At 39.6% G+C, this 144,179-nt stretch overlaps 6 protein-coding genes, 3 long non-coding RNA genes and 2 pseudogenes across 9 annotated transcripts; 4 read left to right on the plus strand and 7 right to left on the minus strand.

Annotated features, from left to right (window-relative positions):
* Positions 1-20,125: 20,125 nt before the first annotated feature.
* Positions 20,126-21,084, minus strand: LOC131330151 (uncharacterized). Its single transcript, XR_009200983.1, has 2 exons — positions 21,001-21,084; positions 20,126-20,452 (listed from the first exon to the last, which is right to left on the minus strand). It is a non-coding gene; the product is annotated as an uncharacterized LOC131330151 (long non-coding RNA).
* A 4,765-nt stretch (positions 21,085-25,849) lies between these two features.
* Positions 25,850-36,674, minus strand: LOC131328474 (G-type lectin S-receptor-like serine/threonine-protein kinase SD2-5; annotated as a pseudogene).
* LOC131330336 (uncharacterized) lies at positions 31,464-33,666 on the minus strand. The gene is made up of 2 exons (XR_009201085.1): positions 33,022-33,666; positions 31,464-31,779 (listed from the first exon to the last, which is right to left on the minus strand). It is a non-coding gene; the product is annotated as an uncharacterized LOC131330336 (long non-coding RNA).
* A 3,673-nt stretch (positions 36,675-40,347) lies between the features above and the next one.
* On the plus strand, positions 40,348-41,565 carry LOC131330335 (uncharacterized). Its single transcript, XM_058363880.1, has 2 exons — positions 40,348-40,663; positions 40,894-41,565. The coding sequence occupies exons 1-2, from the start codon at positions 40,379-40,381 to the stop codon at positions 41,248-41,250; spliced, it is 642 nt and encodes a 213-aa protein (XP_058219863.1). The 5' UTR covers positions 40,348-40,378; the 3' UTR covers positions 41,251-41,565.
* LOC131328475 (uncharacterized) lies at positions 41,352-43,958 on the plus strand. The gene is made up of 7 exons (XM_058361416.1): positions 41,352-41,678; positions 41,766-42,190; positions 42,271-42,370; positions 42,849-42,941; positions 43,039-43,305; positions 43,388-43,542; positions 43,650-43,958. The coding sequence occupies exons 1-7, from the start codon at positions 41,352-41,354 to the stop codon at positions 43,843-43,845; spliced, it is 1,563 nt and encodes a 520-aa protein (XP_058217399.1). The 3' UTR covers positions 43,846-43,958.
* Positions 43,959-44,586: 628 nt separating this feature from the next.
* On the minus strand, positions 44,587-47,060 carry LOC131329403 (uncharacterized). The gene is made up of 2 exons (XM_058362503.1): positions 46,264-47,060; positions 44,587-45,811 (listed from the first exon to the last, which is right to left on the minus strand). Exons 1-2 carry the CDS (start codon positions 46,673-46,675, stop codon positions 44,766-44,768), a joined length of 1,458 nt encoding a protein of 485 aa, XP_058218486.1. The 5' UTR covers positions 46,676-47,060; the 3' UTR covers positions 44,587-44,765.
* Positions 47,061-57,875: 10,815 nt separating this feature from the next.
* LOC131329366 (uncharacterized) lies at positions 57,876-59,353 on the plus strand. The gene is made up of 2 exons (XR_009200745.1): positions 57,876-58,215; positions 58,566-59,353. It is a non-coding gene; the product is annotated as an uncharacterized LOC131329366 (long non-coding RNA).
* Positions 59,354-61,142: 1,789 nt separating this feature from the next.
* LOC131329170 (uncharacterized) lies at positions 61,143-73,110 on the minus strand. The gene is made up of 9 exons (XM_058362251.1): positions 72,751-73,110; positions 71,447-71,568; positions 71,005-71,212; positions 70,402-70,930; positions 70,016-70,267; positions 69,149-69,340; positions 68,797-68,871; positions 66,249-68,708; positions 61,143-61,696 (listed from the first exon to the last, which is right to left on the minus strand). The coding sequence occupies exons 1-9, from the start codon at positions 72,924-72,926 to the stop codon at positions 61,394-61,396; spliced, it is 4,317 nt and encodes a 1,438-aa protein (XP_058218234.1). The 5' UTR covers positions 72,927-73,110; the 3' UTR covers positions 61,143-61,393.
* Positions 63,524-63,639, plus strand: LOC131331654 (small nucleolar RNA snoR100; annotated as a pseudogene).
* A 33,060-nt stretch (positions 73,111-106,170) lies between the features above and the next one.
* Positions 106,171-107,522, minus strand: LOC131329286 (uncharacterized). Its single transcript, XM_058362379.1, has one exon. It carries the CDS (start codon positions 107,350-107,352, stop codon positions 106,780-106,782), a length of 573 nt encoding a protein of 190 aa, XP_058218362.1. The 5' UTR covers positions 107,353-107,522; the 3' UTR covers positions 106,171-106,779.
* Positions 107,523-117,351: 9,829 nt separating this feature from the next.
* LOC131328477 (uncharacterized) lies at positions 117,352-120,114 on the minus strand. Its single transcript, XM_058361418.1, has 4 exons — positions 119,687-120,114; positions 118,999-119,482; positions 118,288-118,848; positions 117,352-118,104 (listed from the first exon to the last, which is right to left on the minus strand). The coding sequence occupies exons 1-4, from the start codon at positions 120,112-120,114 to the stop codon at positions 117,352-117,354; spliced, it is 2,226 nt and encodes a 741-aa protein (XP_058217401.1).
* Between the last annotated feature and the right edge of the window lie 24,065 nt (positions 120,115-144,179).

Here is a 144,179-nt window from a genome sequence, read left to right on the forward strand (position 1 = left end):
TAAGAATCATCCATATCAAAAATTGCTGGCTGTCTATGGTATCCGATAAACTCATGCATGCACACAAATTGCTATACATGACTCATCCATAACCTCTGTAAGTAGCTGCGGTGCTATGTATATCATTTTGCTTGCCTTTCTCTAACCATGTAGGGGACTAAATCAAAAGAAGAGTACATCACCCTCATAACACATTGCATAATCACGTGTTGATATTGGGTATCATTTGGTTAAGCCACCACATCATACGTGGGGCAGTTTGCATATTAAGGGTTATAGACGTGTCTGATGAATGCACCATAGACCATTGATTTTGGACATCTCAACTTGAGCATGATTAGGTTTCTGCTTCTCTTAGATTTGGGGTTTGATCTTAGACGTGATGGTAATTGGCTAACGAGAATGAAATGTGGATCTTAAATTTAAGCAACGGTAGCCATGTCCATCACGTCTTGGCTTAGATTTTAAAACAATCTTTTCGTGGAAATCCTGCCTAGCTAGCTTTCACCGCCATTTTGGCCCATGTTTTGCTTATCTTGAAAAATTGATGTCATTTTGCTTATCATGGTTTCTGGCTAATTGTCGCACTCAGCATGAAATGTGGATCTTAAATTTGAGTCTCATTTGACTAGAACTATGAGTGGCCCGATTCTCTTTTGGGACATATAGGCACCTTTTGGTCGGTCACAATTTTGAAAACGTTTTCTCCTGTGCTAATTTAACGCCATGAGAACGCTCATGATGACATCAAATGCTGAAAACAATCCATAAGGGTTTCAAAGTAATCTTATGACATCTTTTGGAATACATCATAATCACTCGAATTGTCCAAAGCACAAAATGAGTTTTCAAAACTATGACCCACGTCATCTCTATTGAGTAGAGAAGGAGTTGAAACATTTCTGCACCCACATGGAGATCACTTGTAAGCAAAACATGCTGTTGAAATTGAAGAGTATGAAAGAGAAGAAAAGAGAGGAAAATTGAAGGGAAAAAAATGATGAGCTCGCTAGAATGAAAACCTGCAAGGGCGGTCTAGGCAAAAGTTAGGGCATAAACAAAGAAAAAATGAGAAATCAGTCATGTCTCCATGCATTCACTATGCATCTCAAAGACTTGTTCTCAATCTTAGAAACTCCACTTGGTTAAACATCGAAGTTCCGAATCTCTTGGTTAGGATCTCTGTCACATTGTTGTGTGATTCAAAATGAAGAGAGGCATTCATTTCATCTATCCAAACTCTTATCCCTTGCTATCAATGTCGAGCCTCTGGATAATTTCTTTGAAAAAGCCTGCTAGGCAGCCATCCCCCCACGTTGGGGCAAATAAAAATACAAGAAGAGACAAAGCAAAATGAATCAAATTGAGCATAAGCACCCCGCCATGTGAAGGGCATTTTGAAGAAAATATCTCTTCCAATTCAAAGAAGTAGACAAAGGGACCTTTTTGAGGAAAAAAATTCTTTCATACAAAATGAAGGAAGGGACAAAGATAATATGAGTGATGAGATGGCCGCTAGCTTTTTGAACCTAAGCATAAATAGAAGTTACGTTTGAGCCATTATATCCCTTTCTTTGTCAAACCAACAACTTTAGCCTACATTATGGTCCATAACAAAGTCCTTTCAGATTGGGGAACATGACTTAGTAGCAAGGTCCTATACACTAGGGGCATCACCAATGTGGGACTTAACACGAAGGGCAAGAATCCTGGAGTATGCATCATCTTGGCAAATCACACAACATGGAGAGTTACGTGAGACAAGGGGCATGACTATGTCCCCCTTCATGCACTTCTCTTAAAAGTATCCAACCTTTTATGTGGGTCTCAATAGGCGTTTATCAATCCAACTCAAGCAACCAAATCAAACTTGAAGCAGCAAACTCACCTAATTGACTAAAGGCATGGGTTTGCAAAATAGTTATGTGTCCTTTGATGATTGAATGACGTAAGTGTGGAACATATAGATGAAATGATATGATTTTGAAATCCTCGAAGAAAAGTTTTTAAAGTTGATTTTATCCAGAGCATTCTTGACACAATAAAAACGAAGCACAGTTACTATTTGCAAAATTTTGCGGAGATAACATGGGTCTCTCATTTCATGAGGAGTGCTGCAATATGGTTTCTTGGCCAAACAATATTTTTAGTGCCGCTAGAGTATTGCAGTCTTTCAAATCACCTGGCTAGAGTAAGCAATAAGTCATTGTCAGCCTCCCTAGGGCAAGGGGAAGCATTAGATCAAGTACGCAAAAGTTGAGATGTCCAGAATGCATTGCGGATTTACATGCATATCAGCCTCCCTAGTATTTCATGTGTATATCAAGTATGAGGTGTTCTTATGCTCAAACAAGGTAGGGTCATCAAGGCATCATGACCATCATCGCTATGCAAGGAGTGAAGTGAGACATGGATCCAGTTGGGCAAGCTCCCTGTGACAGCCAATCCGCCTCGCCTTCGTTGCTGAGTTTACTAACAATTTTGTAGGAGTAACAAAAGGATGCACTGTAAAGTCTATCTCCCTGTCAACACACTTGGCCTTTAAAAGAAAAAAGCTCAGCATGAGGGGTGTCATATCCTGAGAGAACACCTCAACTCTTTTGTGGAATGCTATCACACAGCATTGTCAAGGGCATGCCAATATCTCTTCCAAACAACAAAAGGAGCATTGCACTCATATTCGTTGCTATTTACATAGCATATTTCTATGCTAGGGGCAATTAGATTGTTGTCGTCATGCACGGTCGAGCTAGGTTCGAGTATTCATAGCCTAAACAAGTGGCTTGCGTTTCTTCTTGAATATTTAGTTTAATATGCATACGTATTCATTGCAATTTATGTCAACCAAAATCGTTCAAACTCTTGAACTAGGGTTCTTTAAGTGTGGTGGTCCTGCCCCTAGCAGTCAACATAAAAGGACTTCGGCCCATGGTCGACTCCAAGCTTGTTGCATGTTGTTTTCCTATACTTTGTTGTTTTCTAAACTATTCAAATGTGGATTGCAAGATTCTCCACATCGAAATACTGCGTTGGATTTCGGTCCTTGAAGTTATTAGGACCAACCCCATCGAGCTTTGTGTTTATGACCGACGGAACCAAATTAACTACTCCTGAGCAAACTCTACAATTAGCACCATGTCAGCAGCATTAAAGTGGCTTCGCACTTCTAATCTCAGTAGCTCCTTGCTTCACGCTTTCATCATCATGTCAGCAGCTCTGCCTTCTTAACTCAGAAGCCTCGCACTTGCTCTTCCGTAGCATCATTCACATGCCCTGTCGTATTCACGTCCTTGTCTAGCTTCATGAAACTTCGAGCAACTCTACACTCAGGCAGCGTCGCGCTTAGCAGGTTCAATCTCAACAGTACTTTACACTCAGGCAGCCTCGCGCTCAGCAGTACAACGTCTACTTTAGCTATCCCGAGCTCACATCTTGAAGATAAGCAGCCTCGCCACTTCCAGGCCGGTGAAACAATCCTGTGGCTCCCACTTAATGCATTCAGTGAACATTTATGCAGTTTTGAGTCGACAACCAACAAGAAAAAGCACCTGCATAACAAGGATCATCTCGTCAACAAAGACGATGGAAATCTCCCAAACAAGTTGAATTTCCCAAAGGTAGCAATAGAAGCCTCCTAAAGCATACGTGTGGGTCACCCCATTAGTCGAAGCGATGGAACTTTCCTTGACACCGAGCTGAAGAAGGCAATGAAAATCTCTGAAGGCAATAATGGCCAACAGGTTTCACCCAAAGCATCTAACAAGCCTTATGGCATTTTGGGTCAACAAGTCGACGGAGTCAATGTGGGAATATGGTCAAATCAGCCTTGGGAGGCATCCCAAGCATGAGGAGTATAGCCTTGGGGACACTTCTGAGCAAGTGGAATGTACTCATGTAGCTAAATCTAGCGAATGAGATGTGGCTAAAATCTATCTAGTGGAATGTGGTTGAATCTAGCCTTAGGGGCAATCCCAAGCATGTGGAAACTGGCCTTGGGGGCACCCCAAACAGGTGGAGTTTAACCTTAAGAAATCGATCCTCTGGCTCATGGCGTTCTTGCAACCGGTAAATCATCCTCTTGGTCGCCGCATCCTTCAGCAAAATCTCCCCTTTTAAAGGCAATCCATATGAATCTAGGCACCAGCAAAACATTCATGGTATTCTGGGCCTGCGGCCAATAGAATTTCTGATGGAGTGTAATCAAATCCAACCTTGGGAGCATTCCCAAGCATGCATGATATCGAGCACCAGCATCGGAATGAATCAAAAGTCTCGCATATGTTGTCAAATGTCCGTTAGAAGTGCTAAATCTAGCCTCAGGATCATTCTGAGCATGAGGAAACTAGCCTTGGAAGCATTCCCAAGCTTAAGAAGGATCAAGTATCAATCAAAGCCTTACAAGGGCTACCAAATGCATGCATTCAGTCTACCCTTGGGAGTATCCTAAGCATGTGGAATTCACTAGGGAACATTTGGAATCTAGCCTTGAGAACATCCCGAGCATGTGGACATCCCTGAGCGTATGGAATCTCAAGCACTGATATTGAACCCACTTCGGGACTTCTTTTGGGCAGCAAGCCTGCAATTACTGGTCCCTTGACCGTTGAAGACTAGATAACTCCGAGTTCTTGCTTTCAAAGCCTAAGGGTCCTTGGTACCTTATTCAGGCTCTACTCCCCAATCACTATACTCCGGAAGTACGACAGCTATCACATCCTATGCCAAAGCTCCATCAGTGGCTCCACAATTCCATGCCCGCAATCATTTAACAGCTCTATGCTTATATTCAGCAGCTCCATATTCACTGCCATCAAGCTACTCAGCAACTCTACTATTCAGTAGCTCTATCTCAGCAGCTCTGTGCTCACCAATTCAGCAACTCCGTGCTCACTATCATCAAGCTACCCGGTGTCTCAATGGCTTTAAGCCCACTACTCAGCGGCTCCACTGCTCAATGGCTCTACGCCTGTCACGCCTTCGATTTTCAACATAAATAAAGAATACTCTTTTGATAAATAAAGTCATTGCAATAATACAATTAATACCCAATAGATCTTCCTTTCCCCTGTTCTCAAATAAGATTCAGGTATTACATTTTTGGCTCAATGGCCCCAAGTTATCGAAATGCCAATGACCGAAGAAAATAATATTACAGTTGTAACAAATGTCTTTCCAAAATATTTCTTTCGAATCAAATGCAAATAATTGCCTCTTTTATACCTTTGAAAGACATGATCAATAAGCACAATATGCATGCCATGCCAACTTCCTTGTTTTTTTTTTGTACCTTAAAATGATAGGGTTGAGCATACACGCGCCCAGTAGAGAAATCTATACTCAAATTATATGAAAATATGATGAGTTATGCCTCAAGAGAGAATGAATATCAACAGATAAGCCTAAAGTTCACATGATCCTCAACGTGCAGCATACTATAGCCAAGGGATTCTAGACAATCCTAACAATTCACACACAAAGCTAGAATCACTAATATTCCCACTTTAGCCTAAACACACCATTAATTTGGGTTTCAGTCGTCCTCAACAATTTTAGTCACATTTCATTTGTTATCACAAATCTTCATATCTATAAATACCACGATTAGTTCTCATTATTCTTTCATTCATTACCACGCAATTTCATTTACTCATTCCTTTTTATATCAAAATAGAGTTTAAAAAAAAAAAAAAACACTCACTCTGTTGATTCGAGTCAGAATACCAGAAACCATTGATTCGCTCAGAATGCCAAAGGATTTTTATCAAAATTCTTTAACCAAAATCTCTTTTATCAACTTCATAAACCAATATTGCATCATGTGTGTGAGCCTAAGCACCTGCCGGGCCAATTCAAGAACCCCGATGTCCTCTGCCAGGCACCTTACCCATAAGGAGGTCCTAAAGTATCCAATATGAGCATTTAGCTCCTGTCGGGCCAGTTAAAGAACCCCGATGTCCTCTGCCAGGCACTCACCCATCGATGAGTCCTGAATGTTCTCGTTGTGTCCGTTTGTTATTCACATTTCAATTCATGTTTCCAATTTACAATCACCAAACCATCTAGTCATTTCTCAATTTAATCAAACAAGTACTTCTCTACCAATTACGCACGTCACAATATTCCTTATAGTCTATGATGTTCACGAACTCCTTTACGGCGTTTACGCTACTATAGCCTTTACGACGATACTCCAACTATGCTAAAAGGTCATACGATACGATCTTTCAAACTTAGGAATGATTTTCAGATATCCTGATTTTCAGCAGAGCAATCCATGTTCGAAAATTCATCAAAAATTGCGTACTCAAGATTTTTCAGTGATTCTAACGCCAAAATATCACCAACTTACCCATCTTTAAAACCTATAAGGATCCACAACCAATAGGGTCGTTTAACCATAGCTAAACAATGAAAAATTTGGCTCAGTGAGCTGCCCAGATTTTCAGATTACCGGGCAATATTCTAAAAATCACTATAAACCGAGTTCTTAATATTTTTGAGCGATTCCAGTCCCAATAGTTGCGCGATTAAACTAAGTACAGAAGATGCGAAGGAACCCTAGCCATATTCACACTCGAAATATGGCTATACAGGCATTTACAGAAGCAATATGAATCTGTCGAACAACAACGTGACAGATTCGTGACCAGTTTTCTAAAATCCACCATTAATTCAATTCTCAACGGTTTTGTATGATTCTAGAGGCATTAGAACGGGCTTTAAGTCTACTCTATTTCATACGAAGAAACCAAAATTTAATTCTAAGCTTAAGAAGGCGTAAAACCCCAAAAACGAAGACCCTGTTCTGCAGAATTTCGGAAATGAAAGAGATAGCCTCAAACAATGATTTTAAGCACGATCTATCAACATAATCAACTTACAAACGCATAACAAGCAAGAAATCCCTACCTCATGGGTTTTGAGCAAAACCCAATCCTTTGACCTAGTCAACCGAGTTCCCACGTGGCCCGATCGTAATCTTTTTTGGATGGATAGGTAGCCCTCGTTCCGTAGAACAACTTTAATTCTTGGACTTTGTCCGGAATCACGCCCCAAGTAGATGAAATCAAGGAGAGAAGGTGAAGGGGGAGTTTTTCGGAGGGAGAGCAGAGAGAGAGCGAGAGACGCAGGAGAGAGAGAGAGAGAGAGAGAGAGAGAGAGAGAGAGAGAGAGAGAGATTGTGATGTGTGTGAGTGTGAGTGTGCCTGAGAAAGAAGAAACAAGTGGGGAAAAATAATTCCCTACACACACCTATGCACTTTACACTTGCATCCCGAACTTCTAATTTCCAGAACATTCACCCCAAATTAAATAACCGCGTCATTTCTCGTATTCTACTATTTTTGCCTTTACCAACAACTGTAACATTTCTTAAAAAAAAATTTATGGGTCTCTACAACGCCCATTACTTAGCTACTCTAAGCCCACTACTCAGTAGCTGCATGCTGACTGTCTCAGTGGCTCTATGCCCATTACTCAGCGGCTCTAAGCCCACTACTCAGCAGCTCCATGCTCACTGTCTCAATGGCTCTATACCCACTACTCAGCGGCTCTACGCCCACTACTCAACAGTTCCATGCTCACCATCTCAACCGGCTCCATGCCGTAATATCCAACAAGATATCATTTGTTCTCAAGCTCTATGCTTAAATGCTCAAGGTTCAAAACTTTGAATGCTCGAAGCTCTTCGGATGCCCAACTACTGTGTACAGGATGCTCAAGTTCTACATTTGAATGCTCAAACCACTGCGTACTGGATGCTCGAACTCTATGTTCGAATGATTAAAGTTTATACTTTTAATGCTCGAAGCTCTTCGAATGCCCAACTACTGTGTATTGGATTCTCAAAGCCTGTACTTTGAATGCTTGGATTTTACCCTCCGAATGCTCGAGCTCTATGCTCTGAATGCTCGAGTCCTGAACTTGAAAGAAGCTCTAGGCTTAGAGCAACACACACGCATGGGCCCATGCACATAAGCATCAATTGCATCACTATTGTCATCATCGAGTCTGCATCATCATCATCATCATCATACATAGACTATGTTTCGCATCTATCTCTCTTGAAACATGTCGATCCTGCACACAACCGGCTCCATGCCCAGGTTCTGTCCTTTCAAGCTCCAAGCTTTGACCCACAGGCTCTTGCCTTATGATTGTAACTGGCTCCACGCCTCAGTTCTATCCTTTCAAGCTTCAGGCTCTGACCCTCAGGCTCTTGCCTTATGACTGTAACTGGCTCTACGCCTTGGTTCCGTCACTTTAAGCTCCACACTTCACTGGCTCCATGTTGCCATATCTCAAAATTGGCGTCCGATCGTCTCCAAAAGATGGTTTGGATTTCACCCAATTACATCAATTCCTACAAGCACATTCGCAAGGATAGGCTACCCTACCGAGCTCCTCTTAGTTAAAGTAAGGATGATCATGAAAAGCAATCGACTCACCAGCTGTGTACTGATCTACCCCAAAATACTGAGGATGTTCTCCGCAAAGATTCCCCGGCAGCTCCGTGCTTCTTCAACTACTCTCCGCCAAAATCCTGGCATAGCTCAGGTACATCGCTCGAAGGCTTGGTATAGCCCAATGAAAATTTCTCCTCTAAAGCTCCGCACTCTTATGTTTGGTTGCCCCGAACTACGATTGGTCTGAATTTTTCCTGTGGAATACGTAGGCTGCCACCCAGCTTAACCATACACAAAATATTTTTGAAAACTCTCGAGATAGTTGTTTCGCCAAATTTGAGTAGCTTTACGGCTTTGACTTTTACATGAATATACCTCGCGGTCTATCCAAGTTCAGTCAAAGAGGGGCATCTGTAGACACCCCAATTTGGCTCAATGAGTATTTCGAGTCCCACCTTGGGGACCGTCCAGATGATGAATAGGATATGTGGTTGTTGTGGTTGACTTCATGAAAGCCTTAGAAACTTTTTGGAACTCTTAAGGGATTAAGGAAACACTTTGGAATAAGTGATAGGAGTGCCAATGACACTTAGAGTGGATAGAAATGTGTTGACATGTGTTTTAGCCTTGGTAGCATCGTCGATCTTCAATTAAGTCTAATTTCAGCCCATTTTACATAAATTAAACTTCCTTATTTTTGTGGTTGGATTCCACCATCTTGTATTACTTTCAAAACCCTCTTTATTGATATATAATAAGCCTTAAACCAATTTGAAACGAGGGAGATATGAGGATTTTACCAAAGCGATCCATTTTCTGACCCACTAAGGGAAAAATTATCATATCTTTTGATGTAAAAAATACTTTTGATCCAAACCATTTGGGTTAGAAAGTATGCTCAACAAGCTTTCTAACGGTCCAAAGAAAAAGCAAAACCGAGCTCGGGAGTGTTCGGAGTGAGCCCGTGAAGTTTGGCCTTTTGTTGAAAAATCCTTTTCACGGCCGAGACATCCATTTTGCGGCCAGCAGATCGTTGTTTTTCAGATTCTAGAATGTTCAACAGTTTTTTAATCCGTTCACCCAAACCCTAGCAGCAACAAGCCGTTACTTCGAGGCTACGAATACATTTACCATAGAGGTCTTGAAGCCCTAAACTTCCATATCAATTGGGTTAATCTCATCCGTTTGATCGGTCCTTCAACACCTTATAAATAGGGGTCCTCTGGAGCTTCGAAATACACATCTCTCCACTCCATGATCCGCCCCCAAACTCTATAGAAAACATCTCCTATCAATCCTCTACAAAAGCCCTACCCTCCCAAGAGTAATCCGAGTAATCAATCTCAAGGTGGTGAGGCTCAGGGGTCTATGGTTTGATTAATTTCTGTCTATTGCTTTTAATCAGTTCTTTCTATTAACTATTCGTATTTTGGTGAGGAAGAACATCGGCTTGAACATCGTTTCCATAGCCGGTACATTGATCCAGTGGGATTCCACGGCCGTGACATCCATTTGCTGGGATAGTTCGCCTTTCTATTTAATGCATATTTTGCTTATTGTTCTGGCTCACCTTATCAACTGTTAAAGGCTAAAAATAAATTATGTGTTTAGAATTACATAAAGCAAGCATTAATCGTATGTCGAATGACTATGAGCCAATCTCATGACTGGGTGAAGAGGGGTGCCTAACACCTTCCCCTTATTATACCTTTGGCTCCCGCACCCAGAATCTCTACCTAGATTTTATAAACTAGGTGGCAACTCTATTTTGATGATAACCGTTATCGTGTGGAGATGTTCCTAGTCATAGGAATGTCCACGATTCTGGTTTATGAAGTGGAATCTAATCAAAGATGATCATCTGTATGGCGATGCCTCGTTTGGGAGGTGTCTACATAACTCAAATTCAAGCACAAAATTTGAGTAAAAACCTCTTTAGTGGCAGAGTTATAAAGATAAGGGTGCAAAATTAGCCTTTAAAATTTGAGCAAGGGTTTAAGTCTAACCTAATTTGAGTTCAAATTTGAGTAAAAATCAAATTTGATATAGGTTTGAGTAAGGAGTGGGGGAGCCTTTTAAGGACTTTTACTCAAATTTTGAGTTTGAGTAAAGGTTTGAGTAAGGAGTGAAGATGCACTAAGATAACCTCTTAAAATCATTACAAACTACCACAGGAAGCACCTGTAATCAGGACATATGGAGACAATGCAAGACGAACTTTCTCCGATCAAAAGTTTCTCAATAAGGACACCATATGCAGGCGGAACTCAAGAAACTATACATCATGCATACAAAATAGGCCCATCTTGCAAACAAATAGGCTCCAATAATTGTTCAATGTACTCTTTTATTTTCCATTTCCATTCCCTAAACAGCAAAAGTGTGCATGTATTCAGTGAAGTAGTGAATATTACACCACAAACAAGAGGCAGCGGCCGAAAAGGCCATCATAGATTTGATTAGATATTGCGAAAACCAATAATGACTGAATTTAATTAGGGGGAAAAATGTGTACTCATGACATCATTTTTCAGAAGAGATCGAATGGTACTCTTCAAAAGCACATTCCTCTAGATAGCATACAGTCCTTTAAAAGCATATACGTACACATACATAATATATATATATATATAGACACACACATACACACACACACACACACACATAGGCATATCTAAAGAATGAATACAGATGAGGTTTGTTACTGATTGCTTGAGTTTGCGGGTGAATGTGTATGGATACATGGTGAATGGTATCAAATGACTATATAGCAGAATTGATAAAATTTTGAGATCTGACACTAAAAGAATGCCCGTTTCTTGTCCTTGCTTTATTTTTATTACTCTAGCAAATGTCATAGGCAATGATGCTTTTCTTTTGTCTTTAAAATGAAATCCCAGCTCTATAAAGCATACATATAATTTTGATTTTTAAATTAATCTCCTAGCATAAAGAAAATAGTATTAAATCCCAACAATGACCTCAGAGCGTTCCATGATTGAGAACATTAATGACCTGCATTAATCAGAACATGTAAAAAAAGTAAGCCCTTAATTTCAAGAAGAAACCACACACAGCACACACCGAAAAGAGAAAAAAAAATGGAAATAAGAAAATTTAAGATCAGCAGAGTAAAACAAAAGAGAAGAGCTCGCCTACACACAACTCTGCCGAGGAGAAAAGGCAAGCTTGTCGAAAGATTATATTTACCCCTTAAGATCTGCAAATCAAAATGATAAGAAAGAAAAACATACACCTCTAAGTTAGGATTTTGAATCTGAAATAAACAAAGACTCTAATGCCAACAAGTTAGGGATTTGATATAAATATTATCTACCCTGTTTCTCATTTTCTGCAGCAATAGAAGGTTATCATTCTCAATGTGTTTGATGAGTTTTTCAACAAACATCTGTTGTTCTAGAGCACCAAGCTTAGTGACGTCAACTACCCTTTTTCCTTGAACATCAACTTTGCTTCCATCACTTTCATCAAACAAAGATGACCTTAACCTCTCAAATGTAGGCAGTCTATCAATCTTGGCCCATTTTAAGGCAAATTCATCATCAGCATCACCCTTTATAGAATTCAACTTTGAACTTCTTCTCAGAAAAAGAATTGTACACACACCTATGTATACGTATATACACACAGAGCAAGTACAAAGATCACCTCCCGAGACAGCGTTGCATTTGTTGGCTTTCTGGGCGATTTTGTCGAGGCCATGGGCGAGAAATAAAGGAACTAGAGAGAAACCCCAAAAGTCAAGAAAGAACAGAAGCACAATAAAATTTAACAAAGGGACCTAAAATCCAAGGTAACAACTATCTACTTGAATGAATATGAAGAGAGAAGAGACGGTTAGTTAGGAATGTGTGTGTGTGTGTATGAGAGAGAGAGAGAGAGAGAGAGAGAGAGAGAGACGACTTACCTTAGTTACCTAACCTATGGGAGTCAATCGAAACGGCTAGAGGATGCCAGGATTGCTGCCGCTTGAAGTACCAAATCTGGACTTGGAAAAAGAGGAAGGAAAAAGACGTTAGGGTTCGAAATTGAAGAGCATAAACCTCACCAATTTATTATTTAGGAGAAATAAGCGTCGACGTTCCTAGTGAGGAGGGAAAGCTAGATCCATCAATGGTTGAATTTATACGCCGGTAGCGCCGTCGACATCCATATCGCTGGCAATGCGACTGAGTTCGTAGAATCGCCTCTTTCGTTTCCACAAAAAAACCTAGTAATCTCGAATCTCCTCTAAAGGATGGCAACAACCGCTACAACAGTTGATCTATACTCTCGCCTTGCCGACAAAGGAACAAAAAACAGGGATAAAGACGAGAGAAGACGCCAGAAAATACATTGGAAATTTAGGAAACATTTCGGACAACTACAAAAGAAACGTACGCAAATAAAATGGCAAAATTGTCTTTTCAACATAAGGCTATCCCAAACACAATTCACCCTTTTGCCCTCCAACAAAATACCAAACTACTGGAAAATTCTACTTTGGGAAAAAGAACACCAACAGAATCCCAATCAACGTTAGCAAAGAACGTACAACTAAAAAAAGCAGAGAAAGTAGTTAATATTTGTTCTTTTAGTGTGCCAATCAGTGGCTCTATCAAGCACTGGTTGCTCTCTCTCACTCACACACGCGCACTACCATGAGAAAGCATCATTAGTTTGTTAGCGGGAGTAACCAGTGCTATAACAACAGAAAAACTAGTAAAAGGTGGAATCAGGTATTACTTGAACATTCATGTCCAGCATGCCACTTGAACTCCACCCCACCACTATCATGATACTCAAGCCAATAACTGGCTGGCCACAAATAGATTTTGACAATACTCCCTCGGACAATATTTTAAATGAAACAAAAGATATTACAAGAGGAAACCTTACCTACAGATCTTCCTTCAAGGACAGTTGCACCATGGCAATTAAGGACTTGTGAAAGAGGCCTTCCGTATTCTTCATTCTGCGAGACATTAGCATCATCGTTGCCATAGAGATACATCCCGTGATCCTACACTTAGACAAATATAATTAGAAGTAACTGAGTGGCAAACACAATTAGATTGGAATTTATCAATCCAACCCAACCCACCCAAACCCGCTCACTTATAACCCAACCCAACCCACTCATATTGTATAATGGGTTGATATGGATTGAACCCATATCAACCCATATTTATATGGTTTAAGTGGGTTGAAAATGGGTTTAATATGGGTTAAACTTAAAAGACCCACACTAAGAAATCTCAAAGATCTAGCAGACTAGTCCACGTGAAAAAAAGCAAAACTGGCCCACTCCTTTCTGTTTCAGTGTTTTGTTTCAAAATCAATTTGACCCAAATTTTAATTTTTGAACATAATATTCTCTCTCTCCTCGTCACCCCACCCCCGACGGCCCCCACCTCCACCACTTTTGGACCGTCCGATCACCACCTTCTCTCCCCAAAAAAAAAATCGACTTTACTTTTTAATCCAAAACTAACCTATATACTCTTTCTTTTCATTTCACTGTAACAAAAATGGTCTATCGCGACAAAACAATTTCATCACTGAAACAACACAATTTCGCATGTGATCACACACACAAAATCAAGAGATTCAAGAAGACAAAATTTGGCATATGATCATAATTCACATGTACGTGTAATGGGGATTGGAAAAAAAAACAAACAAAGAATAGCACACAAAATCCCATCATTCAACAGTTGGAATGTATTTGAAAGGGAAAAATGGTGTGACGATATCATACATGGTGCGGGTCAGAGTTGAATTGATTTTGAGTAGTATTTTAAAGGAGGGGGAAATGAGGATGGGGGAGAGAGAGAGAGAGAGAGAGAGAGAGAGAGAGAGAGAGAGAGAGAGAGAGAGAGAGAGAGAGAGAGAGAGAGAGAGAGAGGAACACGGGTCGGGTCGGGTTTGGATTTGGCTTGACCCATATTCGACCCGACCCATTTCAACCCGTTTACTATTTAACCTATATTTGACCTGCTCATATTTGACACATGACCCGTTTCAACCCGCCCAAACCTACCCACACCCGCTCATTTGCCACCTCTAATAAATTCCAATGAAAGGAATATCACAAACTAATAGAGTTTTGTTTCTGAACATCTCGAGTTGAAGTAATTTGCAATTTATCATCAGATTAAAATTCATCGAGAGAGGAAGGGAAAATACATATGAAATCATCCACCATAATTGGAAGATGGTGGACGATTAACATCATCTTCTTGCACACCAAGTCTTAAAAGAAAAATAGTAAAATATAGGCATCACCCAAAGTATAGGAAGATGAATGTAATCATCCCCTTCATCAGCTTCCATGTCTAAAGTTGGTCAACTCCTCTAACTAAACTGCAAAAGAGATGCCACATGAATGGGGTGAATTTATTTTGTTGAAATAGAGAAAAAATCATGTAAAACTAAATACCAAAGGAAAAAATAGGTAGTGAAGCTAAATCCTCTAAATAAACAAATTTTTACCTAAAAGTCCTAAACGAAGGAAAATTCTCATTTCCAAAATACCACCCCTTGTGCTGAGCTTCTCTTGCCCATACATCATCATGCTTCAAGAAAACCGCAAGCTCCTCATCTTCAGCAGCCTCTGCCGCAGCTACAACTGCATTTTTGTATTATTTAGGTATTCCGCTCTGAATATTTAGTCCAGAGGTCCTCGCTCATCTAGGATCCAGAAATAAAGTAAAAAATATTCCAAAGCTTAAAAGATTCAATTAGCAGATGAGTAGAGGAAACTTGTCTATTGACAATAAGAAATGTCATCATTACCTTTTTGGGATACACAAGTATCATAGTACTAATTCCCACTGTAGACCAAAAGAAGGATTCCTATAAATTAGTCAGTTGAATTAGGGATTCAATCCTTTCTCTTCCTTTCCTTTTGTTAATAACCAAATGTATAATATATTACTTTCCGATAAGCCAAAAGATTATTTGAAACTCAATAATGGGTACATCAAGGATAGAAAAGCCTAACCCAAAATACGCTACATGACATGCCATGAGGCTAAAGGAAGAGAAAGGGGAAATAAGAGCTTCCAACGAACAATTGGAAAAGAGAATCAAAAGCAGGAAACAAGTCAAACAAACCCATCCCACAAAAGTTCAACTTCCAAGCAGAGGTCCGCAAGAAAACTAACGAACAAAACAAAATTTGGATTCTTGGTATTGATAAAAGAGATCTCAGAAAAATATCTTCCAATAGCCTCATCGGGTATTCCAAATCAGCAGCAGTAACCAACGACTTTGACAAGGGCCTTAACACAATCTTTAGATCCTCATTAGATACACAATGGACATGCCCAGAAGCAAGGGCCATTTGATTTACAAGACACACAGACTAATAGACCGAAAACAAAAAAGACTTTTGCTTACATGCCCAGAAAGACAGGACAAAATAAGAGACTCCTCACAAGGCATACAGACTGATAGACCGAAAACAAAAAAGACTTGCATACATGTCCAAAAGACAGGACAAAATAAGAGACTCCTCATAGACCGAAGCACATTCAACCCAGACCCAAAGATAAAAACTACACTCACTCATCCCCATCTCACCAACCTATAGAACATACTCTTAACAAAGAATTCTGAAAAAGTAAAGGAAAAATAAACCACATAGGCTTACAGACTCGAAAAAAGAGTCTCAAGACCAAAAACTAAACTCTTACGTACTAAAGACACCCTCAAATAAATACACCCACCCACACATGCGCGCGCAAGCACAAAATTACCATCATATAAACAACGATTTACAATTCTTCACACAAATAGACAAAACACCGATAAACCTAAAATCATTAAACCTAATAGACAATGTCCTAAAATCTACGTAAAACATCAAAGCCTCATTGCAACACTCACTTTGTGGGTAAGCAACTATCTCTGTACTCGATGATACACCTAAAATCATTAAACCTAATAGACAATGTCCTAAAATCTACGTAAAACATCAAAGCCTCATTGCAACACTCACTTTGTGGGTATGCAACTATCTCTGTACTCGATGATACACCTAAAATCATTAAACCTAATAGACAATGTCCTAAAATCTACGTAAAACATCAAAGCCTCATTGCAACACTCACTTTGTGGGTATGCAACTATCTCTGTACTCGATGATACATCTCTTTCTTGAACATTTTATCAAACAAACTATTAGCGGTAAAAACTCTGAGTTCATTAATATGAAGAGAATGAGGCTTGACTTTAGCTTTTAAAAACTTCACACAATAAAAGCACTTCAAGCTATTTGGTTTAACAAATCATCAAGCATACCAAAAGATGCACTACTAAGAACATATTTTGAGATCCAAGAACAATTTTACTCGCCCACATTTATGATCAAGTTTAGACCAATAGTATTTGAGTTTTGAAACAACTAAAATCAAAGAATAGAAACATACCCTTTAAATTCGAAAGACTTTCCATTTTCCACAATACTTGGACACTTCAAGCATCCATAATCCAATATGAAGATCTCTACTAAACTTGAGAACCCAAGTGGAAAAACATTCTTGAGTTTATAAATCTAACAACGAATACAACCAAATCAGCAAATTTCATCACCTCGCATTTGATTTCTATTTCATTCCTGCAATTTGGAATTAACTATGGCAATATGACCAGTACCTCTCTTCTCCTTACTTAAATCTTGAGTCAAATTCAGAATTCAGCTAAAAATAACTCAAATCCCTTTCCACACCTATAGTCAAATTCCAACCACACTTGTTTTTGAAGACATTAATAGTTATAAATCATGTCTATGATCTCATATCTCTGATCTTCTGGCTGTAATGTTGAATTGAGTAGATGAATGCACTTAACTAAGGAGGAATTCTCCGAGGCATATGGTTGCCAATGTATAAAAGTAGGGAGAACTCATTAAATTCAACCTCTTGCTTCTTAGCTTCTATTTCCCAAATTGAGCTTCTAAGCTAAATGATAGCAAAAAACTGACCAAGAATCTATAGAACATAACAATGGAGATTAAAGAAATAGAATGGAGAACTAAGTTATTGCAACTACTTAGGGAAGCATATATAAAAAAGGTGAGTGAGCTACCTGGTGGACCGGTGTCAAGTTAAATGTAACTCGATTTGACAAAAAAGGGAATGAGTACAAATAAGGTTTCCATAGCGTTGCTGAGGAAGGTAAAAAAAGAGTCTGAAATCTTATAAAAAAACATAACCCTAATAATTCGCGAGGAACAAAGAAATTCCAAACTCATAGCACATGTTTGAAAAAGCACACCATAGAGCTATATGAACTTTCATTCACAAGAAAAAAAAAAGAAATCGATTATTGAGCCACAACAGATTAATTGCCTACTCTAAACTAAATACACATGTAAGACTCAATATACAACTTTCATAAACCTTAGTTGTTACTTGCCTGGGATGCCACAACACAGTTATCATCAACTTTTAGCAAGACTCGTATAGTATCATATATGGATTCAATAAGGGATTGCCTGTAATCTAAGTGTTCTGATTCAACACCAGTACATGCAAATATTATGCAAATGAACACACGCATTAGGGTGCACAATCTAACACACAAAGAGCGAGATAGAGATCTCTGTTGTACCCGACCATCAGCTAACGGTTTGACATTTGTGAGCATGGCACTTTTGAATCCTGCCTACTGTCTTGTTACCCTGCCGGTGTCCCCATCCAGCAACTTCTACATTCAATTCGCATACATAATTTTCTATCATTCACTCACAATCATCCGGGTACTATATTGGAAAGAACATGGAGCATTTCCAAAGCACAAACCTTTCAAATGAAAAATCAATGCCGAAGAAACAACAATATTTGGGTAGTCCTTTCTATGATAGCATTTGGTCACTAGACAAAGTTAAATAAAAACTAACCTTCCTCGTCGCCCAAAACTCAGCTTCTATCAAAACACCTCCTAGCACTAGTTGTTTATGAAGTTTCTGCAACTCGCTGTAAATATTGCACTTTATCGGCATCAACTGAAGAGGAAATTGTAAATTTATGAAGTAAAATACCACGTTCAGAAACCATAATACGACTATATTCATATCAATGATACTACCTTAAGACTTTACATCCTAATATATCCCTTGAGCATGTCCAGCATAGTGCCAATTACCTTCTCCATTTATGACCAATATTTTTTTAATGCCTAGCTAATTTTTATTACTAATTGATATTTCCTTTCCAGTGTTCAATAACCAAGCAGTACGGCTTCAATACCCACCATGTATGAAATTTTAATAGCCAATGTGGTATGAGTATTTGTCGATTTTGCCATTCCCGTTACTTATGTGATATACGTTTAGTCCAAAAAATCAATAATTGTCTTGACAAATCTCTCCGTACAATATTTGATACTAAACTAGGTGAAGCGCTACATGCACAACACGTATGTCATGCCCGTTGATTGGAAATTGGTTGGAATAAGTTTTGAGTAGTTGGTATACATGGTGCAGATATGTACCTTAAGTTGTGCTATAGTTGCTTGTTCCAAGCTGATGGGAGGAGGCTTCTATTTCTGTTTTACCAGCACCACTTTCACCGCTAACCAAAATTGACTGACTTATTCCCTCATTAATCATTTCTCTGCGCCCACAGAAACAATCATCATTTAAGATCAGGGCTACGTGCACAGCACTGCCCATTGAGGGGTAATCATAGAAAATAACTTATATGTAGTATATGAAATTGTAGGTTTTTGTAGCCAAATAGACAAATATGCATGTAATTTATATGTAGTATATGAAATTGTAGGTTTTTGTAGCTGCTAAATACGTTCTGTCTTTGGTTTCTTCCTTTACAAGATCCTGTAAAGCCCATTTAAACTTCTTTCCATTGTTTCTTGCACATCGGCAAGCAACCACTCCTCTATAATCCATGTCCAGGAATGTTCCATTTCTTAACCTTCTTTTTTGGAACCTCTACTTACAAATATGGGGAAAAAATAGCTTCAAATAAAAGAAATAATGGTTGACTAACTACTTCCACAAACTACAAATCTCAGATGTGTACCAACCTAGAAGGTAACAGAAACAAAACAGGCATTTTAAGCTAGTTTATGCCAACCAATCATTTAACAATGTCCAAACCCGCCAAAAATATTCAAGCTAAACCAATGCAAAGTTTCGTAACGTGTGCAAAAACTAACTTTTGAGGGCATGAGGGGAAAAATAATAACTTTGGAAGTTTAATCCCAGATTCTCCTCATAAACTTGACATGTGTCTAATTAGGCCAAGAAAGATCATATATCGGTGCGATTGATTGTAGGCAAATCATTTCCATCAATTCACATAGACAGGCTACTTTGATATCAACCAACAATTATGTCTCATCTATATATTTTTTTGCACATTACAATATGGATTACAATTATCTTGAGATCTTAACATACAAAATCTGGAAGTGGAAGCGGATTCCATGGCTACTGTTTGATTATTGCAAAATGATAATGCTCATCATGCTGCCCCTTCTGTGCCATCATATGGCTATCATACAAATGTAGTCTTCTAAAAGGGTTCACAGTGATTAGTATACTTCATGTGTACGTCTTGGGACACCATTACGTCAATTAGCCTCCATCTGGGAGCAAATGCTAGTGTTATGCAAAAAATAATGTAACCTTACATATATTTCATTTATATCATATCTAGATTTTAAATTTTGTAGAACTCCCGGTTCGTGCAAATAGGCCAGCTTTGTTATGTCATCAACTCCACATGGTGGTGCTTCAAAATTCTTGGGATAGACTTCAGTAGCCTTAACAACAACCTGCAATTTAAAACTTAACATCAACCAACAAACAAGCAAGCAAAAAAAAGGGAAGAAAACAACAGAACATTGTGCATTTCTAAACAATAGATGTCCATACACAAAAGCGGTGGGGAACACTTGTTGTCTTCCCTAAAGTACCAAGAACCCTGATCTTTTCACCTTTGACTTAAACAATTTCCCCATCTATCAGGATCCTCCACCCAAACAAAAGATCCATTGCCTAAACTGACTGAGCCAGCCTACAAAATCAAGTGATACAGCAATTAAACCAACTATAACCCATTAGACTTTGCAGAAAATTGAGGAACAAAACAATATGATGACTATGAGATTGCAAAGCATCAGTCACAAATACATTTTAATCAAGTCACAATATAAACCAAAGGGATGCAACATGAGCCAGCCTGCAAAACCAAGTGATACAGCAATTAAACCAACTATAATCCATTAGACTTTGCGGAAAATTGATGACTATGAGATGCCAAAGCATCAATCACAAATACATTTTAATCAAGTCACAAGATAAACTAAAGGGATGCAACATATTAGTAGATAAACAAAGTCATGTCAATGAAAGTAGTTTAAGGACCTGTAGTCTAGAGATGTCGAAGGATCATGAGGGAGGTGGAACGGAAAAGTAAATGAAAAGTGGGAGGTTTTGACATGTTAAGCAAAAATAACATGAGAATACAAAATAATTAACAACTTGCATTGAAGTCTATTAAGCAGGAAGAGGTAACCATAAAGCACTATGGGCTTTATTTACTTCCCATACAATACAAGTGACCAGTGATTCAATGTTGTGTTACAGCAGCAATTACACATCGACCTTGAATGGGGATAACGTAATAAAACCCTCCATGTGGACTATTGTTAGCACCTTGATTTCCAAGGCTTGCTAAGCTTGGCTAGTGGTGGCACCTTACACCTTAGCCAACCAGTGGAAACAAAGGCATAAGGCAGGCATGTCTTTACAAGGTGACCCGATGGTGTCAGTTGGTGTCGGCACTGGTCCATTAGGCAAGTAGCAGCTAGGATGCACGTGAAGGCCCGATGATTAATGAGGCATGGATGCTAAACGGGAAGCTAACTTGTGGGACAATGCAATCAGAAAACGGCTAAGTATTTAGAGCTGGGTTGGATCACGAAATTGGCTTGGATTGTTGGATCAGATTGGGCGGTTACTCGACAGTTACTAATCTGCACATGTTGCTGGAAGCTTGGACTGGTGGCCAGGCAGACCCGACGGTTATCAGCAGTTATTTCCAGCAAGGCACCAAGCAGTTATCCACGTGATGGCAGCTTGTGGCTGTGCCAGCACAACCCTAGGGCAGTTGGGGGTGTCAACTGCAGATCATGGGGCCTTCCCATGATCCCATTTACTTAGTGGCCATGTTTTATTGATTGTAGCCTTGTATAGGCACTACATTTTTGAGTCTAAGGCAGAGGGGTGTTCTGTCTAGTACTCTAAGTGTTTTCCTTGTATTGATGGTGCAATAAAGGTTGGGATGGGTTCCTGTATACTGTGTGTTTGCTAGAATTTCACTCAAACTCGTGTGTGTGTGTGTTTTACATAGTTGGCTGAGACCAAGTCTCGGGCAAAACTAGTTGCCATCACGAGCAGAATTGTAGGTGAAATATAGCCCTGTGACAACTATCATGGTAACGATGCTTCACATAAATCCAGCAAATAAATAGTACATGAATAACCATGACACTACTCCAGGAAAATGCAGGATTAACAACCGTAAAATTTCAATAATTTGCACGCCAGCAAGATAAACTTAGAATGGAAGCAAACTCTAACTACACATGCGCACACACACAAGCTCACAACATAATATAAATTATACGTCCGAACAGCCAAACATGAAAAGTTGCCATCAAAACCAAGGTTAAAACTAACCAATGCATTAAAGCATATCATCGGTAAAAATACCAAGCTATTAGTCCAGAACACCCTATTTCACCCTTAAACTTTTATATTAAGTCCCATTAGTTGTGGTCTATATTATGTGAACGTAAACCATAGATAAATAATACAGACGCAGAACAATAGCAAATACATTCAGTAAATTAGATCCCACAAGAACTATTTCTGGGCACACAGGGATGGAGTCGCTATCACATCTAACGTAGCCACATCACAAATGGAAGTCCAATGTGTTTCCACCACAGTAAATTAAAAGGCACAGTAGTTATAGAAATCATACGAATGCAATTTCAACAATAAATAAACTCAAATGGGGAAAAGCCACACACCAACAACCCAGTGAAGCAACCACAATGGCAAACATGCAACATTCGTGAGGAACAAACAAAGAACTTAAAACTCAGAGAAATAATCCCCAAACATCTCACACCCAAAAAAAAGAGCGCTAGAAAAGAGGTCGTGACCAACGACCCAAAAAATGGCAATACATTGAACTACAAAATAATAAACTCCTTAACTAAACAAAACTTAACCATACAGCAAATCAAAAAGGAGAACAGATCGCAAGAATTACCTGTTCAAAGCGAAAAACAGTGCAAAAGATCCGAAGCACCCAAAGTGCAGACCAAAAAGGCACATGTTTCAACATTGTCCAATCATACATGGCTTCGACATCATTTTCATTGAGAATTATAGCATTAAAAACCCATCTCCACTCACATGTTAGAATTAGTCGATAGTCATTTTGAATCCCATGAGCTGTACGGAAATCACTCCAACCATTATGCAATAATTCATCTACAACTTCTACAGGTCAAGTTTCTGATCCATGCCTCAGCAGAATCCAAACGTTCTTACCCATACCATTGAAAACCTAGCGACAACCCTCCAGCAATAACTATGCAATGGAAAATAGCATTATTAAATATATACAAACAACAGCACAACAATATCTTGGACTGGGAAGCAGAAAAACATGGCAAGCAGAATAAATTGAATAGCCACACCATTGTTGGTCCAAATAAATGAAGCGGCATAATATGCTTAAGATACCAGCACTGGCCAACACCCATAAAATTGAAAACAACCAACTGTATGAAAATCAGGAGAGGTTGAAATGGAAAACAAGACTGTATGATGTATTGAATTCTGGAAAATAAGTGTTCCACATTTAACAACTTGCATCAACAATAGAATAAAGCATGTTTTTTTAAATTTTAATTAGAAAAATACTATGTGAGAAACTGAAAATATTCTAATGTACAATAGTGTATGAATGAATTGTGCACAAGAGCATCTAGCCATTGAAATAATTCATCAAGCAAACCCCATCTAAATCATCACACAAACCCAATAGAACTTTGTAGTCGCACTCAAAGTTACTATAAGCTTCATATTGCAAGTCAACAGTGCCTTGATGCTTTACAAGAGCAGCAATTACCCTTTGACATTGAATCGTGATAAGGCAATAACACCCTTTAAGCAAAGCATCTATCGGTGATTTTTCACATAGGTCCAGCGGATGAACAAAACATGAATAATCATGGCACTATGGCACGAAACACATGATGTACAACTCATCAGCAGAAATACATAAGTATTCAAGACGTTAAATCACTACCCAAGACCTTATTTTAAATCTGGAAACAAAAAATGAGCCTTAAACTTTTACATTATATTTATCTTAGATGCAAGCTAGAAAAGAGATAAAAAAGATATTTTTCCGAAAATTCATGTTTGGTTGACTTATAGTTTTGTTTTTTTTTTTGGGGTAAATTAGCTTGAAATTAAAAAAGGTTAACCGAATTTACATCCTACAAGGGGCATACCCCAAGAGGAAAAGAAAAAGAAAAAGAAGAAAAGTGAAAAAAGTGCGATAATCCATGCACAACCCGCATGGAGAGTAGGGTAGAGTAAGCTAAATAGCAAAAGCGCAATGTGTTTTGTCATCATACCCTGTTGCACTATCCATCTATGAGGAAAGATGGCACAACAAGCGCAATGTGTTTTCTCCTCAATGGATATTTTATTTCTACTGTTATTCGATCCTTCAATATTAGGAGTCATAATGGGTGGTTGTATACAGAAATAGCCACATGACAAAAATTTTGAAGGAGATAGAATCATACTCCCATAAATCGAAAATGGAATAAAAATTAATCAGGGTAACAAATGCTGGAAATTACTTATTTATCTTCGTCCATTATGTTTACCTCTGTCTTTAGAAGTATCAACCAATTCCCTATGCTTACATAAACGGATTTTCGTAACACAAGGATCCTAGTATTGTCTTCAAAACGATATTTACTTTGAACTATCATACGGCCAATCACTCTTGACTATAGTCCAGAGAGGAAGTTGTCAATGAGTTGTGGCCATTGATGTAGACAAATTTTGAACGTGGCTCATATAATGTTTTTTCCTAAGTAAGTTATAGCAGAATAGATTATACCATTTTGATAACCTATGCTTTCAGCAACGTAGAGTTTGATTTTCTATTTCTTGCTACAGAAATAGAAACACATACTACTGCAAGGAATAAGTGAAGGAAGGAGAACACCAAACGTTAGTGTAAAGCAATGGAAGTTATGCATACAAACTGATAGGATTGCATTCGCTAGTATCAACGTATATACACGCATAGATAGCTATATACAAAGTACAACAAGAGGGGGCAAGAGAGACTACCAGGAAGGTCAAAACTCAAATTCATCCTCTCTTTTTTCATCACTTCATAAACACATGAATATATAGAGAAACCTAGCAACTTGACTCTCAATGTTCATATAGAGCAACAACTATATATCCGCTTTTATTAGTACTAATGACATCTCCGTGCACAAAAATAGCAGCATCTTCCTCACTTCAACTTCCATCTCGAAGAACCTAGAATCAAAGTATCCCCCATGCTTAGTGAAATATTGACTGAAACTTGAGTCCAAGTTTAAAAAATAAATAAATAAATAAACTCGTAAATCCCTCTGCAATTCTTTACTCGAACTCATACCAAAATGAATTTTACCCAAATTTTGTTTATCCAAATCAAGTGAGACTCCGTCCTTTGCTCAAAATTTTTCAAGGCCAATTTGGGGTTTCCAAATTAACCACTCTGCCTATATTGCATTTACGGTAGTGCTTCAACTTGGGGTTACCAATTGGAGGGCCTACTATCCAATGAAGCTTTTGGTCAGATTCAATAGAGGAAAAAGGCTAGAGAAAAAGCAGTTTTGAAAAAGCATCATTCATCGTAACTTCACAAACCCTAGTAACCTACTAAAATAAATCACTTCTTCCCGGAGCAAAAAAGGTGAAATCAAATAAACCCTAATGAGCTGTCAAAACCCTAGAAACCAACTAGAATGAAGAGATGGCATAAACAAGAGTATACAATGGGAGAAACAAAACAAAAAAGCAAAAGAGAAGGCCATAATACCGTCTTCCTCATCTTCGTCATCATTGACGGCGTCACTGACTCTCAGTCGACCAGTTCTCTCGTCCTCTTCAGCATCGAGTTGATCATCTATACGAAACGAGCGAAGAGAAAAAAAGTGAGCGCCACATATTTGGTAGCGAATGTTCTGGAAATCCGCATTTTCGTGGAGTGAAAGTGGGGTTTTTTCCTTCGTCATCTAACATTCAATTGTTTCCGGCCATTTTTTGGAGAGAAAATTAGGGCACCTTAGGATTCGTAGGCAGTTGCGATTCAAGCGAAAACCCTAATCACAGATGCTTCTGAAGGAGAAGAATTAGGAATGTCGCAATTTATAGATAGAGAGAAGTGAGAGAAAGGGAGAGAGAGAGGGGTTTGTGAAAGGGATTGAGGGAATCGGTTTTGGGCGGTGCAGTCCCACTGCTCTCTCACCACGTCCTCCACTCCGTGTACATAAATGGAGAACATGTTACAAAGACCAATAAACAACAACACATTGAAATCATTCAAAAAATAAATAAATACCAACCATTAAAATCACTCATCTTCGTAGATGTTGACGGCGTCACCACGGGTTCTCTCTCGTCCTCTTTAGCATCGAGTTCATCTGCACAAAACAAGCAAAGAGGGAAAAAAAATGTGAGCGCAACAGATTTCATAACGAATGTTACCGAAATCCACATTATCGTGGAGTGAAGAGAAATCATTGTCTGAGATTCAGTTATTTCCGACCATTTTCTGGAGAGAAAATTAGGGCACGAAGAACCCTAGAATTTGTGAAGCAGGTGTGATTTATGCGAAAACCCTAAAAGAGCACAGATGATTCTGAACGAGAAGAATCTATAATGTCGCAATTTAGAGAGAGAGGGAGAGGTTTTTTTGAATGTAAAGAGAGGGGTTTGTGAAAGGGATTGAGAATTGGTTTTGTGTGTGAGAGAGAGAGAGAGGAGCACGAGAGAGAGAGAGAGAGACATTCTGAACGAATCTTACGATTTAGAGAGAGAGAGAGAGAGAGAGAGAGAGAGAGAGGAGCGTAAATGAATTTATAATCGGTTTAGAGAGAGAGAAGCGTAATCCGTTTAGAGAGAGGAGCGTGCGCGAGAGAGACGTTCGAACGTTCGTGAAAGGGGCTTTGAAAAGAGACGTTTGTGAAAGTAATTGATGAGGGAATTGGTTTTGGCCGCTCTCTCACCAGGTCTTCCAGTCCGTGTGTACATTAAATGGAGAACATGTACAGTGATTTTTGTCTCTCCTAGAAATACCATTATGGCCTCGTAAAACTTTTTTATTTTTCAACTTCAATACAGTTTTTTTTTTGGGCTACACAAAAAATCTGATGAACCGTGAAACCAGTCCGGACCGAACCGATCTATGCCTTTTGGATTTTGTACATGGACTAATGGTCCGAACACGGATTCAAAAATTAAAAAACTGTGAGATACATATTAGGATTGGATTTTCATTTGAAAACCGTGGATTATCCAAACTGAACCGTGAGATATTTAAGAAATAAAAATATAAATATAAATATAACATATAGTAAATAATTATAATTTTACACCTATTTCTATATTATACATACAATCATACAATAGCTTTTATATACATGTGTATATATGTATATGTATTTATTTTCGTTAACTTTGGTTGTCGTCTCTTTGATTCCCAAGCTGCCAAGCTCGCAACTCCTATTGAATCTTCATTACTGGATAGTGAATGTGTATGTATTTTATGCTTTAGTATATGATGTATTGTGTTTGAGAACTTAAAATACTTGCTAAGTGCTTACTATAATCATCTTTTACTTGGAGTATAGAATCATGTAGTACTTGGTTGATGAAATACTTGGACGATGTAATCTGTGGACAAAATCGGGATCGAACCATGACTCACGGTTCGGATTGGAACCGAACCGCGAGACTTTTGGTCCGGACACGGATTTCATTTTTCAAAAACCATGACTCACGGATTAGGATTGGATTCATAGGAATCCGATCCGATCCGGACCGTGCGCAGCCCTAGTTTTTTTTGTGTTTCTTGGCTGAATATATCATGAAAAAATAAAAATTATCTTGTTGGGTAATTCTTGTCTTAAAAAATGAGAGAGGAAAATAGGGTAATGATTCTTCTGATGAGTGATTTCTGCACCCGTTTTTTATTAACCACAATAATTATTCAAATGTCCTTAAACTTTGTACAAAAATTATTTCATTTTGAAAGGTTATTCTGGTAACTTCACACACTAAAAAACATAAAAGAAGAGTGTGATTAGTAAAAAGGAGAGGGATGAAATCACTCCCATTCTTGTACTTCTTTTTTTATAATCATTTACTATACCTAAATTATTGCAAAAATGTAATTTACCACACAAAATTTGCCAACAAATTGACTCGGAAGCAAAATAAGTGAGAAGGGCATTGAAGCCATCACTCACCTTTATTATGATGAAAAGTACGCTCAATCAACATCTCCAAAGAAACCAGCTATGCAAAAAACAATCGAAAGCAAAATCACAATCTAATATACGGGAAAGACTACAATACACACCCCTTATTTGGGTGTGTATCATATGCACCCTCCAAAATGTTATGAATTATAGAGAAAATGTTACGAATCGTATTGCTAAAAAGTTACGAATCGTATAAAGGTTACGAGATACACCAAAATGTTATGAATCATAATGAAAATGTTACGAATCGTATTACTGAAAAATTATGAATTCTAGAACAAAAGTTACGAAACATGCTAAAATGTTATGAATAAATCATAAAATAGGTGCATGTGGTACACCCTTTTAAGAGGTGTGTATTGTAGACTTTTCCCTAATTATACACTTCTAAGTTGAATAAGAAAATTAACACCAATGCAGAAACACATGCACATGTATATTTTCGTTGGCTTTCAACTTTCAACCCGATGAACACGAAGATGAAACTATGACTTAGAATCGAGATGCAACAAAATCAATACACTTGTTGCCTCCAACATATTGCAATGAACCAAATATATAAATAAGCTTTTCCACCCTCGATCACTTAACCAGCTAAACAATTAGCGATCTAAACACATTTCAAAAAATGACAAGGTCCACATACCAAAATGAGCAGCATTAGCTCTCTACTCTGCAAGGGCTGTGTAGTTCTGGAATGGTTGGTTCACGGCGATGAAGGCTTCCAATCATTTTTGGGATCTGTGAGGTGGGTTCACAGCAGTTTGGAGGCTTGCGGCGGCGTTGGCTCCAGCGCTAGTTTTCTGTTCCCCGCCCCTGATGTTGTTCGGCCTCTCTCCCACTAGTTTTCTTCCACTGGTTCTCTTCAAGGCCAGCCCAACATATTTTGGGACCCTAGGCCAATTTATAGAAGGGGCCTTCTATTTATTGTAAAAAAAAATTAAGAATGGTTTTTAGCTGGTAATTAGGAGTTAATTAAAATATAAAACACTATTTTATTTTATTTTTGTAAAATTCATGTGTGTAAAAATATCTTGAGAAAATTTAAACTTATAAATAAAAGAACAAATTCAAGGGGGAAATATAAGTTGTTCAAGAAAAAGAAAAGGCATATTTCCACAAAATAGAAAGTGAGGCTCCAAAGGTTTGAACCTAGGTACTTTACTTGGAACAAATCTCATAACTACCACTTGGCTACATAGCTAAACACAGTAAATGATGGCATAAAACGCCCATTCCAGAAACCTTCTTAAAAATTAAGCAGTTTATTTCACATTTTCAAACTCAAAAATAATATAAATGAAAAATAATTTTTTAATTTTTTTTGCACCGTATAAAAGATCTTGATGGGATCTATCAAACAAGATCCATATTTGTAGGAAAATTATTTGCGTAAACACATTATTTTTGAGCTTGAAATTGCCTTCTTAAAAAATAATCACTTATTTAAGGTTGCGGAACGGACCATATAACATGTCCACCAAAATGGGGCTCCTAGTTTGGGCCTCTAATTGGAGGCCCTAGGCCCGGGCCTCTTGGGCCTTGCCCTAGGGCCGGGCCTGGTTCTCTTCGTCGGCCGTCCTCCTTCTCTCATCCCTGTCGTTGGTCGGCCACCAATCAACTTGTTGGAGTTTTCCGATTTCGCCTAACGGCTAGGCCGGCCCGGCGGGGCTGTGGTTGCTTAGGTCTGCGCGTCTCCACCGGTTTTTCTCTTGAGATCACTTAGTTCTTGGCGTAACGGTTGTGGGGCTACGACGGCTTTTGGGTGTCGTCTAGTGTGGTGGTTGGCGGTAGTGTTATCCTTTTGCCGTGGTGGCTGTGGTGGACGGTGGAGGTGTTGGTGGCTGATTTTGTCAGTAGTAGCTAGGGTTTTGATTGAGCTTGTATTGGTTGGGCATGTCCCACTATTTGGGCTTTTAGGCCTTTAGGCATTTGTTCTGTCATTTATTTATCTGGGTATTTAGGCCAATGGGTGTGGGCTTTATCCCAATGAGTTTTCCATGTTTGGTTTTCTTGCCAAACTTGGGAATTGGGTCATGGATGGATATAGGATTATTCTTAGCATTATAGATCCTTTGGGTCTCGAGTTAGGAATTTGATATCATCATTCCTTGTTCCTATTAATCTTTGTAACATTTTCAGAGATTAATAAAAAAAATTTGCCTTAAAAAAAAGATAATGTTAATGGAGACAACATAGTAGTCGCACGAATAACGTCCTCATTTAGACATGCAACTACCACTTTTCTTGGTATCGCAGGTTTTTTGATGCTATAGTCCAAGTTGGTTTCAACATCCACTGAGCCTTCTAAAACCTTGACAACCATAGACATAGAAGGCCTCCTGTTAAAATCACTTTGTAGACACCATGCAGCCATCCCCATCATCTTTGCAACTTTTGCTTCATGTTGTTGCATTTCATCATGGTGTTTGTCTATGATATTTGGAAGCCTTCCCTCTTCTGCCTTCCGCTTGAAAAGAGCAAGTAAATGCATATCTTCCTCAGGCTAAGACCAATCCAAGTTTTTCCTACCATACAAGATTTCCATCACCACGACACCAAAGCAAGACATCTACTTTTTCTGTGATAATCGAGCTCAACCATTCAGGAGCTGTTTACACCCATTTTTGGCCAAAAATTAGAGTACAAATTTATGGGCTAAAAGGTGGCCTTGAAAACCAATTTTCGGCCTTGAAAGGCCTTATGACCGATTGCCCACGAAATAGGGCCGGTTTGGAAGCCATTGACCGAATTAAGTTTTGCATAAGGCTTGGGTCGAAATAAACTATCACAAGCCCAAGCCCAAGTTGACCCACTGGATCAAGGTGTTTTTACCCAAGCCTAGGCCAGCTCTTAAGGAATAATAAGGCCTTCTAAATAGGTCCAAATCAATTAAAGCCCAAGTTTTCTTTCTAAAATTGGGCTCACGAGGCTTACAACGAAAATGGAGGCCCATGATTCACCTTTAGTTTAGGCCCAATTGATAGATGGGCCTACTTCTTTAAAAATGTTACTTATGGCCTGTTAGTTGGCAAGAAAAGGCCTTATGCTGCTTACAAGCAGCTCATAGGCCTAGAATGTTCTTGCTGGATAAAATCTGGCCAAGCTGCTTGTGGAGTAGCCACCATCCTTCAGCATGAAGCAAGGCCAGGGACAGGTGGCGTACATGCAGTCCTTGGAGCTGCTGGTGAATGATTCATGCAGACCTAAGCAAGCAGCTCATCCAAGTCTAGTTGATCCTTTGTTCTTTGATTCTTTTTCCGTAAGAAATCAAGCTTAGAGGATTTAGAAGGCCCACAAGAGATGCAAGGACCAATATAATGGTGGGAAGGCCTGAAGAAGTCTCGAGCTACAGCGTGGGTGGGTGTCACGCCCTCGATTTTCAATATAAATATTAAAGGTTTTTCATAAATAAAAATCCTCACAATAATACAAATATTACCCAAAAGCCATTTCTAATCCCCTTGTTCGCAAATCATCTCCAAACTCCAAAGCATTCCCAAATTTACATCTTTGGCCCAACGGCCTAAAACCACTAGATCACGTTAAAAGAAAGTTAAGAGTTTACAGGGATCCTTCATTTAACAAAAAATAATAATAATAATAATAATAATAATAATAATAATAAGATTACAATTTCTTCATCCGGTGATAAAGTTTAAAAAGAGATGCAAAATTAACTCTCTGAAGTCGCTTTCAAAATGTAGGATCGCATGCAAGCACAGCAACCCATGTCACAGCCTCTGATTTGTACCTGAAAAATGATAGGTTGAGCTACACTAGCCCAGTAGAAAAATCTATGCCAACTTTATGTGTATACGAGAAGACAAGTGCGAAAAGAAAGAGATTCACGTCGATAGACAACAGCAATTAGAGCCAATTATGAATATACTACACAATCAAGACTTCTAATCAAGGAATTTCCCGCATTAACCCTCTTTTTCTCGTGCCACGTCTCATCGTTTAACACATCCTTACAATTAGATTCCGTTTATAGCCCAACATGCGAATGCCTATACCGGTCTTCCTCAACGTGTCACACTACGGTAGGTCATCTATGCCTCTTTGGCAAACACTCTACCAAATGAGAAATCGAACGACATATAATAATAAGAATAGCATACTTAAAATCCCACACGAAACCTGTTACCACAAGTCACCATACACTACAATGATATCCCAAATTCTTAGTTCAATACAACCAACATTGCCCTTAGAGTCACCACGGCTTTCCCCGGGTCTTTTCTCTAAGTCGAACCGAAAGAGAGTCACCGTGGCTTTACCCAGGTCTATTCTCAAATCCGCAGAGCAGTTGGGTCACCACGGCTTTACCCGGGTCTATTCCCACTCTCACAGAGTAACAGGGTCACCACGGCTTTACCCGGGTCTATTCCCACATCTACGAGGCACTTGGGTCACCACGGCTTTACCCGGGTCTGTTCCCATAATCACAATTACTCACAATGCAAACTTGTCGATACGACTTCATAACAAGGTCTAATGTACTACAGTCATTAAGGGGGCAACACCCACCTACCAACGAGTATAACAATCAACCCATCTTGCATTAACATAACTCATATCAACAATAAGTCGTCACATCACCATTTCTGACTTTAATTTACCAATTAACCATTTCACCTCGCATTTTCCATGATCGTCATCATTTCACAATTATTGTTCATGTGTCATCGTACCACATTTCAACCAACACTCATCATAAATTCATAACTCAACATTTGTGCAATATTTTAAGTCTATCGAACTCATTCTTAAGTTGAGGCAACTAACCACCCTTCACTTCTATAGTCCTAACTTTTTGTATACTTAACCTGTCAACGTAATTTCAGTGGCAATTAAAAGATGACTTCAAAACCTCGAAATCGATATATCATACGCTCGAATTGGACATCGGACGAGGAAGTTATGGTCATTCGAAGTTGGGCAAAAACCCAGAAAATAACAGCAACAGCAGAAAACGAGGCAGCTGACACACCTTCACTCCTATGATCATAACTTTCTGTGTACTTAGAGTTTTAAGGTGATTTTGGTGGCCCTGGAAAGCTGACTTCAAGATCTCGAATTCGATATATAATTTGGGCGTTTTCGATATCGGACGAGGAAGTTATGACTGTTCGAAGTTGGGAAAAATCTCAGAAAAATGGGCAGCAGCAGAAAAACGGGACAGCAGCAGATTTTGGGGATTTCAAAGGAATTCAACAACAAATCTCAATACAATGATCAATAGCAAGTCTCAAACACTATATCAACTCATAAACACATAAAATTAGTTAGATTTTCCTACCTCAAGTTTCAAAGCCGAACTCATGAGATCAAACAAAGCCCTAACCTCCAAAACTTCAAAATCAGCCGGTTCCTCCTTCCCCGAGCTTGACCCACGAAATTAAGGCTCAATAATGCATATAGAAGTTAAAATGGAGATGGGTTTGTGTAGGTTTCATGTTGTTTTGATGGGTTTTTGGTTGAGAGCAAAAGAGAGGGAGAGAGAGCCGAAGAGAGGGTTTCGGGAGAGAGTGGGGAGAACGAGAGATTGAGGTGTGTGTGTGTGTCCTGTGTTGAGATATAAGAATGGGGAAAACTATCCCCTACACACACATCCACCCATACACTCATGCATCTTACACTAGCACCCTTCCACTAACCTGCTATCACATTAACTAACCTGCTATCACATTAACCCCAAAACAAATAATTACAACGCATATCACATTTGAACCATATTCTAACATTTTTTTGAAACGTCGGGATTATATAATATATATTTTTTTTTTTTTTTTAACGGGTCTCTACAGTGGGCCCAAAGGGTGTCCATTCAAACAGTAGCTTGAGTGTTGAAGCAGCTCAAATACTTGGATGCTTGAGGAGCTGAAATTCCTTTTGCCCTTTTGAAAAGTTTTATGCAAGAAAGAAGGATTTTTCAGGCCTTGGCCATTTCTCTTGGAGTAAAGAGCACATTTTTGTCAAAAGAAAAGCCTCTCATTGGAGCATTTTTGAAGCAGCTCAAGAGGGCCACATGGCAGCCGTGCATTGAAGCATTTGAAGCAACTGAAGACCTGAAGCTCATGCCTATAAATTACAGTTTTGAAGGCCTTGGCCAAGGTCCACAACCTTAAGAGCTCACAGCTTATGCACCTACATTTTCATTTCTTTTTTTCATTTTTTTTGATAGGCTACATTTTCATTTCTTTCAAGCATTACTTGTACTCACTTCAAAGTAGTTTAAGTTTTTGTCACATTTCTTGTACCCAAGCTTCGTTAAACCGTTAATGGAGTTCGTTTGATCCAAGTTTAGCTTCGCTTTATCTTTCTTTCCATTGTTCTAGCGACGATTAGAAAATTTTAAGTCCTTAGCTCGCAAAGGCAACCAACGAACCGTCACGAGGCCTTACCCTTTGGGCCAAGCACAATCACTCGAAAGGAGTCAGATTTTGAGGCATGAAGGCCTTAAAAACAACCTGCACAACAATCCTGTCCTGGCACGCCCGCAACACAAGCCAATTCGGTTTTTGCACTTTTGTGGAGAAACAGGAGCCAAGTATCCTGGTGTTCCCCTTAATGTTCTTTCAACTTGGCTTTGATCCTTGTCAACTAACTTTGACAATCCAAAATCGGAAACTTTTGCGTTCAGATTTTCGTCTAAGAGGATGTTTTGGGATTTGATATCCAAATGAATTATTTTTTGTTTGCAACCCTCGTGGAGATAGGATAATGCCTTGGCTATGTCTAAGATGATTTTTCTTCTGGATTGCCACCCAAGAATGAGCTCATTGTGGTTGCGGAATATCCATTTGTCCAATGATCTGTTAGGCATGTACTCGTAAACTGCTTAGCACAAAATCCAATCAACCTCACCAAATTTACATGATGAATTTTGCCTATTGTCTCAACTTCAGCTAAGAATGACTTCTTAACCTGACCTGAGCCATCGAGACGCTTTACTGCTACTTTGGTAGCATTGCTTAGTGTCCCTTCACAGACCGATCCAAAACCTCCTTGGCCAAGCTTGATATTGAAATTGTTGGTCATAATTTTCAGGTCCTCATAAGAGAATCTAGAGGGCATTCCTGGCACTAGGTTGAGACTAATCTCTTCAAGTTCCTTGGATTCCTTGTGCTTTCTGTGACGAAAAAGGAGAAAGGCAACAACCATCATAACCACACTGGATAAAGCTCCTATGCCGGATTTTCTCAATATTGTTCACGACTCGTCTTGATGTTTTAGAGGAAGGAACTACTACTATAGGATTTTTTTGATCTGGTTTCTCGAGAACTACTGTAGGATTACTCTACACTTTAAGGAATGTGCTGAAGTTGTAAAGCCCTTCACCCTCTTGGCTTACAAGATTAAGGACCACCGAAAGTAATAAGCAACCTCTCGGTGAACCAGAGTTACCAGACACACTTTCACTTTGGAATAGGATGGCTTTGCACAAACAGTTGTTCAAAGATGCTTTCTTACAATCTTCTAACTCTTTCTTACAATCTTCTAACTCTTTCTCCTCATAAATGATCTGGAAGGAATTGAAGTAACGAGTTTTCTAAATCTTGAAAAAGCTATGGTTTTGAGAATAATTGCAGGAAATGAGAGTATTTAGGGAGCATCCTTGTTTGGTTGCTCATAGTTTTCTTGCCTAAAAAGGCTTGTTCCATTTTTGGCTTCTCCAGGAGGACAACTACAGTTCCCATTTGAACAGACGACATATTTCCACACGCCAATGGATACCCACAGTCACCAACATCCGGTGTCAATAGATCTGTCGTCTTCCAATTATATACTGGATTATCATTAGCTGTTACCCATTGGTAGACCATCAAATAACCATCAAGCTCCAACTTCATGAACTGAGCGGTTGATGATGCAGGTGGAAACAAAAGACTATTGAAACTTCTATTCTCAAGTAGAAGATCTGGCGTAGTACTCCATTCTAAAGTGGACTCATAATAGTAATGGGGTGAATTCAAGTTTATGTAAGCGTACAAACTTTCACGTTGAGCATTGTAGGTGCGTGAATCTCGCGTGAGTAGCTGACATGTGAATCTACATGAGCTAGAGAGGTGCGATTAGCAGATGGTTGGAAAAGGGAAAAGATGAGTGATCTAATGGGGTGAAGGAAGCAGCGGGAGGACAAAAGAAACAAGACAACGTGTCCCTTGTCCTTTCCGCGTGAAGGGTGAGTAGCTTTCGCTAGATGGATTGGGTGAGGTCGATTTGTAGAAGAATATTCTTTCTTCCTCAGAATCAGTGCTTGCTACTTTCTCTCTCTAGTCTCTAGAAAAGATTGTCTTTGTCAAATCACATGAAATGCCTAGTATTTATAAGTACCTGGGCCTTGGTCAGGCCTAGGACGGCCTAGTAAAATCCCGACACGTGTCCTATATTGAAGGCTTTCAGCTGGCTAGCCTATGTAATAGATAAACCTTCCCCTAATTGAAAGTCCATTATACAAAGTTATGTCATTTATCCAATGAATAAATAAAGCACTTAATTTTTTTTTCCCCAAGTCAAAATTAATATCTGAAATCTTTGGTGCAAATTTAAAACAAAAAAAAGAAAAACAGAAAGCTTGGATAGTTAGACACGAAAAACTCATGAAAAATACAGTAGGATTTTAATATCAAACTTCTCCATTCTTTTGGACTTGACTTAAACTTAACTTAAATCTGAAAATTTTGTACTTATTTGAATTTTTTTCGCATTTGTTAGTTTTGCGCCAAACTTTTTTGGGGTGTTGATTCGTCTCAATGAGAGGAATCGGAAAAGTAATTTTTTTTTTTACTTTTACCCAAGTATTTTGAGAAATAAACACTTTTTAGCGTAAAACATTTTTTGCGCTAAAAAATGGTTATTTCTCAAAATACTTGGGTAAAAGTGCCAAATTTTTATTTTTCTGATTCCTCTCATCGAGACGAATCAATACCTCAAAAAAGTTTGGCGCAAAACTAAAAAATGCGAAAAAAATTTAAATAAGGACATTTTTCATATTTAAGTTAAATTTAAGTTAAGTCCAAAAGAACGGACCAAAGGAGGGTAGGTGCAGTTGTCTGTGCAAAGATAGCGTGTAATTCAAAATTCGGTCTTGCTATTGTCAGCCTATTGGGTTGACGATAAACACACTAGAAGACAAGGAAAATATGTATTTCTGTGTACTTTTTATATCCTTTAATACACATTCACACACTCATTATTGTCAGTGGGCTGATTTTAGAATTTTGGGGAAATTGCATTTCAGTGGAAGTTGGGGCAAATAATGCCCAACTCATGGAGAGGTTTTTTCGAAATTACATAAATATGGAATGGAGGAAAAAAAATTCCCCATACATAAAACGGAGGAAAAAATATTCCCCATACATGGAGTTGGTTGTAATCGAATCTGGGTTTGTAACAACCTTGATTTTTAGTAAATAAAAATTTCATTAAATATTTGAATTTTATTTGAAATTACTTGGATTTACTTTTAAAATTCCTTTTAAATTTCTATAATCCATTTTAACTAAATTTTAGTCCTTAAAATTTATATTTCTTGGCTAAAAATTCTACTTGGCAAGTATAGTTAAATTCTAACCATTTAGTTACTTTCTCCTAACCCTAAATGAGCCTTTTGAACCTCCTTGAACCTTTTGAACCTTCCAAACTTAGTGGCACCTTTTGGACCTTTAACCTTTACCCTTTGGTCGATAAAAGTTAGAGAAACTTTTATCCATTGGACAATAGAGTAAATTTAGATTTCTACCAAGAGTATTTTACTAGATTTGTTAAGGGTAAATTGAGTAGGAGGACATACTATAAGGTTTTTTACTATAATAAGGACATAAATATTTTCTTTTAAAGTCTAAAGGACATTCTGTCCAGAATTTACAAAAAAAAACCCCTACATCACGCGATCCCTCACGCGAGCCCAAAAATTACAAAAACAAACACGTGAGCTCACTATACGCCAAACTTCACCATACGCCAAACGTCTGTGGAAACGAGAAGGGAGAGAGAGAATCGACAAAGAATCAGCAGATCGTTTTCATTTCGATCGATCGATCACTAATGGAACGACGTCCGGTGAGTTAATCGACCTTGTTTTTACTTCTCATCCTCTTGATCGAGTTCATCATTGTCTTCTTCATCTTAGGGTTTCATGTCAGTATCTGAATGCATGTTCTCGTTTTCATTTCTCATCGTCATGGTTGAGTTCATCATCGTTGTTGTTAAGTTCATTATTGTCTTCTCCATCGCCTTCTAACTTAGGGTTCAATGTCTGTATCTGAATGCATATTGGTAAATCTGTTCGATTTGGTACATCTGTTTGTTGAGTTCATCATCGTTATTGTTGAGTTCATTATGAATGAGTTGGTACATCTGTTTGTTTTGTGCTGGTATCTGTTTGCTTTTTGACATTATTTTGGTACATTTATTTTGTAGTTTGGAACAATGTAGGTCTGTATCTATTAGTACACTTGGTACATCTGTTGTTGTTATTTGGTATACTAACTGTCTTCTATGTATATCGTTGTGCCTGTATTAGCGTATTTTGTAAGTTTTTAGTTTCTTTTGAGAACCTTCTTTCAGAGTTTATGTTCACCAAGTCATGGATCCTAAAGAACGAAGTGCAAACTAATATGTCTTCGATATCCTACTTATTTTGGTAATCATTACTGCCTGTAGTTTGGAACAATGTAGGTCTGTTTGTAGGTCTGTATCTGTTAGTACACTTGGTATATCTGTGTTAATTATGTTTTGTACATCTGTTCGGTAGTTTTTGTAGTTTGGAACAATGTAGGTATGTTTTAGGTCTATATCTGTTAGTACAGTTGGTATATCTCTTTTTAAGTATATTTGGTATATCTGTTTGGTAGTTTGGATCCATGTAGGTCTGTTGGTATCTCTGTATCTGTTAGTACACTTTGTGTATCTGTTGTTTTGTGTTGGTATATTTGTTTGGTTTTTGCAAGCAAGTTAGTACATCTGGTTGGTCTATTGGAATTATGTACCAATGTTGGTATCTGTGTATATGTATAGATCGTATATCTGTTTTTATATTTATTTTGGATTTGTGTTTTTTATTCTGAACAGGAAGATGTAGTAGAACAGATTAGACTGTTAGAGGCAAAAAAGGTAAGATTTAAGATGCGAGCAAGAAAGAACTCACCTTCAATTGCTGTAAAGAAAACAACAGATCAAAAGGAAGATGATGATGATGATGATGAAACACAGATAAAGGAAACTGAACAGGAGAAGAATGACATTGAATCGCTACATAAAAGGAGGGCTTCACAGAAATCACCTGTTAAAGGTACTCAATCGAGGAGAATAACAAGATCTCTTACCAAAAGAGAAATAAGAACGACAAGGATGTCAAAAAAATTTGAAACGACGATTGAAATAAAAAAGAAGCATGTTCGAAAATCAAACAGAAACAAGCAGACTAGAAACGAGGAAGAAGATGATGTGGTAGTCTTAGAGGAAGATGGTGAAGAAGACGAGCAGGAAGATGTTGAGGAAGACAAGGAGGAAGATGAGAAAGAAAATGAGGAAGACGAGGAGGAAGACAAGGAAAATGTTGAGGAAGACGAGGAGGACAACAAGTTTGTCAAGGTAAATTAAAGGGAAAAAAGAAGAAGTCTAGCCCACGTCTTCCTAAAAAAAGGGTAAAAAAACAAGAAGGGAAAATGGAGAAGCAGGAGAACGACGATGTTGTTGAGATCAAAAAAGAGAGCTGCCAATACAGGTATCTGTTTTTATATTGGTGCATCTGTTTTATGTTAGTTTATATGTATCTGTTACATTACTGGTGTATCTGTTTTTATATTGGTGCATCTGTTTTATATTGGTTTCTCTGTATCTATTCCATTATTGGTGTATCTGTTTTTATATTGATGCATCTGTTTTATGTTGGTTTCTCTGTTACATTACTGGTGTATCTGTTTTTATATTGGTGCATCTGTTTTATGTTGGTTTATTTGTATAACATTATCTCATCTATACAAATCTCCTGCAGGTCTAATCTCGTCAGCCTTGTACGGCTTCTGAAACGCAGAAAATTCACTCCTCTCCAAGTTCGTAAGATCAAAAAAACCCCTTTTGCAATTCTCTTGTTTGCAATGACCAAACCAGAAATTAATGAACTTTTCGTGAAGAAAAGCGATGAAATTACATTGAAGTTGGTCGAAAAGTACAAAAGGGAGGGATACTTTGATCTTGGTGGCAAATTAGTTAAGATAAGTGTCAAGGATTTGACACTTATCTTTGGAATCAAATCTGGACCAATCAAAATACACCTCCAAGGGAACCCAAGAAGGCCAAATTCAGATTTTCTTGACAGAGTCTTCAAAAAACAAAAGGAAATGTTAGTTTCAAGGATGAAGATATTCTTGAGAAAAGCTTTTACAGAAGATTCTACTGAAAGTGCACAAGACATCGCACGTGTGCTAATGATGTTGGTTCTCGCGACAATCTTTGTCCCACTCTCACAACCAAAATTAAGCTGGGCTTACTGTCCATTCATTGAGGATCTCAACACATCCACAATGTATGCATGGTCAACATTCATTATAGAGCACTTGGTCAAAGAGCTTGATACAAAGCATACAAATCCAACAACTGTTGGTGGATGTGTACTTGGACTACTGGTGAATATCTCTTCTATTTGTAGTTTAATGTCATGTTTGTTGCTATATCTGTATCTATTTTATATTGGTATATCCGTATATGTGTATCCGTTTTATCTGTGTATTTGTATCTGTATCTGTTTTATATTGGTATCTGTATTTGTATCTGTTTTATATGTGTATCTGTTTTCTATACCTGTATCTGCTTTATATTAGAATTCTACGGTGATAGCTACTTTGCTTGAATGCAGTATTGGCTCTGCGAGCATACAAGCATAATGAATATGCAACAATCAAAAGACAATTGTCCAAGGTTTATGAAGTGGGATATGAGTGATTTAACAGAAGCGTTGGCACGAACACCATTGGAATCCCTTAATCCAGAAATGGTAAAGGATGCAGAATTGGAGCCCATCAACGAGAAAGAGAAAAAGTTGTTGCATTTTCTTGAACAAATTGAAAATGAGAGTGATGTGAAGGATGATGATGCTCGGGAGTGCAGCTTGGACGACGATGGATCGAAATCTGAGAAGGACGAGGGGGTTGAGGAGACTAACAATGATACCAACAACCTAATTTTGACCTACTCAAAGAAATTGACAGGTTGAAGGAAGAATCGAAGGAAAAGGACAATGTAATTCAAACTTTGCAACAAAAAATAGCTGAACTTGAAAGGGACCATGTACCGTATCAAGACGCCGCTAAGCAAATGTTTGACTATGAAACAGAAGTCGGGACGGTACATGTTGAAAAGGGTATCCTGCAGGAAGAAATTGTGCAAAAGGAGGTTGAGATAGGAGGTTTGTACGTCAGCAACGACTTATTAGAGGAAAAACTTGAAAAATCTGAAAAAGACAAAGCAAGTTTCGAAGATGGCCTAGATGACATGGTAACCCATATGGTTACACAAGAATACCACGAAAGAAAAACATCTCTTCGTAAGTATGTTGCTATATCTGTTTGTATATCTGTTGGTATTTATTTAGTTATATCTGTTGGAATTTGTTTAGTTATATCTGTATCTGTTAGTCTTTTGGTATATTTGTATGCCTTGTCATATATGTATCTGTACATTAGTTACGCACATAAATCATAATCATAATTGCCTAATTCACTTTGGCAGGACAAAGAAGAAGACAAAGACAAAATGCAAGAAGAGGAGCAGAGCAAGGAAGGAGAAGTTGATCAAACTATCAGCGAAAGAGTTGAGATAGCAACTGGATTGCATGATGAAATTTTGTCTGACGAAGTCATTGACAAAACGATCTACCAAATCTTCAAAGACACGCAGGAAGGAGAAAGGAAGGAAGAAAAGAAAAGGAAGAGAAAACAAGATGATATTGACCCGCCGTCAATGGTAAAAGATCTGAAGGGCAAAGATGACAGAACAGTGAAGATGGAGGAAGGGTTCATCTACTATCAAAGGAACCAGAAGGAAAGAAAGAAAAGCAATTTTGCATTTGAAATGACAAAGCTGTTCAATTACATTTCGCAGGAAGATATGGATCTACTAGATACAATTTATGAATTTGAGAAAGAAGACAAAAAGTGAGTGAAATCAGCAAAGGTAGATTCGTATCGAGTAAAATTCACAAATTTCATTCCATTTAATACATCTTTTCTTCTAGCAATCGCAGAGCTTTCATCTGGCACAACCCAGTCAACAATGATACAGTTACAATCGAAGACGTCCTGAATCTGTTGAACGAGGGTGATATCGGAAACACGGTAACACCAAAGAAACTATTTTTACTTGTATCTGATTTTATGTGAGTGTATCTGTTAATACGTTTGTATATCTACTGGTTTCTAAGTTGGTTTTGTATATCTGCATGTTGGTAAATCAGTTCGATTCTTGTAGTTTGAAGCAATGCTGGTCTGTTAGTATATCTGTATCTTTTAGTACACTTGGTATATCTCTTTTAAGCATGTTTGGTACATCTGTTTGGTAGTTTTTGTAGTTTGGAACAATATAGGTTTGTATCTATTAGTACACTTGGTATATCTGTTTTTAAGCATGTTTGGTACATCTTATTGGTAGTTTTTGAGTTTGGAACAATACAGGTCTATTTGGAACAACGTATCTGTTAGTACACTTGGTATATCTATTTTAAGCATATTTGGTACATCTGTTTAGTACTTTAGGTCTATGGGTACATCTGTTTTTAATCAACTTCAATTCTAACATCAAGACATACTATTGCAGTGCATTGATGGGCTCACTTACATTTTGGAAAGACAGGAAGAAAAGACAGTAAAAACACACGGGAACTACTTCTACATTACATCCACCTGTTGGGTATGCAAACTGTTCAGTATTCTATCTTTGTCAACTGAGAACAGATATATGTTCTCCCAATATCTGATAATATGTGAAATACATTCTTTTTTGACAGACACTAATCAAAGAAAAAGCTGATGCAAGAACAAACTTAATTAACGAAAAGCTGAAAGAACTGGACAAAGTTATCGACATAAATGGTGTTGCATTCTACAAATATCTCATATTCCCGATGAATTCAATGGGAGGCAGAAAAGTGAAAACTCCTGACCATTGGACTCTTCTGGTCTACGATACTTCCAAGCAACAATGGATGCACTATGATTCTTTGACGAAGCCCAAGAAAAAGAAGGATCCTTACTTGACAGATGCCTCCATTGTGGTACATAACTTTACCTTTAATTTGGTAGTCCATCCCTCAATCATAACATTAAAAAAAAATTGCTGTTTTTTACAAATTGTAGAAAGAGTACGTGGAAGAGCAAATGAGGAAGTTGACTCTTAGTAAACCACCAAGCTTTGAACTCATTTCTACACCTAAACCAGCACTGTTTCCAACCAACACACTCAGTGCTCCAATAAGCTCCATTGATGATGCGCCTCAGCAACAACCTGGATCGTAAGCTTCTGTTATTTTTATGTTGGTGTATCTGTCCCTGTATCTGTCACCGTTGTTGTGTTTCTAAACTCTTCTCTTCTTCGACCTGCTTTCTATGAATTCTACAGGGTTGATTGTGGAATAATTGTGTGCTATATCATTAAACAACTTGAAGAACAAAAGCCCGTCCCAACATATCTCACTGTGGAAAATCTGAAAAAATTCAGAGCTAAATTGGTCTATATATTCTTGAATGACAAGCCCAGAACATGGTCAATAGAAGAATGGAAAAGCAACCAGCTAATGCACGGAATGGCAACTTAGGCATATACTTTTGCTCAAGAATTAAAGTTTTTTTGTCCATACCAAGGGTTGTACATATTTTTTTGGTGTCCGGTGGTAAACTGTTATCCTCAAACCGGACGACAAGGGTTATGAAGTAGAATTAGTCTGTACATGTAATGACAAGCCCAGAACATGGTCAACAGAATAATAGAAAAGCAAGCAGCTAATGCACGGATTGGCAATTTAGGCATATACTTTCGCTCAAGAATTAAAGTTTTTTTGGTCCATACCAAGGGTTGTACATATTTTTTTGGTGTCCGGTGGTAAACTGGTATCCTCAAACCGGACGACAAGGGTTATGAAGTAGAATTAGTCTGTATATATGAATGCTCGGCTCCAAACAATTGGAATTTTCCATACCAATGGTTGTACATATTTTTTGTTGTCCAAACAATTGGACCACAATGGTTATGATCTTTACTGAAGTAGAATTAATCTTTATATCTCTTGTTTTTCATTTGTAAAATTATTCTCACTAGGCATCCACCTGACCATATTTGGAATGTCTTGCCCCTATGCAAGACATACCACCAACAGATATACCCAAATGAAAGTCAATTACAAAGTGCATTCTGGACAATGATGAAAATCGTATGTACGGTTCGAGGGAAATCTTTCAGATACACTAACGCAGCAACAGATACAGACATACCACCAACAGATATACCGACATACACATATAGATACACCAATATACCAACATAAAGACATAAACAGATACACCAACATAAAACAGATACACATATACCAATATACCTTTTTAAAACAGATACAGTTATACCAACATTCAATTAGATACACAAAATGACTGCAGTAAATGAACCACCTCGATTTATATCCAAATGAAAGTCAATTACAAAGTATATCTAGAAAACGTAAGAATAGCAATTAAAGAATCATCAATCAACGGCCTCTTTGCAAGTCCTTCTGTTGTGTTTGCCTAACTTCCCACACCTCCCGCACAACATTTGCCTTACTTTCTCACCCCTTGATCGGATTCTCCCAACTTTTGGCCTCCCACGTGGCCTCCTCGTTTTAGGAGGAAGAATGATGGCAGATTCTTTCGTGATCACCGGAGCTCCAAGAGTGGGGACCGGGTTTATAGTACCTTCATACGACAATTGGAAAGCCTCGATGGTATAATAGGGATCAATATAATCGTACATTTGCTTTTCTGTCTTTTGAATAACTGTAACAGCATGCACACATGGAAAAAGATGAAGTTGCCAACGACAGCACGTGCATGTCCTCTTCTTAAGATCGACCACAACAGTCGGCTGAGAAAAAACCTCAAAAATATCATCGTTTGCTGCTGCCACATGCCAAGTTCGACCTTTATTGAAACGGTCAATCAACTTTTTCTCCATTACAGGAAAAACATAGCTGCTCCACTTGTTTGATAGTAGTCTCCTGTTACACATCTGCTCCATGATTAGCACCCTTACCTTATCAACAAACTCACATATTGGCAAATGACGGAATTTAAGAATCTGGTTGTTAAATGACTCAGCTGCATTTGAAGTCATTTCACCATATCGTCTACCTTCAAAGTACACGTTTGCCCATCTCTCAAGCGGCAATGACTCAACAAAATTCTTTGCACTCGCTCCACCAACAGTACATAGCTCTTCAAGAGCCTTGGCAAAAGTTATCACAGTAGGAGCATGTGCGCAATCATTGAAAAGATTGACTACTTTCTCCCTAAACCCATTCGAGAGTCGATCTGAAAGCTTATCCCTAAGGTTTCCCTTCAAATGCTGCAAGCAGTAAGAGTGATAACCAGTTGGGAAAATTGTAGGCACATACTTTACAAGACCAGAGTGACGATCTGTAAAGAACGTAAGAGGCCGAGAACACGTAATAACTATCGACAGCTTCTCCAAAAACCATTGCCAATTTGCCTCTGTCTCAGAGTCAACAACACCGATAGCAAGAGGAAATAATCCTACTCCAACAAAAGGCAACAACAAAAAACAATATCAACTGTATCAACAACAGATATACCAAACAAAAAGACAGATACACAGATATATCAACAAAACCAATATGTCAAAAGACTAAGAGATACAACAAAATCAACAAAAGATACATGAACATGCTGACAGAGATACCAAGAGACTAAGAGATAAAACAAGCAACAACAAAAAAAAGATTATCAACTGTTTGAACAACAGATATACCAAAACAAAGAGACAGATATACCAACAAAACCTAATCCTTCAACAAAAGCAAACAATAAAATACATTATCAACTGCATCAACAACAGATATACCAAAACAAAGAGACAGATACACAGATATACCAATAAAACCAACATGTCAACAGATACACGAACATGCTGACAGAGATACCAAGAGACTAACAGATACAACAAGCAACAAAAAACAGTAACTAACCTTGATCGGCATCCTTTCCTATAGCTGAGAGAAGCGTTCCTTTGTATCTCCCCTTCAAAAAGGTACCATCAACAGCCAAAATAGGACGACAATAGTTGAAGCCTTTAATGCATGCATCAAACGCCAGGAAAAACCTTATAAACCGATTAGTCTCATTGCAATATTCCACATCCATAACAGTCCCCGGGTTTTTCTCCTTTAATTCCTCACCATACCAGCGGAGTTTGTCAAAAGATAATTGAAAATCACCAAATAGCTCCTTATTTGCTTTCTCAACTGCTAACCATGCATGGTAATAACCAATCAAACAACTATATCGTCCCTCAAAATGTTTCAAACACTCTATCGGTGTATAAGATGGCTTCGAACGAACCTCCTCAACAATTTCTTTGGCAATAATTTTTGAGGTCATCCGAGGATTTTTTGAACTAAAAAATGTACCAAGACAGTTGTGCTCTTTGTGAAACTCCCTGACAACAAAAAAAATTATTCGATCTTTCTAAAGTTGCGTGAATAAACCATGTACAACCATCCAACTTCTTACAGCACTCGGCCGTTACTCTTGATCTGTCATTTTTCAGATATTTATACTTGAAACCAACTTCAACGGCATATTTGGACAAACAAGCCTTAAAATCATCTACACCATCTCTGAACTCTTGACCAACACACTTAAGCAAATTAACCCAATCGGCTGAAAGACGCACCGTCTCATGATGAGGACAAAATTTATCAAGCGGATCTTCTTCCTCTCCTTGAAAAGTACTACACTCACCATATTCAAAACTCCTAACACATTCACCCAAACTTTTACCGCATTCAATGGTAGAAGAAGAAATAACCCCAACAGATACATCAACACAAGTCACACCAAACGCAGCAGCTAATGCAATCATGTTACAAAAGTCTTCATCATTGTCCACAATGCAATTATGATGGTCAGCAACAGCATAAAAAAGCTTAAAACTACCCAAATTCTGCCATTTTTTATGAATGCTTTCCACCAGATCATTGAAACCAAAACCTCTTGTAGCCATGACAACTAGAGTAACTTCACCATATTTGCACGTCAATATAACCGAAGAAGCCATTGAAATAGAGTAATCCTACTCTGCAAAAACAAATAGAAAACAAAAGGTATAACAGGACAAATATAAACGCATATACCAAACAAAATAGAGACAAAGGGACACAGATACACGAACATGCTGACAGATACAGAACAAAAACATGCAGAAACACAGAGAGACTAACAGATACAAACATGCCAATAAAATCACGCTGATAGATACAGATACAAATACAACATACGAACAAAAACAACATGACAGATACACAGAAAGACTAACAGATACAAATATGCCAATACACAAATGATCATTGTGCCAGTAAATTAACAACAGCATTACCGAACAATGACAGCTTGCAAAACTCCAAAAAATAGCACAATTACAAATCGCACAAACTCAAAACGGAGTCAACATCGCACAAACTCAAAACTAAGCCATAACTTGCAAAAAAAGCAGCAACAATGAGAGAGAGAGAGAGAGAGAGAGAGAGAGAGAGAGAGACGTACCTAATAGAGATCCAGAGAGAGAGAGAGACGATCGCCAGCCCTAGCGTTCAACGCGCCATTTGAAAATTAGAGACAGCGCACGATCGGAATGTAAATTGGCCCCACTTTTAAATACAAAAGGCTAAAATAGTAAATTCAAGGACTTTAGACTTCAAATTAAACAATATAATGGACCAAGTCCAGCACGGTAAAAGAAACTGGGCTAGAATCCAAATGGGCTGGTCCAAAATGGACTGTAGACCAATTTGCTGATTTGTTAAAGGTACATATATATAGTTATATATTGTTATATATACTCATGCTTAAAGGACATGGTATTATTTTAATGAATAAAGTACCTCACCCTTTTATCCATTGGTTATTAACCGCTAGGGAAATTATTACCCATTGGATAATAGTATTAGTCTTGCCAACAAGTACTAGGTTTTTTTTTTAATAATCATTTCCTAGATTTTCCATGTGATGATATATTTATATAAATATATATGTGTGTACTTTATAATATATATCCTAGATTTCCCTAGGATTTCCTAAAGTACAAAATCCAATATTTTAATAAGAACATGTGCAAAATTGGATTATTTTAATAAAAAATCTTGATCTTGTAATTTTTTATTGAATATTGGAAATCTACCTAGATTTTTTTTGGTACATATATATATATATATATATATATATATATATAGAGGAATTTTCAAGTGAGGGATCCCTCATTTTAACAAAATGAGGGACTTTCATTTCCCGATCAAATTTTGAAAATCCGAACCGTTCAATGCGTGCAGAACGTAATTTTAAGGGTCCCCGAGAGAAATCAGCAAAAAAAATGACTGGGAAGGGCGTCATCCGAGCAGTTTTTTTTTGAACCGTTCAATGAAAACTGCTCGGATGAAGCCCTTCCCGGTCATTTTTTTTGCTGATTTCTCACGGAGACCTTTAAAATCACGTTTTGATATTTTTGAGCGGCACGGATCATCGAAATTCAATCGGGAAGGGGAGTCTCGCATTTTAATAAAATGAGGGATCCCTCACCGCATTTTAATATATATATATATAGGTATACTTATTTTATTATAAAGTACCATGTGTTTATTAGAATAGTTTAATTGAAAAATCTTTACCCATTGGACAATAATTGCTAGGAAAAATTTTATCCATTGGGTAATAGCCAAGACTTTTGCTATAAATAGCACCTCTTTCTCACCATTCAACTCACACCTTCCATTCTTCAAGTTCTCTTTCTAGAATTTCTTGTGTTCTTGCTTTGTTCTTCCTTTTTCTTGGTGTTCTTGAGTTCTTCTTGTGTTCTTCAAGAAACTCATCCAAGACCGCCACTAAACCGCCCCTCAACCACCCTTCGATCCAAAAAGTTTAAGTAGTTTAGTCAAGATTTAGTTTCGAGAGAAACCTTTCTCTTTCGAAGCTACCGGAAGCCTACCGTAAGAACTCACTCAACCCGATTATCAACTTACATTTCGTAGTCGGCACTACCGCCAAGAAGAATGGTAGATTCTCCCTATCTACTACTCCTAAGTATATGTAGAATACCTCTACTCACTTCCCTAAGTATAAGTAGATTATCCTTAACGGATTTCGAAGGATAGAACTTATCGTTTGTTTAAACGTATTTGTATTTTGGTCTTTAAGATGATTATGAGCATGCTTATATGAATTGCTTGTATTACTTGTGGTATGATAAAGCATAAGTGATTCTCACTCCAAAGGCGACCGTAAATGTGGCGTTATGCTTTAAGTATTGATTAAGCATGATTGACAATATAGAGTTAGATAATATTGTTAGTTTAGTTTCAAGATTACAATGAATGATTTATGATTTCATATGTGAAAAGTCCTACCGCGGAGTCTATGCATGAAAACGTGACACAAAAATCGAGAAAGTAGAAACATGACACCTAGGGTGTGGATAATGATGAGATGTGTTTTGAAACCGCAATGTTGCCGGACTTGGTAGCCCATTGTGTGTATGGAAACCCGCGATGAGGCCGGACTTGGTAGCCCATTGTGTGGATTGTGAAAACCGCAACGTGGCCGGACTTGGTAGCCCATTGTGTGTATGAAAACTCGTAATGTGGCCGGACTTGGTAGCCCATTGTGTGGATTGTGAAAACCACAATGTGGCCGGACTTGGTAGCCCATTGTGAAGATTGCCAAGGCGGCCGGACGTGGTAGCTTCATTGGTAATGTGGCTTGGTTATCCGCGGAGAAGAGCCAATGCAAGTTTTGTGTGCCAATTGGAACCCGGTACGGCGGAACCATTGTGAGGATACTCGGGAACCCGAAACGGCGGAACCGAGGTTGGGTGTGTTGAAAAATGATTTTGGAAATGTTGATCGGTATATGAAAATGAGACACAGTTTACGATGAGTCGCGTAGGAGAAACTCAGAAAATCATGGACACCAACGATAGTTTGAATAGCGAATGTGAATGTGTTATTGTTACTGTCTATTGTATATGACCTATTGTTTGTAAGTCATGGGTTAGCGGGTATAGGATTGTTCTGCTGAGCTTTCGTAGCTCATAGTGTTACCTTTGGTGACCCTGACATATTATACTGGTGGCGACGCTGGTATAATGTGTCAGACTTTGCAGATGAGCAAGGTAAGCTGTACACCTTGGAGGCCTTTGGAGCCGAAGAGCTGGCAAGGATGGAGGAATAGGCGGAGCTGTAGTTAGGAACCTTAGATACCCTCCCTTGTGTATTAAAAGTACTCTTATGAGATTTATGATGTAATAAGAGCCAGACTCTATTTTGAGGTTTCAATGAAATTGTCTTTTTAACGTACCCAAAATTGGGGGCGTTACAACTTGGTATCAGAGCTTTAGGTTCAAAACCTCGGCCATGGGTAGAATGGGTAGAACCATGAGATAGTTTGACTGTTGCACAAACGTGAATTGAGTTTAAGTTTACCGTCCCAAATTGGGTGGAATTCTGACAAAACAATCTTCGGATTGAAGCAAGGTGTTGAAAATTGGCAGTACCACCGAGCTGGGAATTCCCGAACAATTGGATGATGACTTAAATCAAGAATCAATTGTGGAACCTAGAAAGCCTTCCTTAGTGTTGATAAAACTCTGTCCTTATAGATAAACCACCTAACCAACCTGTTAGCTTGAACTACATGAAGTGGTTGAGAGAGTTTATGGAATTGTCCTACTCTAGGGTGGAGTAGCAGCAACATAGGGTAAACCCCGACAACCTGTAGGACCATGTTGTAGGAGTATGTAGGATCGTTCCAACTTGTATTAGGAAGAATCTTATCTTAGGTCCTTATTTGCCCTTATAGTGGAACTCTATGCTGATGATGGTTTTTTTCTGCTAATCTATGAAAAATTTGCTATTATTAAGAGTATTGTTGCATACTATTCGATAAACTACTTTCGACTTTTGAAAGAAATGCCTTTTTGCAAAAAGAAAATTTGTTTTAAGTAGACTAAAACACCCCCTTTCAATTTCCCCTCGTAGATGGTGAACCGACGCAGTGGATTAGGATACAAAAACGGAGAATCCTCCAACGCAAACCCCGACCTAACCCAAATCATGCAAGCGTTTGTCGCTGCCTTGTACGCCAACCGCCAAAACCATAACCATAACGATGGTCCCATGACCCGAACCCAAGTAATGAACGAGTTCTGCAAACGCCAACCCCCGACCTTCCACGGAGACACCAACCCCGTCATGGCCGAGACTTGGCTAAACAAAGTCAAGATGATCCTTAGAACCCTAGGGATCACCCAGGACGGAGACCATGTGGCCTTGGCCACATACCAATTGAAGGGAGAAGCCCGCTATTGGTGGGACCTGATGGAAGCAACCCATACCATAGCCACCATGACGTTTGCCGAGTTCGAAACCCTGTTTCTCGATAAATATTTCCCACGCCCCTTCGCCTGGCCAAGGAACAAGAGTTCCTGAACCTTAAGCAAGGAACAATGACCGTCACTCAGTACGCGGCCAAGTACGAGGAACTGTCCCGTTATGCCTTAACCTCCATTCCAACCAAGGACAAGAAGGCAAGAAGGTTTGAGTGGGGGCTGACAACTGCTAGGAAGGCTGTGGTGGCTCAAGCCTTTACCACATATGCTAAAGTCGAGAAGTGTGCTCTCCGACTAGAGAGTGAGGAGAATGACTTCAAAACCCAGTGGAGGAAGGCGAATAATAGCATCGGTGGGCCAATCCGAACCCAAACCCTCAGCAACGACCGTGGACCTTACCCCACCAAACCCTCTAACCTGCTTCAAGGCGACCAACTCTGGAAGACTACTACACCAGGGCGTGGTGAACCACAAAGAAGTGGTTGGGACTTAACGACAGTTCGGTGCTACAACTGTCAGGCTATGGGCCACTACAGTCGCCAATGCCCGCAACCTCAGAAGGAGGGTAATGGGAGCTTTGGACAAACAGGTTTTGTGAAGCAAAACCCTGGAGGCTCATCACAGCAGCAGAATGGGCAAAACAAGGGAAAACAGCCCATGGGAACCCAGCAAGGCACTGGAGGGCGTATCTTCGCGCTACAGACTAAGGAATAAGAGCAGGATCCCTCTGTGATCCAAGGTACGCTATTATAATACCTGCGTACAAGCTTTGTTCGACTCTAGAGCATCTCTCTCGCTTATGTCTGATGCCTGCAAAATTGCACTAGCACTAGAAACAGAACCCCTAAGTACGAGTATGATAATAACATCACCGTTTGGGGGGAGTATAGCTGTTAGTCTAATGTGTAGAGGGTGCGAACTAAAGGTAGCCAACTTGCGCCTAACCTGCGATCTTAAAGATGGTAACCGCATATACCCCGAAGGGACTCGTTTCCAATTTAAGGGGGATAGACAGACGGTGAGCTCGACGACGAGAAGATCCATGTGGTAGAATCAACTGTTGGGATGGCTAGCTAGCCTCTAGTGGGGAGAAGCCAATAGGATGGAAGTAGGATTACCACACATCGTGTGCAAGTACACCTATGTTTTCCCTGAAGAACTTCCTAGCTTACCACCCAAAAGAGAGATAAACTTCTCTATAGAATTCCAACCGGGAAATGGCACCAATCTCTTTGGCGCCGTATCGAATGGCCCCAGCTGAGCTAAAGGAGCTCAAGACCCCAATTGCAAGAGCTGTTGGACAAATGGTTTATCAGGCCGAGTACGTCACCAAGGGGAGCACTTGCACTGTTCTTGAAAAATAAGGGACGCTTCGACTACGGATCGACTACAGGGAGCTAAATCAAGAACCGATATCCATTACCAAGGATCAATGACCTATTTGATCAATTAAAAGGAGCACGAAGGACACCTCCGGATAGTACTACAAGTACTCCGAGATAGCCAACCTTATGCCAAGACAGGTAAATGTGAGTTTTGGCTAGAAGTGGTTAAGTTCTTGGGGCACGTGGTATCCAAGGACGAAATCGAGGTGAATGAAAGTAAGGTTGAAGCAGTACTAGATTGGAAGCAGCCGTACCTCTAAAATTACCGCTAGAAGTCGATAATGCCAAAGTCTTGTTTTCCCGGGACTGCATAGGTTCTTTCAGTGCCTTTGCGGATATTATTCGAGTTTGTATCGTAGGGCTTACTTGCTGATGTTCGATTTTTCTTGGATAAGGATAGAGTACTTACGCTTTTCGATGATGGAGTGAATCTGCCCAAACGATCCGTTGTTTCCTAGTTTTGGAAATGAGTTTAATATCGTTAGATGGGGAAACTCTAACAAAGGTCGACAACGAGGCAAGATGTTCGACGGCTGAAGCAACGTCAAACCCATCTCGTTAAGCTAGTAATGAGTCTTAATTTGATTAACAAAAGGATTGATGGGATTGATGGCGACCTACTCCTATTTTTGAGGGAATAGACGATGATTCAAAGACCTGTATGGCGACCTAGTCTAATCCGTTGTCACGCGCCAATTTCGGGGACGAAATTCTTTTAAGTGGGATAGATTGTAACAACCCTGATTTTTAGTAAATAAAAATTTCGTTAAATATTTGAATTTTATTTGAAATTACTTGGATTTACATTTAAAATTCCTTTTAAATTTCTATAATCCGTTTTAACTAAATTTTAGTCCTTAAAATTTATATTTCTTGGCTAGAAATTCTACTTGGCAAATATAGTTAAATTCTAACCATTTAGTTACTTTCTCCTAATCCTAGATGAGCCTTTTGAACCTCCTTGAACCTTTTGAACCTTCCAAACCTAGTGGCACCTTTTGGACCTTTAACCTTTACCCTTTGGTCGATAAAAGTTAGGGAAACTTTTATCCATTGGACAATAGAGTAAATCTAGATTTCTACCAAGAGTATTTTACTAGATTTGTTAAAGGTACATATATATAGTTATATATTGTTATATATACTCATGCTTAAAGGACATGGTATTATTTTAATGAATAAAGTACCTCACCCTTTTATCCATTGGTTATTAACCGCTAGGGAAATTATTACTCATTGGATAATAGTATTAGTCTTGCCAACAAGTACTAGGTTTTTTTTTTAATAATCATTTCTTAGATTTTCCATGTGATGATATATTTATATAAATATATATGTGTGTACTTTATAATATATATCCTAGATTTCCCTAGGATTACCTAAAGTACAAAATCCAATATTTTAATAAGAACATGTGCAAAATTAGATTATTTTAATAAAAAATCTTGATCTTGTAATTTTTTATTGGATATTGGAAATCTACCTAGATTTTTTTTGGTATATATATATATATATGTAGAGAGAGAGAGAGAGAGTTAGGTTCCGGTGAGGGATCCCTCATTTTTTTAAAATGCGGGACTCCCCTTCCCGATTGAATTTCAATGATCCGAGCCGCTCAAAGTGATCAGAACGTGATTTTAAGGGTCCCCGTGAGAAATCAGCAAAAAAAATGACCAAGAAGGGCTTCATCCGAGCAGTTTTCATTGACCGGTTCAAAAAAAACTGCTTGGATGACGCCCTTCCCGGTCATTTTTTTTGCTGATTTCTCCCGGGGACCCTTAAAATTACGTTCTGCACATATTGAACGGTTCGAATTTTCAAAATTTGATCGGGAAATGAAAGTCCCTCGGATCCCTCACTTGAAAATTCCTCTATATATATATATATATATATATATATATAAAAACAAACAAAAACTGCTCGGATGAAGCCCTTTCCGGTCATTTTTTTTGCCGATTTCTCGCGGATACCTTTAAAATCACGTTCTGAACACATTGAGCGGTTCGGATCATCGAATTTCAATCGGGAAAGGGAGGTCCGCATTTTATTAAAATAAGGTGGTCCTTAGGGGAGACGGACTATATATACATATATATATATATATATAGGTATACTTATTTTATTATAAAGTACCATGTGTTTATTAGAATAGTTTAATAGAAAAATCTTTACCCATTGGACAATAATTGCTAGGAAAAATTTTATCCATTGGATAATAGCCAAGACTTTTGCTATAAATTGCACATCTTTCTCACCATTCAACTCACATCTTCCATTCTTCAAGTTCTCTCTCTAGAATTTCTAGTGTTCTTGCTTTGTTCTTCCTTTTTCTTGGTGTTCTTGAGTTCTTCTTGTGTTTTTCAAGAAACTCATCCAAAACCGCCACTAAACCGCCCCTCAACCACCCTTCGATCCAAAAAGTTTAAGTAGTTTAGTCAAGATTTAGTTTCGAGATAAACCTTTCTCTTTCAAAGCTACCGGAAGCCTACCGTAGTAAGTCACTCCGTCCGATTATCAACTTACATTTCGTAGTCGGCACTACCGCCAAGAAGAACGGTAGATTCTCCCTATCTACTACTCCTAAGTATATGTAGAATACCTCTACTCACTTCCCTAAGTATAAGTAGATTATCCTTAACGGATTTCGAATGATAGAACTTATCATTTGTTTAAAAGTATTTGTATTTTGATCTTTAAGCTAATTATGAGCATGCTTACCTGAATTGCTTGTATTACTTGTGGTATGATAAAGTATAAGTGATTCTCACTCCAAAGGCGTCCGTACATGTGGCGTTATGCTTTAAGTATTGATTAAGCATGATTGACAATATAGAGTTGGATGATCTTGCTAGTTTAGTTTCAAGATTACAATGAATGATTTATGATTTCGTATGTGAAAAGTCCTACCGTGGAGTCTATGCATGAAAACGTGACACAAAAATCGAGAAAGTAGAAACATAACACCTAAGGTGTGGATAATGATGAGATGTGTTTTGAAACTGCAATGTGGCCGGACTTGGTAGCCCATTGTGTGTATGGAAACCCGCGATGAGGCCGGACTTGGTAGCCCATTGTGTGGATTGTGAAAACCGCAACGTGGCCGGACTTGGTAGCCCGTTGTGTGTATGAAAACTCGTAATGTGGCCGGACTTGGTAGCCCATTGTGTGGATTGTGAAAACCACAATGTGGCCGGACTTGGTAGCCCATTGTGAAGATTGCCAATGCGGCCGGACGTGGTAGCTCCATTGGTAATGTGGCTTGGTTATCCGCGGAGAAGAGCCAATGCAAGTTTTGTGTGCCAATGGAAACCCGGTGCGGCAGAACCATTGTGAGGATACTCGGGAACCCGGAACGGCGGAACCGAGGTTGGGTGTGTTGAAAAATGATTTTGGAAATGTTGATCGGTATATGAAAATGAGACACAGTTTACGATGAGTCGCGTAGGAGAAACTCAGAAAATCATGGACACCAACGATAGTTTGAATAGCGAATGTGAATGTGTTATTGTTACTGTCTGTTGTATATGACCTATTGTTTGTAAGTCATGGGTTAGCGGGTATGGGATTGTTCTGCTAAGCTTTCGTAGCTCATAGTGTTACCTTTGGTGACCCTGACATATTATACTGGTGGCGACGCTGGTATAATGTGTCAGACTTTGTAGATGAGCAGGGTAAGCTATACACCTTGGAGGCCTTTGGAGTCGAAGAGCTGGCAAGGATGGAGGAACAGGCGGAGCTGTAGTTAGGAACCTTAGATACCCTCCCTTGTGTATTAAAAGTACTCTTATGAGATTTATGATGTAATAAGAGCCAGACTCTATTTTGAGGTTTCAATGAAATTGTCTTTTTAACGTACCCAAAATTGGGGGCGTTACAGGGTTTCCTAAGTTGCCATTTCTATAAATTTAAGTTGCCCCTTATATAGACCTAAGTTGCCCTTTCTATGAACCTAAGTTGCCCTTTCTATAAACTTCCTGAGTATTCAATTTCTTGAGCATTTCTTCAATCTCCTTACCATTTCTATTATTTTCTGAGAAATTTGGGATCTGGATTACTTGCAGATTTGGGTGAAACGGATCGACTGAAATTCTTCATGCATGAAACGGAGGGAAAAAAAACTTCAAAACATGAAATCGGTTTATAGTCAAATCTGAGTTTGAACTTAAGTTGTCCATTCTATGGACCTAAGTTGCCTCTTCTATGGATTTAAGTTGTCCCTTCTATGGACTTAAGTTGCATCTTATTTTTTCTAAGAAAAGCAACCAGTGAAGTAAATTGGTAGCTAGTAGCATAACTTCTTCACATTTTCAAGTAAAACCAAACAAGAAATTTCAAGTGGCAATTCCTAGAATTTAAAAGCAAAAGTATAAAGTGGATGCTAGAAAACATATATCTTATTTTCTCTATCATTTCTCTTTCTAAAAAATTACCCAAAATACACTAATCTCAAAGTATTTTAAAAACTTAAATCTGCAAGTAACTCAAATTCCAAATTTCTCAGAAAATAATAGAAATGGTAAGGAGATTGAAGAAATGCTCAAGAAATTGAATACTCAAGAAGTTCATAGAATGGATAACTTAGGTTCATAGAATGAGCAACTTATGTCCATATAAGGGGCAACTTACTCATAGAAGGGGCAACTTAGGAAACCCAGATTCGATTACAACCAACTCTATGTATGGGGAATATTTTTTCCTCCGTTTCCGTTTCATGTATGAGAAATTTTTTTTCCTCCGTTCCATATTTATGTAATTTCAAAAAAATCTCTCTATGAGTTGGGCATTATTTGCCCCAACTCCCACTGATATGCAATTTCCCCTAGAATTTTCCTTCAAAATTTTCGAAATTTTTGATCGGATATACTCTCTCTCTTCTCCATCTCACACACTCACCCCCCCTCTCTCTACCGATTCACCACCACCAGAGCCCCACCATCACGCCGTCCCACCACCAACGCCACCCCTCTCTACCACCGATCAACCACCACCGGAGCCCCATAGACGCCGCACCACCACCACGATCTCCTCTCTTTTTCTCCCCTCCATCTCGCACACTCTTCTCTCGATGGATCACCACGGATGCACGACCACCATAGATGCTCTTTCTCACCTGGTTTTGATCCATGAAATAGGAGCACCTTCAGCCTCTCGCCTCGCTGGTATGGGTCTGCAATTTCGAAGCCCTAATTTTGTTGTTTCTCTTTTCTTTCGAAGCTTCTCTCTCTCACTAATTTTATTGCTTCTCTTTACTTGATACTTTTCTTTGATTAGTTGTGATTTGCGAACTATATTATCTTTTACCCTGCTTCCAAAAGGTTTGTAAAAGGTGAGGCTTTGTAGAGGAAGATGAATACTTGTCGCATGTACTCTTTCCCTCATCCATGTGGATGGCCAAAAAAAATATTCCGTCCTTCTCAGATTTTAATTCAAATTGCATAATGTTACTTAGATTATACCTTTCCATGCCCTTATGGAGTATTCCCCCACAATCTTTCTAACAAATAAGCAGAAATATGTTGCTAGCATAGATCCTGCTATAGAGAGAGCGTGTCTGCATCGCGGGAAGGGTAGGGAGATGATGCATTCTGCTATTCTTGCTTGATTGAATGCATCTCTATAGCTCATGTACACTTGCCAGAAAAACTTAAGAGAAGTTTGCTCGATACCATCAATGAGAACTTAAGACATCCTAATTCTCATATATAGGTATATCTTATTCAACTCTTGAACTCTGTCACCGATAGGCATAAGATTGATCTATTCATTCTGCATTTTCAATTTAGTTATTTTTTGCGATGTCCAGAATGCTGCTGTTGAGGCCCCAAAACACTTTGTTCTGGCTTACCTTCTCAATGCAGAAGATAAAATTGTTAACAATTTTGTGTCCAAGTACCTAGAACAGTTGGGGAATTCTAGTGTGGCTGCAAGAAGAGGGTCTGCATAGGCAATCGGTGTACTGCCTTTAAAGTTTCTGGCTACAAGATGGAAGGCTTTACTAGATGGGTTTCTGGCTACAAGATGGAAGATGTTTCTGGCTTCAAGATGGAAGGCAATCGGTGTACCTAGATGGCTTTTTACCTTGGTGTTGTAAATGTGTCGCGATTTTGTTTATTGTGCTTAAATTTGTGGCTTAAGTAGTTTGGAATATCAAGTTGAAGTAGGCTTTTTTTTTTTTGGAATATCAATGTATGGCTTAACAACGATGCTCAGCTTCATACCCTCCTTTTAAATGATAATTGGGATGAGAACAGCCCGGTGTAGGCTTATGGATTATATGTGAATTTGAATTGTTGATAAGTACGATGATAAAGACCCAATGTGGGTTTATTTGTGAATTTCGATTGTGATTAGTAATTTAGGATGAGAAATGCCCAGCGGGGACTGATATACACGGTTGTTTCTGATATTTGTTGCTGTTGTTGCCAGTTTGAGATGCAAGGCGTCATCAAGCTAGGCCATAAAGTAATGAAACCCTGTCAAAAAAAATTTCCCTGTTTGCTGCACATTTTCTGAACTTGGCTTCTTGAGTTGCCATGCTTTCCAAAAAGGTCATTAATCTTGTTGGCCTTGTTGGTGCCAAGTTGCTGGATGAATGAGTTTATTTATGATGTGCACGTTGGGAACCATGGATGGTTTGCGGGGACTGATATACACTGTTGTTTCTGATATTTGTTGCTGTTGTTGCCAGTTTGAGATGCAAGGCGTCATCAAGCTAGGCCATAAAGCAATGAAACCCTGTCAAAAAAAAATTCCCTGTTTGCTACACATTTTCTGAACTTGGCTTCTTGAGTTGCCATGCTTTCCAAAAAGGTCATTAATCTTGTTGGCCTTGTTGGTGCCAAGTTGCTGGATGAATGAGTTTATTTATGATGTGCACGTTGGGAACCATGGATGGTTTGCCTTAGATTTGGAGTCCCAAGCATCCAGGAGCAAAGGACAAAGCTTAAGTCCACGTTTCTCACTATGTAGCTCTACTCATTTAGTATTCAGTGGGGTTTGAAATGCCCAATTTAAAAAAAATCTGGTAATGGATGCCCACATGGCATGGCATTGAAATTCTTGGTACAATTTGCTGGATGTACAATTTGCTGGATACCTATGCTGTTGCAGATTTGGAAACTGAAATATGTTCATTTGCGTTGATAACACTGATGTGAATGTGCAAAGGAATAGAATCAAACCTTTACCAACAGCTACACACATTCATAGCAACAAAAATACAACATACGTATCCTGCAATTTTCTAGCAAACGCATCTCATAAAAACCACATGGCAATGAAAGCTTTCATTATGTGCCAAAAATGTAATAGGACACGACACGACACGGATACGGACTAAGCTTGTGGAATGAACCAAAGCACGGGACAAATACATGGGAATGGAAGCTGCATTCGAAGAGCAAAAAAAACTGCAATTACATGTATAGAAAAGCTTCATTCAAAGGCATGAGAATGAGGCACCCAAAAACTGCAATTTCAGCAAGTACAACTGCATGGTCATCAAAACGTATAATGTTTACCAATTTGAATCATGCCATCGTCTTCGGCGAGTATAGTCTATACCACAATTACTTCACAATCGAATCATATATTAAGGTATTAAGGAGTATCTACACAAAACAACCAGAAAAAACTAACAAAATAATGAAAATTAAACTACCAACAAACAACAAAGAATCTTCTTCCATGGTACGTCAACGTCGTTGGAGGAGTGGGACCCCTAACTTTCCATGCCATTCCTTGTTGTCTAACTTTCCATGTCATTCCTTGTTGTCTTCCTTGCAAGGATCCTTGCTAATAGCATTTCTGAGCTGCAAAATTGGCCCTTGGCTAGCTATTATGGAGTATATCCAACACCAACAGGACCATTTAAAGAGCATATTGATGAAAATCATGTCTCAACCCTCCAACATTTTTATAAGGGGACTCAAATCACTAACTCTTTCAGACGAAATTTAAAACAAGCATCTGTCACCTAGCTCCAAGAATACTATCGTAACTGAAAGTAGAACAAAAAACTAACACTCCCGCGTCATCATTTGTCAAAACCACCATTATCAACAACAAATAACGGTAATCCTAGTGATGTGCAAGAATACTCTATTCAAAAAGATCCTGTCTAATCCCCTGATACCAGCATTCATCAGTTCAACAATTTAGTCACGAAGATTCACATGCTTCTGTCTTCAGTGCCCTATATAGTTGATATTACACTATAGTAGCAATACAAATCAAAAGGTAATTAAACAGGAACTGCGTATTTAACTCAGTTACAATATTCGAAAGAACAGTAAAGACTAGATAACTGTACGAGTAGTGTTAAGAGTGCAATTCTCACTATGATGTCCACAAGTGATGCATGGCATTTAACTGATCATATTCTTTAGACTTTAAAGACATCTTATAAAGCTCCTTAAGCTTTCCCACATCTGCAGACCTACCGGATAAACCTTGCTGAGAACTGAGAGAAGATTTATTTGTATTTGCCGGAAGTGTCATCGCCAACATCCGCTTCAGAAGCATCTGCAGCTGACTCCAAAATTTTGCATACACCGAAACTTCACATTTTAAGGCATTTGAAATCGCTAGTTCAGATATATGGCGTCCTTCAAGGAGGAGAGTGAGAGCTGATTCCAACATCTGGAGAAAAAGCAAATTCTAGTAATTTGTTCTTTAAAAACAACTAAACAAAAGCAGCAGAAAACAACTTTTGATTACGAATAGTTAGGAAGTGCCTGCACCTATCAAGAGCATAAATCTAGGCTTTATTTGGATTTTGGATCACTACATAAGTACTTCCTTTATACTTATTCATATCTAGTTAATTTATTTAATTTAGCTCATTATTTCTTTTACTCTCTCGACAATTCTAGTCTAAAGGAACTTAAAAGCTAATTTTTGTTTATATCATTCGATTAAAAAAGAAGAAGTATGATATGCATCTCTCTATTGTCAATGGTAAGATTTCGAACTTCAAATGACCAAAACATCCTAAATCATTCTTGTCAGACCAAAATTTTTTAATTTTTTTTTACAGTAAAAGATACTTCGTCTGCTCTTTTCTACTTTAGCTTTTTATGTAATTTTTTTTAAATTTCATCGACTAAATCAGTTGTTGTCAATGCAACCTCAATTCTCAAAGAAAAAGTGGACATGTATCCAGACCAACTGAATTCATACCCAATAACCATCACTTCCTTTCACCCATACCAAAGAACCATCATCAAGCCTTTCAAGTGTAACCAATTAGTGACATAATAGATTTAATTTAGAAATTGGACAGATGTATTCAATTGAAAGCAAGAAAAAGTTTATCAAAGGATCAAAGTGCAGATAAAAAAAAAGGATTAAAGTTGGGAAAAAAATTAGAAGGGGGCAAAACAAGTTAAAGAGGAAAGTAGTGAAACTTCAAGAGAGAAACAGTTAACTAAGAACAAAAGCAGCACAAGGCCAAAGCAGGCTCAAACACTTTAGTGCTTTATGTGATTTTCCTGAAATTCATCCCTAAGATATTAGATTGTTGTCAAACCAAAAGTAATTTTCCTGAATTTCATCCCTAAGATATTAGATTGTTGTCAAACCAAAAGTGAACCAGTATTCAAACCCAAGACGCAATACCAATTACTTTCTTTAACCCCTACCAAATAACCATTAAGTCAGCTTTCCAAGTGTAGTGTTGTCAAAATCCCACAACATGCAATACATTTTGAGGTATTAAAAAAAACGCACTATGTATCTCTGAATGAATATCATGTAATTAACCCACAGCAGAAGCAGCACAAAAATGCCAAAAGCAAGCTCGAGAACTCGGGCTTTAAAGTATGTTTGATATTCTAGATGAATGTAATGCAAAGCTAGTGTTTGATGAATCATATATTGCAGCATATCACTCATATCAATCTCAATAGCTCACACAATTAAAGGGTAAGGATATACTCAAATGTTAGTTGCACGAAGCGGGAGCGGGAATAGGAACAGGAGAGGGGGAGCGGATGATCATAGGAGCGCCGTTGGGAGCGTTTAGGAAAAATTATTAAAGTTACAAATATTTTTATGTATTTTACTATAGTTAAATGTCAAAAAGAAAATATTATTCTACCACTTAAATTGCAAAAACATAAAAATGCTTATAATTTTAATATGTGATTCTAGCTATTCTCCATATCTTAGTTGCACGAAGCGGGGGCAGGAGCAGAACCGGTGGCGGAGGATTATAGGAGCTCCTCTTTCGGGATAGGAAGCATTCAGGAGTAATACATGAAAATATGTAATGCAAGTAAATATTATTAAACGTCATTCATGTCAATTGCAAAAATTGTCTTAGTGACTAAGTAATATAATGGTTATATTAAGTAAATGAACAAATTCAAGTTAATATCTTATCATTACTTTGTCTTTTCTCTTGCTTGGTGTCTTTTATTTTTGTTTCTTTTGGGATTTATATACTGTGCATATCGATGCTCTGGACTTTCAATGAAGCATGATAATGTGCACATAAATTGATTTATTGATTTGGTCTCTAGGCCTACCCTCTCTGATGCCATTTGGTTTTGATTTTGGGGCATAGTTACCGCAGCAAAACAGGTATAGGGGGGCCACTATTTCAGTGGTATTCTGAAAGCAGCCACTTTGTGCATATTGCCAAAAGTTAGGTCTGTCTCCAATCCTCCCCCGCCCATACCCCCAATGATGGGGGACTAAATGGGTTCTGTTGTTGTGTTGTTGTTGGGATTTATATGCCTAAGAGGTTCTATCCTAGTTGGGAATGGGTTCCTTTCTCAATGGGAGCGAGGTTCCTAGGAAGGAGTGCAAGAGCGAGGTTCCGAGGTGGATTCGCCACCCACATGGTAGGTTCCTGCAACTAAGCTCATATAGTAACTCTTCACATAAAATGAACACCTGATTGCCAGCCCAAAGTGTATTATGAAGATGTTCTAAAGGGGGGGAGTATCCAAGATGTCGGTAGTTCGCATCTTGGTCGCGTTGTTGTAGCTTCCTTCAATTTCACAAATTTTACTCGTCATTAGGCTTTCCAGAAATGCCAAAGCAAAGGGGGGAATATTCAAGATGAACCCCCAAAACCATTCATACAATGCCATCGTATCGATCCTAACTCCTAAGAAAATGGTGCCACTAGCTGCATGGAGTGTTTTGATGACATCCTTCCTCGCAGATCTCATTCTCACACAATCTTGTGATGCTCCAAACATCAATTGGTCACTATGGTGTGAGGCTGTGAGCCCAGCCCCTATGAGGGTCCCCCCACCTATTCTCGTGATGCTCCATCAAGGAATGGCCCAAAGGAAGGTTCCATATAGACGAGGCTATGACTATGGCTGCAAACGAGCCGAGCTTTGCCTTGCTCGAGCTCGGCTCGCCTTAATATCCCTAGGCTCAAGCTCGAATCGAGCTCAAATAAGTGGGCTCGAGGTCAGCTCGCAAATACGTCAGACAGCTCGAGCTTGGCTTGCGTGGCTCACCCAAAGCTGGTCAGAGGCCTTTGCACAGCAAGCGTAGAGGAGAGAGAGCTGGATTCTTTGTTTATACTAGTACAGTGATTGTAAGTTCTCATGGCTGGGCGATGTGGGACTAAATTTTTTCCTCTCACAACGTCCAGCCTTCCTCAATAGTAGTCCCACATCGGCAAAAGATGTGCAAGGAGTATCCACTCCTCCCCTATAAAACTATGCAGTGGGCCAAGTTACTGTGTGGCTTTCCCACGCTGCTGTGTGCCGCCAACACGTGGATAAACCAAAAAATTGTTTATTAACATATACATGTATTTATGTATGTATGTATATGTATATACATATATTGGCTCGTGAGCTCATACGAGCCGAGCATCAAGTGACTCAAGCTCGGCTCATTTATGAAACGAGCTGAGAATGATGGCTCAAGCTCGTTCGTTTGTTTGACAAACCGAGTTCGAAGCGGCTCGCGGCTCTGTTCGTTTGCAGCCCTAGCTATGACATACTTGGATCCTTTCCTTCTGCAAGGCCGTGGATCTCTCTCTCAACCAATTGGCCTATGTTACATGGACACTTCAAAATCTTTCGGATTCTAAAATTACAGAATTCTATATTGGGGTAGCCTGTAGTCCATGAGGACTCATCTAAATTTTTACATGGACACTTGAAAGATGAAGTTACCACATCTCACGTAGCCATTGCATAGGGAAGTATCAGGCTCCGTTCCGGAAACCTTCTTAAAGAATAAGTACTTATTTTGCCACTTCTCATTCAAAAATAAGAAGGGTCATTCCACAAAACCCAAATAAAAAGTTTCTTTCACATTTTCAAACTCAAAAATAATGTAAATGAATAAAAAAATTCAATTTTTTTTTGTACCGTATTAAAGATCTCAATGAGATCTATCAAACAAGATCCATAGTGGTAGGAAAATTATTTCCGTAAACACATGATTTTTGAGGTTGAAGTTGCCTTATACAAAAAATAAGACTGTTGCTATGATAATGGGCGCCGGCGGAGGGAAATCGTACCGGCAGCCCCGCCGGGCCGTCTCCGGCCACCGGACGGCCGATTCGAGCCGTCCAAAAATTTAAAAAAAAAAAAAACCGAGGGGGCCAACACAGGAATCAACGGCATCCGAGGTGTGTAGGGTGCTTGATCCGAGCACCCCTTTTCCGTGTATATATGATCAAGCACCCTACACGGAAAAGGGGTGCTCGGATCAAGCACCCTACACACCTCGGATGCCGTTGATTCCCGCGTAAGCCCCTTGGTTTTTTTTTTTTTAGAATTTTTGGACGGCTCGGATCGGCCGTCCGGTGGCCGGAGACGGCCCGGCACGGCCGCCGGTACGATTTCCCTTCCCGGCCGGTCGGTACCTATATAAATTCTTCCAAAATAAGTACCAGCCTTCTTATTTTCCGGAACAAGCCTTCTTGTTACACAAAAAATAAGTTCTTATTGTGTTTCTGGAACACAGTCTCAGTATGCTTGGCATGGGAACAAGACCAAGAGTATGTTTGAAATTCTGGAATCTCCATAGCATTAAGGATGCATAGAAACAATAAAGGAAGGAATAAATCGGATCTCTGCAAAGATTAGGAGAAGATTAATTATCGAACATGTCCAACGAAAAATGCTATCAGTAGGAAAAGAAATCTAATTTTGCAGACTAAAAGGAGAACAATCACGAAGCAGTATTCAGAGAAGGTACCAAATCATACCGCAATTGAGTGAAAGTAACCGGAGAGGCTAATGGAAAGAGCAGATCTTTCTAGTAATATAGTTAGATACATCACTGCATGCGTCTCCAGCTTGTAGAAGTCCATAGACTTTTGCCAGTTCCTCTCAGCCAACGAAGCATACTGCTTCACCCTTTGGAGAAGGCTGTTTTCCCCTCTTGACAGATTGCTTTTCTTCTGGTCTGATTTCAGAAACTTCAAACAGCAATCCCTTTGGTAACAAGCGAGCTGAAAATATGCATATGCAGCCTCCTGTTTACGCAACTCACCTAGGGACTCATACCCAAATAACGCCTCCGTAATGGCATCATTGGCTGAAACCTCATGCTTTCTAAATTCTTTCTTAGCTCTTCTGAAACCAGAACCCAAAAAAGTTTCCAAAGCTCCATTTTCATAGACCTCTGCAGTCGTATCCTCTCTTGCCAAAAGCATGCCAAGTCTTAGATATGTATGAGCAAACTGCGTACATACTTCATCCTTCAAGCTGCTTGACACAGGATCTGCTTCTTCCAAAACGGCATTAAGTTCCATTTTCGCTGCCCCATAATACCTAAGGGATTCCCTGTATTCCATTTTTGTAGTCTCAAGTGCTTGGTTGCATGCATCGCGAAAGATACCATGTTTTCTAAGAGCTTCCATCTTTGACACGGTTTCCTCAGCCAATGCTCGTCTACCGTGGCCCATGTTACAGTAAATTAATATAATGTTAGTATGATCAGAGACTTCTCTGAATGAGTTAATGGCATCTGAAAATGCTAGTTCAGCATTGTCCAATTCTTTTCTTTCGAGTCTCTTTCTGCCCATTTCATTGCAAACCCATCCTTTCTTCTTCAGAATGGACTGTATTTCCACTGAACCACGAGGATCTCCACCCAAAGCTTTTCTGGCTTCCTCATAGCAGCTTAGAGCAACTGAAAGATTGTATTCCACATCTCCAATTACAGGATCCACAAGATATTTGAATATCCCACCATTTTTCACATCAGTTGTTTCACTTGATGCAGCTTCAGTTTCATCAACTCTTTTAGCGTTGCCCCACACGTCTGCCATTATAGTAGAAGCTTCTTTTACGATATCACTAGTTATACTGTGCTTCAGGAATCCACTTTCAGCACTCTTTCCACTTATTACTACTTTATGAGGAATATGATCATCTTCGGGAATTCCTGAAAGTGAGTAGGGGCCATTCTTAACATTAGTTCTTCTATTTTGCTTTCTGCCATAAGATAATGGGCGTATGTCACCTCTGCTACTACTTGCACTGCTTCCACTGCTGGCCCTATCGCTCTGACAGCTACAGTTTACCAACAGACACGAAGTGCAGTTTTGGTTAAACTGTCCCAGCTTTTTCTTTAGCCTTTTGACCTCCTTTAAAACTTCAGACGACATTCTCAACTCTCTCATGAAAGGTTTTCCCTCTGCTTCCAAATTGACCTCTTTACCCTTTACCATGTGGAACTCAACATACACATCACCAACTAGTGTCCATGCCTTAGCCCAAAAGAGATAAGTTGAAGAGAACCGCTCGGACGTAGGAAAATCATCACTAGAACCAGAGATTACTTTTTTTGGATCACCTACAATGGGACCAATCTTACCTTTCCTATCACTGATATCCATATGCTGTGGCAAGCCACAAACCATTGATGAAATAAACCTAGTCTCTTCAAGATACTGTGGCATAGAACCATACACCAATGATGCTAATTCTACAACTTTCAAAGCCTGATGCAATTGACAATTATCTTTGTAAGCTTGTCCAAGGGCCAAATAGGATTCTCCAAGCAAAAGAACGAGTTTCCACAATTTATCGTCCAACTTCGACGTTGGAAGCCACTCCCTTATGTCGCAAACTTCAATACAGTCAACATCACCACATGCACAAACAGAGAAATCAATGGATCGAGGCAAACTATCCTGAGTTCTAATGTCATCGTCTGATTCAATGCTTTGTAGTTGACGTTTCCATCTAAGTGACTTAATGGCTTGAGAAACATGATGGATTGCAGCTAACTTTGAGGAGATTGGATCAACAATAGTTTGAAACATATGATCTAAAGATTTAGACATATCACAAACTTCAGAGTTCCCATCATCTGAACTTGGCTTAGCTCCAGGGTCTCCGAATTCCAACTCACTTGATGCAACTAATTGGTCAGAACCAGATATATCTTCCTCAAAAATCACTTTCAAAGAGGCTTCTGGTTGGGAATCTTGACAAGTTTCACTTTCTGTACTAGTTTCATCTTCCACAAGTGGAGCATAGACCATGTCACGGACAATAGATTTCGAATTGCTATTAAAAAGGTCAAACGATTCTTCTTCAGAATCAAAAACTATAACTCCAGAATCTACAGGAAGCGCTTCAGGTGTTAAATCCAGCTCCTCATCATAAGTTAGAAGAAACCTTGCAAATTGTTCATGAGCAATTGCACGTACAACCTATTTAGCATCATGAGCAGTAATTAGTCCAATTTGGTTCCTAAATATAAGTATGCAACATACAAGTATATTCAAAAACCACACATACCAGATGATCTGGTTCATCCAATAAATCGAGACATTTTTTGAAGAACCTCGCACACCTAGCCCTGTTATTAGGAGACTGCAGCAAAATCGTCCATGTTAGCAAGAGATAAAAGCAGGTAACACTTAGGTAGTTTTTGGTTCGCCTTAATGATGAAGGAATGAAATGGTCAATCCTTCGGCCTCAGTGAACTTCATCTAAATTGGTGAAAGATGACTCCAGTTCTAGCACACATTCTGTTTGTTTTTGTTTTTTTTTTGGAGAACTAAACTCCGAGGTAATGACCACTTGACTCCAGCTTCATTCCGATCAACCAAACACTCCCTTAGTATAACAAAGACTAAATATTCCTCACCATTGAAAGTGAAAGCCTGTGAGCAATACGGTACAGGAGAGTTCCCAAGGAGAGCAACGAATCACTTCTCCCATTATGCAGTCGAGACGTCAGCGAGGTTGAGCTATCATCACAATCATTGGAGGAATGGGTCTTGGGAATAACAGACAAATCAAAAAGTTGAATGGCATCTTCTCCAGCACTTTTGTATAGCTGTGAATTGAGTGTCAAGAGAATGTTAAGGATTTCAACAACTAGTATATAATTAAAATACAAAACGGGCGTCTCACTAAGAAGCAAGGGCATGAACACAGACACGGATACAAGAAGTCACGAATAAACGGAAACTAAAAATAGTAGGACATACATGCGTTGGGGATGCATGTCCATGTCTTATGTGCGTTGTCTTGTATGTCCCAAATTGAATGATAGATAAGATACAAGAAGTTAAGAGGAATCTTCATGGACACATAAATCAAGAAATCGTTAAAAGTAAGGCATGGACACGGCTAGGAAATGCTAAATCCTCTTCCTAATATTTCTCTAATGTACCTTTTCTATTTCTCTAATACTATATCCAACTTGTATAACATAGTGATGTAAGATTTCAAAATTTTGATAGTTACACGTTAGCAAGTTAGCAAGAAGTGTCGATTACATGCCCATTGTAAATAGACTCCCAAGAAGTGTCCGACACATTGCAAATAGTGTCAGACAAGTGATGGAAGGTAGACAGTGACTACATATTTGAGGACACGCGCAAAAAAGAGTAGCGGACATGTGTACTTGAGTGTCCAAGAAGCGTCAGTGTCCGACATTTGTCTGACACGAATGCATATCCTTCTTTGAAGTATCATTGCTTCTAAACTCAAAAAGATGAAAAATTACCCAATAAGCACCAGGATCTTGCTTGCAGTTTTCCTGAAGAAACCTCAAAACAGAAAGCCCATTTTGTTGGACAACATGAGGATAAAAAGCAGGGGTCCCATCCTCAGATATGCCCTTTAAAAGAAATATATCATCTGTCTTTAAAAGCTCATAACCCTGAACGACACCACCTTCATGATAACAGATAGCCAATTCTGGCACACTAGCCATGACATTATCAAGCCAGGCTTCAAGCCAAGTCAATGAAGTAACCTGTCAAAATGGGGAGTGTCAAAATGGGAAGTAAAAGCAGAATTGAGAACAAATATATTTTCTTAAGTAGGTTTTATAAGAACATTTATTATCAATTGGGTTTAAGTCAAGTCATTTGGATATTGACCACCCACCTGTCGTGATACATCCCATAAATGCAAGCTCACCGCAGCATATTTCTCGTTGCTGAATAAAAGCAAGTCACTTCCCAAGAGCATGCGGAAGTTGTGAAATTGCCAAAACAAAACCCTCAAAAACCCCTCATTACCAAGTCTTCTGTACTTGTCAGACTCTTGCATTGAGCATCTAGACTTCTCTTTAACTTGATCAGAAGCCTTTTTGACAGCATGACGACCTTTGTGTTTCTTATAATTCTTACTTCCCCAGAAGATGTTGTCTGTTTTGACCTGTGGGCACTCTGGACTAAATACTTCCTCTTGAGCAATGCCATCACTTTGCCTAAAAGACCGGGACCCACGCCCTTGCACCGGATGTTTAGCAGATTCAACTGATGCATCCCTAGATTCAAATTGACCAGGTGGACAGTCACAGGCCTCCATTCTAACTGAATGCATAGCGAAATTCAAAAACAGAGATTGATCCGCACATTTCGACTGGTTATTATGTCTTCTAACCATTTTTTCTCCCTCTTCAACATCAGGCCTGTGCTCCACGAATTTTCAAAATTGTAAGGGATTATTTATGATGATAAAAAGTGCAAAAACACGAAAAATTACCCAGTATTCAGAACTAGAGTCTGTCCAATACGATGAACTGCAACTGACAATCGAGCCTTTGAATATGGTATCTTAAAAATTTGTTTCAGAATGTCAGCTGGGGCAATGATATCAATCTCATCTCCATACTCCACAAAGCCAGATACAGCAAGGGCTTCACCTTTCTTAATAAGATTTGATTTGATAGCACTACTTTCCCAAGGTAAATCTGCCAAATATCCAAATGAAATGTTTACCTTATATACCCGAGAAAAAGGGACTAATCAGAAACTGTTACTTCGTTAACCCATTACAAGTTCTACCCAAATACTCAATTAAGCTCATGCATAAGCTTAAGTGTTGTGTGAAATAACCATGAATGTACCAAATTACCAATCTCAAAGGAAAGTACGAAATATGCATTGATCAAAGGCAACCAAATGATTTGAAAGTACACTTCTACCTCCACTGGTCCTTGACTTTGCCACTGCAATTGGAAGAACCTTTTCCGGGATGCTTGAAAGAAGTGGAGGTGAGTTGAGATCAGTCTCATTTGGAAGCACCCTATACCTTGGAGCTGTAACACTGAAATACCAAAACACTTTATAATTAACACACAAAATAACTCTACAAATCAATCTCAGCAACATCACTTCATACATCCTCTTATCAGTCAGGACTCAGGAGTATCTTTAACTTAAACTTGATCATGATTATCGTCTAAATAGATGGACTTTTATTTTCAAACATGGAAGTTATGAGTCTTATGACGAATTACACCTAATCTAGTTTGCTCAAGAACAGAGTCATTTGAGTTTTTTCTACCAATGATATACCTAAGGCAACAGTATTGGGCCGGCTACGTTATACACCCCTAAAACATGCATACCCTTCGTAACTAACACAACAAGAAGACCATAACAAACTTTTCCACTTCATGAATTTTCTCCCCAAAAAACTCAATAAAAAAATCACAAATGAATCGGTGCATCCATGAATTTCCTAACAAAAACGCAAACTCTCACTTTTCCGACCACGAGCAATGCTAAGAACACAACTGTGTCTAGAGCCATTCGATGCATAATAGTCCACATAAATCAAACGGCTCCGAACACGTGTTTTAAAGGTGTGTTTCCACACTTTTTCTTCCGACCACATGCTACTTTGCAACATTCACCACAAAATCTCTTTACTTTCAACCCCAATGGGTTGGCCTAGTGGTCAAGGCCTGATACTTAGGGATTCGCTTCATCTTTCGAAATCAGGTTCGAAACCTCTTAGGTGCTTTCAACTCCTTTGGAGCTAGTCCATACAAGATTTTGCCCTAACTTTAATTGAGACGCCATCAAGTGGGTGGTGGGATTGGTCTTAGGATTAGTCGAGGTGCACTAAAGCTGGCCCGTACACTTATCAAAAAATTGCATTACTTTCTTTTAATATCCAGTATACGCATGTACACTTATCAAAAAATTGCATTACTTTCTTTTAATATCCAGTATATGCATCATAGATTTCCATAACATTATTGGATACACCTATATATTTATTCAATGTACACAACTCCATACCAGCAATACTAGGAATACAACTCAAAAAACTAACACACAATTGTGTCTGGCACCGTTCCATACATGTGTGAACATTTTTTAATTAGTATAGCATAGTACTTATACTCTATATGACTAAACAAATATACATATATAGATATAGATATAGATATATATACAGAGAGAGAGAGAGAGAGAGAGAGAGAGAGAGAAGAAATACGTTTGGGCAGAGGGGACGAGAGCAGATTTAAAAGGATGGAAAGATTTGTCAGTGACAGTGGGGACAGGAATTGAACCACAGAGGAAGCAAACGGGTGTGGGCTTGACGATTTCTAGTCTTCCCACGCACTGAATCTCTCGGGAGCCGTCGGAGGAGCGTGCGGATGGTTTATCCATCGTTTCTCTCAAAAAAAAACTAGGGCTTCTTTCGGAATTCGTTATCTACTTTCAGAGTGCAATGGTCACCGTCGAGGCTCGGTTGTGTTTTCTCGCACTTTCGAATTTACTGGAATTTCGTTTTCGAATGTCTTGACCAAAAGGAAAGAAAGAAGGATTTCCGACGTACAAAAAGAAAGAAAGAAGAAGGATATGATATAAATACTGTAAAAAACAGGAAAGAAGAAAAAAAAGAAAGAAGGGTAATTTTGAGTAACTCTCCCTTCATTTATTAAATTTATTCTCTGAATCAAGATTCTGAATACCGTGCCACGTAGCGGTAATATTGAGTACCGTTTCAGATTTAACTTTATTTTATATATATGTATAAAGTATATATTTTTAGGAAAAAATTAGATTTTTAACTATTGCTTCAAACATAATTTTCTCAAAATTTTGTTTTAACACAAAAGCAATTCAGGCACTTTTGTACTTTTACGAATTACTCTTTTGTTTATGGGAATTGAATTTCACACTCCTTTTATTTTTTGTTTTTTAGTGTTGAAAGTGTATTTTTTTTTTGTTAAAAGACAAAAAAAAAAAAAAAAGAGTATGAATATTAAAAATAGGAATGTGAAAATCAATTCTCTTTGATTTTTGAGTTGTTTTATGGATACTTGATCCAACCGTAAACAAGTTCCTCCAAACACATGAAAATACGTCTAAAACAAAGGGTACTTTTGTCATGCATAATTAGATTCCCAGGGTACTTTTGTCCCCCTCCCCCTTCTAGGATTGTGTTCTTTTACACTTAATTTAAACTTAGCTTATTTTTCAATCCATTCTCCTAACTTAACATATTTCTCATCCTTAAATATATACTGTATAACTTATATTGTAATTGTGTGTGTTAGGCAATTAAGTTTAAGTTTAGAAGAATGGATGACCTTAACTTATTTCCATTTAAGTTCCAAAAGAGGAGAAAAAATAAGTTAAGGGTAAAAGAACGCAGCCTAGATCTCTCTCTCCGCGTCCAAAACAATAAGTCTACAATCACTGCATGACTTGCGGTGGACGGTCCAGCACACAATGGGCCCTACCCTTTTTAAAAAAAGAAAAAGAAAAGTCAAACCAGCAGAAAACAAACGAAACCCCCAAATTGATTCAAAAAACGCGCGTTTTCATCTGGTCCAGAGAGAGAGGGGACCGACCACCACCACCGATGCCGACGATGCCAACGACCCCATCACCACCTCTGCCCACCACGTTAGTGGCTCCACCTCCGGCAACCACCACCACCACTTCGCGAGAATCGTCAAAACCAACACGAATGATCAAATCGAGACGCACTCCATTGCCAAGGTATCTCTCTCTGAACTTGTCGATTTAGGGTTCCAAAATTCAGGGATTTTTGTAGAAATCATTTAGTTGCCCTAGTTTGACATGAGCGATGATGTGGTTCCTCCATTTGGGTTTCTCTGTTATCAAGTGCTACGACCCCCAAATTCGTGATACAAACGGATTGAGCTTTAGTATGATTATTTTTTCTTATGCACTTTAAATAGTCTATGGGTTGTGACATTTTAGGGCAAGTGGAAATTTAGAGAGTTTTTATCGGGCTTTTTTGTCATCAATCATGGCAGAGTTTTTGGGGCTTCCTGTGTGCTAAATAAGTTTGCACCCTAAATCTTTGGTGAATTCTTTCTTTCTGGTGTGTAGAGGACGTAAAATGTATGAATGTAGCATTGACTGGATATATATGGGTTGCGAGCACCTACATTTGAATTTGATAAGATACATTTGGTGTGTTAATTGTGAGCATCTACATTTGGATTCTGTCATTTTACTGGATATATATATATATATATATGGGAATCTGTTAAGCTATTACCTGTGAAGGTAATAAATTTGTTTTTTAAGAATCGATTGGGTTATGAACAGTCTTATCAACTTGGTTACTTGCTTGTAACTTATTAATTTCATCTTTCTTTCTTTTGTTTGTTTTTTTGTTTTGCATTAAATATATTTTGATTTATTATCCATGATAATGAGAGGAACAATAGAGTGAAAATATACAAACTAGAATTGGAAAGAGATTAGAAAGACAAATATAATCCCAAAAAATAACATACGTCAAAAATAAATGTTTCTATTAAGTGATACAAAAATTAAAATGTTTCTATCGTTTAACCAAAAATACGATGTAATATTATTTTTCTTATGTTGAAAAATTCATGACTTAAGTGTCCAGATTGGATTGATCCTTTGGCAATTTTTTTAAAAGTTTTGATCATAATTTTGTACTTTCTAAGATCCTTTCATCAAAATGACTACATAATCAAAACATTTGCAATAAATTACATAAATTAAGTTGTGACAAAAATAAACGAAAAAATAAGCTAAAGCTAAATCACATAATGGAACAAAATCAAAAGACAAGGGGCATAATATATTTTGGAGTATTTTTGTCTTTTAAAAGCTAAAGTTAACACCGTTAGTGATTTAGTTGATAGAAGGGGGAATCTGGGGGTGATGGTTTCAAAAGCAAGATAGGTCATTATCATTTCAGAAATTTCAGGGAAGTCTCTGCATTTGTAGAAATCTTGCGAAAGAAAAAACGAGTTTAGACCCATTTCAGGTCCGACAAAAATTTAAAAAAATATTCATAAATTTTTTAATATTATTTTAAGCCGTCCCTACGAATCAAAAAGTAATACTTACTGGTGTCCGTTGGAGCTGATTTTTTACAGGAGCTCATAAAATAATATTCAAAAATTTATGGATATTTTTCTAGATTTTTGTCGGACCCGGAATGGGCCCAAACACATTTTTCCGTCGTAATTCCCTGCAAATCTTCCTTGCAAATAGCAGGGCTCGTGCGTAAATGGAAATGATGAAAGCACGATGAGTCACATCACATAGTAGTATTATTAATAACCATCTCTAATCCACCTCTATTTCTAAAAAATAGATGACGTATGTAACACATTAAGGGAAGATTTTGTAATTTATCCTCCATTTTCTTCCCTTTTTGTACTTTTTGAAAAAATATTGGAGGGACTCATCGTTATTTTTTAGAGTTTGAAGGAATTTGATTCTACAAATTTACTTTTGGTTTCCTATTTTTAGATGACCAAAATTACTTTGAAGGATCAAATTCTATTTCATTGTTTAGAAGCAACATTTTCTATTTGTCCCGTTCCAGAACCCATTATAAGTACTTATTTTTTAACAAGACAATTTCAAGCTAAAAAATAATGTGTTTACGTAAATAAATTTTCTAACAATAGAACACCTTAAAAAATAAGTACCTATTTTACATTTTCAAACTCAAAAATAATGTAAATGAAAAATAATTTTTTGATTTTTTTTTTGCATCGTTCAAAATATCTCAATGAGATATGTCAAACAAGATCCATATTGTTAGAAAAATTATTTGCGTAAACACATTAGTTTTGAACTTGAAATTACATTCTTAAAAAATAAGTACTTAAAGGGAGTTCTGGAACAAGCTTAGCATCTCCAACCCACTTCTATTCCTCCAAAATGAAATATGCATGTGACACATTAAGGAGAAATTTTCTAATTTAATCCTCTCTTTTGTACACTTTTGTATTTTTTGAGAGAATCTTAGAAAAACACATTGTCCTTTTTAAGAATGGGTTGTGCTTAGGGCCGTTCCGCTATCTTTTTAAACCCTTTTTTTTTAAAAGAAGATAATTTTAAGTTCAAATATAATAAAAATGGAAAATAATTTTTTTGGGTTTTTTTGCATCGTTTAAAAGATCTCAATGAAATCTATCAAATAATATCATATCCGTAGAATTTTTTTTTGCATAAATACATAATTTTTTATCTTGAAATTATCTTATTTTCAAAAAGTATTTTTTCAAGGAAACTGGAAACTAGCACCAGATAAAGATTAAATAATACTGCTGATTTTGTCACTTATTTTTTTGTTAATGCCACTTCCCTACAAATGTATTTTTGGTACAAAAATACATTTGCAGGGGAGTGACAAATCACCAAAAATACACTTATAGGAAAATGACGTTAACAAAAAATAGAGTGTCAAAATCATTTCTCTTAAATAAACTATATTGTCGGTAATCTAATCATCTGGCAACAGGTAAATGAGGTATAAGACTACTAGTGCTTCTCTCCCTTGCTCTGCCTTCTCTCTACTTTCTCTCTCTATCGTTTCTCTTCCTAGGGTTTCTGCTGGGGGGTGGGGCTGCCGCCTCCCACCTCCACCTCCCCCTCTCTCCTCCAGCCGGCCACTCTCCTACTCCATGCCGCCTTCTCTATCCCTTCCCTCTGCCCCTCTTTCCATCTCCGCCACAGATCTACTACCCTTTTCCCCCTTGCTCTAAACCCTCTACCGCTCCTCCTCCACCGCCCCCTTCCGCCGCCCTTTACCGCCGCTCCTCTCAGATCCCTCTCCGTCTCCCCCTCTCAAACCCCCTTTCCGCCCTTCCTTCTTCTCTGTTGCGGGTTAGGGCTGGGTTGGTTGGGGTGTTGGGAAGTAGCTGTGGTGGCTTGGCTCCTCCGGCGAATAAGTTGCCGGACCCGTGGCGGTGTTTCCAGTGACAGGGTTGGTGACTGGAGCTTTTATTTTCTGTCCTTATTTTCTGTTGTTTTCGGTTTCCCTCCGGTCTCGGAGCGGTCTGTTCCCTGCGTGGAACCTTCTCCACCATCTATGGGTGTTTCTGTTCCCTCAGTGAGTTGCGTGATAGGGAGGATGGTGAGGCTGGTCAAATTACCGCTGCCGTCCTCGTTACCTTTAGCGTATTATCCCTGTGTGGAGCTTTTTTTCATGTGCATTTGTGAGTATCTTTCCCTCGCCTTGGGGATTCGTCCTTGGATAACCCGGTCGTTGAGATCTGTGTACCCAACGACGAGCTCTGGTGCTTAGAAGTTTGTAGCCTCAAGAGGGCAATTTTCTGTTCTTTCTTGAACAATAAAATTGTCTGTTTTCAAAAAAGGTAAATGAGGTATTACTATTCAACTTTTGGTCAGACACATGCCCCAAAAATCATTGCCATCTCGTACTTTTCGCTTATTGCAATATCAACCCAAGTGTTGTATTTTATATTACTCTTTTACCCCAGTTGTCCTCTTTCCTCTCCTCATTGTAACATAGAGTAATTTTATTTGGACCAAAATCATTCTAGGTGGGTTTGAATTAAAAAGTCAAGTGATTTATTTTTTTGTCTATATTAAAAAAATCATATTTGTTTATTTTGTGTCAAACTTTTCTGACTTATTGAATTGTCTCGTTGAGACGAATCGAAAAAGTAAAAAATTATGATGAAACTCAAAATTGTTGAATAAAGACGAAAATAAGTCAAAAAAAGACAACTTATTTTACTTGTTTTTGTCTTTTTTTAAAAATTATGAGTTTCAATAATTTTTCGATTCCTCTCATCGAGATGAATCAATAAGTCACAAAAGTTTGACGCAAAACTAACAAATATTGATTTTTTTAATTAAAGACAAAAAATAAGTTACTATTTGACTTTTAAATCCAAATTTACCCTCTATCCGGATACAAACTAGATTCTAGCTCTCTTCTCTTTTCACTCTTTTATTAATGTAAATTAATTAAGAAATATCATCAACTGTGTATCTTTTTTCTTTATCCATCCAAACCTTATTTACCAGCAAACAAGCCGTTACGGTCAGTTTTAATATATGGAATTAAAAATCAAATGTCTATCCTATAGTTATTGAATACAAAACAATCAATACTTTAAAGCATAATATTTTTTACTAAAGATAAAAAAACGTAAAACAACCAGATATTGTAATCAAATGTCTATCATGAATTTTAAAATTTTGAATTTCTCTCATTGAGACGAATTTAAGTACAAAAAAATTAATACTCTTTATGTTCCCTATTATTGCTCCTTTGTGAAAATTTGTGCAAATTTTTGATCAAAAAATAAAATACTTTCGTGAATAATTTTTAGATTTTTTATGTTAAATTAAAGATCTCAATTAGATATTTAATTTGGTGACAACTAATTTAAGACTTATGCACGGAAGTTTTTTTTATCAAAAAATTATCCGTCATGGGATGAAGCATAAAACTAACAAAATTCATGTCGAACGAACATTAAAAAAAAAAAAAGGTTAACACACACGGAAGAATTGTGACGATAATGGTAAAAAGTAAGTTTAGAAATCATGAGAACAAGGAGAGAAGTTCAAAGGTACTTGGACAAACGGTGAAAAGTAAATTTGGGGAATTTATGTAATATTCTGAAAGTTGAAGAGGTTGTTTAGTTTTATAATATCTCTTCTGCCACCTGACATTTTATCAGACATTTGGTTCCGTTTGTTTTGATGTAAAATATTTGTTCAAAAAATAAATTTTAAACTTTTATTTTTTGGTATTTGGTTGGCATTTGAAAATATTTTCAGAAAATGAAAAAATAGTGTAAAGAGCGGAAAGAGAACTTAAACGGTGGAGAGATTTGAAAATATTGGAATTGAATGTGAGTCAGGACTGACGATCGAGAAAACTGAGCAATGAAAATTGCGGTAGAATATAGCAGGGTTCATTTCGAAAAATAACTTACGGAAGATTTAAGCGTAAGGCCTCGTTCCGAAACGTGAAATAAGTACTTATTTTTTAAGAAGGCAATTTTAAGCTCAAAAATAATGGGCTTATTGAAATCTAAAAATATGCAATATGGATCTTATTTGAAAGATCTCATTGAAATCTTTAATACGGTGCAAAAAAAAAATTGAAAATTTATTTTTTATTTACATTATTTTTTAGTTTAAAAATATGAAATAAGTACTTATTTTTTAAGAAGGTGTTTTGGAACGGGCTCTAAGTCTTTTTCATCCAATTAATGAAAAATATTTTCCATGTAAAATATTTTCCTCATTTTTTACACAACCAAATACTGAAAAATAAATAAAATATGTTATCGAAAAATATTTTACTTACAAACAAACGGAGCTTTACTGGCAAAAGATGAGTTCGATTTGACATTTGATTTAACACTAAATAGGGACATTTTCATTGAAGGCTGTGAAAATGACACTGAGAGCATCCGCATTATAATAAGCAAATAGATGTGAATAAGCATATTTAACAACAATGCTTAAAAAACACCCCACATTGTAATAACCAAAGTTACAAGTCTTTTATAAAATAATCAAATTCCACTCATTCCATAACCAAACTTAACAACTTTTACCAATAACCAAACTCAACAATTAAACTCAAAACTCAATAACTCAAAAACACCCCATATTGGAATCGTCTCACCGAGACGAATAATTTAGTGTGGTCGGATGCGTGATTAAAATTCATTTGCGATTGGACAAATGTGCATTGTGTATTGTGGGATTTTTTTTAATTAGGGATACAAAAATAACCAATGTGAAGGTAGAAGTTGTTAAATTTGATTATAAACTACATGGATAATCAAATACTGACGTGACATATTTTGATTATTGATTTTGATTAGTACTATTACGGATGCTACGAGGAGCGCAATCTTGCAGACAGATGAGCACGAGGCCCACCCCCCCGCCCTCTCAAAAATAATGAAACCAGTGAAAATGAAATGCCTTTTCTATTTTTCCTGCTTTCTACTATTAAATTCTTGTCTTCCCCCTTAAGCAATTGCATCGATCCTTTACCTATGATAGTTTTCGTTTTCATGCTCTCCTAATCATGATATTTCCATGGACGGCCGAGTGGTGTATGCCAGTAAATGAGAAATTAATTATATATTTTCCATGGTAATGATGACAGATAAAGATATGATAACAATTTTGCGTGTCATTTTCAGTTGCTTATATATATCTCCCAATGTATATTGCTAAAAATATGCAACATAGATTTGTTTGATAAATTTCAATTATTTCTATAAAAAAAATTTAAAAACATAAAACATAACATATGTTGAGAGATATAATTAACTCATTAAAAATAACACGCAAAACTATAGTAAACACTTAAAATAGGAGAGAGAGAGTAATAGTAATGTACATAAGATGTCGCACTTCATCTATTTATTGTTTTAACAGGTCAATTTCAATTCAAAATGGTGAACAACGATAATTTAATATTGTGAACTGTATTGGAAATTAAGAATGAGACGTGCAAGTACTAAAGAGCATCATGATAAAACAATATATCTAGCTCCTCCATGAAAAATCAAAATAATTTGATCATGGAATTTTATTGTTTAAATTTCAGATTTTTGGCAATGGAGCATGGGAAAGAGAATTCTAGGAATTTACACACACCGGGAAAAAAGTTTTTGACAACAATTTATCCAGTTTCTTTTTATTTTAGCAGAATCCAAAGACACCAAAAAATCATAATACTAGTTTATTTCACCTCATTTAATTTTTTTTTTCACAAAATTCAAGATCCAAATTTACCTAATCATAGAACAAATAATTTGTTTTGAGCCAATAAGATGAGATTTTTGAATTAACATGGGGTGGGATTCCATCGAGATCTAATCATCATGATTCGAATTGTTCAGTTTACAGAGATTTTGAAATGTTGCATCTATATCCAAAATCATTTTACTCATAACTATATGGTAAAAATAGATTTATTTTATAGTTGTGTTCTATATTATACTATGCATTGGCCCCTCTCTCTCTCTCTCTTTTTTTTTTATAACAAACATTTAATGAATCAAGTAGCTAATGATACCTGATCAATATGATTTTTGGTTGGATGATCAACTCACAGATCTTTATAAGCTTAACAGTTCAAATCATGAAGGTGCACTATATATACCCCCTTAGTCCATTAACGCACTACACAGACCCTTAATCTATTTTCGTTGGCAACCAAAACCTTTTTTTTATCAGCAAATAAATGTTTTTATATTATTAATAAAAATGATACAAAATAGAAAACTTGTAGTGATACACCAGGGAGCATCATGCACAAATGATAGTATTTCACTTATCACTACACCTCATCTCACAATTGTGCATTGTCATGCATTTTTCCATCTTTAGGGCCCGTTTGGATGCGGGGAAAGAATTGGGGGTATTAGTTAATAAGGGTGATAAGATAGTAGGGGGTACTAATTAATAAGGGATGGGCCACATTGATATGATGTTTATAGAGGGGGATTAAATAGTAGGTTGTTTGGATGATGTATTAGAGAATGAGGATTAAATAATATTTCGTTTAGATGGAGGATTAATAGGGGGTATAAGGAGGGTGGATGATATAAAAAGCTATCAAATGATCATTTTGTCCTTGTGCAGTCCCTAAATTATTATGTATTACATTTTATATGTAATTGCAAATTTAATTATTCTTTCACAATTTAAGCCGTAATATTTATTTCTATTAACAAATTAACGAATTTAGTATTATTATTAAACAATTTTTTTTTATAAAATTCAGTTTTTAAAAAAAATTAAGTTTTCCAAATTTCAATCCGTTTGAACCGGTGGAAAGATTTTAGTTTTCTAATCAATTTATCCTAAATGGTCATGATTAAATTTTGACTCTAGGGCTCTCGTTGATTAGTCCTAAAAAAGTCATAGAATCAAATATCTCTTAGGGCTAATCAACGAGAGTCATAAAGTCAAAATTTAATTATGGCCATTTAGGCTAAAATAATCAGAAAACTAAAATCTTTCCACCGATTTAAACGGATTGAAATTTGGAACACTTAATTTTTCAACCTCTTTACACAATTTATATATTAAAAAATATGGTTAAAAAATTAGGTGTTCCAAATTTCAATCCGTTTGAATCGGTGGAAATTTTTTAGTTTTCTGATCATTTTATCCTAAATGGTCATAATTAAATTTTGACTCTATGGCTCTCGTTGATTAGCCCAGTCCTAAGAGATATTTGATTCTACGACTTTCTTAAGGCGAATCAACGAGAGCCACAAAGTTAAAATTTAATTATAACCATTTAAGATAAAATGATCAGAAAATTAAAATCTTTTCACCGATTCAAACGGATTGCAATTTGGAACACTTAATTTTTTTACACCGTTTATATATATTATAAAAAATATAGTTAAAAATTAAGTATTCCAATTTTCAATCTGTTTGAACCAGTGTGAAGATCTTATTTTTTTGATCATTTTATCTTAAATGTCATAATGAATTTTTAGCTCTAAGGCCTTTCAATGAGCACCCTAAAAGAGCCCTGAAACTAAATAAGAAGTCTTAGGATAGATTTAAATGGAAAATATGATTTTGGGTAGAATGTAGAGTAGAAGTTGGTTGAATGGTGGATGGAGAAAGGGGATAACGAGGGGTATTTTCGTCCACAAAACACCCCTCCAAACCCGGATTATTTTGGGGGATCTCAAGAGGAGCCCAAAATTAATACCGGAGAATTTCTAGAACTGGGGAAAACTAAAAGGGGGTAAGAAATAATGGGGGGGAAAATTAGAATGCCAAACGGGAGAAAAAGAGTGGACCCCTCTCATATACCACCTCTTATTTTTCCTCTCCATTTTTTACTCCATCCAAACAGGCCCTTAAAGTATTTGAAATGAAACCCATCAAAAACACATGTGCGATCATTCTTGCACCCTTTGTTTACTATACTCTGCACTATTTCTTTGTCAATACGTATTCATGTAAATTTGCAGCATAACCCTTTCATGCGTAAGAAAAAAGTAGGGAAAATGACGGTCAAAGACGTGTTTTGATATGCCTAAATTAAACAAAAAGTGGTGCGAATATAAAATAGGAAAATGTAAAAATCACTTCCTTGAATCAAATTATGGGCCGGCTTCCTAATATAAGTCCCGTTTGGCACACTTCAAAAGCTATTTTTTCAAGAGCTTCTTCCAGGCCGGTCCCATTTTGTCACTACTTACCTGTCCAAACCCACCCTATGTCAAACCCTACCCACATAAGCCCCATTTTAAGTGAAGTACCAAACATAACCCCATCTTTAATACATGCCATAATCTTCCATTTTTTACTCTCTCCTCTACACCTCCGAATTGGCCATGGACACATTGTCCAAAAGATTGACGACGGCACCTCCTCCTCTTCGTCTTCGTCTCCGTCTCCTCCGTTGTTACCATCGTACCTGTTTGCACCATATCTGTGATTTTTATATTCCCTGTTGATTGAGTGACACGTGACATAAATGGAAGGATATTTTTGAAAGATCGATAAGACTTATGGTCTGATTAATTAATATGATCATTGTAAAGCCATAATAAGGCCTTATAGATTAAATAATTTGATTTTGGATTATTCCGTTGATTGGTTATTATAGTTTCCTTGCCTCTGACGATTGGATTATAGGTGACAAAAGAAGATGTTTCCAGCTATTCCATGATCAAATGAGTGGTTATACAACATGTTCATACTTTTTCTTCATGGCAGTTATTTGTATAACTCCTTTGTGGAGGTAATTTTTATAAAGACATGAATGAGAGAAAAAACTGACACCTTGGAGGGAAGGATTCAAATTCAAAGTTAGGAGGGCCAATTTATGTTTGAGTTTATCGCAGTTTCAAGAGGACACACAAACAACGCCAACAGGCCATTATATTTTCTTTTCTAAGAGTAATTATAACTTGTAATTGTCCACTCGACTATCTTAATTGGTTATACTTCTATTTTGAAGATTAATAAAGTTAATTTATTATTCTTCTTTCATATTCCATCCACTTCATTATTTGTTTATAAAGAAGTTCTGAAAATGACAAAGAACCAAACTCCACTTTCCAGTAAACTACAAAATAGTTTCCCGTCGATTGGCATTCTCCGTCGATTGGATAAAAATCAGAAAATTTGGTAACAATACCCCAGCCGCACACGCCAGTTTACCCGGTCAAATTCTTGCTTGATTTTCACGACGCCGACCACCGCCTGTTCGCCTTCTCCATCGTTGATCGCAGCAGATACCCCTTCTCGTTGATTATTACTAGTACTGTCCTCCTTGGCTTCCAATTCGTTGCCTTTGATTGCAAATTCTACGTTATTGTTCTAATTGGCCGGAGTTGATTCGACTACCGATTGTCTGGATTTAGCATCGATTTCATCTCAGAATTCGTCTCACGTTTCCATATATATATATACACACACATACACACAATGGCCCCGTTTAATAACAATGATAGATGGATGAAATTCGTAAGAATATGAGATTAGGATTGAAATTGGTAATGAAATGAGATTGATAATGAGAAGGTATTGGTAATGAGTATGATTGTTTGGAATGTGATTAGAAGATAGGATTATTAATATCATGTTTGTTTGAGATCGGATTAGATGATGTGATTGGATTGATAGAAAAAATTGGTAATGAGAAGAGTTCGGGATTGGACTGCGAATACCAAGTTTCAAGGGGTATTGCTAATACCTTCTATGGGCCTGATTGTTCATTCCATGGGACTACCAATCCAGACCAATTTTGGAAACCAAACACAATATTACTAATACTATCACCTTAGCAATCCAATCCCAACCTCCAATCCGTTTATCAAACGGGGCCAACATACGCAGTCAAATGTACAGCCGAGCGCACTTTTTCTCCATCGCAGCTTCGTTTCCAATCTGTAATCAAAAGGTAAATATTTCCATTATAAGGACCATAGGGAAGATTCTCGGAAAGCGAACAAAAGGAAAAGATGAGACCTGGTTATTGTTGAGAAAGCGGTGATGGATGGTGCGAAGGGATGAGAGAGAAGGGACTATCTTCAAGAATTCACACTCCCGTGCCTTCACGTCGGTCCCATTTTTTGGTTTTTTTCATTTTTTTTAAACCCGACCATAAAATTTGATGTGATTATTATCGCGTTGCATTTGGATGTGAATTTTATATTTATGGGTGTGAATTTTGGAGATGTAAATTCTGAAAAAGTGTGTGAATTTTGGGAATGTGAATTTTGGAAAGGTGTGAATTTATAGACCGGACTATTTTGGGATGTGAATTCTGCAAATGGGTGTGAATTCACACGCCAAAGAATTCACACCTTCAAAAATCCACACTAAGAATTCAAACCCCCAAGAATTTACACCTCCAAGAATTCACACCTTCAAGAATTCACGTATCTAAGAATTCTGTAAAAAGGCAAAATAAAAATTCTGCAAAAAGGTAAAATTATAAAAGCATCTTTAAAGAGGGTCTGGATGGGATAGTATTTACAAAATGGGGTCTGTATGGAACCCAAAAAAAAAAAAAAGGACTGGCCATGAATTTCCCGTTTTTTCAACTTTTGGTGTTTCACTTGAAAACCCCTTGGTTAAAAACTCTCTTTCATGTTATCGTAATGGGGCCACTTCCGCTAACATATACTTTGTCACATAAAATAACGCTCAACTTGTGTGAAATCTTTTTTGGAGTCCCACGGAATCCCACGAAAATGATCGGAACTGTTCAATTGGTTTAAAACCATTTTTATGATTAAAAAATTAACTCATTCGAATAGCGGTAAAGGTTTGATCGATATTTGTCCATAAATTTGATAGGATAAAAACTAAATGAATCGATCAAGTCCTTACTGATACTCGAATGAGTTGAATTTTTATGAAAACTTTTAAAAATATATTTTAAACAAATTGAACGGTTTCGATTATTTGCGTGGGGTCCTATTTTTTTTGGTCAAAATATATGTCTCCAGAGCCGCCCCATATGGAGTAACTTAGAAGAAACCCTTCCTTTTTTTTTGTCAAACACCCTTGAAAAGAAATTTATAGCATTGGAGGTTGTGATATATCTACACGCCATGGAAAGAAAAGAAAGGGCTTTTGTTACCATTACTCTCTCTCATAATGTTTGTCCATTTTTTGACTTTTACATGTCACAGTTTGTTTGTCCATTTTGAAAACCCGAAAAGTAAAGTGCAAGGAAAAACACTTGTTTACGCTCATCCCTTGATTTGAAGTGACAAGTGGAACTCCAATTCAAGGGCATTTTGGAAAATTCAAGTTTTTAAAGTGCAATGATTATTTCTTCTTAATTAATTTCAAATTTGTCAAATTAAACAAAGGTTCTGCCATTGACATTCCAATTAAGAAAAAAGATTTAAAAAAAAGCACAAAATTCAATACACCTTCACAAAGTCAACACACTTTTTAAATCTTAATGACAGCTCATTGAGCTGTTTTTCTTAGCATTTTTCATTAAAAAAACAAATGGGATGGAGATAATATTTCTAATTACTATAGTAATCCGACCGTCCATTGTTGCTTTTCTTTTGATTTGATTTCACAAGATGTCAATGGAAATGATATGGATAGAGGATCAACTCGTGCACTTTTAGTATAGGGGTGGACCTCTTGTTCATCATAGCGGCCACAGCGCTATCTTTCGGCAATAAAACTAGCCAAAAAAATGTGCACTATTGACTGTAATCATTTGCAACACAGAAAGCTAGAGGAGAAAAGGGAACCTTTAATTTATTTTTTTATTTTTTGGCGTTTGTGAGATATGAAGCTACAACATGGATCTGAATTTCAGGACTTGAGTGAGCCACTTCTATGTTCTATAATGATGATTTGCACTTGGGGCCGGGTTGGGTTGATTAAAGATTACACAAGAAAAGCGAGTGTAGGAAATTTGATTACATTTTGTTTGGGTTAATAGCCGTTTCAGTTTCCAAAAAAAAGAACTTTAGGAAAAAGAAGGTAATTTCAAGTTTAAAAATTATGTATTTACGCAAATAATTTTTTCACCAATATGGATTTTGTTTGATAGATTTAATTGAGATCTTTTATACGGTGCAAAAAAATTAAAAAATTACTTTTTATTTTCATTATATTTGAATTTGAAAATTGAAGAAAAAGAACTCTTGAAAAAAGAACCAAAACTGGAACCGCTAGTCGTCAGAGTAAAGGAAGGGGCTGACTAATGGGTTTGACCTAAACAAATGGAATTGTCTCTGCAGATATGTATGTAAATTTTATGTTTGTTGGGTGCCTAAAAGTGATGAGCCTATTTGGTATAAACTTTTTTTTTATTAGCAAAAGTAACAATTTATTAGAAAATGTGACAAGGGTACATCAAAATTGAGAGAAAGGGGAGAGGAATCCAACCGAAGTTGGATAAACAGGGCAAAGCCCAACAGCCAGAAGGCATGGCGCCCAAACACCTAGAGGCCTCAACGCCCATATACAACAATACAACACAAGCAAATACAAAGGCCTACAATTGCCCAGATCGAAAAATAAAAGCTCAAAACCTCCTAAAAACCTAACCCCCAACTTAGGAATTCCCAAAACCTACCCTAGTCTTCTATGTTTCTTAATTCAATACATCGCCACCCCACTGCCGGCGGCCAACCCACCTGATAGAGCCACCAACAAACACGAACAGAGCTTCTCCAGAAAAAACCAATGCGCCACCATTGGCCACCACCGGAGAAGACACACAATTCACAAACCACCAATCTGCCGCGTAAGCTCACTGAGTCGTTAGGCGAAGACCAATACATCCAACAATGCAACCGGTAGGAGACCGACGCTGACCATGCCCAGAACCACTAGATCCACTTAGCCATCAAGCCAAGAACCGAAAGACCCTAGAGGAAGACCAGTGATGGAGCAGAAACGTGAACAAACACGACTGAGAGGGAAAACGCCGGAGATAAAACCGCCAAGCAAGAAAAAACACAGATTACGAGGGAGGGGGTCAAAAAAAGATACTGTAGAAGGGGAGAGAGACAGAGGATCTAGAAATCTTACCATTCGCCAATCCCGTCGCTTGCTGAAACCCCCATAAATAGTCGCTGAGAAATTGTCAATTCGGCCCCCATAAACAACCAAGAGAAAGACGACCGTCGAGATCCAGGACGCCCAGTATCGACCACCAAAGCCACCGCCTTCACCACCTGTACCTAAGCCGATCATTTTGATTAAAGGAAAAGAGGAAAAAAGGTGGAGGGGAACGAAAGATGGAAGAACATAGAGGAAAAAGAGAAAGGGGGAAACGAAGATGGTTAGAGGAGAGAGAGGGAGAGAGGGGGGGAAGAAGACCCTGGAGAGGAGAGGGGGGAGGGCAGCTAGCGGCAGGCGCCGCCTCCTCCCCCGAGGTTTAATTTTTAGAGAGAGAAAAAGGTTTAGAGAGAAGGGAGAGAAAGGTTTTTTAGAGAGACATTAGTCCTTGTATAATTCTTGAAAATTTCAAATTGCAGAGGTGGCACCGTCAACAACTTGTTCTCCATTGGCTATTTGGCTCCATCCTCGAGTGCAATATAAAAGAGATGAGATTTGGCATTCAGCCGATCACATAAAAGTTAAATACGGTATTGAGAAAAAAAATTCTGTGTTAGCCTGTTCCAGAAACCTTCTTATTTTATAAGTACTTATTTTGGTGCTTTATTTCACAAAACCCAAATAAGCAGCTTATTTTCACATTTTCAAACTTAAAAATAATGTAAATGAAAAATTATTTTTCAATTTTTTTTGCACCGTATTAAAGATCTCAATGAGATCTATCAAACAAGATCCATAGTGATAGAAAAATTATTTGCGTAAGCACATGATTTTTGAGCTTGAAATTACCTTTTAAAAAAATAAGTACTTATTCACCCTTTTGTGGAACACACCTTATTATTAAACAAAAAATAAGTTCTTATTTCGGTTCTGGAACGGGCTTAAGTTTGTAGCTAGGTGATATATTTTAGTATACTACTCCGTATGTTCTAAACTTGGGATGAGTATAAGAATATATCTTCATAAAGTCTGGAAAGCATTTTAAATTTAAGGGCGATCCGACTTGAATCCAACAAAATTAAGGATATTTTATTTGTATTTTGTTTTGACCTCTATTGAATCATATTTTTTGGTGTAAAAAATATCAGGATGGCTAGATAAAATATCGATTGTAAACGTAATATAATTGGACCCTAATTAACAAAATTAAGATTAAACATATGCATTACGTTTTGACTTTTGATCGACAATTCTAAGGATGAATGCAAATTGTCACGACCCAAATTTAGCGGATTTGAATATCGTGACCGACCAGTGAGTCCATCTCACCAAAGGCCTCTATAGCCCCTTTATTAAAAGAAATAACCATAACATTTAGGGAAGTCCCTTTAGAGTGATTTATTCATTATGCTAATATCAACATAGGCTACACTTTTCTTTTATTCATTACATAACCATATCACCAGCATAATAATATTAATACTCGGCCCGTCTCTCTAATCCTGATTACCTGAAAAGAAAGATTTCAATAACATAAGCCACTGCTTGTGTGAGATTATGAATTATCAGAGTTACATGAGCTACCATGGAATTCTTTTTATCAAAGAGAAACAAGAACCATAACTTCAGTTTTTCATGGCTTGAACTGTAACCAAAACCATAACCTCAGTTTTTCATGGCTTAAACTGTAACCAACATCATAAATAAGTTCGTATATAACATAACATGCTGTAAACATAATACGATATACCATCCAACGATTACCGCCAGTAATGAGGGAACGACCCCCAACATAACATGATGAATTGATCAATTCAGTTGGACACCTGGCTGTGCCCCTTTTTCCATTCCGTCCTTATAACACCATTCCAACTAGTATCTTGAACGTCTCCTAGATTCAGGGACATCGTTCGGATGTATCGATAATACCTTTTTCCATAAACTGTTCAAAACATCATAATTCCATGGTATATTTGCTACAAAAGAACTTTATTGTTAAATAACCATAATTTAAAAAACATAAACTTTACAAAAATTCATGTAACAGGGATAATTCATAACTCACCTTTCGTTCCGTCCAACTTGGCTTATGATCAACTACTTTGAAGGACTCGTACCTAATTCTTTTCCGCTTCTTCCCTCCTCTTATCACTCTCTCTCTTCTTCTTCTTTTTTTCCTCTTCTTTTCTAGTTGAGTGCCGGTGAGTGTGGTGTGTGTGTTTTGGGTTGTGTGTGTGTAGTGTGTGCTTGTGGAGTAGATGAGAAGGCTATTTATAATGTTGGATCACAAGCTCTAGAATAATCTATCATATCCAACTATATCTTATCCAAATCTAAGGTAATCTAATTATATCTTATCCAAATCTAGATTATATCTTATCCAAATCTAGAATAATCTATATGTAATCTAATAAAATCTTATCATATCTTATCCAAATCTAATAAAATCTTATCATATCTTATCATATCTAAGCATATCCCACAAAATCTAGGGATATTCTAATAAAATTTGATCCGATTCGCCCTATAATGAGATGTTACCTCTTTCTGGATTATTTTGTTTCAGTTCTCCGCCTCGCGGAAACTTATGTCCTTTCCCTTGGCCACAATGTCGTTAACAGGGTTAGGGCAATACTCCCTCCGTCCCACTTTGTTCCGCCTGTTTGAACACCCAAAAAATTGTCTATATCTCACAATCTATAATGTTTTTTATGATTTCGAAAATTTTGTTTAATAAAATAAATTGAAATCTATCAAACAAGATCTATATTGAATATATAAAATATTATAGATTGTGAGATATAGACAATGTTTTGAGACGTCCAAAAAAGGAAACAGGCGGAACAAAGTGGGACGGAGGGAGTAACATTTAAAAATTAACGCATATGCAGAAAATACTCTAATTGTTTTATGCCTTAAGTCACAAATAATCTACTTTCTGAATTCTAACGGTAAGCGGCCCGTTAAATAATTATCCCCTTACTTTCCTTATTCTTTTTCGTTCTAAGAAGTCGGGGTGTTACACAAATATTGCTCGATACTTGCTAAGAGGGATTCAACACTTGGAGCTCCCTAAAGCTATGTTTGAAATTGGTTCAATAATTTTTTTTAATATTTTATACATTAGTCAACAGGGGTTCAGAGGCTGCTCATAGTCCCGAATCCCAAATTCGCCTCCTGTGGGTCTCGAACCTCTGCCTCCACTGTGGAGGGAGGGTGAGACAACCAACTTCACTAGGAAGGATTTCTCAAATTGGTACATTTTGGTTAATGTGTTTTTTTGGTTAATGTTCTCCAAGTAAGCCCTTCTCACTAAATATTCCCCTTTGATTAAGACATAGGGAAAGTATACAATACATTACATTGTTTTTCTTTGTCTCTAATATGTATTTGGTAAAAGATTATGTTATTGTCTACTTCAGACATACGTGGAAAAAATAAATTCAACATTATCGTCGATTTCTATATGTTGTTTGAAGTAGTAATTAAAGACGGTATGCAATTAGTTTTCTTCTAAATCTGACTTATGCTAGTCTTTTAAGTGTCTTTAGCATCTTCTGATAAGTTGTTTTTATTTTTATTTTTCCTCTTCTATATTTTATTAATTTTATACTTTTTTGATTACTTTCATCAAGATAAACGACATGATGTAAAAATTTGACTTAAATCTAGTAAATATCAATAACAAAAGGGGCTGTAAACCGAGCATGTTTGATTTAATCAAAATAAATAGTTATGATTATCAAAATAAAAAGTGGACCCACTCAAACTGGTTAAGATGTTGTTTCTCTTAGATTTTTTGGGAGCTTTTTGGGCCTATTGAGTTTTGTTTTTTATACAAAAATTTATTGCATATGTAAGTCTTATGTCAAACTTTTATAGATTATTGGTTTGTCTCGTTGATATGAATTAAGCTTTTTGGGCTTCATCTAGAATATTTTTAAAAATATTTGGATAAAAACATAACGGCCATATAAAACCCAAAAAACCAAGGAAAACAACACCTAAAATTTACTTTCACTAAAGTGGGGTGAACAGAGTTGTTTTCTACACCACTTCCATATGCTAGCTTCTCAACCATAAGCGTTTGTTGCATCTTAAGTTCCTCTCCTCTCTTTGCCATGAGCAGTGGCGATGCCGGGATTTGGACGCAGGATCGCTCCATGGATTGTTTATTGTTGTGCAAAAAGATGTGAAGAAGAGAAAGTTCAGTGTAAAAAGTGGAAATGTACTATACTTATACGTACAAAGTAGATTTTAGATTATTCTATACTGTTACACTCTCGTGCGGGTATATCATAAAAGTAAAAATTAAATGTGTTTCAGCTAATTCTCAATAAGCCTTATATTGGTTTGTATCAATGGCGTAGTCAGGAATTTAGTTCGATGGAGGCACCATTAATTAACTATTGATTGAAACCCTCACTTTATTCACTTGGGGTTTTGAGAAACCCCCAAATCCCATCACAATTTTCAATAAGTTTTCCTTTCACGCATTATTCTCACGAAAATGATATGTGTACCGAAGGTTTTATAGGGAAATCGTACCGACCGGCCTCGGGCCACCGGACGGCCGATCCGATCCGTCCAAAAATTCTATAAAAAAAAAACCGAGCGGCCGGGGATAGCGCAGGAATCAACGGCATCCGATGTGTGTAGGGTACTTGATCTAAACACCCTATTTTTCGTGTCTATGGTCGGTACGATTTTCCTACAAAACCTTCGGTACACACAGGAGTTCTCTTATTCTCAACCCCCCTCACAATTTTCAATAAGTTTTTTTTTTTCACGCATTATTCTCATTTTTCTATCTATCCATCTTCACTTATTACGCAATCAATAATTTCCATCAAAACCTTGCATGAATTTGTTCCTAGAGAAATGATATGAACATGTGATCACCATATTCATGCAACTAACAATTTTTGTAGATTCGATATTAAAAAAACAACTAGTGTAGTTTTGGAATCCACAACATCCAACAAAGGATAAAACCCCCATACAAAGCTCTCCAGATGTACACTTGCACTGCTCGTTTAATAATATTGGTTGACTAGATCGATCAGATTTTCTTGGTATTCTACCTAGAAAAAGGATCCTAAAAAAAGGCAGCTAACTTTTTAATCAAGGCTCCAGAGTGTACCAAATGGAGCAGTACAAAAAACAACCAGTGAACAGAAAAAAATAAAATAAAAATTATTTTTGACACTCCCCAAATTTATAACAACACTCTTCAAGGGAGTGTCAAAATCAATTCCTATGATTTTGACACTCTCCTTTGAGAGTGCAGTTATCAATTTGAAAAGTGTCAAAATCACTCCCCAAAACACAACCGGTGAAGAATGAAGCAGGTGATTCAAATAGAAGGGACAAGAGATTAGCTAGTATAAACAAAATGGCAACCTTAAAATAGCAAACAGTCAGGCAAATATTGTACATAAATTTGTTTGTATGTATTAGATTTTTTTTCCTTCGAGGGTCAAGAGTGTCCGAGACAGTTTAAGCGCACATTAACTATTCTCTTCTCCGATTTGAGTGCCATCCACGTCGGGTCTAGAAAATTCACAAGAGATTTCTCTTATGCTGCCCGACCCCAAAAGGTTGTCAAGTTTAGAACTAGCCATGTTCGTTTTGGGACTTGAGGAAGTTTTTGTTAGGATTTTTCCCACGGCAAATGCTATTGAAAGAAAAGAAAAAAATGATGGTTCGTTGGGTATTTATGGCTCCGGTAAAGTGGCTTCATGGGAATTACGGAGCATCTGGAATTGGATTGCCGGCATGTGCATGCAAGGCCGGCCTCGGGTAAGTTCCACAGGTCCTCAAGTTTGGACAATCTCTTACCTGGAGCAATAAAAAAAAAATATGTAACGCCCCTGAATTTTGGTCAATAAAAATTTCGTTAAATATTTGAATTTTATTTTTACTTTTTATATTCCTTCTATGTTTCCGATATTTTGTGATAATTAGATTTTCGTCCCTAAATTTTTAACCGTTGGCTAAGTAGTTTCCCAAGCACATAGAACTAGATTCTAAACCGATTAGTTAGAAACCAACTATCTAGTTCCTTGGATCATTTACCCATTGGGTAATAACCGTTAGGAAAGTTAATGACCCTTGGGTAATAGAGTCTTTGACCAATAAAGTACCGATGTGACTAGGAAATCTTCCAATAAATTTGATTTGACTAGTCATAATAAAGGAATCTGTACCTTGTTTCCTAGAAGCCAACCTTGTCACTTCAAACTTTCTCATCAAACTTACTTTATTCTTTATCCATTGGTCCATAATGTTAAGGTAACTTTTGTCCATTGGTTAATAACCTTTTCATTATTATATTTTGTTTAAAGTACATATAGGACATGTAGTCTTTTAAGAAATCTTATTTTAAGTATAAAAATACTTATACTTCTTTTATCCATTGGTCTTTGCCCGCTAGGAAAATTATTACCCATTGGTTAATACCATTAGTCATTCTTTGATTGACTTGTACTTGAAAGACTAGAAGATTTAACTTGTACCTTGAGATTCTTTTGTACTTTAATATTATAGTTTAAACATGTGCTTATTTGATTTCTTTAATGAGGGAATCTTGTACTTGCAATCTAAAAAGATTCATATAGTACTTAATTGTAGTTGTACTTGGTTATATACATATATATATATATGTGTGTGTGTGTGTATACTAGCATGAGAGAGAGAGAAAGAGAGAGAGAGAGCTGTGGGAGAGAGAGAGAGAGGGAGGCCGGTTGGGAGAGGAAGAGAAAGTGAGGTGTGTGCTAGTGTGTAGTACACTCTAAGCTACTTAATAGCCCTAAGCCTATTTGCCTAATGACAACTTATTGATGGGCCATTATGACATAATCCTAGCCTTTATTAGCCTAAAATTTTGACTACAAGCTAGACCTAGGTTGTAATTACCTAGATTCGCCTAAAAAGCCTACGATCTTACTTGATTCTATAGCCTTACACCTAAGATATGATTGGACAAGGCACGGCATGACATGTGATGTGATTTGACAACTTAATGGAGCAAATCCATGAAGGATTTGGAGAAAGAGAGGGCTGGCCATGAGAGGGGAGGGAGAGCCCAAGATTTTGGCTATAAATAGCACCCCATGTTTCTCATTCAACTCACACCTTCACCTAGCAACTTCTCTCTCTAGAAAATCCTAGTGTTCTAGTTTGTTCTTACTTTGTTATTGAGTATTCTTGAGTTCTTCAAGAAACTCATCCAAGACCGCCACTAAACCGCCACTCGACCACCCTTCGATCCAAAAAGCTTAAGTAGTTTAGTCAAGATTAGGTTTCAAGAGAGACCTTTCTCTTTCGAAGCTACCAGAAGACCACCGTAGGAAGTTACTCCGTCCGATCACCGATTGCCGTCCGTAAGCCGTTACTACCGCCAAGAAGTAAGGTAGGATCTCCTTATCTTCCATCCCAAGTAGGAAGTAGGTTATCTTTATTACTTTCCATCTCAAGTATAACGTATGTTGTTTTGATCTCCAAGAAAGAACGGTTTTTCGAAAGTTAAAATTTTACTATTTGCATCGAAGTATTCGTATTTTGATATTTCGAGGAGTTTGAAATGGTATACATGAATTGATTGTATTACTTGTAGTTGGATGATCTTGTTAAATTACAATGAATGATTCATGCTTACTTTTGTTCTACTGCGAAGTTTTTGCATGTAAACGAGACACGAGAACCGAGAAAGTAGAAACATGACACCTAGGGTGTGATTAATGAAAGGGAATGTATTCCGAGGAAGAAAATATTTTGAAACTACATAATGACCGGTTTTGGTGGCATTATGTGAGTTGTGTGTGTGTGCCAATGGAAACCCGGCGCGGTGGAACCATTGCGAGGATACTCGGGAGACCGGCGCGGCGGAACCGAGGTTGGGTGTGTGACTTGGTTATCTGTTGTACGGAGCCAATGCAATTGTGTGCCAATGGGAACCCGGCACGGCGAAACCATTGTGAGGATACTCGGGAACCCGGCGCGGCGGAACCGAGGTTGGGTGTGTTAAACAAATGATTTTGGAAAATGTTGATTTGTATATGAAAATGGAGACACGGTCTACGATGAGTTGCGTAGAAGAAACTCGTAGAATCTTGGACACCAACGATAGTTATATAGCGATTGCGGATGTGTTATTGATATTGTCATTTGTAGCTGTGTATACACGTATCATGTGGAAATCGATGTTTTATTATAAAATATTGATTGTAAATTTAAGGTTGGTGGGTAAGATTTCCTATTGAGCGTTGTAGCTCACGGTGTTATCTTTTGGTGACCCTGACATATTATATGGGTGACGACGCCGGTATAATGTGTCAGACTTCATAGATGAACAGGGTAAGATGTATACCTTGGAGGCCTTCGATGCCGAGGAGCTTGCCAGAATGGAGGAGTAAGCGGAGCAGTAGATAGGAGCCTTAGTTCCTCCCTTGTTGTATAAATGTACCCTTTGATGTATTTATGATGTAATAATGAGCCAGACCCTCTTTATTATGTAATAAATACCTCATTAACGTACCCAAAATTCGGGGTATTACAAAAAAAGATTAGATAATACATACATATATATACACACACACACACACACCCGAAACTTTGTAAATCTCCTTGTTTGTATCTGTGGTAGTACTGGATGGTTCCACACTTGCTTTTGAGTTCGAGTCTCCTGTGGCTAAAAGAAAACTCATTCACGAGTTTTACCCTATTGAGATTTGAATTCCCAAATAAGTTTAGTTAACATTTGCACCACAAAGATATCGCATATATACAATATGCTCCGTGGATAAAAATAAATAAATAATAGTACTAATACTTTCCACCTTTAAAGATACAGAAATACTCAGTATTGCTTTTTCTAATATATTAGCTTATACTCTTTCATTTAAGTTTTTGTACATTATAAAATTACTTAAAACTAATAAGAAAATATATGTTTTACGTAACCTTGATTTTATTTATTTATTTTTTTTGTTTTTGACTTGTATTTCTTTTTTTTTTTTATGACTAATAGAAAGCGGGCAACCAAATTTGCGGTCGGACTAGGGCAACCCAAACATCGGGACCAGCATTGTGTGCATGCCTTCTCCAATTCCCTTGATTTTTTTTTTTTTTTAACAGCGAAAAAGATCTATTAATCTCCAATTCCCTTGAGTTGGTCAACAGATCGAGGTTAATTGTGCTTTGTTCCAGAACCATCCTTTGTGCTATATATGGCCTTTTCTACATGGGTTTAAGAGGTCAGGCAGAGTAAGAAAGCACGTAGGGCCTGTGTGTGTTCTGAGCCAAGGCATAGAGCACAAAGAAAAGTGATTACTTTTCTTATTATAATTAATGCATTTCTTGCTCTTTAAAAAAGAAAAGAAAAAGAAAAGTGATTACATAGTGTGGGCAAGTGTGAGAGCCGAGAGGGTAAAAAATGGGTTGTAACCTGTACCAGTGGTGGAAAAGGAGTGTGAGAAAAATACCAAGTGGGGTGTGTATTGGTATCTCATCATTGTATTCTTCATTGTTACAGTGGATTACTCTCTTTCATCAGTGGAGTAGGCATTAAGGCCGAATCATGTACGTATATATATTCTCGTGTTATTTTTTTTTTCTTTGTGGTGTAATATTTTCCTTTTTGTGTGCTTCCGTTGCAAGCGGGATATTGAAAATTTTTCAACACTGTTTTTTTCGGTAATGAGTGGAGAGAAATAAAAAAATGAAAGTAATAATTGGAGGAAAAATTTATTGGAGACAGTGCACAAAGAGAAAATGTAACGACCCACTACCGTCCTGTACAATATTGTTCACTTTGAACGCAAACCCTATCAGACTTCCCAGTGAAGTCACCCATCCTTGAATTACTTCGAGGTGAACACGCTTAGCTGTGAAGTTCTAATGAGTTTTGACGCCCTCACAGTTTTTAAAAGACTTTGTACAAGGTAGGATGATGATCTACTCCCTCCGTCCCAATTTGTTGTGCCTATTTCCTTTTTGGAAGCTAGTTCACAAAAAATTGCCTACATCTCACAATCTATACTATTTTTTACGATTTCAAAACATTTGTTTAAAAAAATTAATTGAAATCTATAAAATATGATCTATATTGATTATATAAAATATTATACATTAAAAGATATAGATAATTTTTTGAGACATCCGAAAAAAAAAACATGAACAATCACTACTACAATAAACCATAAAGATCACAGCAATTGGTCGTGATTGTAAGTTTTTCATCACGCTCCTGCTACCGTGATGGATTTAGATGTGATTGTAAGTTACTCTCTTTTATCACGGTTATAAATCGTGATTGAAAGAAAGAAACAATCACGGCCAAAAAGCTTGATCTTTTCTCTTTTATCACGGTTATAATCCGTGATTGTTTTCTCTTGGGCGTGATCATTTCTCTTTTCTGGGTGTGATTGTATGTCACTTTAGATCACGGTTTATAACCGTGATTGAAAGTTCAAAATGATCACACCACTATAAACTGAGATGGAAAACCATTGCGCGTGATCTTTTCTTTATATCTAGTAGACCATCTTTTCTTGTCATTGCCAAGTTTTGAACCCATGCACTCTTAGTTGATTTTCCAAACTCTTACCACTAAGCTAGCCAAGAAATTCTGTTACATTAGGAAAACAAAAATATTTATACTTTCTAAAGTGTGAAAACTTTTTTTCCCCCCCTTAAAATTTGCTGAATTTTTTAAAATGCAATTAACATGATATTAAAATATACTTCCTCCGTTCCAAATTCTTTGTCCAGTCCGCAAAACGGAATGTTAAAAATAATACAATTTTTGCAAGAAAAAATCAAAAGTTTTTCAACAACTTACTAGATATCAATGAGTATTTTTAATTTGTAAAAAAAGTTTGAATTTTTTCTTGAAAAAATTATATTATTTTTAACACTCCGTTTTGCGGACCGGACAAAGAATTTGGGATGGAGGGAGTATAAAAATATTTATATATAAACATTGTTTAAAAAATTTTAAAAATACGACAACAGATCTTTTGCCAATCAAAATTAGTTGTTGATCAACAAAAAATTTTCTTGGAGCGAAAAAAAAAGTTTACCTAATGTGTCAAACGTATATTTGGAAGACATCCGAAATAACTAAATTTCACTACTATAATAAACCAAAAAGATCACGGCTCGCCCAGGTGAAAATCGGGCACTAGTGGAACAGTCCGCCCGTCGTCGAAGAAACAACAGGGCACTGGTGGAACCCAGTTGTGAGATTTGTCTTCTCTTTCTTTGGGTATGAAGATGAATATGAAACGTAAAGACTTTTTGGGATGAGTGTAATTATGGATTATCTTCTTACCTTTTGTAAAAAAGAAAAAAAAACTTTTCAAAGTTCTTAAACGACATCGTTTTTCTCACATAACTTTTTAAAGTCTGCCTAAATGAGTAGCAGCCCTCCTACATGAAAATTTAGATTGCATGCCTAAATAGGTAGACTTTTTATCTCATTGCAGGAGTGAAATCATTTATCTCACTTTTTTTGCGCTAAAATTCTTTATCACGCTAAAAGGGTGAGGTCATTTCTCTTTTATCTCATCACAAGAGCGAGATCTTTTATCTCATTCTTTTCCGCCATAAAATCTTTTATCACGCTACAAGAGTGAGATCTTTTCTCTTTTTTATCACGCCACAAGGGTGAGATCTTTTTTCTTTTATCTCGCCACAAGAGCGAGATCTTTTATCTTATTTTTTTCCGCCCTAAAATCTTTTATTACACCGCAAAGGTGAGGTTATTTTTCTTTTATCTTGCCGCAAGAGCGAAGTCTTTTATTTCGCGCTAAAACCCACTTTTTATCTCAGCTTTAGACTTAAATTGAGATAAAAAAAAATTTAAACACCACTTTTTATCACGCTTTCACTGAAAACCGTGATCTTTGTGAATCTCCTTAGTGTAACGCATATCTATTATTGTAGTAGTGAATATTTTGGGATGAAGGGAGTATTATTTATAGCACACGATTTATACTTCACCAAGCGATGTGGGACCACCACTGGTTGACCTCTCTGATCACTGGTTAGACAACCACTACTTGGAACTCCTAGGGGCGGGGCGTCACAATTTCCCCCACTTAGGAACACACGTCCTTGCGTGGGATCGAGATTCTGACCCACATTTTCGGTTGGTACAGACTCTGATACCATATGTAATGACCTGCTCCCGCCTTGTACAATATTGTTCGCTTTGAACACAAAACCCCATCAGACTTCTCAGCGAGGACACCCATCCTTAGATTACTCTATGGCGAGCACACTTAACTGTGAAGTTTCAATGGACCTTGACGCTCTTACGGCTTTAAAATGCCTTGTATGATGATCTATTATTTATAGCACACTACTTATACTTCACTAAGCGATGTGGGACCACCCCCGGCTGACCTCTTTGGTCACCAGTCAGACAGCCCTCGCATAGGTCTCAACCGCCCTTAAGCCGGTCGACCGCTACCTGGAACTCACAGGTGCGGGATGTCACAGAAAAGGTTAAGACTTGAAATCCAAAATGAACATGGTCAATGTCTGAGTATACAATTCATCATTGTTGCCACTCATGCCCCCGAGGTTATATTGGTTATTAACTTATCAATAACAATATCAATGACAACTAATAGTATTTTTTAGTTTTTAACTTAAAGTTACGTACACTGATCGCATGTGACAAACCAATAGTTTTGATTTGACGACTTGATCCAACCAAGGTAAATCTGAATATAAAACTAGGTAGAACCATCCGCAAGCAATTTGTATCAAGTAAGCCAAGGAGTTAATAATAGTTGAACACATGAAGAGTCTCAAAAGTTACGGTCGATCAATTGACAACCTTATTATTAGGCGATTTTGATTAAAAAGTGGAATAGTAACTTCTTATTTTTTTTTGTCTTTATTTAAAAAAAATTCACATTCGTTATTTTTGCATCAAACATTTATGACTTATTGATTCGTCTTAGTAAGAGGAATAAAAAAAGTAAAAAAATTCACATTCGTTAGTTTTGATTTGACAACTTGATCCACTGGGTTCCACCGTTGCCGCCACCGCTCACCTCCATTTTCTTTAAATCCTAGCTAGAACTCCAAGAATCGAGGTAATTAAATATCTCATTACCCCTTAAGTCTAAGTATATTAAATGTGTTTCGTGATATATTAACGACTCAAATTGAACCCATGTAAAGACAAAGCGGAACTACCAAAAATTTATCGATCCAAACAATATCTCGCAGCCTTTCAAAAAAAAAAAAAAAAAAAAAAAAAAAACAATATCTCGCAGTGGTGACCCACCTACCAGCCGTAAGAGTCGATTTTAGGACAAAAATAGATTTTAATCTTAAATTCAATGTTGATTGTAATGTTCCATGAAGGATTTGTGTACTTACCTGTTAGTGTCATGCTTAAACCAATGCATGCATGAACAAGTGTATACATTATTTTGGTTCTAATTGAAACGCTACAGTAACTTTATAATGGAAACTATAATTTCATAGTTACCAGATGCTACAAGACAACAATATGAAAATCATATATATATATATATATATATATATATATATATATATATATATATATATATATACCAGTCGGGTTCCGGTGAGGGATCCCGCATTTTTTTAAAATGCGGGACTCCCTTCCCGATTGAATTTCGATGATCCGAGCCGCTCAAAGTGATCAGAACGTGATTTTAAGGGTCCCTAATAGAAATCAGCAAAAAAAATGACCGGGAAGGGCTTCATCCGAGCAGTTTTCATTGAACGGTTCAAAAAAAAACTGCTCGGATGAAGCCCTTCCCGGTCATTTTTTTCGCTGATTTCTTGCGGAGACCCTTAAAATCACGTTCTGCACACATTGAACGGTTTGGATTTTCAAAATTTGATCGGGAAATGAAAGTCCCTGGGATCCCTCACTTGATAATTTGTGTATACATATATATATTTTTTTTCATAACAGGTGTCGGTAGAAAAGTTAGAAAACTTGAGTTTGCAGCATAAAGAAATTTGAATCATTAATCCATTGTCTAAAAACTAGCACGTAATTAGACAAAGTATTATGTTAATCTCAAGGATTCTTTTAGCAAAATATTTTACACTGGATTCTAGGATTTCTGCTCCAATTGTGTATAATACTCTATGTATTCCTTTGTGCCTTTGAACTGTTAGAGATTTTTTTTCATTGTCTCGTATGCAATTATTCTGTTGCTGAAAACTATATTGAGATTGGCTGAAAAGTTAGTTTAGATTTTAACTCGTTGGAGATTGGTGTATGGTGGTTTAGTTATATTGTGTATGTGGTGATATTATGATCTATTGACTCGTCATTTGAAATGATTGTTTTGTCGATTGAACCTAGAACGTAGAAAGGTTATTAGGGACATTGGAAGAGTTGTGGACTGAGAGAGATTATGTAGATGTTGTTATGGATAATGAAAAAAAAGAAAAGAAAAAGGGAAACAAATGAAAGGTTGTGGGCTTAACAGGACCTCGGGGGTAGCCTAACAGGACCTCGAATTATCGGGGGTAGCCTGGTGGAACCTTGAGGGTAGCTTGAAAGACCCGATATAACTAAGGTGGCCAAGCAAGACCTCAGTGGTAGCCTGACAGGACCTCAAGTATTGAGGGTAGTCTAGCAGAACCTTGAAGACAGCCTGATGGACCTAGAATTGTGAGAGTAGCCTACTAGGACCTCGAGGTGTTGAGGGTAGCCTAGCAGGACCTGTAAAGTATGTCAAGTGAAATTCTGAGTTTGGAACGTGATGAATATTGCAGTGTTGGAATGTTTATCGAAGTTAAGAATATGATATCTACTTAAGTTGATGGTTAGATAATGAAAAAAGATTTGTGCTCTTAAATTCTTATCTCATATACTATCAATGTGTTTACTTGTAGAGTAAGGGTTAACGGGTAGGATTTTATCTACTGGGTGTCAAAACTCATTTTAGTGTCGTTTGGCCTGGCGTTTCATGCCAAGTGTTCAGGAGACAAGAGGCGATCATCACTTTCAAGAAGAGAACTCGGTTGTTGAGACTGAACACAAAGAAACTCTGGCCTTTTTTTGTAAAATAAAGTTGTCAGACTTCTGTACTCATACCCTTAGATGCTTTGATCTGTTTTTAAGTATCAATTTCAGGTTCCATGAAATGTAATCCTAAATTATTAACTTTACATCTTTTGTGAGACTTAATTATGTTTATTTTCAATTCGAATGTTTAAGACTTCCGCTGTGAAACTTTGCTTAAAGAACTTTTTTTTTTTTTTTTGATCGGCAAAAAAGAAGAAGAAGATTTTATTAAATTGTTATTTATTCTTTTTGAAAGTTATCAAATTGTTTAAAAAGATTTTATTAACGTTTCCAAAAAGTCGGGGCGTTATATGTGAACTCCGTAAGAGTTGACACTTCAAAGAGAAATAGTTACTTGGCATCAACAAACACTCATATAATTTTAGAGAATAAATTCTTTACACCGCCGGTGTAAACATTTGTTTCCTCCAAATCAATTGTATTGCGTCACGTCGCCATGTTTTATTAATTGGGACCACTGTTTTGACACGTGTCGCAATACAATTGATTTGGAGGAAACAAATGTTTACACCGGCGGTGTAAAGAATTTATTATCATAATTTTATCTCCTAACTGCGAGCTAAAAGTGACGAGGAAAATGTATATATCAAGGGTCGTAATAAACTCCTAGTTTGAAGAGTTCGTTCTCTTGGGTTTTCAGAAACCCCCTCTCTCTGTGAATGATTTTCAATGAATTTCTTTCAACTTACTCTCATCTCTTTATCTATTTATTATCTCCATTCATTATTCAAAATCTTTCCTCTTTAGTCTTTACTCATACCAAACAACCCCATGTGGTCACGCTCAAAACGAATCACAATGATATTGCTCACCTTTCCTATCCTTCTTTTGACGGCAAAAAAACATGGTAATGTTATAATTACAATAGCTAAATAGTACTCCCTCCATCCCCAAATAATAGTTCAGTAATCTATTTTGAATTGTCCTTTAATAAATGTCCATTTTGAATAGTTAATGAGTAAAAGTTTGTACAATTATTATTTTTTCCTTTTGAAAAGGAAATTAATGGCTAAAGAGTTAATGGGGTAAAAGTGGAGGATAATTGTAAAAAGTTGAGATAAATATTGATGTGAAATGCGCAATAATGATGTCTCCTTAATACGAAGTAAGTTGAAATTACGAAATTGGACGCTAAAAAAAGAAGAAGGGAGTATAATCCCGTACTGAAAAAGAAAATATAAGTATCATCAGTATCCCTTGGTATATATATGCAATCTCCATCAATATTGGGGCTATTCGTTACCACAAGTGGCTCTAACTAACTGGAGTTGTTTTAGTAAGCTAGAGCATAGGGTTCCAAACCTCAAGATGTGTACCAACTATATATTAATATTCGCATCTCACTTAACTTGAGCTGCTCTTCGGTAAGTGTTTGATTCAATGTTGCAATTTTTCATGCAAAATGTAAGATCATGATTTCTGAATGAAAAATTAGAACATTGAATCAAGTTTTTATAATCTTTTTTTGGTCAAATGAAAATATTAATCAAGTATTTACAATTATCTGATGGTTAGAACTTTTTTTTTTTTTTGATAAGCAGTTAGAACTAATTTTTTGCCAGGCCACTCAAAAAATTATTCTAAAATTAATGAATGACTTAGATCATTTAGGTAGAATCCGGAAGTGGGTCCTACACACCGATCTGAGCACCATCATTACACGCTTGGTCGGAAACCGCAGTGGAACTGGGGATTATATGTACTCGAGAATAGTAAGTATAAAGCCACTAAAATTGTAAAAAAAGAAAAAGAAAAAGAAAAAGAGAGAGAGTTCCATTTGCTAAAGCTCTATCTGTATCCACCAAAACTATTTCATGGAGCATTACGTGGATAGTGATTTACGGAGGTGAATCGCGCTTATTTAAAGTGTATTGGATAGTTCGGATTTTAATAAAATTTTTCTGGAAAAGAGTTGAACTTTTTTCCGAAAAAATTTCATGAATATCCGAACCATCCAATGCCGAAACGGATGGCTGAGATCAAGAGGCTCCGTAAATTACTTCTTTACAACAATTCCGTGAATAAGCAATACTCGCATATATAATTGGCTTTTCCGGTGGAGATTAAATTCCTTCCGTTGGTGGAGGAAACTATAAGTTTTCCATCACCATCATTTTGGGTCTCACAGTGCGTTAAGTGCCGATCTGAACCGTTCATCTTGTAGGACCCGCATAGTAGTATTCTCATTCAAAAAATTAACTTCACCAGACGTCGATAGATGTATCAAAATTTAAATTTTGGTTTATAAAACGGATGGTCATGACAATTTAACATGATAGGATAAAACCATCTATTTTATAAACTAAAATTTAACTTTTGATTGATCTATCGATATCCACTCAAGATAATTTTACGTGTGAATATACTATACTATGGGTTCTATAATACGAACGGTTCAGATTATCACAATAAACACATGGTGGAGTCCACAATGGGAGGTGGCACCGTTTCGACCGCCGGAGGAGGAAAGAATTTAATCTCTTTCCGGTGATATTTAACTCTTGTAAGTGCAAAGTCAACATGTAGAACTAGAACCCCGGCCTCATCTTAATAATTCCAAGAAATGTAGTCCACACAGCAAATTCACAAATTCCCACACAACTTCACAAAAAATTAAACAAAAGAGCACAACATCCCATGCTCTTACTAGTTAACAAAAAGGGATTTTAATACCAAACTACTTGTCCTTATCTACTATGTGGTCCAGTTCTTGCCCCCCCTCATGTGGTCACGTATTGTGAACTCCACTCCAAGTCCGATCCCATATAGTAGTAAACTCCACATGGAATACAGCAAAGGATATGATCAGGTTATATTAATAAGTTTATGGAGTACATAGATAAATTAGATCCTTGCAAAATATATATATATATATATATATATATATATATATATATATATTATGGTCTAAAAAGTACAGACCAAATTAACACTACTACAATTCATGCACTTAAAATTAAAATACATTTTTCACTCTGCTTCCAAGTAATAAACCTGTATTCAATACCTCAATAAGCTTCTGGAACACATTTGTCTTGACATACCACAACTGGGCTGGGACATCGAAATGAACACTTATCCATCGGAGTTGGCCGTCCAGAAATTCCCTCCGGTCACCGGGATTTCTGCGAGTCACCCGCGGGACCTTGGAACGTAGATAATGGACTCCGAAACAGAGCAATTCCTCTTGCAAGAAGTGTACAAACCGACAAACCCGAATCGATCGCTTACGGTTCTACTGATTTTTGATCCCTTCCAGTAATTATTACCAACTGAGTCTTTATCATCATCCTTGGAACACTCGATCAACGCCGCAAAAAACGGATCCCTGACCTCATTGGTACCGATCACTGCCTTTTGTTTTGAGGGAGTGATTGGAGGAGTTCCGGCCGGGGGCAATGGGAGGAGGTTTTTTAGTGAAGGGTTCTTTTTCTTGGAAAGTTGTCTTTTGGGGATACCGGGCAATTTTTCCCAAGAAAATGGGATTCCAGAAGACCAGAGAGGAGTGCTGGGGGTAAACAAGGGGGAATCCTCGCGACAAGACGAAGATTGTCGAGATGAGTCGGAGGAGGTGGAGGAGGAGGAGGAGAAGGAGGGAGTACGGCGGGAAAACAGCCGAATAATGGGCGAAAATGGGGTGTCTACTGTGTCGTCATTCGGCGGAATTCGGGCGTGGCGGTTTAACGGTGTAGTGTTAGAAGACATGATTGTGGTCGGAGGGAGGAAGAAGAGTGGGAGAGAGAGTGTTTGTTTCTTTGTGTTTTAGCTTTGTTGTTTGCTTGTGTTGGATTACTCTTTGGTTTTTTGGGATCTTACTTGGTATATATAAAGGGCTACGGTTCTTTTCCTGTCTGTCTACTTTGGTGAGTGATGGGAAAAGGATATGATTAAACTAACATAACGACCCCATCACATTATGAGAGAGAGAGAGAGAGAGAGAGAGAGAGAGAGATGCAATGGGGTGGTAAGTGGTAAGTGGTAAATTGGTAATGTTGTAATTGTAGGAAAACAATTCTAAGAATCTAGTAATGACGCATACAGATTAGACAACAAAAAATATATAATATTTTACAAGGCAGGATCTGGGTTTAACCTCAACTCATTCGACACGAACACTGGTTGATTTGCTTCTTTGTTGAACCTGACTCCTACAGCACATTGATTACTGTATGCTGCGAACTCTGCTCGACCGTATCTTACGATCTTCTACCGTATTTCCTGCACGTCTAGAATATAACTGAGTGTGGACATTTTCGTGATCTGTTTGATCTCTCTAAGTCTCTCTCTATTTCGTGAATAATAGAAAAACGTATATTTGACTTAGAGAGCATAACTTGTATATATAGAGCTACGATAGGGACCTAAGGAGTAATAAGTCCATATATCCAGTGTAAATAAGAAACTCTAATCTCACAAGGATTCTATTTCTTATTTTACTAATTATAATTCAGCTCATTACAGAATTATAATTACAGAGTCTTTATCTTAATTATATTACAAGCTCCATGATATTAAATACTTAAATATCTCATCACGTTAAGATTACAGATAATCGTTGATTAAATCAAAATTTTGACAATTATATTTAATCAACATCTATAATTTCTTGAGACTGTCTACTTAACTTATTCGATATGTCTGATACAAATATTCATCTGCAGTGTTTAACATAATCGAAACTTATAAACTTACTCAATTGGGTATCATCAATCCCTACCGGTACGTGGATTTCATTAATAATTAATATCTATCATACATATAATGTTATGACCCAACTCACCGAGACTATTGACTCTAAAAAGGATTTTTCTCTAATAAATCAAAGTCAACAACATTATATATATATAGAGTTAGGTTCCGGTGAGGGATCCCTCATTTTATTAAAATGCGGGACTCCCATTCCCGATTGAATTTTGATGATCCGAGCCGCTCAAAGTGATCAGAACGTGATTTTAAGGGCCTCCGTGAGAAATCAGCAAAAACAATTACCGGGAAGGGCTTCATCCGAGCAGTTTTCATTAAACGGTTCAAAAAAAACTGCTCGGATGACGCCCTTCCCGGTCATTTTTTTTGCTGATATCTCGCGGAGACCCTTAAAATTACGTTCTGCACACATTGAACAGTTCAGATTTTCAAAATTTGATCGGAAAATGAAAGTCCCTTATTTTAACAAAATAAAAGATCCCTCACTTGAAAATTCCTCTCTGTCTCTCTCTCTCTCTATATATATATATATATTAGTTATCTTTGGATTAAGAGTATAAGCATTTATAAACCATGAGGTTCTAATTGTCTTATAAAATTGCTTAGCAAAAAAAAAAAATTGTCTTATAAAATCAGTACAAAGACAATTAGTACATGGACAATTATCTCAATGCGGTACCACTCAATACACACAAAGTGTATTACCAAAATGAGTTAGAACTAGACCGTTTATTGTAGTCAAAACAGACCTACTAAAATATTATACTACAGTCTTACTGATGATATGACCAGTTCCATCTAAGACCGTGAACTATATGTTATATTTCGCAAGAACCGATGATCCGATCTTCTATGCATAAGCCGAACTCTACACATCGGATCATCTACTTTATGAGACAAAACACACACATATACAACATACAATAATATTATGCAAATATCGTCCATAAAAGATTCTCATAAAAAAAAGATAAAAATTAAAAACATGACTTTTGGTATAAATTTATAACAGTAATTTCATATGGCCATCCACATCAGAGGTGACACGATTAAGTACTCCCATCACCCATGTCTGGCATTTTGGTCTTTTACCCTTGGACTACTCATAAGTTGTTTATTTCGCCCTTCATCTATTAATTTGGTCTACTTGGTCCTTGTATATTATACTCTCTGTTCCGATTTGTTTGTCCAATATCGAGTTTTCAACTTATAAGGAGCCAAATCATTACTATAATTAAAAAGCTCTAGATTTCAAAAAATGTCCTTCATCAACTTGAAAATTTAAAGAGCGTGTGTTTTACTTGAAAATATTGTAAGGTCTCCAGATTTTTAAGCTTCCTGAAAATTCTAGGTGAGAGATTTTGTTCTAAAAAATATTGGCGCCAATCTGGAGTTTTCCCCAAAAAAATTCCTCCCATCAAATTGTTGCCAATTAGCAAGTTATGTACGACAAGGGAATTGATAATGTCAAAACTATTTTTGTTGGTACCAAAACTCAGCAAATAAAAGTCTTGTACATTACAAATGGTACAAGTGTTTTGTGCACTAGAGTTTTGGCACCAACAAAAATGATTTTGTCATTATCATTTCCCTTACGACAATTGGTGGGCCAAAAAGAGTAAGATTCAATTTCCTTCAATTTTAAATACTACTCCCGTTCTCGTAAGTGACAAAAGTGAATTCCTAATTCCCATTATGAAACTCTCGCTCTCCAATATTTATCTGAATGTATAATAGGAATGGTATAAGAGAAAATACACGATTGGATCCATTGATTTTTGAATTTGGACAGACAAATATAAGTCAAAAATAACAGTAGTCTACAAAATATATAGACGAAAATTGTCCTAGGTGAGCTGTATGTAGGGCTGCAAACGAGCTGAGTCGAGCCGAGTTTTTGATTTTTGAGCGGCTCGGTTCGTTTGCAGCCCTAGCTGTATGTTCGTGTGAACTATCTATCACAAAAAGAGCATATCTGAGCTCTCACCAGGGGCGTAGGCAATTGGGGGAGGTGGCACGTGCCACCCCCAATTGTTAAAAAAATCATGCCACACCCAATTGTTAAAATCCAGGGGGAAAAAATTACATGTATAAAGCTTAAATATAAAATATGTGAACAAGCGTGCACTATCTCATGCCTTGGGATGGTTGTAAATCGTGATGCACCAAAGCCATCCGCACGGGTTCGGGTCACCTCGGCCTTATATTTTGCTCTTTTTTTTCTTCTTCTTCTTTCTGTTATCTAAATCATCTCTCTCTCGATCTTTGCATAGATCCCATAAAATTTATATTTTTTCTACTAATTGAAAAGCAAGACATTAAATTTTTACGTGACCCATTCCAACAATTTTTTTTTTTCTATAACTAACGTGGTTCGATTGACTAGGTATTTTACGCGTAAGCAAAAGTTTGTACAAATATTGTAAAAATTGCAATTTAGAGAATGACTGCTTTGAATCAAGAAAAATTAATACCTTAAAGTCTTGTGTTTGCATACCAAAAGAGAGGTTAAGCAACGATTTATTTCTTTTTCAAAAATAAAAACTCATGACAAAATCTAATTATATGATATTACACTTAAATTTTTGTCTTCACATTTTTCTGCACAACATATAAATTAGATTTTCAGTTAACGGTGCCACCCCTGTGTGGCGGGCCGTGCCCAGATCCTGGCCTTGCCTCTGGCTCTCAGCTCTCACCTCTATAGATGTGGAGGGAAATCCTACCTTTTTTTCCTGCCACTACACACAGCATACATATGGAACCAAACCTCTTTCCAAGAAAGAAAAAAAATACTACTGTATCATAGAAGGGAGGAAAAAAGAGAGGAGAAATTGACATTTATTGGCAAAAAACAAGATGCAAAATAGAACTTCACACAAAAACTTATCCAATTTTTACCAACCGGTTTCTCAACTCATCAAAATGCATTAACAGGTTTCTCAAAATATGTACTATAGTATTTATCAAGGTATGACCATTTTTCATCTCTCACTTTTTATTTTTCCTCTCCCAGAGAGATGTTTGGTTGTGCATGTATGTTGTATTGCTGTGTGTAATGGAGAAAAAAGGGATTGGTGGGTTTCTCTCCATTTCTATAAATGTGAGACTCGTAAGAGCTCATCATACTTGACAGTTCACAAGGACATGCAGTTCACTTGGGACAGCCACTTTGTGGGCTGTCGTTACATGTGTTTTCCACAAAAAGTGCAAAAACCAAATCGGCTTGGAATCGCGAGCGTGTCAGGGCAGGATTGCTGTCCAAATTTGTATCAAGGACTGGAAGCCTCAATCTGACTTCTAATCGAATCAAAGTGCACGGCCTAAGGGTAAAACCGTGAGGAGGTTCGTGGTTTGCCTTAACAAAAAGGACTTAAATTTTTTTTAACCGTCGTAAGAAAATGGAAAGAAAAGTAGAACAAGGCCTAAAACAGAATTAAAAGGACTTCATAACAGTTTAACAAAGTCTGGTTGCAAGGAAATAAAATAATATCTAGGTTTGGCTATATTGAGTACGAATTTTGCTAGAAAGTAAAGTTAATTGAAAGATAAGGCCTTCATGCCACAAAATCTGACTCCTTTCGAGTGATTGTGCTTGGCCCAAAGGGTAAGGCCTCGTGATGGTTCGTTGGTTGCCTTTGCGAGCTAAGGACTTAAAATTTTCTAATCGTCGCTAGAACAATGGAAAGAAAGATAAAACGAAGCTAAACTTGGATCAAACGAACTCCATTAACGGTTCAATGAAGCTTGGGTACAAGAAATGTGATAAAAACTTAAACTACTTTAAAGTGAGTACAAATAATGCTTGAAAGAAATGAAAATGTAGGTGAATAAGTTGTGAGCTCTTGAGGTCGTGGACCTTTGCCAAGGCCTTCAATTCTGGTATTTATAAGCAATGCTTCTAGGCCTTGAGCTGCTTGAGCTGCTTCCACAGGCCTTCATGCATGGCTGCCAAGTGTTCTACTCTAGGCTTGAATTGTTTCTACTTCCTCCAATGAATGATTGTCACCTTTCCAAGCCTTGCTCCTCACTCCACGAAATCAGCTGAGGCCTGAAAGGCCTGAAAAAACTCCATTTCCTGCGTAAAAACTTGTAAAAGGGCAAAAGAAATTTCGGCTGTGCAGAATCTCCAGGCCTTTCGAGCTGCTTGTAAGCTACTTGAATGCCTGGATAGAAGATCTTGGGCCCACCAAGGTTAAAGGCCAAAATTTTACCAGGCCTTTCAGCCATTTCATTGGCTCTTAAGCCCCTCTTGATGGCCCACTTGGTATTTTTAAGTATTTCCACATATATATATATATATATATATATACTGTGGGGGCTCCATTCCGAGTGGTTCATACTTTCTGAATGTGGGCTCGAGGTCCGTTCCTAGTTCCCTTCTCTGCTCTGCAAAACGAAGCACGACTAAAGACCACACTAGAGGTCCTCCGGGATGGCCCTCCGGTGCAAGAGTCAGTTTACTTGCAAGGAAGAATTAGGGATTAGGAGCTAGGGTTTTTTCTGTGCGTACCTCTTCCAAGTAGGCGTAATAGGATATTTATAGGGAACCTCTTAGCTTGATCTCCAAGATTGCACCAACCCTCGACACGCGTCGGCTGAAGTCATTCTTACGTCACGTTTAGGGTTTTGTAACCGTTTGTAGGATGAGTTGGAACCTTCACGTGCCGCCCCTATCCTTATCCTGATAACTGCTCGGGTGACGTCACGAACGTCACCACGACTAAGGCTGCTGTTCCCATACAGGTGAGATAGAATGTTAGCTATGCTCGTTCGGCACCGAGCGTGTCGTGCGACCTTAAGTGGTGTCCAATCCGAGCGAGTCTCCCGTTCGCGTGGGTACTGGAAACCGAGGCGATTAAGGAAGTTGTAATTAACGACACCCTCGGCTACAGAGGCCTTCGGAGTTCCGAACGTGGAGAGAAAGATGGATTGGAGTTGAAAGGGATACTGGACCACGTTCGGAAACAGCACGAGCCACTTTGCTCGGCCTGCTACAATAGCCCCTCAACCCATGCCGAAGCTCTTTACTTGGTATGGGTTGATTTCGGATTAGGCCGAGCTTTATCCGAGGACCTTCTTTTGAACCCGCTACGGATTCGTCCGAGCCCCACATAGGATGACAACTGTTGAGCATTTGAACGGGTGTGTCAGTCGAAAAGACGTCTTGGCAGATGAGGGGAAGGCTGGCATGGGCAAAGCTTTCAGTCGCCACGTGTCACGTGGTGGTTGGCGAGGGGTTCGGCGGTGAAATGATGGGCGGGAAATTCGAAAAGCCCGCTCCATCTATAAATAACGCGTAGAAGAAGAGAGAAAGTTCCTCTGCACTTTCTCTCTCTAACATTTGGAGCTTCTCTCTCTACAACTTCGTTCCAGAGCTTGATTCAAATCCAGATCTTCACTTTCAAGCCTCATTTCAACAAAAATCTTCAGGTATGTCATTGATTTTTATTGCTTCACTTTTTCCCTTGCTTTTCATACGCCTTTTCTGGGCTTTTGGGCGTTATTCTGGGGTTTTTCTGTTTTGAGTCAATAGTGGAAACCTGGGGGTGAACAGTGATGTTCATCCCTGGACTCAACCTGTTCTTTCGAGCCCCAATAGGATGTTCGGGGCTCTCCGAACGACTTCTCCCGACGGGGCTAAGTAACCGAACGGGATCACTTTTTGATTGTTAAGCCGAGTGTCGAGAAACATTTTAGATTTGCCGAGCCCATTCTAGGATAGCTATGACTCGTGAGCCGATAAGATAAGCTGAACTTCCAGATTATTTTCTTTGTCGACACAAATTTCGACTGCTTAATACCCCTTTGTTCTTCTCCTAGGTCTGGCTCATGAGGTCATCGACGTGTCTTCAGACTCGGATTGCTTGGAAACTGAATCCGATCGCCAGTTCATCAGCGAACTTCTCGAGCTGCGTAGGTTGAGGAGCGGCCGAGCGGTCGAATCTGCTTCAACTAGGATGTCGGCGACTTCCCCTACGTCCGATGATTCTAACGCCGAGCGTGATCACGAGTATGCCGCTGATGACTTCCTTACGGAGCCCGAGATAAGCTTTTCCCCCGAAACTCAATCCGAGACCGAGCCATAGGTGGATCAAGAGGCCAAATTACGGCTTATGTCAGGAGCCGAGGCTTTGACGTCAGCTCCGAGCGACGCCGATCTTTTTGATAAGGGCTTGCTATGCCCTTATACTCACTACTTTAGTGGCAGTCCTGGGGAATACGCAGCATTTCGCACGAAGTACAATATTCCCGATGATGTTTTGATTCACCGAGTCAGGAGTACTGATATTAGAGATAGGAAGGAGGATCGTCCCGAGCATATCACAGTGCCTCTGATGGCAGTCTGTGAAGCTGGGCTTCGATTCCCTATTCACCCTTTCCTTAGGGAGATTCTTTGGAAGTTCAGCCTGGCCCCCCATCAGCTTGCAATAAACAGTTACCGAATAATCATGTCGGTGATTACTTTGATCGAGAGCCAGGACCTCGATTTTACCCCAACCGACCTATTTTTTACATACCCCATGTCCAGACATGGCAAATTCGGCCGTCGGTATTTGACGACGCGCCCCCAAAAGGAACCTCTGATCGATGGGCTTTCGGATACTGACAAATGGGCTGATTTTTACCTTGAGGTACATGGAAACTTTGAGTTCGGCGATGGTCTCCGTCGATACTCTATTCCGAAAATGGTTGATACAAGAGGTGATAAGGCCGAACATGCTTAATCTTTTATTCCGTTCTATTTTTGTTTTCTTTGCTGCTGAGGGCATTTTCTGATTGTTGATTTTCTTTTGCAGGGCTCGGCCCAATTTCCAAGGTGCTTAACACCAACTCTCGAGAGAAGGCGTGTGAGACGCAACTTGCTCAAGTTTGCCGTCACGCTCCGACTCTTCTTGATTACAGGCCATCTTACAAAGGTGTGCTAAGAAGAAAGGAAAAGGGGAAAGAGATCGTGCCGAGCAAGAAAAAGACATCCGGTGTTTCGCCTACCGAGGCTGCACAGAAGAAGAAGGTAACCTCAAACGCAGAGGGAATCCGAAAGAAGAGGCAACATGGGGGGTAAGATTGCCGAGGATCGGGTTTACAGCTGCGGAGTGGCTTACGCCGTTCGGATCTGCCGAGTTTGTCGAGCCTACTTCTGAGGACATGTTAAGGAGGAATATTCCCAAGCCGGTGATCCCAACAAAGACGGCTAATCCCGGCCGAAGCCGAAGCTCTTCAGAGCAACAACAGCAAAAAGAGAAGAGACAGAAAACATCAGAGGACGTACTCATGCTGAGCGTTCTTCAATCCGTGCCTTCTGACACAATCCAAGCCCCTACATCAAAGGACCAGGGGAATCTTACTGAACCTCACATTGATCTTACCGATCCTGTCACTGAAGCCACCATGCGTCGCCAGTTCAGCCCCTCTTACACAATGCTTGATGGCAGGGTTCTGCTCCAGAACGACTCGGTCAAAGAGGAGCCAAACCTTGCTATCACTCTTTTGAGAGGGCTAGCCCTGCCGAGGGATTACGATCAGGTTCCAACCGACTTTCTTCCAGGTCTCGGTGAGATGTGTTCTCATCTTGTTCAGGTTTGTTCCCTTTTTTCTCTCTCTCTTTTTTTTTTATTTCTTCTCTTCTTCACTCGTTTTTTTTACTTTGCTCTTTTGATTAGGCTGGGCAAGCCGCGCTAAAGGCGTATGACAAGGCTTCCAAAGTTTCTGCCGAACGAGAGAGATATAGGTCTGACCGAGATTCCTGGCGAACCAAGTTTAGAATCTCAGAGCAGCAAGTCAAGGAAGCGGAGGCCGAAGTGGAAAGGCTTAAGAAGGAATTGGCCGAAGCGAAGGTTGCCGCCGAGACTTCTAATGCCGAAGTGAAAAAATTGAAGGGGGATGAGAAAGAAAAACTTAAAGTTGCCGATGCCCGAGGTTACGAGGCCGGGATCCAACGGGCCGCTCTCGAGTATACCCAGGTTGCCCACAAGATGGTCAACAACGAGCAAGAAGCTCGGTTACCTGACTTCTTCAGGCTGGGATATGCCGCGGGCGCCAATGCAATGGCTGGTGTAATGGATATTCAGCCTGAGTCATGCTTTCTGAAGCAACTGCCCGAGCCAATCGTGCCTAATCTTGACCTTCCTTACACCGAGGAAGAGTGTCAGCCTTTGCCACCTGAGGATGACGATGAAGAAATGATTGACGCGCCTGTCGCCAATCAACAGGAGAAGGTTGGTGATGGTGACAGTCATCCCGAGGCTCAGGATGAAGTTGCTGATGATGCACGAGTTCGGGTTGATTGATGTGACCGGCTACTGTGAATGAAGATCTTTCAAGAATTCTCCTTAAGTTTTTTTTTTTTGTTTTTTGTAAGGATTTGAACTTTGTTTTGGATTGGACGGCCCCAAACATTAGGAATTTGCCGTGCCAGATGTAATAGTTTGAAGGGGGACGGCATCAAACGGTTTACTAAGCCGAGCCCTCTTGGTAGGAGTTTGTTAAAATTCTCGAATGCATTGTTTTGCTTAAACATTCTTCTATGCCTTTGGAAATATTTTCTGAGTTTGGCCGAAGGTTAAGCAACCTTGGCTTGTTTTCGAGTTGTCATTATTTACTTGTAACAGCCCCTACGTTGGTATAAGGCTCGGCATCAAATGCCAGCCTTGTACCAAGGTAATATGTTAAGTAAATATTTGAAGTGGCAATTAGTTCAAGTCAAAGTATGAACATAGCCGAACCAATATGTTGATCGAATTGTGGCTGGAAATCAAGTTGTCCGAGCCACAATGTGTTTGCAGTCAATAAATCCGAACGTAGTTGTAATGGTTAGAATGCCGAGCTATAGTGATCGATATTTGAACATTGTAATCAAATAATAGAGAGTATTGATGCTTTAGGAGTAGGAGAGACTTTTCATTAAGTAAAAAGATGACCAAAACAGGTACAGTATTTTGGTAAGTGATAAGTAATAAACTGGTAGGGTATGTGATAGACAAAGATTGAGGAGAAACTTCAAAGGTATGCCTTCCTGAGGTTTAGAGCATTCCAGGGGTTTTCAATTTCCCTTCCTTCTTTGTCTTCCAATTTGTATGAGCCATTGCCGACCTCCTTAATCACCCTGTAGGGTCCTACCCAATTCGGTTTGAATTTAGTCTTTTGATTGTCTCGGACAACTTTCCTCCAGACCCAGTCGTCGGTTCTGAACTTCTTGAGCCTTACGTTCCTATTGTAGCCCCGAGCGACTTCCTGCTGATAGTTAGCTAATTTGAGCTGGGTATCGTCTCGCTTTTCGTCGGCTAAAATAAGCTCGGTTGCTACTGCATCATTGTTGGTTTGTGGATCAAAAGTTTCAGTGCGCAGGGTTGGGAACCTGGATTCAAGTGGGATGACAGCCTCCATGCCGAAGACCATTGCAAAGGGAGTTTGGCCAGTGGAGTGTCTTGGAGTGGAGCGGTAGGCCCAGAGGACCCGAGGCAGTTCTTCGGCCCATTTTCCTCGTTTAGAGTCTAGCCGACGTTTGATGCCAGCGCAGACAGTCTTGTTTGTTGCTTCGGCCTGGCCGTTGCCCTGGGGGTAGGATGGGGTTGAATTGAAAAACCTAATTCCGAACTCAGCGCAAAGTCCTTTTAACTCTTTGCCGACGAATTGGGAGCCATTATCTGAAACAATTGCATAAGGCACGCCGAATCTTGTGACGATGTTCCTCCAAACAAATCTCCGAACGTCTGCTTCAGTTGTTGTGACTAGTAGCTCGGCTTCCACCCACTGTGAAAAATAATCCGTTGCAGTTATCAAAAACTTAAAGTCCTCAGAGGCAGTTGGAAGTTTGCCAACTATATCCAAGCCCCATTGGGCAAAGGGCCAAGGGCTGGTGATAGGTTTGAGAGATTGAGCGGGCTGCTTTGGTATAGGAGAAAAAAGTTGGCAAGGTTTGCACTTTTTGACTACTTCTTCACAATCCTTCTTCATTCCTTTCCAGAAGTATCCTTGACTGAGAGCTCTTTGACAGAGGGAACGCCCGCCGGAGTGACAACCACAGCTTCCAGAGTGAAGTTCGGTCAAAATAATTGGGACCTCAGTTGGATGAACAACTCGAAGATATGGCCCTGTGAAGCTTTTCCTGTAGAGTTGGCCGTGCTCAGAGATCCAATAGTGGGCTGCTTTCCTGCGTACACAGTGGGCCTCCTTTTTGTAGGAGGGGAGCGTGTCATTCTTGAGGAACGAGACAATCTCATCCATCCAGCTAGGACCGACTGAAATGCTGAGAACTTCTTCCGAGGCTTCGAAGCTTGGCTGGTGGATCTCGCTGAGGCTGATGTGTCTATATTCAGATGCTTTGCTTGCCGAGGCTAAACTTGCCAGAGCATCGGCATGAGCATTGTTCTCTCTGTTGATCTGTTCAATGTGGAATCCCTTGAACCCTTGGATTAGCTCAAGAGCCGTAGCCTGATACTTTATCATCCTTGGGTCCCGAGCTTCATAATCCCCTGTTATTTGGTTAACGATCAGCTGAGAGTCGCAGAAAACTTGTAGGTCTTCAACTTGTAAACTTGTCGCGGCTCGGAGTCCAGCTAACAGTGCTTCATATTCAGCTTCGTTGTTTGTGGCTGGGAAGTTGATTGTGATAGCACTTTCATGAAGGATGCCACAAGGGTTTACAAGGACAACCCCTGCACCCGCACCGTTGCTGTTTGATGCCCCATCAACGTGCAGCTTCCAAGCGTCTCCACTAAATAAGTTCCACGTTTTTCGAGCCTCTTGTTGTTCTAGCATTCCATAATTAGGCTTAACCAATGCTTCTTCGTCCGGGCTGCCAGGGGAGAATTCTGCAATGAAATCTGCTAATACTTGGGCCTTGATTGCTGTTCGAGACTCAAAATGAATATCAAAATTTGCTAACTCGACCGCCCACTGAGATACCTGACCTGAAAGGTCGGCCTTCTTTAAGAGGTTTTTAAGTGGAAACTCTGTGAGGACTATGATGGGGTGCTCCTGAAAATAAGGGAGCAATTTTCGAGCTGCTGTAACCAATGCTAGAAAAAGCTTCTCCAGTGGCAGATATCTGGTTTGTGCTGGGAGTAAGGTTCGGCTAGTGAAGTAAATTGGTTGGTCTTCAAAGCCTTCCCGTCGGATAAGTGCCGAGCTTACAGCATGTGGAGAGACAGCTAAGTAGAGATGGAGAGTTTCAAAAGCTTTTGGTTTGACGAGAAGCGGGGCCGAACAAAGATAAGATTTCAGCTCGGTAAGGGTTGCGTCGCAATCTTCCGTCCACTTGAAGCTTCATCGGCTTTGCTTTTTTAGGGTTTGGAAGAAAACGTGGCATTTATCTGATGAGCGGCTAATAAACCTGTTGAGGGCCGCTGCCATCCCTGTTAGCTTCTGAATTTCCCGAGGAGTTGATGGTGGTTTTAATTGCTGAATAGCTGAGATCTGGCTCGGATCTGCTTCGATTCCACGCCGAGTGACCAGATAACCGAGGAACTTCCCGGAACTAACTCCGAAGGCGCATTTGTCGGCATTTAGCCGTAGCTTGTACTTCTTCAGTATTGCAAAGACCTCGGCAAGATGAGAGAGGTGGTTCTCGGCTTTGAGACTTTTGACGACCATATCATCAATATAGGCTTCCATGATCTCTCCAATGAGCATTCCGAACAATAGGTATACCATTCTTTGAAATGTGGCCCCCGCATTCTTAAGACCGAACAGCATAACCAGGTAGCAGAAGAGGCCCCTGGGGGTGATGAATGCCGTCTTTTCCATGTTGTCGGGGTCCATGGCTATCTGGTGGTAACCTCTATAGGCATCCAAGAAACTCAGCCGAGCGTGACCCGCTGTTGCATCTACTAATTGATCTATCTTTGGAAGGGGTAGGCAGTCCTTTGGGCAAGCATCATTCAAGTTGGTGTAGTCCACGCAGACTCTCCATTTTCCATTCTTCTTCTATACCACCACAGGATTCGCAAGCCAAGTGGGGTATTGCACTTCTTTAATGGCACCAGCCTCGAGGAGTTTGTCTACTTTTTCGCTTACTGCTTCGGCATGAATAGTGGCCGATCGTCAAGGCTTTTGAATCACTGGCTTTGCTGATTTTGAAACGTTGAGTGAGTGCTGGATGAGCTTTGGGTCGATGCCTGGCATATCGTACGGCGTCCAAGCAAAGACTTCAATGTTGCTTTTTAGGAACTGAAACGTTTCTTCACTCTCGGCTTCGGGCAAACCGGCGCCGAGCATGAAATATCGTGATGCATCCTCGTTGAGTGGGAATTTGATAAGATCTTCAATGGATTTTTCTTCAGGAAGAGATCCGACGTCCTCGAGAACCGGTTTGTCTGGGACTTCAACCCAATGTACTCGTTTGGAGCTTGATGTCTTTCCGATGGCCGAGACATAACATTGTCTGGCCTGTAATTGGTCTCCGAACAGATCTTTTTGTTTGCCGTGAGCGCCGATGTACCTGACCACCTAGTGGTAGGTTGAGGCGACGGCTTTTATTGAATGGAGCCAATTTCGGCCAAGGATTGCGTTGTATGGGCTCGGGGCGTCCACGACGACGAACTTCAGATTAGAAGCAACCGAGCCCGTAACAACGGGGAGGGTAATCCTACCGAGAGGCCAAACGGGAGTTCCACTGAATCCAATTAAGGGGACTTCTGCTGGGAGAAGGCACGACTCTGGGATTTTGAGCTCCTTGAAGAGGGATAAGTACATTACTTCCGCCGAGCTTCCTTGATCTACAAGCACCTTTTGACGGAGTGAGTTGAGATTTGCACCGTCACCACCAAAGCGTCACTATGGGGGGTTTGGATCGTTGAAGATCTTGCTCAGTGAAAGTGATTGACCAGGGACGCTCAAGTATTTTCATCCGTTTAGGTGCACGATCGATGGAAAAAATTTGGGTAACTTTCTGAGCTTTGTCAAGCTCTAAACGAAGCTGTTTTGCTGCCTCCTTTGTTGTTGGTCCGTGAATAACGTTGATTACTCCGACCGGACGGGGAATGGGATTTTGCCCACAGGCGTTCGGCTGTCTCCTCAACGTTTTTGTCCAGTCAATATGATCATCGAGAAGTCCCTGTGCTGCTAGATTTTCCAAAAGTGCTTTATACAGAGCGCAAGCCATGGTGTAATGCCCGAGCTCGTTATGGTACGAGCATCTCTTCCGACTGTTGTTATTGCCTTCTTCTGTGTTCAACTTGGGAGGGTTCGGCCAGACAAAGAACGGTTCCCTCTCTAACGTACGGAGGAGGAAATAAATTGGCTCTTTAAAAATGGTGTTTTCAGCTATATAGTCATGAGCTTTCGGGCCCTTTTTGTCCGCCATCTTGACTGTGTTGACCTGCTTCTTCGGCTGGACCGCGACCACAGGCTTTGGCGGTGCGATTTGGGGCGTGGGGATATGAAGGCTTTGAGGTGCGGTTGAGTTTTGTCCTCCTTGGAGTTCTCGTTCGGCGAGGAACTCTTCGTAGGAACAAAACTGTTCAACCGTCCACATTAGCTCGTTCATTCCATGAGGTGCCCGTATTGCCAGCTCATCTAAAATCTTGCTTGCTGTTTCCAATCCATTTTTGAAGTTCCTTGCTGCCCAATTTTGATCAACACCGCGTATTTCGTTAAACAATTGCCAGTAACATTCGGCATACTTCCGAAGTGTTTCGCTGGGCCTCTTCCTCATCTGTGCCAAGGCATCTTCTTCCTTGGCTTGCTTGTTGCTAGTGATGAACCGATAATTAAAAGCCCTTTCAAGCTCTTTGAAACTATGGATCGATCCTACCTCTAATTGATTAAACCAAAGCAGGCCGAGGCGCCTAAGACTCGAGGGAAATGCTTTGCACATGATGGCATCGTCATCGGTGACGCATGAGATGGTGCTTCTGTAGCTGATGTGATGGGTGTATGCTTCGGTTGTGCTGGGGTTGAACTTCTGGAACTTCGGGAGGTGGAGCCCTGGCTTCGGCAAGGTGGCTTGGATCTTGGCTGAGAAGCGTGATTTCGTCAGCTTTTTCAATTGATACTCATGAGTTGGCCGAGGGGGGAGACCTTCCCGAGCGTTCCGAGATTTCTTTGATGCTCGGTATTCCTGTTCCCTCTGTTTTTCTTCCAATGCGTCATGCTGGCGTTGGGATCCCCTCTCTCTCTTCTTTATGGGGACCCTTTTGTGGTCCTTTTCTGAAAAATTTTCAGTATGATAGACCCTTCGTTGGCTAGGACGATCGTCTTGCCGAACGACCACACTTACGCTTTTTTCACGATGAAGTTTCCGAGCGCTTCCCGAATTTGTTGCTCGTCCGTCGTAGGTCTTTTCCCGAGGGACTTCATCATGTTCAATACGATGACTCTAGGGACCTTTCCCGTTTCTTCGAGGCGTTCGGCTTCTTCGCCGTTCGGATTTATATGAGATAAGAGCCTGATCGTTGTCTAGAAATTCCACGGTACCGTAACTTTGGGAGCCCTGGGAGTATTCATCTCTAGCCGATGAACTTGAGAAAACAGTATGTGGGCTCCCTTCTCGTCGCCCTTCTCTTCCTCTAAGTCCCGCACCATTGCCGAGATGTTGATGAACTGGGGAGAGTTGCTGCCTAAAGCGAGCGCTATCCCCAGCTCGGTGCTCTGTCAATGGTGGGTCCAGGCGGTCATGGACTGAGATTCTATGTGGCCGTGCATCACCACCCAGAGGAGGAGGGGGTGGTAGATTTCCTCTCCGGCGCCGTCCCTGAGATCTGGAGTGGGATGCCGTCGGACATTCGTTGGCTTTAATCTTTGCGATCTCCATTTTTAGAATGGCGACATCAGCGTTGGTCTGTTCTTGCTGCTGTTCTAGCATTTGTACGTATGCTAGAGCGTCTTCACTTAAACCCACTGGACGTTGGATGGTGGTGCTTACGCCTGGAGGAGTAAATCCAGGAGGGTGAGATGGGGAGGCGGTATTGATACCGGTTTCAGAGGTGATTGGCAAAGAGGAACTGAGGGGTTGAAAAAGAGGAGGTGGAGGTGCTCCGCCCATTTTTAATAGAGGGAGATTGGTGGAAATCCGGTGGAAAGAAGTTTTTAGGACAAAAGATTTTGAGGACACGGAGGAGCCGTCGTGGATCTAAGAAACAGTCGTTTCACGTCGGTTCACCAAATTGTGGGGGCTCCATTCCGAGTAGTTCATATTTTCTGAATGTGGGCTCGAGGTCCGTTCCTAGTTCCCGTCTCTGCTCTGCAAAACGAAGCACAACTAAAGACCACACCGGAGGTCCTCCGGGATGGCCCTCCGGTGCAAGAGTCAGTTTACTTTCAAGGAAGAATTAGGGATTAGGAGCTAGGGTTTTTTCTGTGCGTACCTCTTCCAAGTAGGCGTAATAGGATATTTATAGGGAACCTCTTAGCTTGATCTCCAAGATTGCACCAACGCTCGACACGCGTAGGCTGACGTCATTCTTACGTCACGTTTAGGGTTTTGTAACCATTTGTAGGATGAGCTGGAACCTTCACGTGCCGCCCCTATCCTTATCCTGATAACTGCTCGGGTGACGTCACGAACGTCACCACGACTAAGGCTGCTGTTCCCATACAGGTGAGCTAGAATGTTAGCTATGCTCGTTCGGCACCGAGCGTGTCGTGCGACCTCAAGTGGTGTCCAATCCGAGCGAGTCTCCCGTTCGCGTGGGTACTGGAAACCGAGGCGATTAAGGAAGTTGTAATTAACGACACCCTCGGCTACAGAGGCCTTCGGAGTTCCGAACGTGGAGAGAAAGATGGATTGGAGTTGAAAGGGATACTGGACCACGTGTAGACACCCCAATCTGGGCTTCCAGATTAGTTTACTTACGGTATTTGATTCCCCGATGATGAAACGGATCAAGAACACCCGGGAATGTCGAGTGTTTGAGCTTTGAGTGTTTGAAAAACCCTTGAACCTAACCTGGCCTAAACCACTTCAAAAAGCCAAAAACCCTACTGATGCGCTCCAGGGCGCAACCATCCCGCGCCAGGGCGCACCATCGCGCGCCCGACTCACTCCATCGCGCGACAGTGCGCCAGGGCACACCATCGCGCGACAGACTCACTCTGTCGCGCGATGGTCCAACCTACCACCAACTTTTCGTGAGGAGGACAATTGGCCACCAATGCAACTCTCAGCCAGACCTCGTGGACTGCCTGAACTCCTCTGTTTCCAACCAGATTCACCCCCTCTCCCTATTTATACCCCCATTGGTCTTTCATTCAAAGGGTTCCAAAAAATGAAAGGTTAAGCACAAGCTCTAGTATTTTTCTTCCAAAACTCACAATCCTCCATTTTCACACTTCAACCATCTAAGAACAAAGCTTGTTCTTTGCTTCTACCACTCAAACTCCTCAATCAAGCCTTCAAACATCAAAACTCAACACCTTTCAAACTCAAAAACCAAAGGTATAGCTTACCTTTGTTCTATTTTATGTTCTGATCTCTGAGGGGGGCCGGCAGGGCCAAGGCTGGTAATCAATACCAGTTCTGGTCCTAAAGCTGGCAAGGTTTCAAAAACCGTCATGGTAGGAACCAGCGCGCGATGGTCCCACTCTCTCGTGCGACATTCCGGTGCTGCATGAGATGGACCGCGTGGGGATTGGTGTCCTACTGTTTTGTGCTTTATTTTGTGTATAGATCACTCTGTTGAGCATGTTAATAACCAGTTTAATGCTTTCCTTTGTTAGAAATTGCTAGCCGTAGTTCAATTTGCATGTCTTCTGTTTTGGAGTACCCCTGGGATCATTCTAGACCTGTCCCAGAACCCAGAAATGTGTAAACCAAACACTGGTCCGCGCCAGGGCGCACCATCGCGCGCCAGACTGGCTCCGTCGCGCGACAGTGCGCCAGGGCGCACCATCGCGCGCCAGACTCGCACCATCGCGCGATAGGGCGCCTGGGCGCATCCTCGCGCGCCAGACTGGCTCCGTCGCGCGATAGTATGCCTTTGACCAGTGAGTGGCCTTGCACGGGTAGCTTAGTTTTAGGTTATTATTTTGTCCCCACACTGTTTATGGAATGTTTTATTAATTTGTAAGGCTTTACAGCCTTTAAACTGTATATTATGCTGCTATACGAACTGCGTGGTTTGTCCTGGGTGTGCACTGGTCCTTCCAGAGCCCAGATGGTTTGAGAATAAGAGCTGTGGGTTTGAGCTCACCGGCGCGCGCGTGTCTTGGAGTTGTGCGCGCATGAGTAAACAGCATGCAGTGACTCGTTCAGTGCATGCTGGTTTCTTCCTACGCACGTCACTCCAAAACAGGGGCCTCCCAGTTTGTTTAAACTCCCACAGCAGTCTGTTCTCATCCTATACTAATTGCTCATCCATGCTATCTATCACATCCTGCAAACATGTTACAGTATTAATCCCCGATTAACTGTTCCCCCGCCCTAATTGGCTAAAAAATTGATTAATCAAACAGAATCGCAAACAAACATTTTCGCAAATGCCTAAGTAGATACTGATCTTCGGATTGGGCGAGAGGGGTGCCATAAAACCCTTCCCCTCTCGTAACCTGGCTCCCAAACCCAGATATGGTTATGACGGACTGGTTCCTTAACTTTTTCAAATCAAACAGCGCGACAAGTGCTTCGAAATACGGTTCCTTGGGTGTCGGACCTTCAAACCCGAGTGGCGACTCTGTATTTTTGCGAGCGCTTGCTTCCTCGCTCGCGCTCCCTCGATCGGGGCCCTCGCGTCTCGAAATCCGGAAATTCCGAAGGGCACGCTGCCCACAGTGGCGACTCTGCTGGGGATCGAATCAATATTAGTCTATACTTAGATTTTAATATGCTTGAGAACAATCCCACAAAAGTTTGTCAAAATAGTGAGCTTCGCGCTGCTAAAGAAAGGATTGGTGATTTAACAGGACCTCGTGTCCGACCATCCAATCTGGGGCTTTTCCGATTGTTCTGTCGTATAGTATCTTCTAAGTATTGATCAATAAAGAGAGCCAAATTTGAAAAGGCATTTGCGAATTTGCGATTCTATTTCATTAATCAAATTCTTTAGCATCTTCATTTGCATCTTCATTTGCATCGATGTGGGATAAGCCTCGTTGGATCGTTTTGGCAATCCGGCACGGTTTACCGGAGCTCGGGGACCCCGAATGACCAACAACCTTCGACGATGATGAGTCATTCTACCGTTTGACTGTTGCTTTGCGATTACGCGGGCAGCGGGAGGTATATCTTGGCTCTAGTCCGAGGAACCCGTTACAAACCAAAACCAGCCTTTGCATATACAAAGCATTAGAACTCTCCAAACTAGGACAGGTACCTACAGGTTAAGATCTATTTGCATCTAACCCCATATACTGTCTACGTGTTACTGCTTTCCCTATCGCATGCACTGTACATGCACTGTTTTGCATAGGAGCATGCTTAAGGTTGTCTGGTCTTTCAAGTTTGTCATGCGCTGTCTAAGACGTTGTTGGACCCGATGAGGAGTCGTTCATTCTGTCGAATGTTCGTTATCAATCGCAAAGTCCTTAGTTCAATGAGACTTTGGGAAATCAAAATTTACTACATCCTTGGCTCATGCCTGATTAAGGATTCAACCAACGATAAGGAACAACGAAGTAGTGATGCCGTGTCACTGGTGCCACCCAGGTTGAAGTGCGTTGTCACTATACACCGCGGTGTTCAAGGTTAAGGTGTCGCGCCATCAACGCCGAGTTGTTCCAAGTTCGAAGTTGAATCTTCAAAAGGGACTAGCCAAAGATTTAGTCTATTTTGACTTCTTTTAGGATCTGTCGATCTACTCAAGGACACATCGCCGAAAAGAATTCTGAGGATTCCGGCAACGTCTGAAACTCGCGAAGCAAACTCGTCTCTGGAACTGTACATACATACATACATTCTGTTTTGCGTAGGAGCATGTTTAGGGCGGCTTCTAGGATGTCTCTCTCTTTCGAGTCTGTCTTATGCTTATTAGGACGCTACTAGACCCGATGAAGAGTCGTGCATCTCGATGGTGCACGTTGTTAATTTTTTCAAAGTCCTTAGATCAGCGAGACTTTGAGAAATCAAACCTTATTAAGTCCTTGGCTCATGCCCGATTAAGGATTCGATCGACAATAAGGAACCATAAAGTATTGATGTCGTGACATTGGTATCACTCAGGTTACAAGTGCCTTGTCACTTACAACCACCCCGGCTAAAGCACAGCGTTGCTCACGCCACCCCGGTTAAGGTGTCACGCCGTCAATACCGAGTTGTTTCTAATTCAAAGTCGAATCTTCAAAGGGGACTAGTCGAAGACTTAGTCTGTTTTGACATCTCTTAGGATCAGTTTGATCTATTCAAAGGATACACCCTCAAAAAGAATTCCGAGGATTCTGGCAGCATCCGAACATCATGAGACAGACTTGTCTCTAGTTCTAAAGTCTAGGGTTGACACCGACAACGACGTGTACATTGCATTTTGCTGTAGGAACACCACTGAGCTTTTGTCTTACTTTGCTGTCCAAAGCTTAAGGCCATTGCACCGAACAAGAGAGTACCGAAAGGAAGAGCCAAACCTACTTGGGAACGTTTGCACCAGAATCCGATTCAAGGGCTTGTTAGGCTAGATTCCCAGTCAGTCACAATGGAGGCTTCTCCAGGATCACTGTTGGCTGCCCTACAGTCGGGTTCGCCATCGATTTTGCAAAAAGCCACGCTGCCGGCTTCCCCATCTTCAGCTTCTTCATCAAGCTCCATTGAAAAACCTGCGATGACAGATCAACCGCTCACTCTGGAAACCATGCTCATGAACCTCCAGAATAGTATCACTGCTATGCAACAGAGGGCTACTCAGACAGATGCTAACATCACTCGCCTAAATGACCTTATCAACACTCGTCTTCCACCAGTGGCCGAAGAGGAAGGCGAGGATGATGAGGATGTTCATGCAGAACCCGTCTTTGTTGAGGATCCAAACCGTGAAGGCCGGCTTATCGTTCAGCCCACTTTTAGAGAGGCTCATGTGCTTGCTCCAAATCCTGCTGTTGTTAGGCCTATTCAAAACCCTGACATGGCTGCTCTTATGGCTAAGTTGGAAGAAGCTATTTCAAAATCTGAGAAGATCAGTGTAGGGGGAATCGACCTGGATCGCCTCTGTTTGTACCCTAATGCTAGGCTTCCTAACAAATTCAAGATGCCTGACTTGGTTAAGTTCGATGGGAGCGGTGATCCCAAGACTCATCTCTTTGGCTACCATGCTGCCATGAAGCTGTTGGGTGTGGAAAGTGAGGCCATGTCTCAGCTTTTCCCACAGACTCTCTCTGGGCCTGCCTTCCATTGGTTTCTGTCGCTTGACATCTCCAAAAGAAGAACTTGGGAAGACATAGGGGCTGCCTTTGTCTCGCAGTACAATTACAACTCACAGCTCAAGATGACTACTCGTGAGTTGGAGTCCACCAAAATGGAAGCAAATGAGTCCTTTGCGGATTTTGTTAAGAGGTGGAGAGCCAAGGCTGCACTAATGACTGATCGCCCGAGTGAGAGGGATCAACTTCGCATCATCTCTCGCAATCTCCAGCCTGACTATGCCAAGCACCTCGTGTTGGTTCAAGCATCTGCAAACTTTGAGACTTTCTTTGAGTCTGGTTTGGCCATTGAGTATGCACTGCAGAGTGGAATTCTGCCTAGGGGAGAGTCCTCCTCACAGAAAGCTAAACCGAGGGCTTACTCTGGAAATAGTAGCGCTCTGTTTGGTAACAGCAACTACTCCAATACAGCTACAAGTGGGAGCGAGGCTCCAGCTTTCGACTCCAATCGCGCTGTCGATGTCAATCAAGTCCAGAACGCCCAAAGCTACCGGGCCCGAACCCAGCCTCGAAATTTCTCTGTCTTCGAGGCATCTCTGTCCGCAGTGATGGAAAAACTCGTCAAGTCTGGGCATCTCAAACCCTTGACCCCAACTTCCCCGCCAAAAGTCCTACCTTCTGGTTACAAACCTCACCTCTTCTGTGCCTTCCACCAAATGCCTGGCCATCCCACTGACGCATGCTATCATCTTCGACATGAGATTCAAGATCTCATTGACAATGGCACGGTTCAAGTTCCACCAAAGCCCAACGTCATTTCCAACTCCTTGCCTCAATACAACTCTGACCCTCTGGTTGGCCAGATATCTATCATCTCCACTCAAATCAACCCGAGCTCCACCATATTCAACCCTAGCCACTATATCATCCCAGAGAGCCAACCCAAACCAATCGTATCCATCCCGTTCGAATCGGAGATTAACATGATGGCTGTAGGTTGGGCAATTGAGGTCTTCACTGCCGACACCTGGATTGACAGTAATGAGGAGCTTACAAAGGAGCGGACTGGCCGGCTGAGGTCCATTGTTCATGGGAGCACCGAGTAGGTTTGGTCAAAGAAGCTGAGGAGGCCGAAGTGCTGTTGCTTGGGCCTGACACCCGTTGGATCCTACCTCTTTTTGTGGAAGCTATGGGTAGCTTTTTAAATATTGCATTTTCAAACCGCGTCTAGTTTGCATTGGCGTTTTGTCTGAGTCTGACACGGAGTCTTTTGCATTTGTCTAGTCTAGCTCTGAGTCGGAGGTTGTGCCTCTTGGCCCTCCACGTTGTAGCTTTTGTTTCAGGTTTCGAGTTTGCTGTACTTGGCAAACCCCGAGGGTTTTTATGATATGCTTTATCTTGCTTTTAAGTACTTCGCTGGCTTTTATATAAACTGTGTCGACTCTGACGACGAAGGGATAGATTTCGATGGGATCATCCCCAAGGAAATGTGTTCCCTCGCCGAAAGGGAAGACAAAAGGCGTGCTCAGCCTATTAAAAGAAATAATAGTTTTCAAATAAACTTGAAAGATGAAGTAGACCTCTAAATGGTTCAAACTGGTTCAACACTGTCCCCAAAGGAGCATTGCGCCCGGTCAAACAAGCATCGTTATTTTGACATGGTCTCTCAAATGACATGCCTAACGTAGACCCTGAGATAAAGGAACATCAAATCTTGTTGCTACCGGATGCCAAACCATGCAAAGCAAAGCTCAAAAGGTCCAGCGCCTCATACCATGTTCAAGTTTGTAGGAACAGCGTTCCACCAAGTACAAGTTAGCAAGTTCAAAATTGGCCTGGAACGAGACATGTCAACCGAAGCACACTGGACTCTGCGCTATCAAAGCCGTTTTATTTGAGGCTGTGGCCAGAGATCATCGATCTCGACGACCTCGATGGCAATCAATTTCAAATACCTTGGTCAACATGGATCAATTCAAAAGTCTTTTCCCTGAGAGAAGCTCGTTGGGCTGAAAACCCCAAGGATGGGCAGTTCCAAGCAAAAGTTAGAGCAGTCTGCTAGACCAAGAACCTATGAAGGAGGTCTAGGCAAAAGTAGAGGCAACATTTGAAAGCTCGCTAGACCGAAAACCCGAATGGGCGGTTCTAGGCAAAAGTTAGAGCGTAAAAAGGTGAGGTAAAATACTCGAGTGAACCTTGGCCTGAACTACGTTCTGACCTGATTCCCTAGCTTGGGATACGTAGGCAGTCTCTCTTTGAGACTCGGTCACATTCTATCAATTGGATCCATGGTTGACATTTTGGTACACGTCAAAGGTCGAAGAGGATCGAAGATCAGATCAAGCTGCATTGGAGGAATCAGAAGGGGGAAAACCTTTGTCTTTCAATTTTATTACAAACTGCTTCTTCAATTTACAGGCTGAGCATAAGTCTTAAAATATTTGAAGCATCAAAAACAGAACGAAATGCTAGAGGCCTTAACCGGCTCACAATTTATTCTAAGTTCAGCGAAGTCTGGTATAAGCAACCGCAGCGCGTTTGTTCGAAGTGATGCGCGTTGGTCTCAAACCTGCGCACGCTTCTTGCAACAGACAGTAGCAGTTAGCTACTACCCTCGAATGTCATTCCAGGGGCTTTTGCCAAGTCTTGTCATACCATGCAAGTCATATGGACCTAATGTGACTGCACGGGGGTGTCGGTTTCAGTCCGGGCCTATATGTGTCTTTATCTGCGTCTTATGTCCGTTTTTGCGACATTTTTCCAGCTTTTCAATCAACTGTCGTTTCGAGATGCTTTTCTCGGTTTTGTTTGTACAGGTCTTAGTGCTTTTTTGCGTCTTTCGCAAGTGTCAGTTTCACCTGTCTAAGGAATGTTGTGAGTTTTTGGCTCATTAATACCCAAAAATTTCATTATGTTCCGTGTGTCTAAGGGTTTGCATTATACCCTGGGGCTCTTTTTCCCTTTTCATTCGAGCTAGGCGAGTCTGTTTATGTGCGCACGTCTGTGTGTCGATTCAAATCACTTGTCAATGCAAATTAGATATTAGTGGTTAGTTTTTGCATTCTCTTCAACACTTGTAAAAGAGTGTCAATAAACTGGAAAACGCAATTGTTACATTGCTACCCTAGTATCAATAATCCGCAAGCAGCGGAATCTCTTGAAGCAGCAAGGGCATGTCAGCCCAAGGCCAAGCAAAGCACATCCATGGGGCTCGTCTGCCCAAGCATCAAAGAAAGGGCATGCAGGCCCACTACTGTTGCTACATGTCAATTGGGCACGCCAGCCCGCTCAATGTCTCTCTATCTTGGTGCGCATCTTCAAGGCAAAAGGTAGTAAAGTACTTGGGCTCAGTGGTAGTCCTTAGGCATTGTTGTCCTCCTAGGAGCCGCCCTTAGCTTGCATCTACATTTTCAATTTGTGCATTTTCTTAGTATGCATCTTTGCATATTGTATATCAAATGTTTAAAGCAGGAAAATTCTATGACGGAATTGCTTCTGTGGGTTAGTACAAGTATGGGGGAATGCCACACACCACTTTCCTTGTCTCATTTGCCATGGTAACCATCAAGCACACAACCTCGCTGTCCTGCTCTGTTGGCACTTAGAATGCACTTTGGGGAATCAGAATTCAATCCAATTCAATGGCACGGTCATCCTGAAGAATGATCCGCCCTTTTCAAATCATCGACAGCCGGTCCTGTCCAATCTTCAACGGCTCGATCATTTAGACTGATGATCCGCCCATCTCAAATCAACGACAGCCGGTCCTGTCCAATGTTCAACGGCTCGATCATTTTGTAAAGTGATCCGCCCTTTTCAAATCAACGACAGCCGGTCCTGTCCAATGTTCAACGGCTCGATCATTTAGACTGATGATCTGCCCATCTCAATCAACGACAGCCGGTCCTGTCCATTTCTCAACGGCTCGATCATTCTGCACACTGATCTGCCCGTCTCAAATCAACGACAGCCGGTCCTGTCCAATCTTCAACGGCTCGATCATTTAGACTGATGATCCGCCCATCTCAATCAACGACAGCCGGTCCTGTCCAAATCTCAATGGCTTGATCATTCTGCACACTGATCTTCCCCTTTCAAATCAACGACAGCCGGTCTTGTCCAATTTCCAACGGCTTGATAATTTTGCAAAGTGATCTTCCCGCCCATCCAAATCATCCACGACGGTCAGCCATATCGTCCGACTCAATCAACCCGATGGTCAGCCATATCATCAACGACGGTTAGCCATATCGTCCGACCCAATCAACCCGATGGTCAGCCATATCATCAATGACGGTCAGCCATATCAGTCATTCAACGATGGTCAGCCATATCATCCATGACGGTCAGCCATATCAGTCATTCAACGATGGTCAGCCATATCATCAATGACGGTCAGCCATATCAGTCATTCAACGACGGTCAGCCATATCAGTCATTCAACGATGGTCAGCCATATCATCAATGACGGTCAGCCATATCAGTCATTCAACGATGGTCAGCCATATCATCCATGACGGTCAGCCATATCGTCTATCTCCACCAAATCAACGGCTTGATCATTCTGCACACTGATCAGCCCGTCTCCTGTCATGTCTGCAACGGTTCGATCATTTATACTGATGATCCTCCCATCCAGACTTCAACGGTTTGATCATTTATACTGATGATCCTTCCATCCTTGCAAATCCCCCAACGGCTTGATCTTTCGGTACACTGATCAGCCCGTTTCCTATCAAAACCGCAAACAACGACCAGAACATCATTCGATGGTCCGTTCATCCGCAACTGATTGTTCCCCAGGAGAGTCCGTCTTGGCCTGTCCCGAACGACAATCACCCTCAGTCTAGTCGCAAGTGCATCTTCCAGCAGGCTTATTGCTCTGTCTCGGATGGTCTTTGATAAGGAGATTGGCTCTGATTCTCTACAGATGGAATTCAACCTGCCTGACACGACCTACCCGTGTTTGTTGGAATACTTTGTGCCGAGGATAGCTTGATCCCCAGCAACGACAGCCGGTCCCATCAACATCTGCAGCGACAGCTTGTCCTGTCCAAATTCGATCAACAAGCGGCGATGCATTCGTCCACTTCTACTTCCATCCCCAGCAACGGTCTGTCCGTCCATTCAACCAATTAGGTTCTGTAAGTATGCTTGTCTACTTTGCTAGTATGATCTGCTCTGGATTGCCTTGAGGGGTGTCTAGAAACCTTTGACGTTACTTGTACCAAGTCAATGGTGCTTCAAGTGCCGTCAAAGGGGGGCTACTGTAGACACCCCAATCTGGGCTTCCAGATTAGTTTACTTACGGTATTTGATTCCCCGATGATGAAACGGATCAAGAACACCCGGGAATGTCGAGTGTTTGAAAAACCCTTGAACCTAACCTGGCCTAAACCACTTCAAAAAGCCAAAAACCCTACTGATGCGCGCCAGGGCGCAACCATCCCGCGCCAGGGCGCACCATTGCGCGCCCGACTCACTCCATCGCGCGACAGTGCGCCAGGGCGCACCATCGCGCGACAGACTCACTCTATCGCGCGATGGTCCAACCTACCACCAATTTTTCGTGAGGAGGACAATTGGCCACCAATGCAACTCTCAGCCAGACCTCGTGGACTGCCACCAATGCAACTCTCAGCCAGACCTCATAACTCCAAAAATAGAGGAGATGGAGAGACGGCTTCAAGATCCACGAGAAGGAGTAAATCCCATCAAAGGGATGAATCGATCGCGCACTCCAGGAGTGTGCACCATAGCGACGACGTTCTTGATAGGAAGAGGCAAGAAGTCGAGGAGTATGCTCGTCTGATTAAAAAATGAGAGCATGAGATCAGAGAATTGGAAAGAATTAGGGAGCATCCGGAGGATTCTGGACTGTCTCGAAGAAATTCTAGAGGCAGTAGGTATGCTGTGGTACAATACAGAAAAGCTCCTTCACGAAGAAGAAGGAGCAGAAGGAGGAGCAGAAGTCCTGTTATAGGGCATCATGAGGCTTCTCCACGAAAAAGGGGAAGAAAAAGTAGAAGCCGAACACCAGAGAGAAGGACTTCTTCACGAAAAAGGAGGAGCAGAGACCGAAGTTCTACCCCCGAGGAAGAGGATACGAGAAAGCATCATCGAGACAGGTACGAGAGGCCTGATGTTGATTGGGTCAAGGCTTCGGCCCACAAGTCAAAGGAGCAAGAGGATGGGACAGTGACTGCACGAGAAGCAGCACGCAAGGCCCTGAGTAATATTGCAGCCTCCCCCTTTACAAAGAGGCTACAAGAAGCAAGGTTGCCGAGCAGAGTGAAGCACGGTGCATTCGTACTTTACGAGACAAATACGGATCCCGTAGCTCACAAACAACATTATCAACAGGCCATGTTTATGCATGAGGGGGATGATTCCATCTTGTGCAAGATGTTTCCCTCCAGTCTTGGCAAGGTAGCTTTATCCTGGTTTCATAAGTTGGCCCCACGATCCATACGAGGATGGAGGCAGCTAGCAGAGGAATTTACTGCTCGGTTCTTAACGAGCAGAAAGGCCCCAAAGACTTTTGAGAGTCTTTCCACCATGAAGCAGGAGGAGAACGAGCAAATTAGAGATTATGCAAAGAAGTACTGGGAAACTTTCAACGAGATTGAAAGTTGCAGTGAGGAGTACGCAATTGCTACGTTCAAAACTGGTTTGCCTGTTCGGGGAGAACTGCGCCGTTCATTGAATAAACATCCAGTAGCCACCTTGGCTAAATTGATGGAACGGATAGAGCAACACGCCAAAATGGAGGATGACATACTCCGGGAGGATGGCAGGGCGGTTGCCGAGCAGCCGAAGGCACCTGCCAAGAAAATGGATAAGCCAGAGCCCAAGACATATAAAGACAGAAGGGAGTACGGGCAGGCTAAGAAAGAGCCATACAAGGACAAGCAAGCTCCTGACCCCAAGTCCTTCTTTTCTATCACTACGGTTTGGAAGGAGCCAATTTACAGGATTCTTTATCGAATAAAGAATCAGCCATATTTTAAATGGCCCCCAAGTCTAGGCGGAGACAAAGATGCAAAACGTGCTACGAATCAGCACTGCAGTTATCACAAAGATTGGGGCCATATGACCGAGTGATTGTGAGATATTCAAGAGGCACCTTGATGATTTGGTCTCTCGGGGCTATCTCAAGGAATTTATCCAAGAGGACCCTAAAGAGAGAGGGAAGGCTATGGAGGTGGGTTACGAACAAAACCCCAAAGGTGTCATCCATATGATACATGGATTGGCCACACCTTACACGAGAAGTGAGGTTAGGCTATTTCAAAGGCAAGTTAAGCATGATCAGCATGTGATGCGGTTGGGAAACAAGAGGGGGAGAGAAACTGATGTATGCAAAGAGAGCATGGCATTCAGTGATGATGATTTGGGGGAGGTCCAAATACCCCACAATGATGCATTGGTCGTAACCCTACGAGTTGGGGAATACGACATCGAAAGAATTCTAGTGGACTCGGGCAGTTGTACAGAGGTATTGTACTATGATGCATTCAAAAAGATGGGGCTAGCCCAATCAGACTTAGAACAGTCCACAACGCCTCTTATTGGGTTCGGTGCAGGAGCAGTCTGGCCCCTTGGAAAGGTGACGTTACCTGTTCGGGCCGGATCAGTAGTGTTGAGAACGGACTTTTTGGTGGTCGATGTCCCATCTTCCTACAACGCGATTATAGGGAGGACGTGGTTGCACAAAATGAGAGCAGTCTCCTCGACTTATCACCAGATGGTAAAATTCCCAGGTTCAAATGGGATTGAAATCCTTAAAGGAAACCAGAAGGTGGCACAGCAATGCTTGATTTCCATCATTAAAACAGCCCCGAAGGTCCACCATGTTCACACATTAGAAGTACCAGACCAACCAACCATCGAGGATGTTGGAAGAAGCCCGGCTGAAAAAGTGGTTGAGGGCCTGGAGAAGATTCAGATCAACGAAATTGATCCTGAAAGGTATTTTTTGATTAGGGAATCATTACCAGCAAACGAAAAGGCTGAGTCGATAAGATTTCTGAAAGAATATATTGATGTTTTTGCATGGGTACCTGAGGAAATGCCTGGGGTGGATGCAGATGTGATCTGTCACCATTTAAACATTGATCCTCTGCATAAGCCGATCATTCAGAAGAAACGAAGGGCAGCCGTATAGCATGTAGATGCTGTGATCGAAGAGGTCGATCGTTTATTGGAGGCCAAGGCAATACGTGAGGTCTATTACCCAGAGTGGTTATCCAACACTGTTGTGGTAAAGAAGAAGAATGGGAAGTGGCGTGTCTGTGTGGACTTCACAGACCTGAACAAAGCATGTCCTAAGGACAGTTTTCCTTTGCCTAGGATCGACCAATTGGTTGATGCAACCTCTGGTTACGAGCGAATGAGTTTTCTCGATGCATATTGAGGATATCATCAGATTGCTATGTTTGAACCTGATCAAGAGAAGACTTCGTTCATCACACCACGAGGGTTATACTGTTACAGTGTTATGCCCTTTGGACTGAGGAATGCTGGGGCTACATACCAAAGACTTGCAACCATTATGTTCAAAAAGCTCATCGGGAAGACTTTGGAAGTTTACATAGATGATATGGTGGTAAAGAGTCGAGAAAAGGGAGGGCATATTTCTGATCTGAAGGAAGTGTTCGAAATCCTGAGGAAGTATAAATTAAAACTCAACGCCTCGAAGTGTGCGTTTGGAGTTGGCTCAGGAAAATTCCTGGGCCATTTGGTAACTTTGAGAGGGATAGAGGCAAATCCCGATCAGATTGATGCCTTACAAAGACTACAGAGTCCCAAAACTACCAAGGAAGTCCAGAGGCTGAATGGGATGGCAGCAGCACTTAACAGATTCATCAGCAGGTCAAGCGACAAATGCAGACCCTTTTTTCAGTTATTGAAAAAAAGGGAGGGATTTGAATGGGGAGCAGAATGTGAACAAGCTTTCCAGGACCTGAAGAAGTACCTGGCCGAGCCCCCACTGTTGTCAACTCCACAGCCTGGTGAGTCTTTAATTCTGTACTTAGCTGTTTTCGAGCATGCAGTGAGTGCAGTCTTGTTGAGGGACTTGGGGATCGAACAAATCCCCATCTATTATGTTAGCAAGACATTGTTGGATGCAGAGACGAGATATCTGCCTTTAGAAAAACTTGTCTTGGCACTTAGGACAGCAACCAGGAAATTGCCACACTACTTCCAAAGCCATAAGGTTGTGGTTTATACTGAGTATCCATTAAAATCACTGCTTCGAAAGGCAGATTTCTCGGGACGGATCTCGACATGGTCCGTAGAGTTAAGTCAGTATGATCTCGAGTATCAGCCACGTATAGCAATTAAAGGCCATGTATTGGCTGATTTTGTGGCAGAGTTTTCCCCCACTGTTGCTCCCTTGCCTCCTACGAGAAAGGAACAGGCAGCTAAGACATCATCCTTGAAGGATCAACCCGTAGCCGAACAGGATCCCAAAGAATGGAAGTTATTCGTTGATGGATCAGCGTGCAATACTGGTTCTGGAATTGGAGTTGTCCTTTTTCCTCCTCAAGGAGTTCTCATTGAACTTTCTGTTCGGCTTGGATTCAGTGCATCGAATAATGTGGCTGAATATGAAGCACTCTTGGCTGGGTTAAGAAGTGCGAAGACCCTTAAAGCAGAACGGGTCAGGGTGTATTGTGATTCCCAGCTTGTTGTGAATCAACTGTCCAGCGAGTACGAGACTCGGAATGAAAAGATGGTAGCCTACGTGCAGGCAGCAAAAGACTTGCTTGATACCTTCGAGAGGGTATATATTGAGCGAATAAGTTCTGGACAGAATGCTCATGCAGATTCTTTAGCTTGGTTGGCTGCAGCAGTACCAACAGAGTTCAAAAGAAGGGTGGCAGTAGAATACCTAAATGAGCCTAGCATTGGGAAGAGTGTAGATTTGGTCTTGGACGTGAACCAAGGACCAAGTTGGATGGACCCAATCATGGAGTTCTTACGAGACGAGATACTCCCTTCTGATAAAAAGGAGGCCCACAAGATAAGGGTCAAATCTGCTAGGTTTTGGCTGTCCCCAGAGGGTAAGTTGTATAGGAAATCCTTTACGGGTCCCTATTTGCTATGCGTACATCCTGAGATGGTACAGAAGTTCCTTCATGAAATCCACGAGGGAACGTGTGGGAGCCATGCTGGAGGCAGATCTATTGCCCACCGAGCAATTACGCAAGGCTATTGGTGGCCACACATGCAAGAAGATGCAAAAGTGTATGTAAAGATTTGTGAGAAGTGTCAAAAATTCTCACCAATGATTCGAACACCCGCCGAAGATCTGGTGCCTTTGACAAGTCCCTGGCCTTTTGCTCAATGGGGGATGGATATCGTGGGTCCATTGCACAAAGCAACTGGGAATCGAAAATTTCTGCTTGTTGCAACTGACTATTTTACAAAGTGGATTGAGGCAGAACCACTGGCCAAAATCACTGAGCCTATGATAGAAAGGTTCGTGTGGAAAAGCATCATCACTCGTTTTGGGGTCCCTTATTCATTGATCACAGACAATGGATCCCAATTCCAAAAGAAATTCAAGGCTTTTTGTGCCCAATATGGAATAAGAAATTTTTATTCCACCCCAGCCTACCCACAGAGTAATGGGCAAGCAGAGGCATCCAATAAAACTATCCTAGATGGGATAAAGAAGAGGTTGGACAAAGCAAAGGGAAAATGGCCTGATGAGTTACCGTTAGTTTTGTGGGCTCACCGAACAACGCCCAGGAGGTCTACGGGAGAGACCCCCTATTCGTTGGCATTTGGAACAGAGGCTGTCATACCTCTGGAAGTGGGTTTGCCGACCAACAGGACAGCTTTGGTTGAAAGTGGAGGCAATGATAGGGCCCTTGAAATCGAGCTTGATCTTGCCGAGGAGAAGAGAGAAAAGGCCTTGGTACATCTTGCTTCTTACCAAGAACAGCTGATGAAAAGCTACAACAAACATGTTCATCCTAGAGAATTTGGTGTTGGGGACCTTGTGCTACGAAAAGTGCTCGGCAACACCAAGGTGGCAAATGAAGGCAAGCTGGGGGCCAACTGGGAAGGCCCGTATAGAGTAACTGAGATTGTGGGCATTGGAGCCTATAGACTGGCAGATCTAGATGGTGATCCAATTCCGAGGCCTTGGAATGTTCATAATTTACGAAAGTTCTTTGTTTAGAAGTATTAAATTCTGTTTTGGATTTACACTACGTGATTGTGTGGGAATTACGAATATAATTCCTTTGTTCTAGTTTTGATTGTTTTTGCAAAGGGTACGAGTAACGCCCTCTTGCGTTTTACAGATTATGAATACAATCACTTCTTTCGAATAACTGTTGTGGTATTTAAATACGAACTACGAGTTTGGTTCTCCTTATTCGTATTGGGGAGCAGGGTATACCTTTTGAGTATGTGAAACCTTTTGAGTATGTGAAACTTAAAAGTTTTATACATTTTTAAGTACGTGACACTTAACGAATACAAGTACGAAACACTTGTATAGAATCCCACGTATGTGACACCTGGGTATACATTTGAACGCAAGTATGAAGACACTTGTATGTATTTTCTTAAAAGTACGTGATACTTAGCAAGTATGAAAATACTTGTATGGAAGTTCAAAAGTACGAGATACTTATATGGTATTTTAAGAACGTGATACTTGAGAAGCTATATTGGCTTGATTTAAATGTAAGCCACATTTATTTTAAGTACGTGAAACTTAAACACAAACACTTGTGTGATGTTCTAAGTACGTGATACTTAGGCGTTTTTATGTGAGTACGTGATACTTAACAAGTATGAAACACTTGTATGTACTAAAAAACAGTACGAGATACTGGGAAACAAATGTTTTTAAAGTACGTGACACTTAAACTTCAGAACAGGAAAACATGTGTAAGTACGAAATACTTATGCAAACGAATGATGGTTAACAGTACGAAATACTTAATTGCATCCGAACAGATGCAGCAAATAGGGAAGCCGAGCAAAACATTAAGGTTATGCCACGAAGGGCCAAAAACCTGTATTATCCAGAGCATTACCGAAAAAACGTACTGGTACCACGCAGGGTTTAAAAGCTACGGTCACGCAGGACCAGCTCAACTGTTTCAAAGAAAGTCTTTTTTCAAAACTTACCAAAGGTTTAGTCTAGGTTTTGGACATCTGAGTTTGCCCTGACAGGTTCTTCAGTCGTGACATCTCCTACAGTCACATTCTCCTCCAAGTTGATAGGTTCAGGATTTGAATCTCGAACAGGAGACTGGACAGTCTGAGATCCAGAGGGAATATCTTCTTCTATTCCAGTAAAGTCTTCAATTTGTTGTTCAACATCATCTTCCAGAGGAACTTCTTGCTCTTGGGAAGCTGCAGCACGGCTGCTCGGTAGTTCATTGTCAATCCAGAGAGGAGAGTCCTCAGAAACGCCAACTTTCGTTAAACAAGTTTCCCAGCAAGCAATCCAAATCTGATCTTGGATAGCAGGAATCTGTTCGACATAGTTAGCAGTTGTGGTATCGAATCCCTTCTGGTACCCTTCTTCATATGCAGCTTTCTTGGCATTGTCAATTTCTGATAGAGCATGGTTGAGACTCTCTTCGGCAACCTCAAGTTTTTCTTTGGTTTGGTTGAAATCAGACTTGGCTTTGTCTCTTTCTCTTTCCAACCTGGCGATTGTTCTGAGCATTCGGGTGTTGTCATTCATCAGCCTGACTCTTTCAGCATCAGCTTCTTGGTATTTCTTACCCAGAGTAACCATCTTTTGAATAAACTGACAAAAGATTTAAATAGTCAGAAACAGTTGTAGCAATACAAGTTCGATAGCAAATACACGTATCGACCTTACAAGGAAAAAACAAGTACCAAATACCTTGATGCCGCTGACAAGTCCAGTAGAAACGAGCCGATCAGGTACAGATGCATTTTCTTTTTGCATATCTACTGGGAGCAGCAATCCTTGAGCTAGAGCAAGTGCGGTTTCAGATGAACCAGCACTATCCCCGACGTGAACGGGACGGTCCCCCCTAGTGAAAGGAGGAGTCCACGTCTGAGGGAGGACTTGAGTGGTTGGTGAGATGGGATGATGGGTTTCGGTATCTGCTTGAGAAGCAGTACCATCTTGATCATCTACCCTTGGGCGTTTGTCTCTATGAAGGTCAGCAGCCTCTGTGGTGGTGTCCACTTCTCGAGGCGAAGATGATCACCGTGCGGATCCCCCCCTATTACGACGAGATCGTGGGGGAGGGGCTCCAGTTGAGGCCACCCGCCCAGTCCCACGTCCCCGAGAAGAGACGGTGACGAGGGAGCTGAGATTTATGGGCTGGCGTGTCATAGTGCTCGAGATAGGAGGAGATAGAGAATAACCTGAGGATGAGGATTGGCTGGTTACACAGATGGGAGCTGGCTGTTCGGGTAATGGTAGAGAGGAGGCCTGACTCCGTGAGGATCTTCGAACTCTTATTCGTGGTAACGGAATTCCTTCGGAAATTGGGACTTCACCCGGTTGGCCGGCTACTGTCACTCCAATGTTAGCTCTGGTACTCCTAAGCTGGGAAGCAGTGGAGGTGGAAGCGGTACTGGTGCTGGGGTGAGCGAGCCTTCTGTCTATAACCCCTCTATATGAAGGGTCGTATCCCAGAAGAACTTCTGCGTTGCGACCCCGACCAGCTGTAGAAGTGCCAGGTTCGCCTGTATATTTTAGAACCTTGTTGATGTCCTCTGTTCGGATGTTGCTCGGAACGCGTCTGGGACGATAGTTAGCGTTTTCAGCTGTCAGATCACAATTGTAACAGCAAGGTTAGACACATGTAAAGGCTATGAGAAAGCGGTAAACGAAAATATTACAAACTTATTGAAAGAGGAGTATTACGTGGGTATCCCCATATGTGGGGGCAGTGGAGTCCCACCACTTGACCATCCTCTCCTAATGGCTCGAAAGCTCCAGTAACGTATAAGAAGGCAATCTCATGATCCCGAGCAGAATCCGGCAGGTTGAGCACGAGACGCTTTTCTGCCCTTCTTACTTTGAAATAAAAGGTGTTATATTCAGGGTTTAGTACAATACTGTACCACCACTGAATGTCCCAGATCCCTAGCTGGGTCCCTAGAATTCTATTTAAAGCAATTACTCCATTTATCAGCCTAAAAACATTTGTTGATACTTGCATAGGAGTAAGGCGGTACCAATTTAGGATCTGACGTAGGAGTGGATGTAGGGGAAAACGGACTCCTCCTTCGACAATTGCTACGATAGGGATACACATTCTGTCCCATGAGCCACTATCCCTATCTGCTCCTAGAGGGGCAAGTTCGAGACCTACGTTATCAGGAACATTGTAATCCGTCCTAAACGTCGCCATTGCGGCGGGAGTATCACAGAATTTCCTAAACTTACTGGGTCTAGGAGGGGTGTCATGTTCATCCGCCATGGATATACTCGAAGAAAACGTAAATGAAAGAATGGGCGTGATTGAAACCCTAGAAATGACCACAATCTGAGAATGAAATCTCAGATGAAAACCTAAGCAGAAGAAATGGAGTTAGAACGAGAGTCTTACAACGATACCGTGATGATTTCTTGGAGTGCAATCGAATTTGCAGATGGCAGCGATGGCGGAAAGCTTAGGACTGAAAGTTCGAATGTTTTGGATAAAAAACCAAAAAGAGCCCTTTCAGCGGTTTAAAGGTGAGAGACGGAGACGAAACGTCTCCTCTCACGCCGTTACAGGTAAAAGTAACGGAAAGTAGAAACCGTTCTGACGCCGTTTCATAGAACGTCAGTTCAAAGTTAATGCTAGGCATATGAAACGTGCCACGTGGAGTCATTACCTCGAGATGGTATAATGATAGAGGCGCCAAGAGGCATCAATGAGATATTGAAATTATAAACTGCACGGGATCAAAAGAGTTTGGTCTAGATAGAACTCTGTTTCTAAGCATCATATATTTCCCCCGAACAGTGGTAAATACATGAAGCTGGGGAGCAATTGTAGGGAGGTATTCCCGAGCAGATACATTTCGTTACCAAACACGTGATGTTTGGGAACACGTGGTAAATACGACTGGACTTATCACCAGGCAAGTATGAAGAACAGCGATATGGAACAATGACATGTGAAGTCCTTGGTCCATGCAATCTGTTCGGCTGAATAAAGGTCAATGACACGACAAGTCACTGGAGTAAACTATCTGTTCGGCAGATAGGAGACATTCTGATTACATTTGAACCAAGTTACATCCGAAGTCCTTGGTTCAGGTAGTCTGTTCGGCTATGAGACAGCCGAACAAGGAAGGAGCTCTGATCGAGAGTAGAAGCAGAGGGAATACTCTGGAAGAATTCCAGAGTAGTCATGTCCCATAAAGGGATAAAGATCCCAAGAATATAGGATCTGAGAAAGATACCTAACGAATATGGGATGTTCGGCTCTTAAAGGAAAAGAATCCTAAAAGGACTCTTTTCCATAAACTGATAAAGGAAACGAGACTCCTTGATATCCTGGGTTTCCTATACGAGTTAGGAATCCTATGGCAGCATGGATGCTTGGATAGCAAGCACCCATAAATCTATAAATATGAAGTAAACCTAG

The sequence above is a fragment of the Rhododendron vialii genome, chromosome 6a (genome assembly GCF_030253575.1).
Source record: "Rhododendron vialii isolate Sample 1 chromosome 6a, ASM3025357v1".
Taxonomy (NCBI): Eukaryota; Viridiplantae; Streptophyta; class Magnoliopsida; order Ericales; family Ericaceae; genus Rhododendron; species Rhododendron vialii.

What these genes read in the sequence shown, in the direction of transcription:
- LOC131328477 (XM_058361418.1), bottom strand. Translation starts at nt 120,114, where the DNA reads ATGGACCCCGACAACATGGAAAAGACGGCATTCATCACCCCCAGGGGC. An exon ending in ATGGCAGCGGCCCTCAACAG is followed by an intron (nt 119,483 to 119,686) that starts GTTTATTAGCCG and finishes ACATGCTGTAAG; the next exon opens with CTCGGCACTTATCCGACGGG. An exon ending in CGGGTGCAGGGGTTGTCCTT is followed by an intron (nt 118,849 to 118,998) that starts GTAAACCCTTGT and finishes TGCGACTCTCAG; the next exon opens with CTGATCGTTAACCAAATAAC.
- LOC131330335 (XM_058363880.1), top strand. Translation starts at nt 40,379, where the DNA reads ATGTTAGTTTCAAGGATGAAGATATTCTTGAGAAAAGCTTTTACAGAA. An exon ending in GATGTGTACTTGGACTACTG is followed by an intron (nt 40,664 to 40,893) that starts GTGAATATCTCT and finishes GCTTGAATGCAG; the next exon opens with TATTGGCTCTGCGAGCATAC.
- LOC131329170 (XM_058362251.1), bottom strand. Translation starts at nt 72,926, where the DNA reads ATGGATAAACCATCCGCACGCTCCTCCGACGGCTCCCGAGAGATTCAG. An exon ending in TATGGGATGTATCACGACAG is followed by an intron (nt 70,268 to 70,401) that starts GTGGGTGGTCAA and finishes CCATTTTGACAG; the next exon opens with GTTACTTCATTGACTTGGCT. An exon ending in AAGATCCTGGTGCTTATTGG is followed by an intron (nt 69,341 to 70,015) that starts GTAATTTTTCAT and finishes CTCAATTCACAG; the next exon opens with CTATACAAAAGTGCTGGAGA.
- LOC131328475 (XM_058361416.1), top strand. Translation starts at nt 41,352, where the DNA reads ATGTTTGACTATGAAACAGAAGTCGGGACGGTACATGTTGAAAAGGGT. An exon ending in TTTGAGAAAGAAGACAAAAA is followed by an intron (nt 42,191 to 42,270) that starts GTGAGTGAAATC and finishes CTTTTCTTCTAG; the next exon opens with CAATCGCAGAGCTTTCATCT. An exon ending in AGGGTGATATCGGAAACACG is followed by an intron (nt 42,371 to 42,848) that starts GTAACACCAAAG and finishes ATACTATTGCAG; the next exon opens with TGCATTGATGGGCTCACTTA.
- LOC131329286 (XM_058362379.1), bottom strand. Translation starts at nt 107,352, where the DNA reads ATGTCTTCTAACACTACACCGTTAAACCGCCACGCCCGAATTCCGCCG.
- LOC131329403 (XM_058362503.1), bottom strand. Translation starts at nt 46,675, where the DNA reads ATGACCTCAAAAATTATTGCCAAAGAAATTGTTGAGGAGGTTCGTTCG. An exon ending in AGGAAAGGATGCCGATCAAG is followed by an intron (nt 45,812 to 46,263) that starts GTTAGTTACTGT and finishes TTGTTGGAGTAG; the next exon opens with GATTATTTCCTCTTGCTATC.